Here is a 144,179-nt window from a genome sequence, read left to right as displayed (position 1 = left end):
CACATAGCTAGTAAGTGTCTGAGGCTGGATTTGAACTCAGGTCTTCCTGACTCTAGCCCCAGCACTCTATCCACTGTGTCACTTAGCTGCCTTTCTAGAGACACTGTGGGTCATTACTTTGATCTGTTCTCAAGTCTTTCAAAGTTATTTTTCTTCACAATGTTATTGTCCTTGTCTAAATTGTATTCTTGGCTCTGCTCCCTTCACTCTGCATCAGTTTATACCACCCAAGATTCTCTGAAATCATCTCTTTGGCCATTTCTTAACAGTGCAATAATATTCCACGATATTCTAATGCCACGCCTTGTTCCCCTCTTCCTCCTTGTTTTTCTATAACTCTCTGTGAGTAAATCCTGAGACAGGCAAATACTTGGGTTCTCTGAAACAGCTGATTTGATATAATATATGGAACAGCTTTGCACAGCTTAAGGTGCTATAAAAGTACTAGATGTTGTTGCAGTTATTTTTACTATTATTGAGAGAGTAGTAAAAGGAGGGATGAGTGGCCAGGAGAGTGAGGAGCTGGCACTTGCCAACATGCTTAGGACCAAGGCCAATTTGGACACGGAACACAATGTTGCTAATTTTGGAGAAACCTCTGCAAAGTTACTTCGGGTCTAACTGCAAGCTTAGAGCAGAGTTTTGCTCGAAGACACTCCAGCTACTGCTAGGTGTTTCACACTGAGATGCAACAAAGAACCAATTAAGCTAAAGGGCTGTGAAAGCTTCTCTGTCTACAGCAGCAGAGACTAATAATAAAAGCTCCAAAGTGAGAGAATGTGGAGGAACTCCCAGCTCCAGTCCAAATGCTAATAATCAAGTTCCAAAATTCTGATGTCTTCCAGCATGCCTGGAAGGAACCAGGAAGCACTAGAGCTGATTGACTGAAGGCCCAGCTAGGCACGAATCTATTTTAAGGAAATACTCAGTCAAGAGATTGTGAGAACCACCTGATCTTTTCCTAGTCATAAGAATAAGATTCTAACCATGGGAATGAAAGACCACCTCTTCATAGCCTTCCCTTAAAAAGAGGCACCCTTCCCCTCACCCCATTCTCCCTTACAAATGCCCACTCTTCCTCCTTCCTCTCCAACAATGGTCCATCTCTGCTTTTAAAGGAAAGAAAAGGATGAATTCCTCACGAGCAAAGAGGGGACTTTTAAGGGTGGGGCAAAAAAACATAGATTTTTATGGACGGTAGAATCATTAGGGATCTATCTAATAAGTTCAACCTCCTTTTTTCTTAGATGATGATATGAAAGCTCTCTGTTCCAGGACTTAATGTAAATTATGGTCACCAGTTTAATGGCAGAACCAGCCTCAGAACCCAGGTCTTCTGATTCCCAGTTCACTGTTCTTTCCATTGTGCTACAGGATATGAGGGAGGGCTCCCTGTGAAGTCAAAGGGACTCTCTGATTGCCAGGCATCTGATTATTATAGCATGTCCAATATTAGATTTTTTGTCCTAGTCCGAGAAAGCTCTACTGGGGCAACCCAATGTACTATGCTCAAAGAGGAATCAGAAAGTGGTCTTTCTAGGTACATGACAGAGTGTTCCCATTGTAATGATACAATAACATCTAGAAACAAAGAGAAGAAATGTGCACCATGAGCTCAGAATGTACTCTGCCTACCAGATGTAGCTAGAACTGAACATGAGCTTTACATATTTAGGAAAATTTGCCTAAAAAGATGTTGTGTATGTCTTGGGAAATAGAATGTTGTGTAGTTCAATTTGTCCCTCAATGTTACAAAATCTATCAGCCAAAACAGATGGTTGAGATTCTGAAAGCAGAGGCCATGTACAGGGTTATGAAAATATTATTCAAAGTATATGAAGTACAAGATCCCATGCCTTTTAAAGCTATTGGTAGGAGATATATTCTTTATCAAACAAAGGAAAGAGGCAATTACAAGAGATGAAATAGATAACTTTGATTACATAAGAGTGAAAACTTCTTTTTTAAAAATTTTTTTTTATTTTTAACAAGTGTTTTTAAAACTTTGGTTTACAAATTTTCTCCCTCACTCCCTCCCCACCCACACTCACCGAAAAGGCAAGCATCTCCATACAGGTTATAGATGTGTAGTCATGCAAAAAACTTCCATAGCAGTCCTGCTGTGAAAAACTAAGTATATTTCCCTTCATCCCATCCTATCCCCCATTTATTCTATTCTCTGTTTTGACCCTGTCCCTCCTCAGAAGTGTTTGCTTCTGATTATCCCCTCCCTCAATCTGTCTTACCCTCTATCAACCCCCTGTTCTCTTGTCCCCTCCCCCCCACCTTCCTGCAGAGTAAGATAGATTTCCATACCCCATTGTGTATGTTATTCCCTCCTTAAGCCACATCCTATGAGAATAAGATTCAAGGAGCGAAAACTTCTTAACAAGCAATGTTAATGCATCTAGGATCAGAAGGAAAGTGGTCAAATAGGAAAAACCCTTACATCAAATTTCTTAGATAAGGGTCTATATATCTAAGATACGTAGACAAATAGCAGATATACATACACATACACACATACATACACACATACACATATATGTATACATATAAGTAAACAACCAAAAGTCATTTCCCAATAGCAAGTAGTCAAAAGATATAAACAGTTCTCAAAAGAATAGCAAACTATTAACCATATGAAACAACATTAAAAGAGATGCAGATTTTTGGAGGAATCATTCTCAAAGGAACAATTGCAAACTATTAATAACTATATGAAAAAATACTATAAATCATTAATAAAAGAAATGCAAATCAAAATAACACTGAAGTTTCATCTCATACCCTGCCAGTTGGCAAAGACAACAAAAGACAAGAAGAACCAATGTTGGAGGGGCTGGAGGAAGATGGTGCACTCTTGGTAGAGCTGTGAATCAGTACCATGATTTGCAAAGTGATTTGGAATTATGCAAATAAAGTACATCCATTCCCTTTGAACCAGAGATTCCACTGTTAGGTTATGCCCCAAGAAGGTCAACGATAAAAAGAAAATCCCCATAGCCACCAAAATATTCAGAGCAGCACTTTTTGTGGTAGCAAAAAATTGGAAACAAAGTAGATTTCTATTGGTTGGGAAATGGCTAAAGAAATTATGGTATATGAATGCAATGGAATGTTACTGGACCGTAAAAACTATAAATATGATGAATGCAGAGAAACATGGAAATAAGTACATGATCTCATTCAGAGTGAAGTAAGCAGTGCCAAGAAAACATATGTAAACAATGACTGCAACAATGTAAATAGAAAGTACAACCACAAAGCGATTGAAAGTGGATGTTGCAAACTTACAAAGAGCAAACATGGCTCCAAAGAAGGGATATGGGAAGACACTCCCACCCCACCCCTCTGAATGGAAAAAAGGCACACAAGTGCCGCAAACAGCGTGCATTTGCAGCATTGATCGATTTTGCTGATTTTTGTCTCTTCTTCCTCTTTTTCTTTTCCCCACTTTTAAAAATCTTCTTTGTTTATATGGGATGATTCTTTGAGAGGGAAGGATACAGTGATAGAAAAACAAAAGATATTAATTTTTAATTAAAATATTTTAAATAGAAATATATAGAGAGTGCAATTCAAGGTATTTGAATTTAACATGTTATACACACATACACATTTATTTGCTTATGTATTTATGCACACACATATTTAACTGAAAAAAATCAACAACTAAAACCAAACTTTAAAGCAATCATACAACTGTGTGTCGTTCTTATATTGGTACGTTCACTGTCAGTTCTGTAAGATATTAAAGTGTAGGAGCTGGATTGGGTATATGTCTATACATGACCTCGCATCCAATAAACAAAGAGTAACAATAGAAGCATCACTTTTTTTCTGACAAAAGCTCTGATTTCCTCTTGTAGTCACCTTTGCGCCTCCTCAACACACTATGGAGAGATCATTGATCAGGAGATGAGGTAGACCAGGGACCCAGGGAGGTGAATTAGGGAAGCAGACACTTTGTGAAAGGAAGTGTATGCATATATAACATATATATATATATATATATACACACACACACACATATACATATATACACATACATATGTATATGTGTATGTATGTATGTATGCATATATATATATATATAGTCACAAGCATATTCTTCCATCTATGTTGCATGGCTGTTAACCATGGAACGTTACAGTCTCTGAACAACTGGAGTTGTGAATAATCAAGGGTGGGGGTGGGTGAGGCTTCAGGCTGTAAGGCATCGCTCAAAAAAAGTAATGTTAAGCAAATGGGACAATAGGCCTATTACTTGGTGAGAGTAAGAGATAATTTATGGAAAGCCCTTGAGTTCCATTAGTATCCTTGTGACGTCAAGGGAATGCAAGGACCACATTGGGTGGAAACTTCTGTAGTTTTTATGGGGAAAAAATTTATTTTAATTTCATGTTAAAAATTTGGAAAAAAATATTTATGGAAAAAAATAAATGATAATTGCACAAGATGGGCAGGTCATAGATAGGTGATGATTAACATCATTAGAGGAAATGTTTACATAGATGAAACAAATCACACATCCAATAGATTAGTGAAGTGTTGGATTATTTAAACTCTTTCAATGGAAGGCCCAAGAGCTTTGGACATTAATCACAATCTGAGAGAAAGTTGAACAGCAAGAAGAAAGATGTCAATCTATTCAAGATAAAACAATAATATTGCATGTTCCTCGTAAAGACTTGCTTAAAGAGACAGAATAAAACCCCAGTTAGTTTAAGAAGCTATAAATTCAGTCACCTCATGTTAGGTTTCTATTTTTTTAAAAGGAAATCTTTTTCCTTTCTACCTTAGTTTCCCTTCCCTACATCAAGAGACCAGAAACTGACAAATCTTAAGGACCATATACTTAGATAGTTCTGTTCTGCGCAAAATTCCACTCTTTCATAGACAATAAAGGGGAAACCATTCACTTCTGCTAGGCCGGCTCTCTCTGATTGGACACTCATCAACCCCCATTTTCTCAAAACTGTTTTTAATTGAATGAAAGAAAACTTACAAGGAAGCAAAGAAAAGATGGACAGCTCTCAACACAATGCATAGCATTTATTATATAGGCTCTCTTGAAATGGAAATTATTGCAGTATATTTTGAATCCTCTCTTACATTCTGTGGTGCACATGACAATGCTTTTTTTTCTTTTCTTATTTTGTATTAAGTTTCAACATTTAAGTTTATGAAATGTTTCTTTTTCTTTTCTTACTGTGTATTTAAGTTTTAGTTTTTAGACACTGCTTCTAATTTTGTCCTTTTTATGTGTAGCAGCTGGATCTCTTCCCACATGCAGGTCCCCTGAAACCTACTCTAGGTTCAAAGCACATTGTGGGTTGACATCCATTCAAATCTTTAGTGCATGAACCCCCACTAACGCACTTCCTTTACCAGTCAACAGAAGACATTTTAAAAAGAAAAGACATTTAATTAAATGGCATAGAAAAATAAAAGATAATAAAAATTCTTCCTATACTCTCAAAGTTACATTGTCCCATGGATTACCATACCATCAATGGGGAAGGGGACATACATTGGTCACACATGTGACTGGAAGACATGAAAACATAAGGTATACGGGGAAAAATCAAATACATAGGGGAAATATACACATATATACATATATGTATATGTACCTATATACACATACATGTATATGCATATTTATATACATACACACACACCCTAATATACCTAAGGAACCTTCATGGCCAGGAAAACATGTTGCTTTTTAGTCATTTTCATTCATGTCCAACTCTTCATGACCCCATTTGGGGTTTTCTTGGCAAAGACACTGGAGTGGTTTGCCATTTCCTCTCCAGCTCATTTTACAGATGAGGAGCTGAGGTAAACAGGGTTAAATGACTTGTCCAGGGTCATGCAGCTAGTAAGTGCCTGAGGCTGGATTTGAACTCTAGCCTTCCTAACTCCAGGCCCAGCACTCCATCTACTGTGCCACCTAGCTGCTCCCTCAGGGGAACATGAAGTCATGGCAACTCCGCTCATGTTGTCTCTTACCTCCCTATGGAGCTGCAGATGTCCTCTGGCTAGCCCTTATTGGGTTATAAGTTGCTTTCTCGTCTGCACTTTGCTCTACTCCCCAGCAATGACCAAAAATCGCTGTGCTCTCTGCACAAGGAAATGGACAGATGTGTCCTAGTCTCATGTTGTACACAGACTATACAGATGCAGCACTTAGCATGGTGCCGGCACATGTCTGTCGACTGACTGACTCTTTTTTGGTACTAGTAGCTTTGAGCACAGGATGAATCATTCGATTCACCAGTAAACAAACATTTAAAAGATTAGCATGTTCTAGGCTCTGGAGACACAAAGATAAAAATGAGATGGTCTTACCTCAAGTAACATGTTCTATAGGAGGATGGGAAAGACAAGATGTACATAATAATGTATATACCAAATGTATAAAAAATTAATATAAAGTAATTTGGGGAAAGAGTCACTAGTATTTGGAGAGAATCAGGAAAGGACTCATATGGGAGCTGGTATTTGAACTGAGCTTTGAAAAAAAAACCCAAAGATTTTAAGAAATAGAGATAGGATGAAGTGTCTATGTAAACACAGGGACAGCCTATGTGAAGGGCCAGACGTGGAGATGGAACATTGTGTGTGATGAACAACGAGGACAGACTGGCTGACCCATAGGATATATGAAGGAGAAGACTGTATATAATAAGACTAGAAGGGTGGGTTGGAACTACATTGTGAGGGACTTGAAAGGTCAAACAGAGGAGCTTGTATGCCACCCTAGAGGAATGGGACTGGGTCAGTTGTGTGGAAAGATGAAAGAGAGCAAGAGGATTGCGTGTGGAATGTGTGTGTGTGTGTGTGTGTGTGTGTGTGTGTGTGTGTGTGTGTGTGGTCGTGTGGTCAGATTATCTTCTGTGAAAATTCAGCTCCCAGGGGCAGCTAGGTGGTGCAGTGGATAGAGCACTGGCCCTGGAGTCAGGAGGACTTGAGTTCAAATCCAGCCTCAGACACATGATACTCACTAGCTGTGTGACCCTGGGCAAGTCACTTAACTCCATTGCCTAACCAAAAAGAAAAAAAAAAGGCAGCTCCCAGAAACATTGAAATCAGCATATTCTGAATGTATTGTCACATCCTGTCATACCCACATACAATGACATTGCAAAAAGTAATCACAGGACAGTAAGTCAGCTTCCTATTTCTTTGCCTCCTTCATTTATCCTTACAATTCCCTTTCCTGTTCGTATGAGAGCTTTTGGCTGTCCCCAGTTACATCTCTGTTGGTCATTAGTTATAATAAAAACCAAACACAAACGAAAACTGTTAGTACTCAGACAATTTCCAACAGGACAAAATGCTTTTCATTTGTGAATATGTTTATTCAGTTTGCACCTGATAAGAGCTACCCAGCTAGACAAAGGCTCCCGGCTCTAAGCAGACAAAGCTGTATCAAGCTCACCTCACAGGTTAATCATTTTGGAATGCAAGCACCGGCCCTGCAGTCAGGAGGACTTGAGTTCAAATCCGACCTGAGACACTTACTAGCTGTGTGACCCTGGGCAGTGTGTGTAACCCCAATTGCCTTCAAAAACAAAACATAATAATTTTGAAATCCAGAAACCAGAGCTTTGACAGTCTACCAGTTCTAAAGGAATTCTTTTCAAGGTCAGACCCTGAGGCTATGTCAGCACTAGGACCTGTCAGTTTGGACAATCTGAGGGTGCTGATCCATCAATTCGTTGGATAACCATGGCCACAGGAATATAGAAGTTCTGTGCCACCATGTGTCCTTTGTCATCAAGGAAAACTGAAAATATCTCTAGTGATTAATTGAATAGCTTTTCAGAGTAGGGAAGGAAGGAAAGGAAGAAATTTGACAGCGCTTCAGAAAATAGACAAAACTGCACTGCACCCTTTCAGATTTCATTAAAGAAGGCACATAGATATTGATTTCATCTTGTAATTTAGTTTTATGCACACAGTACATCAAGGACCTGAGATTTCTCAGGTATAAGAAGACTCATCTATAACTTATGATTTCAAAGAGTTTTCTAAGGGGAAGTTCTCAAAAGAGGACAACCAAGCTATCTATAGCCATATGGAAAAAAATACTCAAAATCCCTAATAATTAGAGAAATGGAAATTAAAGTAACTCTGAAGTTCCACTTCATACCCATTTAATCAGCTACAATGAAAAAGAAAAAGGGAAAATAATAAATGTTGGAAGGACTGTGGAAAAACAGGCATGTTAATGCAGTGCTGGTGGAGCTGTGAATTGGTCTAGCAATTCTGGAAAGAAATTGGGATTTATTTCCCCTAAGTTACATATACTTTGACCCAGTGACACCTCTACTAGGTGTATACCCTAGAAAGATCAAAGACATACAGAAAGCAAAAGGTGCCACTTGTAAAGAAATATTTGCAGTAGCTCTTTTTGGTGGTGGCAAAAGGTGGGAAATGAAGTGGGTGTCTATTTAGATTTATGGCTGAGCATATTATGGTATATGAAGGTAAGAAGCTACGTCAGGCTGTAAGAAATGATGAAAAGGATTGGTTCAGAGAATCCGGAGAAGATTTGTATAAATTGATGCAGAGTGAAATGAACAGAACCAAGAGAACAAAGTATACAATAATAATGTTGTAAAGGCAAAAAACTTTGAATGACTTAAGAACTCTAACCAATGCAATGACTAACCATAATTCTAGAATACTAATGATGAGCTATGCCACTCATTTACTGGAAAAGAGATGATATACTCAGATGCAGAATGAGACCTATTTTTAGACATGGACAGTGTGGGTATTTGTTTTGTTTGACTATGAACATTTATTACAAAGATTTTTTTCTCCCTTTTAAATTGGAGAGAGGTTGGAGGGAGAAGAAACAAATGGCTGTTAAATGAAAAGCAATTTTACAAAAGAGATAGTTGTGTCAGGTACATAGAAGTTAAGTGATTTATTTGGTCACACAAATAGAATATGTCCAAGGCAAGGACTTGAATCCAGGTCCTTCAAATCTACCACTCTATCCTCTATACCCCTCCAATTCCCATGTATACAATAATGCTTACCGTAATCATTATGGTATGGAAGTAAACCAGATCACAGGTCTTTTTTTTTGAGGCAATTTGGATTAAGTGACTTGCCCTGGGTCACACAGGTAGCTAGTAAGGATAGGTCTTGATATGGCTGCTAAAGAAATCAATCTTATTCTACTATTATTGTTCCTCATATCTGTTCAAGAGCTAGGGCTTAGCATGTTAATTGAGCTATTTATGCTAATGTTATTATTACCATCATTCCTATTACTACTAAATTAATCACTAACATGATGCTGCACAATTCATTAATCCACTTCAACAAATGTATTTTGATGTACCTAGTGTGCTCGAAGCACTGTGCCAGGCAATGGAAGAAACACAATGTTTAGATAAGCCACAAAATATGGTACCTACCTTTAGGGAGCTTACAATTTAATAACTCTATAGTCAAGTCATCAAGCATTTATCAAGTGCCTGCTATACGCATGGAAACCACATAGAGGTCATTGTTGTGTATTAAGCATTAAGTTTGGGGACAGATTTGGGATCAGGAGAGACTTGAATTTGAGTCCTACCTTTAACAGTTATTAGCTGTGTGACCATAGGCAAGTTGTAACCTGTCTGACTTTCAATTTCCTCATCTGTAAAATACCTCTAATACCTACCATGAAAACTTTTTATGAGAATCAAAGATCATGTATGTATGTATGTATGTGTGCATATATGTAAGTATGTACATATGCCACTTTGTAAATCTAAAAGCATATATAAATGTCAGTTATTATTATGATAGGTAGGATATAGATTGGGTCCTTTTAAAATTTTTTGTCACTTCCATTATATAAGATTTTAATCAGCGGTGGGGAACCTGTGGTCTTGAGGCTGCAAGGTTCCTCACCTCTGTTAACTATTAAAGCATATACTGTTCAAAAATACCCCCACTAAATCTTGCACTGAATTTAAATATAATTTGCTGTCCATTTGCTCTTTGCTTCAACCAAGTTTCAAATTCTGACCTAGTTTACAGGTAAAAATAAGAGATCAAACTGTTCAGAAAATCCTCTTTTCTGCCTCTCTTGATTTTCAGAAATACTTCCCCAGTCAGCTTGTTTCAGTGAAGTCTTCTTTAATTTTGCCTGTCCTCTTGCAATCCTTGACCTTTGCTTCCCGTGCAGTTTTCATTTCCAATGCCTGTTTGATCTCTGCCGTAACATCATCATTCATCTCTAGTGAGCGAAATTTTTAAAAATCTTTTTGACAAATTTCCCAGACTCTTGTCTGGCTTTCATCTCCTTTTTGGCTGGCTTTGATTTCTGCTAACATGGAAGCCACATTCTCTGTATGTTTTTGAGTCAGAATCAGAGATCTTGTCCAAGTTAAAATTCTGTATCAAGATATCCATCTGTCATTCTCAATCTTTCCTGGCTGTGTCTACATGACACCAAAACATCTGAATGAAAAGGAGAAAAGTTGAGGCAGCTAAGTGGTGCAGTGGATAGAGCACCAGCCCTAGATTCAGGAGGACCTGAGTTCAAATCTGGCCTCAGACACATAACACTTACTAGCTGTGTGACCCTGGGCAAGTCACTTAACCCCATTGCCTAGCCATAAAATAAAAAAGAAAGAAAAGGAGAAAAGTTGGCCAATCATTGGCTTGCGACCTTCAACAAGACATATTAAAATGCACAAAGTACATGTTAGGTGTTAAGTGGGAAAAGTGCTTTTTAAACCTCAAAATACTGCATAAATATTAGCTATTGTTGTTACTGATATTATTATTTAAAATTTGAAAAGATGTTTAAAATTTCTTGTCTTTGTGGAGCTTTAGGGAGATAATAATATGGAAATGGGACTTCTGGCTCTTAATCTGTGACCCTGTGAGCTATAAAACAAAGTAATTTCTAACAATTATTTGCCAGGTGGTGGCAGAGTTCAGTAGGTTCTCAAATACTTTTGTATCAGGATGCTTTTATTATCTCAAAAATTATTGAGCATCATAAAGAGTTTTTTGTTCATGTGGGATATATCTATTGATATTTACCATATTAGAAGTTTTTGGCAGCTAAGTAGCACAGTGGATAGACCACCCGGGCTGGAGTCAGGAAGCCCTGAGTTCAAATCCAACCTCAGACATTCACTAGTTATGTATGACCCTGGGCAAGTCACTCCACCCTGTTTGCCTCAGTTTCCTCATCTGTATAATAAGCTAGAGAAGGAAATGGCAAAATACTCCAGTATCTTTGCCAAGAAAACCCCAAGAGTCAGACACAACTGAAATGAATCAACAACAATAGAAACAACATATTAGAAATTTAAATGTCTTAACACTATTATGAAAATAGTTTTGACTTCATGGGTCTCCCATCAGGATCTCGAGGATATCCAGGGATCCCTAGACTACACTTTGAAAACTCCTAATGTAGTGGATATAGAGCTAGACTTGAAGTGAAGAAGGGCTGAATCTGAACCCTGATCCACACAGATAGTAAGTGCCTGAGGCCACATTTGAAGTCAGGTCTTCCTGACCACATGCCCAGCACTTCACCCACTGTGCCACCTAGCTGTCTTGCTAGGATATTACACCCACCATTCAGAGGCAAGCCAAGTTGAGTAAAGGAGCAATTTAGAAGCAGAAGCTTGACACATCAACTTATCCAGATGAGATGCTCTGTTCAGTGAAGTATTAGTCCAGCATAGCATGGGTCAGCTCAGTTCAGCAGTGGAAGCATTTACTTATGTATTCATTACAAAAGCTACACTCATCAAGGAATTTTTGTGGATGGTCCCTAAGATAGTGTGGTACCTACATCAGCCACTGATATTGACCAAAGTTTTGTTACTTCTTCCTGTTAACTATTTTATTGAAGAAGTGAGTGAGTCAGATGACAGAACCAACTCAGAATTGAAGATGGGCAGGTAAGGAACAGTGGAAGGTAGTAGAGGAAAAGGGGTAGAGTAACGAGCAGAGTAATTGTCATAGGTAAACAATCATTCAAGTAGCAGACCAAGGTTAGGTTTGGAGGCAAGTGTATCCTGAGTACAGAGCTAGATCAAGGGAATAGTAAGGGTCAAGGGATGGGAGGTCACAATAAAAATATTAAAAGTGTTATCAACATAAATATTGAAGACCCCTAGAGTGTTGGGAATACATGGAGTAGAAAGGAAAACTGCAAGCGATATTAAGAGTTAAATCAATGATGGACCTAAATCACAGATCTGAAACTAAAGGGGACTTCAGAGACCATCTAGCCCAGCCCCTTCATTTTAAATATGAGAAAGCTGAGGCCCATAGAGGTTAAGGGACTTATTCAGGGTCACAGACTTGAAGGAAAATATATGCCCAATGTTTGGAGAATGATAAAACAAACTAAAATGAATGTATATAAAACAAAACCATTTAAGAAGCTAGATTGGGAGAAGAATCTAGAGGTTGGTAGATGGTAATGACAAGAATGAGAAGAGGGTGGTATAATCTGACTGCCCAATGCTAGGATTTAGCACCATGCAAAGCATGAATGTAAAGTGTGGCTGACTTTGTAACTTTTCATCTGGATATTTTGATAGCATGCATACACAGATTCTGCACAGGCCAAAAGTTGCACAGGAAGAATGAGGGCAAAGGATTGACCGTGTGTAGAAAATGGTATACAAGGCTACAGAATGCCTACAAAGGTACAAAAATTCAGCCTCTCTAGTTCTTATAAACAGCAACAGCAACAGCAACAGCAACAATAAATCTTCAAATTAAAACAATATTTCCAGGGAAACTGGACAAATCATTTTCTATATCCTTCTTTTTGTCAGGATCTCACCCAAGTCATGTCTAGTAGATATGGACAAATCCTAGCTTAATGACACCCAGAAGGGAGATTTTAAATTCTTCCTCACTGACGTTTATTTACTCCATCCTCTTAAGTCTGGGCTTAACAGCCAACAAATAAACACATTTATTGTCCAAAAAATGGAGCCATCAGTATGACTTAATCTTTTGTTTTTAAGTGTATTTTCTACTTAGCAAGGCAATGTAGCATAATGTTAGAGGGCTGGCCTTGGAGACAGAAAGACCTGGGTTCCAGTCCTACAGCTGACACTTAACAGACGCGAGACAATGGGACAGTCACTTAACCTCTCAACATGGTAAGTTACCAATCCACTATAGTGAGGAGCTGATGGGGAGGGAGCTCCTCCATTCCAATGAAATTTCTGGTAGGTTCATGTAAGATTTTAAAAGAAAAGTAAATAATCACAGTGCTGAATTTAGGGATGTCATGGATTTGACTATGATTTAACTTGGCTTCATTCTCCCTCCTCCCCATCTCTCCAATTTTGCAGAAATCTTCTCACTGGCTTATCTTTGCGCCTAAATTTATGGTCTTATCTAGTTGAAAAATTAAACCAAGACTACTAATCCATTAAAGGACATATGCTAATCTTTTTTTAATCTTCCTTCCTTTCCACACTCCTGGTTTAATAATAGTAAATTTCAGAAGATTTAATAATAGTGAATAATAAACAAAAAAAAATAAAACAAAAGTGGGCTCCACTGGACTCCACCCCAACTCAACCTCAATTTCAGTAGGGCATGAATAAACCTTTGTTAATCACCTTGGACAAATCACTTCCCTTTTCTAGGGGCTCAGTTTCCTCCTCTCCTAATGAAGGAGTTAGATTAGGTGATCCCTAAATTCCCTTTGGGAGGCAGCTAGATGGTTCAGTGGATAAAGCCCTGAGCCTGAAATCAGGAAGACCTTAGTTCAAATCTAGCCTCAGACACTTACTAGCTGTGTGACTTTGGGAAAGTGGCTTAACCTCTTTTTGCCTTAATCCACTGGAGGAAGGAAATGGCAAACCATTATGGTTTCTTTGCCAAGAAAAACTGTGGACAGTGTTGGCATGGTCCATGGGGTCACAAAGAGTATGAGGTGATTGAACAACAACAACAAAGTTGCTTTAAAGCTCTAATGTTCTAATTTGAAATTTGGGCTTTGGGGTTGAGGGTGAGGGCTTTAAGGTCTTTTATTAGTGCCTTCCCCAAAGTACCAATCAGTTTGCTATGAGTTACCTTTCTATACCCTCCATACCCCAATCATGTTTTTTGGTGGCAAGTGTGAAGAAACAATGACCTTAGCACCTTCTCATCATGATTAATTTATTAAAGTACAAAGCCACCAGATGGTCTCTTTTCTGTCCTTAGGAACAGCATCATGAGGTTCTGGGGTCATCACAGGGGTTGGTCACAGAGATTGATGTCCTGGGATTTCTGTCTCACCACACACTGCTGAGTGTCCCCACCCCACTCTACTCTCCACCCCCAATTCTATTAAACTAAGAGAAAGTGTCTATTGCTTGTTCTGAACATGATTTGTGGTATTCACCCCAGGTATAAAAATTTCTCATTCTGTATACAAGGACTAGTTAAGAGAACTGAGCTTTGCCCATATCTCAGAAGAATAAATCTCAGCAATTTAGTAATTCCTAATTACAAGATAGGGAGGTATGAGTTAGATAGTCATGCAGTTAGTTCAATTCAGAATTGGTTGAATAAGCAGAACCAAGAATAATGATCAATGGATCTACTTAGAGCTAGAGAAAGGTCTAGTACTTGAATTAAACAAATCAACGAATCAAGTACAAGATGGAGAGGAGGTGGCTAGAAAGACCTACAGTTGAAAATGTACTGCAAGTTCAATCTGAGTTAACAATGTGATTGGTCAGACAAAACTATCATGGTCTTGGGTTGCATTAAGAGAAGCATAATGTCCAAAAGAAGAGAAGCGATTTTTCCTATTATATATCACTCTGGTTAGAACATATCTAGAGAATTGTGTTCAGATATGGGTGCCATATTTCAAGAACACGGACTAGATGGACCGCTGTTGAGTCATTTTCAGTCACATCCAACTCTTTGTGACCGCATTTGGGGCTTTTGTGGCAAAGATACTGGAGTGGTTTGCCATTTCCTTCTCTAGCTCATTTTAGAGATGAGGTCAAAGCTGAGGTAACTAGAGTTAAGTCACTTGCCCACACAGCTAATAAGTGTCTGAGACCAGAAATGAACTCAGGAAGACTAGTCTTTCTGAATTCAGGCCTGGTACTCTATCCACTGAGCTACCTAGCTGCCCTGGCTAGAATATGCCCAGAGAAGGACTGTCTAGACGATGAGAGGACCAGAAATTAAGGATTGGTTGAAGGAGCCAAGGATATTTATCCCAGAGAAGAGAAAACTCTGAGAATGAGGAATGAAGTGGGAGACATGGTGATAACTGCTATCAAGAGTTTGAAAGGTTATTGTACAGAAGAGGGATTAAATGTGCTTGGATTTAGAGGTCAGAATTAAGACATCTAAGATGTCTTAATTGTACCTTGAGTCAGTGAGTCAAAAGGCTCCCCTTCCCACTCAGCTGTTTGTCCTGAATTATGAAAACCATGGCTGGTTCTTTGGAAAGACCAGTGATGAGGACTGAAACTTGACTATACCAGAAGAATAAATTTCAGCCGCTTGACCAAAAGAGCCTGGCCTAGGAGTCAAGAGACCTGCATTCAATTCCCTGTTCTGACCCCAATTTTTGGCCTCTTTTTTCTCCCTTAAGGGATCTGAAAAAAGGAGGAGTAAACACTCTTCATCTTGGACATTCAACTGACTTTTGTTGGCTATTTGGCTGGGTGTGGTGGCTCACAGCCCTCAGGGGTATGCCCAAAAAGAGCTTCACCCTGGCCCTATCAGCAAGAGCCTTTCTAACCATTTCACCCCAGTAATGGTAGCAAAAATAGCTTGGTGACCATAGCTCAATAGAGATGGCTAGCAGAGATAATAATGACTGGGAACAATGGAAAATGGAAATGTGACCCCCAAGGGATAGAAGTAGAAAGCATTGTAATGATGTCATCAGAGAGCACAGGCAGTTTGACAGAATCAGAGGTTTGATAAAGATGCCATATATGGGCCTAAGCCACACATGTCCCCTACATGTGCTCTGCAAATGTGTGCACATGGGTTCTTGGTGTGTCCCCCCTTTATACATGTCCCCTGACTAAATGTGTTCCTTATATGTGTACCCTCTGCATATGTTCCATGCTCACATGTGTTCTACTGGTGACACGCTAACCTGTAGGTCTGAGTATCCTATGTGCACAAGGGGATGGGAGTGTGGAATCTTCACCTCTCATTTTATTGGCCATGTTGTCTAAAAATAGAATGGACTGCTTTGAAAGATGGTAGATCCACAATCCTGGGAGATCTTCAAGCAGAGACTGGATGACCATCTGTTGGGTATGATATCATGGGAATACCATTAACTATACATTGTAGGAGATGACCACTGACCAAAGCCTGTTTTAACTTTCAAACTCTGTGACTGAAATAGCTTTTTGTCCTGCAGCTGGTTGGTAGAAGTAAACACATCTGTGGAGGATTATGACCTGTGGTTTTGAGGGGGCTGCTGATGCACAGAATGTCTTGAATCTGGGGTAGCTTTTCTGGAGCTCTACTGTGAAGGAGGGGGTTACCTAAATGATACTGATACTTATATATAATCTGGCTTACTTTATTTTTGCCAATATTTTATTTGTCATATTTGGAGGGGATGGTTGTTTTGTTTTTTGCTTTGTTGGCATTTAGTTTCTTTCATGTTTCCTTTAAAACTGTGAAGCTTCACCATTTTTTGTTGAGAACCCGTCTGGCAATTTGGTGAAGCCTATGGACTCCTTCTGAGAATAACATTTTAAAAATAATAAAGAAAATACTAAATTTCATTTAGAGGTTAGTGAAAATAGAGGTGTAATTTTTTTCCTATTCAAGTTCATGGATCTCTTGAGATCTCTTTGCGGACAGTGAGCCCCAGCTGATAATACTGACCATGAAGCTCTGGACAGCCACTGTTGGCCATAGGGACAGGGCTTGTCACCCCCTCCTAACTCTGGTGAGCCTGACTCTGTCTAGGCTACAGGCATAGGAGGAACCATGCAATAAAGGCCCAGCTTGCCCCATGTCCCTTGGCACTTAGCATTACATTCCTCTGAGCACAGGACTTTTCTTCCCTGCGCTAATTGTGTGTTCAATGAGTGCGCTACTGCCTGGTACAGCCAGGCCACCAGGAGCACGGCCAGGATCTTTCCCCCTGCTGAGATTCCAAAAAGGCTCTTCTCATCTCTTTTTTCCTCTTTGTGACTGAGGAATGCATTGAGGATTACACAAGAAGAAGAATCGGCTCCATTAACTGAATGCTTATTGAATCAAATTGAATTATTAATCCAATTCTGCCACTGTGCAAATGGTACTTCAGAGTACTATTTAATAAATTACAGTTTCAGCATGCTATTTGCAGAGATATTAAACATCTTCATTACTGAAGTAAGAAAAGCAAGAGATCGAAGGATTAGCCCTGTCATTCAGTGGCACAATTATTCGACTTGGAAGAACTGAGCTTTCCCTTCTGGCAGACAAACGTTTTTGGAAAACTCACTTTTAAATCTACCTGTGATGAGGTTTTCCTTTCCTTCTCCCTCCTCCCAAGCTGGTGCAGAAGATCAGTAGTAAACTTGACAGCCTGTGATCCTAGGGAGGGCATTACTAAATATTAGCTAGTTTTTTTTATATCACTTTAGGGTTTACAAGGTGTTTTACTATCATTCTCATTGGATCCTCACTGCAAACCAGTAGGGTAATAACAGGTGCTATTATCTCCCATTTTGAAGGGGAGATAACCAAGAGGCTCTGTTCTCTTATCAACATTAACTGCCTTCATGGCTCAAACCAGCTGCCAAACCCTTTCTGGATCTCCCTAGTTGTTAATGCTCCCTCTCTCCACTTGTATTTACTTATCTGTTTACATACTGAAATCTCCAAAAGAATGTAAACTCTTCGTGGAAATACCTAAGTGAACTGATGCAAAGTAAGCCGATCTAGGAAACAATTTCTACAATGGGATTGATAACACAAATGGAAAGAAGAACAATCAGGAAGCAACTGAAATTGAATGTTGCTAAATTATAAAGACCAAGCTTGGCTCCAAAGAAGAGTTATATGAAGACACCTGCTCCAACTCCTGCATGGGTGGGGTAGTGTCTAGGTGCAGAGCATTGCATACAATTTTTTTTGATTGGTTTTATTTTTTTCTCCTCTTCCTTTAGTTTTATAAAAAAAATATTTGTTATAAGAAAAGGTTCTCTAGGAAGGCTAAAGGGAGACGTGTCGATTGCTTTTGCTTATGTTTTTTTCTTTAAAAATTTTATTCTTTGATTTTATAAGGGATAGCTCTCTGGGAAGGGAGAAAGAGGGATACAAAAGGAAACACAGGTGATATAATGCCAAAATAATAACTTTATTTTGTTTTCATATCATCTACATTTTGCCTTATATCTTTCCCTCTCCTTCCACAAACATCCCTTATAACAAAGTTTTTGAAAAAGAGGAAGAGAAAAAAATTCAGCAAAACTGATCAACATATCAAAAAAAAAATCTGACATTATATTCAATGTATGCAACCAAAGACCATTCACCTTTCCAACAGAATAGAGAGAAGTATATCTCTTCATATATCTCTTCTTTAAGGCCAAGCTTGATTTTTATAATTTGACAACATTCAGTTTCTATTGTTTCATAGCATTTTTCTTTCCATTTACATTATTAGTGTCATAGTGTGAATTTTTTTCTGACTCTGCTTACTTTTATTTTGTATCAGTTCTCATTAGTCTTTCCATGTTTCCCTACATTCACCAAGTCCACAATTTCTTACAGAAGCATAACATTCCTTTATATTCATGTACCACAATTTATTTAGCCATTTCCCAATTGAATGGTTATTTTGTTTCCTATTTCTTACTACCAAAAAAATGCTGCTGTAAATATTTTGATGTATATGGGGCCTTTCTTTTTGTCCATGGCCTCTTTGGGACATAGATCTAGTAATGGATTCTCTGAGTCAAAGGGTTTGAACATTTTAAGTCCCTTTATTTGCCTAATTCCAAATGGTTTTCCCACGGTGGTTGCACTAAATCACAGCTCCACCAGTAATGCATTAATGTGCCTCTAAGTATTGTGAAAAACAAATTATATCAATAAGAAATCTATTTTTAAAAAAAAATATAAGCTACTGGAGGGCAGGACCTGTTTTCCTTTCTTTATATCCCCAAAAGAAAGCCTATAGTGTATAGTGCCTATAGACTATAGATTATAGTCTCTCTGTTGGGGGTGTAAATATACTTATATAGGAGTTACTTGACAAATATTTTTTGTGGTTAAGAGGTTTATCCAATATTACTCAGGTAGTATGAGGAAGAGGATTTGAACCAGGTCTCAACATTGGATTTTTCTTTCCACTATACTCTGATGTTCCCTAAAGATGAAGGCCCTGAAATTCAAAGAACATAAGGATTGTAAGTTTTGGAGCTGGAAAGGACCTCAAAGGGTTCATCTATTCTAATTCCCTTGTTTTACAGATAAGAAAACTGAGGTCCGGAAAGGTCGAGTGCCTTGCCCAAGGTCAAAGAAATCCAGTCCTCTTTCTAACACACCTCACAATTTCTCAGTCACCTTGGATGGGACTGATACATAATGGCAGCTGGTAGATAGGTAAGCTAAATGATCCTGCTGCTGTTCAGTGATTTTCAGTCATGTCTGATTCTTTGTGACCCCATTTGGAGTTTTCTTGGCAGAGATACCAGAGTGGTTTGCCATTTCCTTCTCCAGCTCATTTTTACAGATGAGGGAACTGAGGCAAACAGATTTAAATGACTTGCCAAGGATCACACAGCTAGTAAGTGTCTGAAGCTAGATTTGAACTCAGGAAGACTCATCTTCCTGACCCCAGACCCAGCACTTTATCCACTGTGCCACCTAACTTCTATTGTGATCTCAAGTTCTCTTCATTCCGCATGCTGATTCCAAAATCCTATTAAGGTTCAACAGAAAAGACAAGTCTACATTGTGCAATCCCATGGACACATATTTTTTTCCTCCTAAGGCTGACACTGGGAAGAGGAGGGAAATATATCCTCTTATTCATTTTCTAAGCATATTTTTCAGTGATTAAGGAAACTATTTCGTCACTTAGGATGCCAGCAATGTCAAGATTACTGCAGGTCTTAGAAGACATATTTATCTCAGATTGGACTTCATGCTAGTAGAGAGTACATGCACTAATAAGTTATCTGTGAAGCTGGGAAAGCTGAATCTGTTCATTCCATAGTTATCCAAGGAATACATGAACTAGTAAGATGCACCCTGGCATGAAACTAAAGAGGTGGGGCATTGGATCAGTCATTTTGAGAAAAGAAATTATGATTGGGAAAGTCTTAAGCAAGGCCAAAAAGCAAGATGAATCATGAAAAAGTGGATCAAATGTTTGTGTATTTTGTTTACATGGTGACAAACATCTAGATATTTTGAAACATTCTAATATTTCACATCGCACGGACAAAAATATGTGGATATGTTTCTAATTTTTCTTTTTAACTTTTCAATAGTTCCTTTTTGTATGTGTAGGAAAAGACTGATGTCCTAATTGATTTTAACAGTTTCTTATCTGAGATTCCATATACACAGCCAACGGTTGTCTGGTAAACCCATGGACATGTTTCTACCTTGCTAGCTTAATATCAGAGCTCTGTCTTGGTCTTTAGGATTTATCCATTCCCTAAGATTTTCCCAAACACTATAGTTAGTCACTATCCCTAAGAACACAGAAGCAAAACAAAACAAAACAAAACAAAACAAAACAAAACAAAAAAATCATCCCTCCCCCCCCCCCCCCCCCTCCCCCCCGCCCCGGCCAATTTATTCCTCAATAGAAAACACCAGAAGCCTCATAGAATTGCTGGAAACTTAACCTTCTGCTGAAGATGGGATTTGGGGATCTCAGGATTACAAATTCAAAACAGAAGGGGGCCTCAGAAGCCACCTGGTCTAACCCATTCCTTTTATAGATAAGGGAACTCAAGCCTGGAGAGTTTAAGTGATTTCCCCAAGCCACAGCTCGGGAGAGGTTGAGAAATTGATTAATCTAGCCCATTTCCTCAAATAGAACTACACAGTCCAAGTGCTGCCATATGGGGATAAGGCAAGGAGAACCAGATGAAACCTCTGAGTGTCAGGGCAGAATAGGGCCAACAGAGCAAGGCAATGCTAGGACTCTTGTTCCTGGGTGGCTTTTCTTGAGTGTCTATATTTTACTGGGCTGTGTATGTCAACAATCACTTCCAACCTTTAACACCTCTATCCTCCCAGAGGGCAGCTAGGTGGCTCAGTGCATATAAAGTGCTAGGCCTGGAGCCAGGAAGATTCATTTTTTTTAACATCTTATGATTATTTTATTTTATTTTTCTTTTTTTATTAATTTATTTTTAGTTTTCAACATTCACTTCCATAAGTTTTTGTGTTTTAAATTTTCTCCACCTTCCTCCTCACCTCCCTCCCCAAGATAGCATGCAATCTGATATAGGCTCTACATATATATTCCTATTAAATATATTTTCACATTAGTCATGTTGTAAAGAAGAATTAGAACCAATAAGAGGAACCACAAGAAAGAAGAAACAGAACAAAACATAAGAAAAAAAAAAGCAAATAGTATGCTTAGATCTGCATTCAAACTCCGTAGTTCTTTCTCTGGATGTGGATAGCGTTTTCCATCGTGAGACCTTTGGAGATGTCTTAGACAGCAAGACTCATATTCCTGACTTCAAACGTGACCTCACATATTTATTAGCTGTGTGATTCTGGGCAAGTCACTTCACCCTGTTTACCTCAGTTTTCTCATCTGTAAAATGAGCTGGAGAAGGAAATGGCAAACCACTCCAATATCTTTTGCCAAGAAAACTCCAAATGGGGTCATGAAGAGTCAGACATAAATGAAACAAACAACCGAACAACAACCCTCCTAGAACTATAAAGCACAGTATGTTGCCACGATTGGAAATGAACAATCAGAAAGACTGAGGAGAAAATGAATTCATTTGCAAAGAGAAGACAAAAACATCTTTGTATTTTTAAGGTTGTTTATTTTTATTTTTGGTTATTCTGAACTTGAAAACACCAATAAAGATGAACATTTCTGCTTAGAAAGAGGAATAGAAAAAGAGGATTAGATATAAAACTGTTGATCTCAATTGTATACAGGTTATGGATTTTTAAATAAATATATATAACAGATTCACCGTACTATTGTCAAAGATGTACTGTTTGTTTATATCTTCCCCTGAACTGCATTCTGTTTTCTTCTGTGATTTTTTTAGAATCCTTCAATGACACTCCTTTCTTTCGTTTTATTTCCCTTAGTATCATTACACTCCTCTCTCCCTACCACAATCTTTTCTTGTAATAAAGAAACATAGTCATCTAAAACCAACCCACAAATTGGCCATGTCCAAAAATAAGTGCCTCATTTAACAGGTGCAGCCCATTACTTCTCTGTTAGGAAGCAGGGACCATGTTTCATCATCAGTCCTCTGGTGTCCTAGTTGGTCAACGTGTTTGTCATAGTTCTAAGTTTTTCAAAGTTATTTTTCTTTACAAACTTGCAGCCATTGTATAAATAAATTGTTCTCCTGGTTCTGCTCACTTCACTCTGTACTAGTTCATATATGTCTTCCAAAGTTTTTATGAATGCATCCTTTCTATCATTTCTTAAGGTACTATAGTATTCCATTGCATTCATATACCATAATTTGTTCAACAATTTCCCAATATTTAGGCATACCCCTCCCTTAGTTTTTAGTTCTTCTCTTCAACATTTTTGTACGCATGAGTTCTTTGATCTCTTTGGGGTATATGCCTAGTAGTGGTATACCTCCGTGAAAGGGTACTCATACTTTAGTGAACCGTATGACAAAAGTCCAAATTGCTTTTCAGAACACCAAATCAAATCATAGTTTCAGCAACAGTACACCAGTATATCTTACTTCCCATATTCACTTCAACAATAGTCATTTTCCATTGTCATCTTTGCCAAACTGATGGGTATGAGATAAAAACTAGAGTTGTTTTAATTCGCATTTATCACATTACTGGTGATTTAGAGCATTTTATTTTTCCTATGGTTGTTGATAGCTTAGGTTTCTTCCCTTGAGTACTACCTATTCGTATGCTCTGACCATGTATCAGTTGGAGAATGGCTCATATTCTTGCATGTCTGAATCAGCTCCCCAGAACATATTTCATATTTCACACCTTTATCATAGAAACTTGCTTTAAAGATTGTCTTTATCTTTGGTTTTTTGGAATATCAGATTCCAAGATTTTCTCTCCTTTAAAATGGTGACTTCTAGATCTTCTGTGATCTTGACTGTGGCTCCTGGATCCTTGAAATCTTTCTAGTTTCTTGAAAAAAAAATTTCTGTGACCTGGAAACTGGATTTCGGCTATGACATTCCTGGAAGTTTTCATTTTGGGGTTTTTAGTTTCATTTTGCTTTCTGGTTGTAACAAATCTGGGTAAACTCCCTTTATGATTTACTGAAATACCATATTCAAGTTGATTGTTTGGAAATGGTTTTCAGAGAGTCTTATAATATAGCAAATACTTTTATTTTATTTAATTTTTAAAAATTATTTTGTAGTAATAGTTCTCATTGTCTCTCTGAGTCACTGAGCTCTTCTTGCTTCAGTCTAATTTTCCATTATTGGGTAAGATTTTTCATCTTCAGTTCTAAGCTATTCATTCTCCTTCCAACTTTTTTTTTCAGAGCTCTTAGGGGAGACATAGTGGACTATGATTTGATTAGTATAGACCAGGAGTGGGGAACCTTCGGCCTCGAGGCCACATGTGGCCCTCTAGGTCCTCAAGTGCATCCTTTTGATTTCAAGTTTGAATTCAGTCAAAGAACCACACTTGAGGACCTAGAGGGCCACATGTGACCTCGAGGCTACAGGTTCTACACCCCTGGTATAGAACATTCCCAGATGAAGAAACTGCCTTTATCAATGGAGGTCTGCCCCTCCTCTTCAACTTATAGTATTAGAGTATTTTGTAGAACACTGACAAGGTAAGTGATTTGCCCAGAACTGGTACTTGAACCATTTCTTCCTGGCTTAAAAGAAAGCTCTCTATCCACTATGACACCAGAACTCTTAATTCATTATAATTTCATTTTTTAATATCTTGCTTCATTTGGATACCATCCCCACTGTTACTGCTTCTGCTTAGTTCTTGCAGTCCCCACTCCTTCCCTTCAGTCTTTTCTCTCACAGACTATGGATGTCTCTTTTAAAACCTCTGTGTATGACTTCACCATCTGCCTTCTGGCTCAGAGATCCCTGAAATGCAAATCAATCTCAGCGCTGAAAGGGAATGCTTGTCCTACTGAAGTACAACACTCAAGTTGCCAGTCAGTTCTCAAAGTCCTATTACATATCTATATCTTTACAGATATAGACATACAGATATTTTGTTGTTATTGTTGTTTCAGTTGCATCTAACTCTTTGTAACTCCATTTTGGGAGTTTTCTTGGCAAAGATACTGGCATTTCCCTCTCCAGCCCATTTTACAGATGAAGAAACCGAGGCAAACCGGGTTAAGTGACTTGCCCAAGGTCACACAGCTAGTAAGTGTCTGAGGCCAGATTTGAACTCAGCAAATTGAGTCTTCCTAACTCCAGGCCAGGCACTCTATCAACTGTGCCACCATCTAGTGTCCCCTATTGTCCTTTACAAGGATCAAATAGGCCACTCAGAGCCTAGCAGGGGCAAGCCTTTATATTTCATTGTCTTGGTTACTTTCCTCTTTACATTCTATAATTTCATTAGGTAGGCTGGGAAGATTTAATTGATCAGTGTCCCTTGATTACCAACCTTCTTCGCCCAAACACTTTTGATTTTTCCAAGCATTTTAATAAATGATACTCTATTTTGTCCCTGGAAGGTATGTAGTACAAGCTTGAGAGCATGATGCCCCACTTCAGAATTTAGACTCATACCTTTGCACATTCTGAGGGTGCTTAGTGTAGGTTAGGCTGGATGGTGCCTGGAGCAGGAGCTGAGATTTCATTCATTAAAGAAGAGCTATTTGTATTGTCCTGAGACTTTCTAACTCTTAACAGCTTATCTTTAGCTTCATTTATCCTTCTGCCATCTGCTCTCCTCACGCTTACATGTAGCACTAGTGGTTTCCTTTATCTAACTAAATTTGCCAATAGTTGATCATTTTTCTTGTCGTGGTCATAATATTTACGTTCCATGTGGCAGGATCTTCTAGGGTTTGGCAAAAAAAAAAATTTTCTGGGTTTTTCTCTTTTTTTCAAGGCTTTACTTGCCTAGAGAAAGATTTTTCTAAAACAAGATAATGACTCTTTCAGCTCTCTTCAGACATCTAGCATAGTGTCTGTCATACTATTGATGTCTAATAAATGTTCATTTACTGACTCTCAATACTGCTGGCTGCATAGATAGTGAATGTTCACATCACTTATAAGCTTTCATGGTTACTGCTGACCTTTTATCAGCTGAGGTAGCAAGGCTGGAAATAAGAAATGGAAGTTAGGTGGCAGAGTGGATAGAGCACTGGACATGGCATCAGGAAGACATAGTCATGAGTTCAAATTCAGCCTTAGACACTTACTAACTGTGTAATTCTAGGTAAGTCACTCAACCTTGTTTACCTCAGTTCCTCATCTATAAAATGAGCTGGAGAAGAAAATGGCAATCCACTCCAATATCTTCGCCAAGAAAACTCCAAATGGGGTCACAAAGAGTCAGACAAAACTGAAATGACTCAACCACAATCATAACAACAACCACCACCACAACAAATTTTGCCAGTTTTACTCCTTAATCCTGCATCTATCACCAGGCCAATGTATAATGTCTTGTTTTTTAGGCTTTTCTCTCCTCTTAAAATTTTTTGCTCTAAAATTAATGATCTATCCTTGAACTATTCTTTGGCATAAACCCCCAAGAAGGACAAAGACTAAAAGAAAAGTCTTGTACACACCAAAATATTCGTAGCAGCAAGAATCAGTGTAATGTATTCATATGTATGTATATATGTATGTATGTGTGTGTGTATATGAGAAAACAGCACAGTGGCCAAGTGGGATGGTGGGAAGTGATGGCCAAGGAGGGATCTTTTGGTTTGGAAAACTCCAGGGCTAATTTGGAGCATTTTGCATATTGGGTTTCTTCCCTAAGAACTACGTGTTCAAATCCTTAGACCCACAAAGTATGTTGTGTAGCTACTCAATTCCACTAATTGGACTCTCTGTTTTTTAACTGGGACCAAATAGCTTTGAAAATTACAGCTTTGTAGTATAAATTGAGGCACAGCTAAGCTCCCTTTGTTCTTACTTCTTTTCGTCATTTCAAAACAATGAAAAAATGCTCCAAATCATTCCTAATTAGAGAAATGCAAATTAAAGCAATTCTGAGGTTCTGCCTCGTAGCCATCAGATTAGCAAAAATTACCAAAAAAAATGATAAATGTTGGAGGGGTTATGGGGAAACGGGCACATAGATTCCCTTTTGGTCAACCTGTGAATGGATACAACCATTCTGGGAAGCAATTCAGAATTAAACACAAAAAGTTACTAAAGAGTCCTTGGACCTAGCTATACCACTGCTAAACCTGTACTCAAAAAGAATCAAAGAAATAGGAACAGATCTTACATGTGAAAAAAAATATTTGTAGCATTTCTTTTTTGGTTATGGCAAAAAAAAACAAAACTGGAATCTAAAGGGATGGCCATCACTAGAACAAAGACTGAAAAAGTTATGGTATACAAATGTGATGGAACAACATGGAGTTCTAAGAAATTAGGAAATAGATGATTTCAAAAAGACATGGAAAGACTTATATGAACAAATGCACAGAGAAGTGAACAGACATATATATGTGTTGGTATACAGCCAATGAGAAAATTTGTTTTGCTTCTATGCATATTTGTTACAAGGTATTTTTTCTTTTTTTTTTCTCAGTGAAGTGAAGGAGGTGAGAGAAATTAGATTGCTGTTAATCTAAAAAAAACCAATTAAAAACAAAAAAGCTAAGTGGGTGTGGCAGGTTAGCTAGTTCCTCTGAGCTTTGCATTATCTGCAAATTTGACAAATATATAACTATACTTTCATCCAAATCACTGATAAAAACGAAAAACAGTGCAGAGCCAAGTGCTCATTTCTGGGACACAGAATTGGAGACCTCCCTCCAGGGTGACATTGCATACACTACAGACCGCTTGAACTGAAAGGGAAAATAGATGAGAAATTAAGAAAACAGAACACAAGCCTGGCACACGACATAATAGTGATGAGGTGTGGGGGTGGGGGACAGCCTTCTATTATTTGGACATCTGCTGGCAAATTCTCTCCTCCTAAAGAAGAGCAGTCAATAATTTATTGACTTACCTTAGTGATAATTTTGTCCTTCAAAAAGTAGGGAAAACAAGGAGGACAAAATTCTATTCCTCTCTAACAAGAAGGGACTGCTTGCTAGGATGGCAATAATTGGAATCTTTTAGGGAAGTGACATTCACTCTTCCCACCGGTAAACTGTGAGAGGACATAGACCTGTGTGTTGAGGAGCAGAGTTATGCCATTTGATTAAATGGTTTTTGTTTTTAAGTAATGTGTCCTTTGGCTTTCTTACTGTCAAAAGGTATATACAGCGGGGGTTGGGAGATGGCTGCTTTTAAACTATAATTTGGAGTGGGTGCTGATCCACAGAGTGTCTCCAAACTGGGAAAGCTATGCTAAGGGCTAAGTGCTACATAAACAGCACCAATCTTCAGGATACAAAGTCCCTTATTGGCATTTTCTTATTCACTTTCATCAGGTCCCTCTGCTGATCTATTTTACCAGCTTAAAGTGAAGGATTTGGTTTAAGCTTTCCCCAGAGTGTTAGTAAGAAAGAAAAAAGCAGAAGCAGGCTTCTAACCTGCATATAAAGGCAGTCTTTAGAGAAATATCCAAGTCCTGCAGGATTTACGCAAGATGATATTATGGACATCATCATTGGGTAATTTAAATGAACTCCAGCTTGCCGGCTGGGGGTGAGCACCATCCTGACCTCTGGAGGGCTTTTCCAGCAGAGGAGTCTTTGCTAATTATCCTCAGAGTAGCCTCTCACTTATTAGGGTTTTTTCTCTGGAGTTCAAGGTGATTTACTGATACTGGTGATCTCATTAATACAACAAACCCTGGAGACAAATATGATCCCGGTTTGTTTGTTTCAAAGAATGCTTTTTAAAATCAAGACAAATTAAGATAGAGAGGGGAACAGTCTTGTGGGATGGATAGCAGTTAGACTGATCTTGAAATAGGTAATAATGAATTCAGTGTTGCAAACTACGAAGAAAAAAAGAAGAAAAACTCACCTACGTGTCAAACCAGGTCACTGGTGGAAAAGAGATGCGGGAGCATCTTATCTCACCTTCAAAGTTCTCTCCTCTCTTTCAAATGTATATTCTGGGGAGACTAGGGGGCTTAGTGTAAGTTCCTTGATAGACGTTGATAGAAGCACCCACCCTCCTGCTCCCTTTCATAGTATCTAAGACTTAGAACTAGAAGGGAATTTAGCAGTCACAGAGTCCAACCCTTTCATTTTGCAGATAAGGAAATCGAGGCAGGGCATCACAGATTTAGAGCTGGATGGAACTTTAGAGGCCATTGACTCCAATCCCATCCATTTTGCACCACATCATAGATTTAGAGAACATATGAGGCCAACCCTATTCATTTTGCAGAAAGGGAAATTGAAGCACAGAGTGATTTGCCCAGAGTTTACTGAAGAAATGAATGGGGTGGAATTTGAACTCAGGTCCTCCTGCCTCCAACACCCTACACACTACCGCCTGTTCGCTCTCTTACCGGAGTCCTTAAGCTGAAGGCAGCTATGGACAGGAGGGAAAATGTACACAGAGCAGGCAGCCCACAAACGTCCATCCATGCACACGCGCGCGCGCACACACAAACACACACAAACACACTCACAGAGCGCTGGGAGGGAGGAGCGTGGCCATAGAGGCAGGAGAGGAGATGGGAGAGGGTGGGAGGAGGAGGAGGGGAGAGGGAGAAGGGAGGGGGACGCTCTGACACCCAGTGTGCACAGCCTAGCTAGGAGAAAGAAGGAGGCGGAGAAAGGAGGCAAAGGCGCCGGCCGCCGTCGCAACCAGAGCACCGATGCGAGAGTTGCGGTCGGAGAGCAGTGAGCGACCGCTGTCCCCGGACAGGACCCAGGCGGGCCCCAGTGGGAGGGAAGGAAGAAAGGAAAGGATAATGCCACCGCTGCCGCTGCTGCCATCCCCGGAGCCCGAGGAGGAGTCGTGACTCGAGCCTGCCATGGACCCGAAGGCGGGCGGGGGCGAGGAGGAGGAGGATGATTGTGTGGACTCGGGAGCTGAGACCGGCGGGTGAGGAGGGATGGAAGGGATACGGCTATCGGAGCGCAATTGGGGCTCGGGGGAGAGCGAGCGCGCAGGCTCAGCCGCTGCTGGGGACGCGAAAAGGGGGGCGGCGGGGGCTCCCCCAAGCTCAGTGAAGAAGCGGGCGTCCGAAAGGAGCGGGTCGGGGGCGACAGGGTCCTCCCTCCGTCCTTGGACCTTTCTACTCCACCGTGGGAGGGGAGAGTTAGAGTGGAGTAGGGAGAGTTTACATGTGGGTGTTACCTTGCTCTCCCGGCTGGGCTGTAGATCAAGCACCCCCACGGGGAAAGATCTGTCTTTCTCGAGAAGCAGAAGTTTTAGGCGGTTTGGGAGCAGTTACTAGGGAAAGAGAGCTCCAGGCCCAAACTGGAAGGAGCTTGGGGGCTGGGACCTGCTGGCCGGGGCCTGGGGATAGGTGAGACCTCTTGTATTGGGGAGAGAGTCTAGGAGTGGGTCTCGAGGGGGAAGGAGAGCTATTTCACCGTCCTCTCCACCACCTATCTCCACCCTCCCCTGTCTCCTGCCTTCGAACCTCCTACTAAGAGGGGATCGAGATGCTGTTGCACTTGTTGCTGCCCTGGGCTGCCTTTCTTCTTGCCCAAGCTACTAAATTCTGTCTGGGATGTTTGGGCAGGGTTAGAAAAGACTGCTCGCATCTGGCACCTACAAATACACACACACATTTGGTTTTGTGTGTATATGTGTATACATGCATGTGGATGTATATTTCTGTGTATACATACAGGTTAGGTGTTTAGATACTACAAATCAGGTTATTTTTTTTGGTCTGCATCCGGCTTTAGAGTGGGGCTTTAGTGCAGACTTCCTGGCCATAGCCCCCCTCCCCCCATTCCTCCCCCCTCAGTTGAATCATTAGAGTGTCTCCCTCCCTTCCTGAGTTTCAGACTCTCAACTTGTGAGATAAAGGGGAGGTGGGTAAACCCAGTACAATACACTTCTGATTATTTAAATGACATACCATTTCCTATCAGCCAGCAAAATAAAATAATTAGCTCAAAATATCAGTAGAAGAATAATTACTCTTTTCCTAACCACCACTGTTTTCCTGTATAGGACAAAAGGCTGAAAGCTCCTGCCAGGGCTTCCTACCCAGCTCCTCTCTCGGACTGGACTTCCCAGTGCCTTCCCTGCCCAGCCCTCAGGATATAGCTACTGACCTGGGATGACCTGGAGAGGAAAGGGTGGCATGTCCTCGGGAGGAACCTTGAGGGACAGAGACCTGCTTTAGAATCTCGTTATTTCCAAACTAGAAAATGAGCCTGGGGCCATTTAGGACTCATTCTGGGGTTTGGCTGAACTGCAGGGTAGACCTGGGGGAGTTCCTAGAGAGTACAAACTGAGTGGGCTGAAGTATTTAGCACTGGAGTTGAACTAGCCTCGGGCTTCAAGCTCTCCTTGGATTTTCCCATCCTAAGTCTGAGAAATTTAACCATCATGGCATTGATTTTACTGGGGGACTTCCCTGTTTGTGTTCAACTTTGACTTCAAAAGCCAATTATAATCTAAAGAGATTATAATTTCTAATTTTCAGCTCTTTTGTTGTTTTTGTAAATTTGTGAAGTTTATTAACTTTCCATTTTAGGGTTTTTGTTTTCCACCTCCTATGACCTGGAACAAGAATCCAAGAAGCCATAATAAGCAACCTATTCTTAGTTGGTGCAAACCTCCGACATTTCAATTCACTTCCAGTTTGCAATCTCTCCCTAAAACAGATAAAAGGGACTTTAGCTGGGCTGGTAGAAGGCACTGACCCAGATGGTGACATTATCCTTTAGACTTAGACAGTCAGCGGGACATCTGCTTATGTCTGCCAGCAATGGGTTGTTAATGCTGATGGTTTTATGGAGCTCTTTAGAGCCTGTGGTACTAAAACTGTGGCTGCCACAGTGCAGGCTTAGGTGAAGAATTTTTATTCTTTCAATATCATCCTTAAACTTTGAGGAGAGAAGTGAAAAAGATGCATCTCAGTAAGATATCATTAGCTATATTTATTAGGTTGCCTGATCTTTGACACATAGACTTTATTTTCTCCTCTTTTAAATGAACATTTGTATTTAAATCTTAGTTTTGTCATCCTTAGTTTCTCTATTTTTTTTTCAGTTCCCTGTCACAAAACAAAATTCCTTTTGTCAGATCCACCACCCTTTACTCTTCTCTCCAATAATTACTGGTTACTTCAGAATTCAAGTCAGTTTTCTGGTATCTTAGTGAAGAGACAAAATTTGTTAACTTTTGGGTTGAGTGTAGGGGGATTTACATCCTGAAAGCTTTCATAGCAATTTTCTTACATAGTTTCATGGAGACTTGTGACTTCAATACTTCTGGTGTGAAAACTTCCTCCTCCAATGAATCAGTAACTCATCTATAATACAGTTTTAAAGAGTGTGATTTGCCCATGCTCACACAGTTCATGTGTCAGAAGCTAGTCTTGAATTATAATCAATACTGTCATTACCTCTGGAAAGGGACTGCCCTATCATTCCACACAATGTCTTTGTGATTTCTCAGACGGTAACTCCATGCCTTGGCCATCACTCTATGATATGTGTTGTTCCTCCCACTACATGTAAGATCCTTGATCACTCTTTCATTTGTAATCTTTTGTTTCTAAACTCCTTCCATCTTCTGCCCTTCACTGAGAGACATGTCTCCCTCCTGATGACAGGGCTTCCCTTGCCACACTTCCATGCCCCCATAATTCACTGCTTGTAAACCAGAGTTCTCTTAGTTCATCATTGTCACTTCTAAACAGTCCTTCCCCTTTCGAGGTTCATGATTTCTAAATTTATTACCAATTTCAGATACTGATGGCCTTTATTGCTTGACCCCCAGATTATTCTATTTCCTTCTTCATTGAGTTCAGTGTTTGGTTCATAGTCTTCCTCACCTTTTCACCTTCTCTCATACTAGGGGACTTCAGCTTGCACACTGATATCCCTTCAAATACCCTAACTTCCAGGTTCCTCGGTTTTCCTCAGTTTCCATATTCCTTTACTCCATCTCACATAGAGATGATCAAACCCTAGATTTTGTCATCACCCAGAAGGGTTCTGCTTTCTTCTTCACAGCCTCTGAAATTCTTTTCTCTGATCATAGTCTTTTATTGTCCATCTTTTCCTGTGCTTTTAACCCCTACACACATACTCATACATACTACTTTTCCTCCTCACTATGACTTCCATGCCCTGCACCCCTCAGTTCTTTTTCAGGTGACCATCTTTGTATTAGCTGCCAGGGGTAGAGAACCTGTGCTCTCGAGGCCATATGTGGCCCTCTAGATCCTCAAGTGCAGCCCTTTAACTGAATCCAAACTTCACAGAACAAATCCCTTTAATAAAAGGATTTGTTCTGTAAAACTTGGACTGAAGATTCCCCACCTCTGACTACACTCTCCTTCCTTCTTTCTCTCAGCCCTTTGCTTAACCAGCTCTTGGTAGTGAACTTGATAGTGAATAACTTGATAATGTTCACTTGATAGTGAACAACTCCTCACTATCCTCTATCTTTAAATACCTTGCCTACGTGTCCCATTGCTGGTCATGCCTTACTAAATCCCAACCTCAGTTAAGTCTCACTATCTGCCGCCTCAATTATTCATGTGCTGTTGAATGGAGCTGAAAGAAATCATGAAACTATGCAGATGGATTTTCAAATTTCTGTTATCTATTCTCTTTCTTTCTTTCTTTTTTCTTTTGGCAAGGCAATTGAAGTTAAGTGGCTTGCGCAGGGTCACACAACTAGTAAGTGTCAAGTGTCTGGTCTAAGATCACATTTGAACTCAGGTCCTCCTGACTCCAAAGCCAGAGCTCTATCCACTGCGCCACCTAGCTGCCCCTTTTGTTATCTGTTCTTAACTGGGCCCTCACTCCAGCAAGGCAAATGTTCTGCTCTCTACAATTGTGTTAAACCTTCTTGTCTCTCCTTAAGCCTCATAGCCTCTTTACTGATGACCTTAACTCATATTGAGAGAGAGAGAAAGAGAGAGCATTTGTCAAAATGTTCCCTTTTCTCCACATCTTCTTCCATTATCACCTCTTCTCAAGTCTCAATTGATGAAGTAGCCTTTGTCTTTACCAAGGTAAACCCTTGTGCCCTTTATCCCATCCCCTCTTGACTTCTCTAGCAAATTTCCCCTACTATCATCATTCCTTCTTCACTAATCTTCAGTCTCTTGGCTCCCTCTATCTATTGGCTCCTTCCCTTCTGCCTATCTATATGCCCATTTCTCCTCATCTTTAAAAAAAAAAACAAAACAAAAACCTCTCCCTGGTCCTACAATCCCCACTAACAATTGTCCTATATCTCTCCTCCCATTTGTAGCTAAACTCCTTGAGGATGTTGCTTTCTCTCATTGCCTCTACTTTCTCTCCTATCTCTCACTTCTAAACCCTCTACAATCTTGCTTCTGATTTCGTTACTCAACTGAAATGTCAGTCTCCAAAGTTACTGATGGTCTCTTAATTGTCAGTCTTAATGGACTCTTCTCATTTTTTGTCTTTCTTGATTAGTGGTGTAGTGGATAGAGGACTGGGCTTGGAATTAGGAAGACCTGAGTTCAAATACAACCTCAGACATTTCCCAGCTATGTGACCATGGGCAAGTCAACTTTTGTCTCAGTTTTGAGGATGCCTGCCTCTCAGGGTTGTCATGAGAATCAAATGAGATAATATTGGCACAGTGCTAATCCATACTCTCCTCTCCTATCCCTCCCATATTTTCATCTTTTTGTATTATTGTCAGAGTACCAGCATCCTTCCAGACAACATTCAAACAAATATATACAAAGCAAGCTATATACAGAATAGATAGGAAATAATGTCTGACACATAGTAGGTGCTTAAATAAATGCTTCCTGTTTCCTTCCTTCTTCTCTATAGCCCTTGACACTGTTGATCACTTCCTCTTGGGTACTCTCTCCTCACTAGGTTTTCATGATATTGCTTTATCTTAGTTCTCTTTCTATCTATCCAGGAGCCATCTCTAGTCATCCTGATCTATATCTTGCCACTGGATCCAGATGGTTCCAGAGGAGAAAGTGAGATTGGTGACTTTGCATAGCCCTCACTCACTCAAATTCAATTCACTTGCAGGTCATGGCATCACCTTCCTGATGTCATGGTCCTCTTTAAGAATGAAGGACAAACAACAACAACTATCTATCCAACTACTCCTCTGTCTCCTTTGCTGGTTCTTCATCCATGTCATCCTCACTGTCCATGCAGATCCCACAAGGCTCTTTTCTGGGTGCTCTTTTATTTTTTGAGTTACATTATTTAACTTGGTGGTCTTATCATCCTCCATAGATTCAATTATCATCTATACGCAGCTAATTCCTAGATCTGTATATCCAGTGCTAGTCTCTCATTTGAGGTCATCACCCATCTCCAACTGCCTCTTGGACATCTCAGACTAAAGGCATTTCAAACTAACCATGTCTGAAACAGAGCCCATAATCTTGTGCCCTCCCTTTCCCCATATCTTTCTGTCTTTTGCTTCACTGTCCAGAGCACCTCCATTCCCCCCATCATCCAGGCTCACAAATTTGGTGATATTGTCAACTCCTCCCTCTCACTTGCCCCACATATCCAATCTTTTTTTAAATCTTTCTTTGTGACATCTCATATCCATCTCTTTGTGTCCACTCATATAGAAACAACCTTAGTTGGGAACCTTGTTGCTTCTTACCTGGGTTACTACAGTGACTTTCTGGTTGATCTCCCTGCTTCAAGCCTCTCCCTACTCCAGTCCATCCTTTGCTAAGCTGCCAAGGTGATTTCTGTTATGAAATATAGGTCTGACCTCACCACTCCCCTGCTCAGTGTGCTCCAGTGACTCCTGTTATTTCTGGGATCAAATATAAACTTTGTTGGGGATATAAAGCCTTTGAATCCTAGCCCCTTCTTATCTATCCTGTCTTCCTAAGCTTCTCCCCTCTCCATGCACTCCACTATCAGAGACTGCTGTTCCTTACATTCCATCTTTGACTTTGCCTTGTCACTGGCAGTCTCCCCAAGCCCAGAATGCTCTGCTCTCTCACCTCCACCTCATAATTTCCTCAGCTGCCTTAAAAAACTCAGAACAAAGTCCACCTTCTGCAAGAGGCCCTTTCTGTCCCCTTTGAGATGATCCTCCATCCACTCCCTATATATTTTATATATGTACCTAGTAGTTTGTGGGGCAGCTAGGTGGCACAGTGGAAGAGCACTGGCCTAGGAATCAGGAAGACTCATCTTTATGAGTTCAAATCTGGCCTCAGACACTTACTTAGCTGTGTGCCCCTGGACAAGTCTATTTATCGTGTTTGCCTCAGTCTCCTCATCTGTAAAATGAGAAGGAAAGGGCAAACCATTCTAGTATCTTTGCCAAGAAAACCCCATATGGGGTCATGAAGAGTGGACACGACTGAACAATATCACCTAGTGATTTATATGGTGTTTCCTCCATGAGAAAGTATGCTTCCTGAGGCCAGGGACTGGTGTTTTCTTGTCTTACTTGGTATCTTTACCACTTAGCACTATCTAGTGTAGAGTAGACACTTGTTAGCTGACTCATTGAGGGCAAAGAGCATCTTGCTTTGGTATTTGTATTCTCAGTGTTTAGCACAGTGCTTGGCAAGTGGTAAGTACTTTAAGTGCTGACAAGTGGTAAGTACTTAATAAATGCTGTTAATTCATTCATTTCATTCATAAATGGCATAACTATAAGGCCAAATAGAGACACCTCATGGCTCAGTGGATAGAGAGCTGGGACTACAGCCAGGAAGACCTGGGTTCCAATCTACCCTGTGACACATATTAGCTGTGACCTTAGGCAAGTCATTAACCTCTGTTTGCCTCAGTTTTCTCAATTGTAAAATGGGGATGATAATAATAGCAACTGAAAGGTTGTTGTGAAGGTCAGATGAGATAATATTTATTTAAGTGCTTAGTACAGTGCCTGGCACATAGTAAGTGCTTAATAAATGCTCATTCTCTTCCTTTCTTCTTCCCTTCCAAATCTCTATCTATATAATAATAACAGCTCACATTTTTCCAGCGGTGTAAAGCTTATAGAGACATCCTTCAGCCTTTCGAGCCTTATTCACGTTAGTTACCTTCACACATGTTGTGTTTTAACTAAACTGGCCTTCTGGCTGGTAAACACTTATGACATTCTGTGTCCCACCTCCCACAAGTGGAAAGTACATCTTCCTCTCCTCTGCCTCTTAGAATCTCTAGTCCTTTTCAGAACTCAGCACATACCACCTTCCACACAAAGTATTTCTGCATGCCCACAGCTGCTGTCCTTCCCCTCTAATAATTAGTGTTCAATTATATCTGACTCTTCATGGTCCCATTTGGGAATTTCTTGGCAAAGATACTGGAGTGATTTGCTGTTTCTTTTTGTAGCTCATTTTACAGATGAGGAAACTAATGCAAACAGGATTAAGTGACTTGCCCAGGATCATACAACTAGTAAGTGTCTGAGGCTTGATTTGAACTCAGGCCTTCCTGACTCCAGGCCCAGCACTCTATCCATTGTACCACCTGTCTGCACATATGGTAATATATCACCATAAATATAGATTGCAATTAATCAGTTTGAATGAAAGTGACAGTTAAAAACTTGCCTTGTGTAGATGTAAAAAGAGACCTATCAAAAAGATAGACTTTGTCTTTTCATTGTTTAATACTTGAATGGCTTTTTGCCCATTTGCCCAGCAGCAAGAATAAACAAAGAAACATGTTATGGCCAGTATTATCTACCCAGCTACCTATATATTGTTAATTTGTTCAAATAATTGTACCTTTCAGTTTTTAATTAATTCTCATGTTTTTTGCCCTGACATTCTTCTCTTTGCTTGGCATGGCATCGCTGCTGCCCAACATATTCTTCAAGCCAAGATTGTAAGCAAGGCTGTATTCTTCGGCCGTAATTGATTTCGGTTGGAAGCCACAATTTCCCAAATCCACTTGAAAGCGAGCTTTGTACTTCAGCATGCTTTTTAGTGCCTATGGCTCACAAGCAGACTGCTAGACAGTAGTAAACTATTTTAAGTAACTGAATCCCCTTAACAAAGGACAGGCAAGATTGTTTTGTATTTATATAAAGAAAATAGAACAAGTGAGGCCTGGCTTTAGAATGACTATTAGTAAGATTTGTCCACTGACCCGTTCTTTCAAGTAGGACTACACACTAAGTGGATTCATTTCTTCAGACATTGTAATCAAGCATTGTAGAATCACCTCCTTCACGTCATCCCTGAACCACTGAATCAGGGTCATACAATGCCCTTTACCTATGGCTCCCCTCCAGTTGATGATATCATAGAATTGGGAGATGAGAGCCAGGTCATGAATCTAGTGTTTTTAGAATGGATAGATAAGAAAGAATAAACTGAAGAAACCAAATCTGAAATAGATACGGAGAAAGGCAGGGAGAAGTCATAGTATTTCTTCTTTCTGATCAAGAGAAGGTGATACATTTATTACTTACTGTAGATATTTGTTTTCCTTAGTTAACCAAATTTACATAGTATCTGGTCCAGTGCCCTGGACACTTGCTGAAAGTTAATACCAATGAGATTTGTGGTGCAGTGAGTGATATTATACATAAAGGCAAAGGGGCTCATCAATTACAATCTTAAACTCTATGCCAATTTCCTGGGAAAGACTTTAGGAAAATATAATTGGGAACCCAGAAATTAGCCAAAAAACTCAACTGTTCACTGTTTGTGCTCACCAAGTATGCATATCATGTAAATGTGGGGGGGGGGCAATAGGGAGTTCTCAGGTCAACTGGACGAGTTTACTGGCTGTAATCTTTTGTGTGGGACTTGCCTAGGGCACATAGCTAGTAAGTGTCAAAGATAGGATTTGAACCTGTCTTCTTGATTTCAAGACCAACACTCTAGCCGTTAAGCTAAACTGCCTCTTATCGCTGTTATGGACAGATTAATGCAATTTATTTCCATTTACTAATTACATAACTATGGAGTCAACCCTAACTTTCCAACCCCTATAGTGTTGAGTTGATGAGGCCTCTCAAATGGCTCCTGAATTAGAAGCTGGCTGGAGCAAGAGATTCCGATATGGCGTCTAGTTGATGTGCATATCTAGGTAGAGAGATGTAGCTATATATGTGTGTGTATATGTATATATTATGTATATGTGATTATATGTATACACACATATCATGTATGTATGTATATGTGTACACACACACACACACACACACACAAGATGATGGTTCTAAAATGCAACCATACCACTTTGCTATTCATAAAACATGTCCCATACAAAATTTGTGAAATATCTTAATCAATCAATAAACAAGGATTTATTAAGTTCTTACTATGTTCCATGAAGCATGCTAGAGGCTGGGGATGCAAAGTCAGAAATGAAACAGGCCTTGCTCTATCCAAATCCACTTGAGACTAACTGGAGATGAATGTGGTGTGGGAAAGGGTGAGCATTGGTTCTAGAATTATAAGACATGGGTGCAAATCCTGATTACTTATCACCAGGTGAACCTAGGTAAGTCATGTTATTTTGAGGGACGTCAGTTTTCTTAGTTCGAAAATGAGGGAGTTTGATTCCAAATGAACTTTAGTTCATTCTAAGTCTTATGATTGTGCTAAGTCCTTGCAGCTAGGTGGCGCTGTGGATAGTGTTAGACCTAGAGTCAGGTAAACTCATCTTCCTGAGTTCAAATCTGGCCTCAGACACTAGCTGGGTAACCTTGGGCAAGTCACTTAACCCTGTTTGCCTCAGTTTCCTCATCTGTAAAATGAGTTAGAGAAAGAAATGGCAAACCACTCCAGTATCTTTGCCAAGAAAACCCCAAATGGGGTCCTAAAGAATCGGACATGACTAAAAAAACGACTAAACAACAAAATGGTTATTATATGATTAGATATGTTAACCTATCACATATGTGCAATCTATTGCATCCCCTCATGTGCTTTGGGATTAGTCATTTCAAATGGGAAAACTAGAAAATTATTAAACATTTTATTACAAAATTGTTGTAGTATTTTATCTCTAGTCATTAAACATCTTACAGATTTTACTATCTTAAACTAATAATAGAACTAGCCAAGTAGATTTGTCATATTTTAGCATTTACAAAAATGGACATTCTTTGAATAAAATGTTTCATTTGTATATTTAAAGTGTTCAAATCTGAGATTGTGGTGTAGCAGAATAGTAAGACAGGAAAACTGAGCTCTTGCCTCAGCTTTTCACTAGTTGACTGTGTAACCTTGGGAAAATCACTTTTTCCTTTCAGGGTTTCAATTTCCATACATTAAACAAGGTAATTGGACTAGACACTCTCCAAGATTTCTTCTGTTTTTCAAATTCTACAATTACTAAGGAATTTTATTTGATAAGGGAAAGCCAAATGCTATTTTTCTTTCATTCTTTTCTACTGGCCTTATGTTCTCTGTTAGGTCATTTAAATAAGCAATAGGAATACTTTCAAAAATATTTTTAGTTCAATATGTTCAGTTTTTTTTTATTGGAAAGAACCATGACATTTTAGCTTCTAATGACAGCTGCGAGTTGAGAGAGTATAATGAAGTACACACCCGGAAAATCAGGAAGAAAACATCAATTCATCCTAATGCCTTTGTCATTGAGTTGCCTAAGTCTCTAGCCAATCAACAGGGCTGACTTGAGATCTATGAAGAAAGGTTGTTGTTCTAGGACTGAGTGCGTGTCATAATGGAGAGACTATAGGATTTGAGGTCAAGAGACCTAGTTTAGAACAGTGACTCAAACATCTGCCAGATGTGACATTGGGGAAGACATTTCACCTCACAAGCCCTCAGTTTCCTCATCTATAAAATGAGAATGACATTTCTACTATTTCTTACGGGCTGTTGTAGGGAAAGTGTTTGGTAAATCTTACAGTGTAATAAAGATGGCCCAACATAACGATTTATATAAATAATCTTGGAAGCTGAACCAAGGAATTAGTACTTCAGCCCCATACCTAGAGAAATCTTGGAATACATCTTGTGTCTAAGACTCTATGAATCTGATTCACAGGGTCATTGGTTTAGAGATGGAAGGGACCTGAAAAGCCGTCTAGGTCATTCCCCTCATTTTAGGGTCTCCCGTATTCCGCATAAGCCCTGAAGGTAGCAGAACTATACTAGGTTCAGGGCAGTCTTTTTTTTTTCACCTTACAGAAAAGGTAAAAGATTCAAAGGAGTCATAGGAACCCATAATCAATCAATATATTTCCCTTTCTTTTCAAGTTCATTTTTTCCATAAGGTCCTAAAGTTATCTAAACTTGTGACGTGCCATGATTTTGACTCTGCTCAGAGAGAAACTGAGTTTGAAATTGGTCGATAGGTAGTACCCTAACATTACAGTGAACCCTTTTTGAGGTCTACAGATGCCTATGCCTTATGGTACCATCCTAAGGGCTTGGGTCCCTCTGGGAGGAAAACACATTTGGGAATGCTAGACAAGCAATCTCACTATCTTTTGGACCCATACTATCCACATAACTCACTGTAATAACAAGGCAAAATCCAGGCCCCTTACTCTTCCATATTGTGTCTTTAGTCCCTCTTCACCACTCCCATAACCAAAGTCAAATGCATTCTTTTCTTCTCTTCTCTCTTCTCTTCTCTTCTTCTCATCTCCTCTCTTTTCTTCTTCCTTCCCCTCCCCTTCCCTCCCTTTCTGTCCCTTCTCCTCTCTTCCCTCTTTCTGACTCATACTTCTCAGATAATTTCCATTGTTTCCAAAGATGACCAGATTCCTAAGCTCTTCAACCTGAAGTAATCTTTAGGGTATCTTCCAAGACACGTTAGCTATGAAGTGTTTCCTCCTTTAACTAGGAAGCTAGGATTCAGGAATGACATTGTCTAGGAACTTCACTCTTGGGCCATGTATAGGGGTGAGTACGTCCTTTTTCCATGTGCTTCTACCACAAGGAAGCTCTTGGGTGAGGAGGAGTCCCTCCTTCCTGCTGCACTCTCAAGACTTCTCCAGCAGTAAGACAAGAGGGAAAAGGGTTGAGAGTTTGGTTGGTTTCTTTTTATAGAATAACATGCAAGCAGGGTTCCTTCCAACGAGGGTTCATCCTGCCAAGAGTCCAAGTCAACCAATTTATCCTGCAGCCTCTGTCATTATAACTTAGCCTTTTGCTGTGTGACCTTAGGCAAGTCACTTAACCCCAAATGCCTCACCAAAAAAACAAAAACAAATACAAAAAACAAAACAACAACAACAAAAAAAAAACCCTTAGCCTCCAAGGGAGGGGTTCTTAATCTTTTTTGTATCATGGATCCCTTTGGCAGTCTGTAAAACTTAAGAATCCCTTCTGAGAAAAAACTACTTTTATATACATAGAATAGATAGTATCACAAAATAAATTTTATTGAAATATAGTTATCAAAATATTTTCAAAAACAAGTTCCTGGACACCAGGTTAAGAACTTCTGCTCTAGAGACATGCTGGTATACTTTACAGGGAGATGCAATCAAAAGTCCTAATGAAAAGCACAGAAGTTCATTATATTGATTCATTCATCAAGTATTTATTAAGAATCTACTATGTGTCACGCCTTGTGCTAGTGGCTGGGATATAAAGACCAAAACAAAACACTTCTTACCCTCACACAGCTTGCATTCTATTGGGAAGAAGCAACATATATACCTAAAAATAAATCTAAAATATATACAAAGTGGGTTAAAGGGTAGCTAGGGGGTGTAATGGATAGAGCACATTGCTTGGACTCATCTTTTTGAGTTCAAATTTGGCCTGAGACACTGACTAGCTGTGTGACCCTGGACAAGTCACTTCACCCTGTTTGCCTCAATTTCCCCATCTGTAAAATGAGCTGAAGAAGGAAAGGGCAAACCACTCCAGTATCTTTGCCAAGAAACTCCAAATGGGGTCATGAAGAGTCAGACACGACTGAAACAAATGAACACCAACAACAGGTTAAAGATAATTTCCAAAGAGAAGCCTCTAGCAACCAAGGGAATCCAGATAGGCCTCCTGTAGGAAAGGACACTTGAGCTGAGTTTTGAGGCAAACCTGAGAAGTAGTGCATATCCAGGCATGGGGGCCAGCCTATGCAAAGACCAAAGATGGTTTGTCATATATAGAGAATAGCAAATGAATTCTTTGTTGCTCAGTCATTTTTTGGTCATGTTTGAGTCTTGGTAACTCCATTTGGGGTTTTCTTGGCAAAGATACTGGAGTGGTTCGACATTTCCTTCTCCAACTAATTTTACATATGAGGAAACTGAGGCAAATAGGATTCCGTGACTTGCCCAGGGTCACACAGCTAGCAAGTGTCTGAGGCTGGATTTGAACTCAGGAAGATGTCTTCCTGACTCCAGGCCAGGCACTCTATCCATTGCACCACCTGTCTGCCCCAGAAAACAAATAAGCAAGTTTAATAAAATGTAGAGTATGTGAGGGAGAGAAATGTATATTAAGCTTTCAAATGTAGGCTGGAATCTGATTGTAAAGGGTTTTTAAGCCAAACAAGGAACAGCCTTGATTAACTGCACTCTTGCCCCAGTTAATTATTAGTAGTCCTTGACAATGAAATAGCAATGCCTTTGGGTGCTCTGGTCCACAGCCTCAATTCTGAGGAGCTCTCTGGAGCTGTGGGAAGGCAGCTCGCTTGATGCAGGAACTGCCATTTGGGGAATTGCTTTCCCCACAGCCGTCTATGCACGAAGTCCACTGCAGTGTACATGAGACACTCCCCAAATTAACAATCCATTGTGAGAATCTGTACCTCTCATAGCTGATGGCCCTTGGGCTTACACTCATTTCCACCCCCCCCCAAAAAAAAACCACACCATCATACAAAGTTTCTCTAGGCCTATGTCTGCTATTGCTTGTCAGGATCTCTCTCTGTCTCTCTACACACGCACACACATACACACACACAGAGATATATATACACACACATATATATACATAAGTGTATGTGTGTATGTATGTAGCACACATTTACGTAGTGCTTTAAGGCTTACAAAGAACTTTACAAATAACTCATCTGATCCTTACAACAACCCTGGGAGATAGGTGCTATTATTATCCCCATTTTATAGATGAAGAAACGGAGGCAGGCAGAGGGTAAGTGACTCACCCAGGGTCTCCCAGCTGTAAGTGTTTGAGGGTGGATTTGAGCTCAGGTCTTCCTGACTCCAGACCCAGTGTTCTATGTACTCTTCCACCTTTCCTTTTTTTGAGGAAAGCAAAACTAAAAAGGGAAAGTGAAACTAGAATCTTTTATTAGGAAAAAGGGATAAATGAAATGGGCCAGAGTGTTGTAGTGGCCTGATTAAGAGCAAGAGAATTCAAAGGTTACCTTTCAGAGCTGAGCACCCTGGGGACAAAGTAAGAGTTCCTGTGGGAAGGGGATGAAGAAGATGGACAGAACATGGGCAGAATGGCTTGGAAATGACTTGGAGGCTATGGGTCACTGCATTTAATCTGAGTTCAGTTGATTTTTAGTGTTGTTTTCATTTACATTATGTACTCATTGTGTATATTGTTTCACTGTTCTTTCTTTATTCTACACCAATAATCCTGTGTTTCTCTGAATTTCTTATATTTGTTTTGTCTTACGGAGTAATATAATCCCATTACATTCAAATCCCACAGTTTATTAGGCCATTCCCCAGGTGTTGGATACACACTTGGTTTCTAGATATTTTTTCTGGGCAGCTAGATGGTACAATAGATAGCACACCATTCAAATCCAGCTTCAAACACTTATTAGCTGTATTTCTGGGCAAGTCACTTAACCTCTGTTTGCCTCAGTTTCCCCATTTGTAAAAAAAAAAATAATACCTCCATCCTCCCAGAGTTGTCATGAGGATCAAATGAGATAATATTCGTAAAGCACCTAGAACATATTAAGTGCTTTATACATTTTAGCTATTATTATTGCTATGGCAAAAAGTGATAGGATAAATATTTTAGCATATCAGTCATTTACTAAGCACATACTCTGTGCCAGGCACTGTGCACACAAAAAGAAGCAAAAGATAACCCCTGCCTTCAAGGAGTTTACAATCTATGGGAATTGTCTATCCTCCATCTTTTCAGAGTATTGATCTATCAGTGGGATATTTCTAGGTCTAAGAATTTCTGTTTAGTGATGTCTATTGCATAATTGTGATGAATGTTAGCACATCAATTAACAATCATCTTTCTGGCACTTACTACGTGCCAATCACTATTTGAAACACCAGGGAATACAAAGATGAAAGTTAAACAAATGGGGCCTGTACTCAAGGAGGTTACATTCTCAAAGGAGAGGCAACATGTAGACATGCAAGAATATACAGATTCCACAGAAAATGAATATTAGGTAGTTTGGGGAGGGGGGCATACCAACAACTAGAGAAGCAGGACAGTCTTCATGAGGAAGGTAGAGCTTGGACTGTCTTGTAGGAAAGCAGGGCTTCAAGGGGCAGCTAGGCGGCACTGTGGATGGAGCACTGGCCCTGGAATCAGAAGGACCTGAGTTCAAATCTGGCCCGGCCTCAGGCACATAATGCTTACTAGCTGTGTGACCTTGGGCAAGTCACTTAACCCCATTGCCAACCCCCCCAAAAAAAAAGGAAAGCAGGGCTTCAGAGAAGCAGAAGGGAGAGGGGGAGTGAATTCCAGGCATGTGAGATAGACAGTGCAAAGGCAGCCAGATGTGAAGTCTGGTGTTGTGTATGTGGAACAATGAATAGGTCAATATGGCTGGATCCTGTGAAGTGGTAGGACAGAACCAGTCTGTGAAAAGATTTGAATGTTAAGCAAAAGAGTTTATATCTGGCCCTCTAGGTGATAGGGAACCATTGGAATTTGTTGAGCAGAAGGGTGACACCAGAACAGTGTTTTACAAAAATCACTTCTATTCCATCTGTCAAGATGGATTAGAGAGAGGACTGAGGTAAGGAGACAACTACAATAAATAGTCCTGGCAAAAAGGTGATGAGGGCCTGAATTAGGGTGATGGCTGCATGAATGGCAAGAACAGAAATATTAGAGATCTTATGGAGATCAAAATGATGAGATTTGGCAACTGATTATATGGAATGAATGAGAGTGAGGAATTGACACCAAGATTTTGAACTTGAATGATTGAAAATATGGTAGTTCCCTTGATAGTGAAAAAGGGAGTTTGGGAGAGAAGTGAGCGGGGGTGGGGTGGATAATGAGATGTCTTTTGTACATACTGAATTTGAGATGCTTATAGGACATCTAGTTGGAAATGTCCACTAAGCAGATGGTTATGTAAGACAGGAGCTCAGGAGAGAGACAAGGAGAGAATGTATAGCTCAATCTAGGAGGGATCGGCATAGAGATGGTAATCAAACTCATGAGAGCTGATGGGAGTCACAGAAAGAGTGTAGGGAAAGAAGAGAAGGCTTGAGACAAAGCTTTGGCAAATACCCATGGTTAGTGGACGTGCTGTTGAAATGTCAACTCTTACTATCTTGTGGAATTTAGTCTGATGCAACTTTAAATGGCAGATGACCAGTCACAATATAAGCAATTGCAATTTTAAAAATAAATGCATAGATTTTAGTCCGGTGAATGTTGCGTAAGACTGCATGTGTAACACGTACGTAGATGAACCATTAGATGTAGTAGAAACAGCATTGGTTTTAGAGTTGGGAGTCTTAGTTTAAATTCTGGTTTTGTGATTAGCTTACTAGGTATATGATAATGGGCAGGTCACCTACCTTTTTAGACCCTGTTTCCCTATACACAAAATGAGAGGAATCATGTTACCACACAAGGCTATTGTTGGGAAAGTGTTTTGGAAAGCCTAATGTGCCATATGAATGTGAATTGTTACCATTGTTTGGATAAAGAAAAATTAGATGATACAATTATACTTATACTAAGATTTTTATATTTCAGGTCAGACTACAGCCATATGTCCTCTACCAGCAGTAAGTATCACTTGAAAAACCATTCTTCATTTTTTGTTTTGTTTTGTTTTTTTGTTTTGCTTTTTGCTAGGCAATTGGGGTTAAGTGACTTGCCAAGGGTCACACAGCTAGTACGTGTTGTGTGTTGTGTGTCTGAGCCCACATTTGAACTCAAGTCCTCCTGACTTCAAGGCTGGAGCTCCATCCTCAGCGCCACCTAGCTGCCCCATTCTTCATTTTCTTAAAAATTATTCCTCTCCTTGTTTCTATCTCTCTACTGTACATGTGGGACAGTGGAAGGACCACTGGATCTCAAGTCAGACCTGGACACAAATCTGCCACCTGTTATTTGTGGGGCCATGGGCAAACCTGTTAACCTCTCTGAGCCTCAGTTCTCTCATCTATAAAATGGGAGTGACAATACCTGCACTACCTTCTTCATACATTTGCTGTGAATAAAACACTTTGGATATTCTAGAGTACTACGTAAATGTGAGGTTACTATTTTATTAAAATAGTGTATAAACCATAAAATGTTCTTTAAATGTGAGATTATTAATAATGGTGAAAATAACAACAATAATGCATCACCAGATTTATCCCAAAATCAAATGCTAAAGACCATACCTATACCTTAAAAGTTCTTTGATGGAGGAAGGGATCTTTTTTTTTGTTTTTTGTTTTTTGGCTAGGCAATGGGGTTAAGTGACTTGCTCAGGGTCACACAGCTAGTAAGTGTTATGTGTCTGAGGTCAAGTTTGAACTCAGGTCCTCCTGAATCCAGGGCCGGTGCTCTATCTACTGTGCTACGTAGCTGCCCCTGAGGGGATCTTTAATAGGCAATATGGAGTAAGTGGGAAAAAAAATCACTGTAATTTGAGTCAGAAAAACATTTTGCAAGTGAAAGGAGCGTGCATTTGGAATCAGAGATGTGGATTTGAATCTTGACTCTGCCCTTTACTGTCTATGTGACTATGGACTCAGCCTTTCTAGGTCTTAGTTTGCTCATCCATGAAATGGGGATATTGGGGTAGATGGTTTCTAAGGTTGCTTCTAGCTCTAGGTGTGTGATCCCATGACTTGATTTCAAGCCATGGACCCATTATTTACTACCTTTGGGTTGTCAGAACTGTGTGAATTCCTTTATCTGATCACAATCATTCCACCTTTCCCCTCTGCCTTGCAACCCCAAACAAAGCCTATTCTTTGTCTTCACCACAATCTCCCATTCTTCCACCCCTCCATTTTGTTTTGTTTTTGGCTAGGCAATGGGGTTAAGTGACTTGCCCAGGGTCACACAGCTAGTAAGTGTCAAGTGTCTGAGGCCGGATTTGAACTCAGGTCCTCCTGTCTCCAGGGCTGGTGCTCTATCCACTGTGCCACCTAGCTGCCCCAAACACCCTTCAGTTTCTTGCCAGGCCATCACCACTACACTGGTTTTGGTCTCCTCCCTTACCCATCTTGACCCTTGATGAAACAGTTCAACTCTATACTGGCCTCTTCTCTTGGGTCCCTAGCCTTCTTGTCCTATTACCTATCTTGCCCTGTCAGCCCTTGCTCTGGATTATTCTCAGCTTTACTGCCTTAACTCCTATTTACATGATCCTGAAAGAAGCTGGAGGCAACCATGAAACTACCGACTGGGTCCACTACAAACTTATGTCACATAATCTCAACCGTGCCCTCACTGCAGCAAGGCAATCCTTTTATACCTTTCTAATTAACTCACTTTAGGGCAGCTAGATGGTGCAGTGGATAGAGCTCTGGGCTTGGAATCAGGCACACTCGTCTTCATGAGTTCAAATCCAGCCTCAGACACTTGCTAGATGGGTGACCCTGGGCAAATCACTTCGCTCTGTTTGTCTTAGTTCCTCATCTATACAAATGAGCTGGAAAATGAAATGGCAAACCTCTCCAGTATCTCTGCCAAGAAGACCCCAAATAGGGTCACAAAGAGTCGGGCACGACTGAAAATGACTAAGCAACAATAACAAATTGACTCACTATCCTGCTCACCGCAATGGATTTTGTAAACCATTACATCCCTCCTCAAGCCTCCCATGGTGCCTCTACCTCCCCTCCCCCGCCCCATACTCTCAGCTGAGAATCTTACTTAATATCTCACTGAAAAAAATTGAGGCCATTTGCCAAGAGCTCCCTCTTTCCTCCTCCTCCCTCATCTCACTTTACTCCGATCCCTTCTGCCACTATCTTCTCCTTCACCCCTGTCTCACATGAAGAAATTACCCTTCACCTCACCAAGGTAAACCCCTCTGCATGAACAAGTGAACCCATCCCATCCTATCTTCTCCAAGAGATTGCCCTCCATCATCCTCGCTCTATCATTTCTCTTTAATCCTTCCTGTCTACTGGTTATTTCGCTCCTGCCTACAAATGTGCCCTTGTCTCCTCTATCCTCAAAAAACCCTCGCTTAATCCATCCACCCCTACAAGCTATTGTTCCACATATCTCTGCCCTCTTGTGGCTAAACTCCTTAAGAAAGCTATCTGTAATCAATGCCTTTACTTTCTTTGCTTTTCATTCTGGTCTTTTACTCTCTAGTCTGGCTTCTGACTTCATTATTCAACTGAAACTGTTCTCTCTAAATTTACCAGTGATTTCTTAGCTGCCAAATCTAATGGCCTTTCCTCCATCCTCATCTTTCTTGACTTCTCTGCAGCATTTGACGTTCTCAGTCACCCTCACCTTCCTGATACTCTCTTCCCTGTAGGTGTCTGTGACACTACTCTAGCCTGGTGGTTCCTTCCCTCTCTGAGTGGTTACTCAGTTTCCTATGCTGGGGCTTCAGTCAAGTTACACCCCATAACTATGAGTATCTCCCAGGGCGCTCTGTCTTGGGCTTTCTTATCCTTTCCTTCTCAACTATTTTGTTTGGTAATCTTACCAAACTCCTATCTACCATAGAGTCAATGAGCATCTCTATAATAATGATTCTCAGATCTAATTATCCATCCCTAACCTATCTCCTAACTTTCAGACTTGAATCTCCAACTGCGTATTTGACATCTTTAACAGGATATCCTATAGACATCTTAAACTTAACTTATTTAAAACAGAATTCTTTATCTTTCCCCCAAAGCATTCCCCTTTCCTATCTTTCCTATTACTGTATGGGGCACCACCATTTTTCTAGTCACCTAGGCTTACAACTCCAGGTGTCATCCATGACTCTTCACTTTCTTTCATCTCACATGTCCATTCTGTCATCTTGTCCTGTTGGTTTTACCTTCAAAACATCTCTCATATATGCCCCTTTCTTTCTTTGACATTGCCACCACTATGGTGCAGACCATCATCTTTTCACTCCTGGACTATTTTGAAAACCTGCTGGTTGGTCTTCCTGCCTTGCGTCTCTTTCCTTCTAGTCCTTCCTCCACTCAAGTGTCTAATTCATCTTCCTAAAGCACATATCTGAGCATGCCACCCCTCTATTCGAGCAACTCCTTCCTATCACTTGCAGAATGAAATACAAAATCCTCTGTTTGACTTTCAAGACTCCTCATCTCCTGGCGCCCTCTTATCTTTCCAGTCTTCTTACATTTGGCTCCCACCTCCCCCATACTCAGCAATCCAGTGACACTGGCATCTCTGCTCTTCCTTGCACAAGACTTGTCCATCTCCTGACTCTGGCCATTTTCACTATAGTCTCTCATGCTCAGAATGATCTCTCTCCTTATCTCCACACCCTGGCTCCCTTGGTTTCCTTCTTGTCCCAGCTAAAATCTCACATTCTATAAGATGCTCTTCCTGATACCCCTCAAAGCTAGCGCTTTCCCTTGGAGATTATCTCCAATTTATCCTATATGTATTTTGTTTCTATATAGTTGTTTGCATTAAACATTAAACTGCGAGCTCCTTCAGAGCAAGTCTTTTGCCTTTCTTTATATCCCTAGGGCTTGATACAGTGCCTGGCACATAGTGGGTGCTTAGTAAATGCTTCTTGATTTGACTTGATTTCTTGATTTCTCTTGGGAATCAGTTTCCTCATTTATAACATGAGACTGTGAAATGACCTCTAAGTCCCCTCTGATCCTTGAGGTAAGGCTCTGTGATCCTTGAGTTTAATTACCTTGAAGGGATGGGGAATATGGAAGAAAATTTGTTAGGGTTTTCATCAAGGTCACCTTTGTAATAAAGCATCTGAAGACGGAAGTCCATTAAGGGCAGACAGAAAACAAATTCCCTGGATCCATTTGGTTGTACTCTCACCTAATTTACCAAGAAGCCTCATGAGATTTCCCCCTCTAATGTGTCTGTATCTGTAGAGAGTTGTGGTTGTGTTTAAAAGACATTCAGTATTTAGAGAAACCTTTTCCTGTGAATGAATCCTTTAGACATAAACATCAGTATAGATGAGGAGAATGTAGGCAACTTTTTTTTAACTTTAAACATGATCTGAAATAGAATAAGAATAATGAGACAGTAGAAAGAATTTTGAAAGAGAAGCCTCAAATAACATGCTTTCACCTATGTCTAAAGGCTTTTCTAAGTTTTTTCTTAGCCTGAAGTTGGTCTTCAAATGAAAGCAATAGAAAAATGATTGCTTTTGTCAGCCTTGTGTCAGAGATTTGCTCCTGAAATGAAGAACTAGTTACGCTTCGAGGACCATTTATTTGCCTGATTTATTGTCCCTACCTATGGGGACTAGCTTGTCTTCTATGCAGCGAGGCTCACCAGGGTCCAAACATAGGCCAGTCTGACAATATTGCCCTGGGTAAGGGTGAGAGATGGCAAGGAAGGAAGATTCTTCTCAGTGGTACTTCCCTCTGCCGTCCCTTTATGGGGACTATTTGGGGCTAGACTGCTCTGCTGCAGGTCCCCTTAGTGCCTCTCCTCCCCTGGCTGCCCTCACTGTATTCTGTAGCCCCTTCTTGTCTTCTTTCTGATGGTGCTGCCCAGCTGGGATCAGCTGCTCCCCGCAGCAGATGGCACTTGTTCTGAACTCTTCTGGGACTCATGAGACAAATAGATGGCTAGCCCTGCCCCAAGTTTAAAGATGTGTTCTCAAGTACATTTTATTTAAGCAGGCTTGAGAACAAAAAAAATGTGATTACTCTGTATCAAATATAGACATGTCCCTTGGATACCTTGACTGAGGAATGCCTGGCAAATATTTCTTTTTCTTCCAATTTTCCTTTTTAACTTTGAATTTGACCAACCTCAACAAACATGAACATTTCAATACGCAGAGAACAGAAGAGCCTTGCATATTAAACTTGAACTCCTATTACATATTTTGGCTTAAAAAGGTACAAATCAAACTTAACAATAGCAAACTTTTTTCTGTGCTGCCAATTTTATTTTATTTTTATTTTTAATTTGTGGAATAAAACAAGCATTTCCATAGCATAGTATAATTAAAAAGATGCTTGTACCTGAAACTGCAAATCTAACAATAGCAAACTTAATAGCAACAACATTTCCCTGCTGTCTGTGTCCTTCTTGAACTTCCTTCTGCTTTCCTGTGTGCATACTTTTAATAGCTCCTTAACACTCCTTTCCTTTCCTTCTTTGTTCCATCACTTCCACTACCAATCGAATCCTCAAGATCCCCTCTCCCAACAATAGAAGCCCTCTCTTGTAACAAGTGAGCATAGTTGAGTGTAAAATTCAATAAAAGTGACTCCCTATGATTTAAAAGAGTTAGGCTTATCCCAGTCTCCTACATATAAGTTTTGAGAAGATTGATCTCTTTGGGAAAGACTAATAATAATGCCACGGATGCTAGCCTCCATCTATAATATAAAGTACTGGTAATAGGTTTAGGCATGGAGAGAGGGGACTGAGCAGGGTCCCTTACTCTACAAGTATCTTCACTCATCTGTAAATTGTTGCTTAAAGGGTAGGGAATCCAATGTGCACCAACAAATGATTCCAGAAGGGTACTCCTCTCTCCTTCTTTGTTCTGTGCAGGCTCACAAAATATCTCTAGTCTAAGGGATTTTGATTCATGTTAGAAATATCTTTCTGCTTACCATCTAGATAGGCTGGCTAAGTAATACTGTAGCAATGTAACTGGAAATGTCTGTGATCTTCCAGGGAAGAAAGCATTGTTTGACTGCCTCCCATCCCATGCCCCATGCTAAGAGCTGAATGGGCCATGGACTTTTCTTAGGCTGCCTCCCCACTTCCCATTTGCCACTGCTATGGATAACATTAGCCACCCAATGGGAGTTAGTAGCCCCTAATTTTGTCTTATAAAAATGGAAATAAACAGCTTTGAGGGAAAGAATAGAGAAGTAATGGGGGAGGGGAAATAATCTCCGGGTGGGTGCAGGCAGTATAGCGTAGGATGCTGCCAACTGCAGCGGGAGAACTAGTTGGTTGCTTTATTTAACTCCTTCCTCTCCCAGAGAGAGGACAAGGCACTTGCTTCCTTCTCCACCTTGGAGTTCTGGGAGAAGCATATTGTCTCTAAGGGGTAAATGGGACCATGTCTCCAAACCAGGTCTAGTCAGCACCACACTTACTTGTCACAGACTCTTTTGGGTCTCTTTCAGCTTAATGTTAACTGTATCATTAGTAGTAGCAGTTGCCAGAGCTATTTCTCAGCAGCTTTTAGGGAAGCATAGAGGAGCACAAATCAGTGGCCAGCCAAGTGTTAGTCTCTGATGCCAAGATGGAGGAAGAAACTCCACACTCTCCAGTTGTAGACCTGGAGAGACCCCGTACTTCTCCCAAGATTCACTGCAAACAGTCCTAAATACCCCAGTCCCGTGATATCACTAGCTAATGGATTTTGCATCTCCACTAGCATGGTAATTCTGACGCAAGGTTACACCAGTAAAACAAATCCACATGTTCTCTGTGTCTGAAAATGTATGTCTCCTTCTATGTCTCTAGTCCATCTCCTCCCTGTTGAGGGGGAGAGGGAGAGAGGAAAGTAACGATTGGTTATTGCAGTATCAGAGTTGTCTTTAAAAATGGTTTACATGATTATAGTTATCTTATAAATTGTTCTCTTAGCTCTGTTCACTTTGTTCTGTATCAGCTCATACAAGTCTGTCCAAGTTTCCTTGAATACACTTGGCATATATTTCTTTCTTCTATACCAACATCTGCCCTAGTAGAGTGTCCCAGTGATACTCCACTCTCCTTTCCATTGACACTACTTATCTCCTGTTCTGTCTCCATTTCCTTTCTCTCTTGCTGCAAAAGCCTTTTTGCCTGGAACCAAGCCCTCCCTAACTCCATCCCTTAATTTCTAGTTCACATAAGGACCAGCCCAGGACAAATTCTTTATTCTTTTTTTTTTGTGAGGGCAATTGGGGGTTACGTAATTTGCCCAGAATCACACAGCTATTAAGTGTTATGTATCTGAGGTCAGATTGAACTCAGGTCCTCCTGACTCCAGGGCCAGTTCTCTATCTACTGCACCACCTAGCTGCTCCTAAAGTCTTTATTCTTTAGTGGCGATATTGGTGAGGTTGAATGGGAGAGAGAGCAGAAGGTAACACCATACAGCTATCCTTTCCTACCCCAGTGATCCTAACTTCCCAGTCTACAACTCTTGCCATCCCATAGTTTCTTAAACCAAGACACTTGTAACCCTTATCCCTCCCACTTGTTCTCCAGATAGAGCACAAGATTTGAAGTCAGAGGACCTAAGTTTGAATCCCAGTCCTGCCACCTTACTACCTTTGTGATTTTAAAAGATCACTCCCTCTCTCTCTGGACAAAATGCAAGGGTTGTACTAAATGACCTTTAATATCTCTTTCAGCTTAAAATCTATGATCCTATAACCTTCTAGCCATCACTCTGAGAAACCCCATGCCAAGAAAGTCATTATTAATGTCTTTGAGTTAGGGAAGTCCCTAATCCCACATTTGGTTAGGAGAGAGAGTGGGAGAAGTCACTGGTGCCATTGCAGGGGAGGGCAGGATGATGTGCTTCTGGCATGACACATTGGTATTTAAAATACATTTTACCATAGAAACATTGCTACCCAAAGAAGTTTATTTTGTACTCAAGTGCCATAGTATATATGTCAGGTGAATTCTGGGTTAGTTAGGTTCTTGTGGACTGGTCTGGGACCAGAAACATAACTTTGTAACATTTTGTCTGTGAGAAAATATTTTTCAAGTTCCAACTAGATGCCATTGGTAAATTCTCTTCTTTTCATGAGGTATTCAGAATGATTACTGTCACTGCTCGAGCAATCAAAGTCATTCAGATTGGTCATTTTTCTTTAAGTATCACTAAATAATTAAGAAGTGATGAAAGATTTGAATTATTTTAGTCCTGGTCTGATTTGGCTTATTTCACTAGCATACTAGGCTATTTTTGGAGGGTAAACAATTAAATTGTTTTGTTCACAGATAATCTGATTTGCTCTTTTTGAAAAAATGTTTATTGATTTTTTTATCACCTACATTTTTTCTATGTATCTCACCACCCTCCCTTTCCCATAGAGTCATTCTTAATGACAAAAGATAAAAAAAGAAAAAACCTAGTTCAGCAAAACTAGCTAACACAATGGAAGAGGCTGACATTACTTGCAGTGTTCAATACCCCAGGCTCCCAACTCTGACATTACGTGTAGTGTCTACACCCCAGTTTCTCACCTCTGCAAAGAAGGGAGGGAAGTGTCTTCTCATATTTTTCCTTTGGAGTCAGTCTTGGTTGTTTATAATTTTACAGCATTCCATTGCAATTATTTTGTAGTTCTTTAATTTACATTGTAGTCATTACAAATATATGTATATATATATATATATATATATTTCTGCTCCTGTTTACTTCACTTCACATCATTTCATGACTCTTCTATGTTTCTCTGCTTCATTACATTCATCATTTCTTAAAGCAAAGTAATATTCCATTACATTCTTGCACCACAATTTTATTAGCCATTCCCCAATTAACAGTCCTTTATTATTATAAAAATGCTTCTGTAACTATTTTGGAGTATATGGTCCTTTTTTTTTTGGTAATTGGCCTTTTTGGGGTGAAATCTCTGGATCAAAGAATATCCTGTTTCTGACACTTAGGACTTATGTGATTTTGAGCCGATAACTTAACCTCTCTGGGCCTTGGATTCTTCATCTTAAAACAAGAGGGTTATACTATATGCCTTTGAGGTCTCTGTCAGCTCTAATAAATCTATTATCTCACGACATTTTTGTTCCATTCTCAACATCATTCCAAATTGCTTTCCAGAATGGTCAGACCAATTTATAATTTCACCAGTAGTGCATTAATGTACCTATCTTTCCATAACCTTTCCATCATTTACTTTTCCCTTCTTTTGTCATCTTTGCCAACTTGCTGGTTGTAAAGTTATTTTCCACTGGAAAAAGAAAAAAACCATGCTTGGTATTTGTGTGTTCTGAGGAAATAAATTGGTGCCATAGAAACTCTGGTTGTTGGTGGAAGGGTGTTGAATAATTGCTGGTTGCCCCATGAGTAGCTGCAAGGTTGACAAAGCAGGGTGTCATTTGTTCACCCTCAGTCACTGAGGACTGTCAGTAAGGATCAGAAGGAATGCCAAACAGATTTGCAGGTGTACCTTTTCAGCCCCTGAAGGCCTTTTCACTTTTAACGTTAGGGAAATCCCTCGATTTCTGCCACTCCCAAAGAGGCTATACTTCCCTAGACAAGAGGTTTGAAAAGTAGTTTTCTAATCTATCTGCTGAATTGTAAATCCAGCACGACCATCTAGGTGAGAACTTAAGTACATTCTCTAGCCAGGGAAGTGGGTAGTTTGTTTTGTGAAGGCTTTTTTATCACCATTTTTAAAAGTTTTATTGATGACTTTTGTTTTACATCATAAGTCATTGAAGGATATACTGCTTGCATCTCCCCTTCCTAATAAATGTTCTCTTTAACAAAGAAAAAAAAGTTAGGCAAAACTGACACATTAGCCATGTCTGAAAGTGGAGGCAGCATTTTCTACCCATAGTCCATCATGTCTCCACCAGAAGAAGGGAGACTTATTGTCTCATCTTTTCTGTTTTTGAAAGTAAAAGTAAGAAAAGGTATCTTAACTTTGGTGGTTGCAATGGGAATGGAGGAAAAGACACCAATGTAAGACTGAAGAAATACAATCAAAAGGACTTGGCAGCTGATTAGGGATGGAAAGTATGGGAGAGGGAATTGTCAAAAGCAATTCTTGGATTTTAATCCTATGGGTCTGGGAGGATGGTTATATTATCAGTAGAAATAGGGAAGGTCAGGGGAGAGGTAGCTTTTGGAAGGAAGAGACCAGTTAAACTTTGATGATACTTACATACATATATGTACACACATATGTGGGACTATATGGGCATAGTTTTATGTATTATGTATACATATATCTGTGTATGTCTGTGTGTGTGTATATAAATATTATATATATATACAAACATGCACATATATACATGTATTATAGATTCATGTTGTGTGTATAAGTATATGTATGCTTGTTTATATATACATATACACATATATGCTATGTTGTTGTTTAGTTGTGTCCAACTCTTTGTGACCTCATGGATTTATCCATGGGGTTTTCTTGGCAAAGATACGAGAGTGGTTTGTCATTTCCTTCTCCAGTAGGTCCCCATTTTACATTTGAGGAACTGAGGCAATTAGGGGTTATGTGACTTGCCTAGGGGGCCACATGGTCTGAGGCCATATTTGAATTCAGATCTTCCTGACTCCAAGCCTGGTGCTCTATCCACTGAACCATCTACTTGTCCCATGTATATATAGATGTGTGTGTATACATGTTGTTTGCCCTAAGAGATTGTATCTGGTAAATAGTAGGAGTTTAATAAATGCTTATCGATTCATTCTCCAATATCACCATTATTTTTTATTGCATTTCCTGGTTGGGATGTGTGTGTGTGTGTGTGTGTGTGTGTGTGTGTGTGTGTGTGTGAGATCACAAAGCCACAACAGGTATCAGTGTCCCATTACCAATTTTCTACTTAAAAGTCACTGGAATTCTCACTTTCAGATGTTGTGTTATTGGTGAGTGAGTATGTATATTGCTCCTCAATTCTGCCTTTACTCCTAGCCTCTGGTTATTTGCTTCAATGAACAAAAGATTACAAAGGTGACCTTTCCAAAAATTTTTGCTCAGGGGCTCAGGACTTCAGCTTAACCTCAACAACATGCCATCTAGGCATAAGGAAAAGTGTTTTCAAAATTAGATCCTCAAAATTTCACCTCTGTAGAAATGAGATCTTTGTTGGGCAAATAATTGAGTGTTTTCAGGTTTCTGTTCAGTGAATTGAAAAGTAGGAGTGTCTGACATGAGTGGCCTTGATTAACCTTCTTATAAGGGTAATAACTTTATTACTTATCCCAGCAGAAGACTGTGCTTCGTGCTCCCCGCAGCTGGCAAAAGCAGCTCAGAGATGCTACCCTTCCTCACCCCCTTCCCTCGCCCCCCTCCCCCCACTTCACCAGTGTTATCCAGAAGGCAGGGATTACCACTGCGCTTTCACAAGCACCATTTGTCAGTCCTGAAAGGGATTAGTGTTTGGTACCGCAGCCTGTTCAGCCAATTGTGCTGTAGGCTTCTGCCATTGGAATTGTTTACACGGGAGACAGACCATGTGACATATTCCGTGCTTGTATGATGACTTCTGCATTGGTACAAACTGCATAATGAATACATGCAGCCTTGGCCTATCTTTTGCTGAAGAAGGTGATGAAAAAATGGAATTTTCTCCCCTTGTCTCATAGCTGTTCTTTAATATGCATATTGTACTCCCTTCTATGCACCTCGTATATTTACTGTTTATGCACACACACACACACACACACACACACACACACACACACATACACACACCCTAATATGGAATTTTGTGCCCAGGACTAAGTCTAGCGCTCAGACTGACCATGCCCTGGCTAGCTCAGCTAGCTTGGCCTCTTTGCTGTTGTTGCTGTTACATTAGTAGATCCATGATTTCATTGGCATAGGCGTTCTTTCCATTTAAACCAATCGGCACCTATAACAATGCCATTTTTGGCCACAATCAAGCCTGTGTTCATGGAGTAAGATGCCTCCCTTATAATGAATGCTTCTTGACTTTTGTCTGAATGTGTAGTTTACATGCTTAACCAAATGATATATAAATAATGGTGTTTTATCTCTGTCTTACATTTGTTTTTACAAGAAATTGTTACAAATTCCTCCTCCAATATCAGGCATTAACGCTCAGTGGCCATCTTTTCTGGCCCAGGTGGACCCTGCTCTCTCTTGCTCATTCTTCTCTTAATTGAATCAGGTTTAAATTAATTTGCATGTCATCAAGATGATCTTCTGAAAGATAGAAACACTTTTTCACATGGCTTCCTGTAAGTCATATTAAAAGCCTAGGAGAAGGAAGTTGGTTAGCAGAAAGTGGAAGATACCTATTTTGGCCTTCAGCATTAATGAGAAAGCACAAGCCAGTTCCCAGTGAATCCATATGCTTTTCTCATCTATATGTCTGTTACTATAGCAACAGCATGTGTGTTGGCAGCAGCGGCCTTTACCTTATTCCCTTTGGTACAAAGATAATAAGTGAGGTGAGAATATACGAATAGTGAAGGGTGGGCTGTGGCTTGGTCAGCCATTTGTAGGCTGGCATTGTAGGTACCCAGTCACAGTCTTCTGCTTTCTACTAGAATGGTCTTATCTAGAGAAGCATGATCTGTCTATCGTCCATCTTGGGTGCTTTACTTTCATGGCTAACATCATTTTTCTTTGGGGGCGTTTTCTCCCCATCTAAATGTGTCTCTGTCTTTTTTTAGTTTGACAGACCAGACAGGATTTTTCTTAACATTTTCTGAAAAAGTGAGATGCATCATTGGCACTTGGTGAATCTTTAGTAATCACAATCTGTGCCAGAGAAGATGGATTGAATTTATCTTCTCAGAATATTAAACTGTTTACAGAAGTTCTGATTAGGAGATTAGCAAGCCACAGTGTATAGTTTGGGTTCTTATGGATTTAAACAAGAGGGGTAGGATTTATAAACAGCAAGAAAGAAAAACAACAGCTATGCCAAGGAAACTCAATACTTCCATGTCATGCTCGTGAAATTCTCATCATGATAGGACTAAATATTTCCTCATAAATAAAACTGTGGTCATTAAACTATTCAGAGCTTAATCTGAAGGCTGTTTTTCTTTTTCTTTTTTGTTAAGGGTAATGTAACCTTGAATATTCTGCTTTGTATTTTCATAGTAGGCACACTGGAATCAGCACAGGTATTTTTGTAGGTAGCTGGGTGGTATAATGGATAGAGCTTTGGACCTGGCTCAGACACTTACTAGTTGGTGATCCTGGGCAACTCATTGTACCTGTCTGCCTCAGTTTCCCTATCAGTAAAATTCTACTTCCTAGAAGTCTTTGTTGTAGTCGTTTCCTTGTGATTCCATTTTGGGGGGTTTTCATGGCAAAAAATACTGGAATGGTTCACTATTTCTTTCTCCAGCTCATTTTACAGATGAGGAAACTGAGGCAAACAGGGTTAAGTGACTTGCCCAGGGTCAGGCAGCTAGTAAGTGTCTGAGGCCAGATTTGAATTCAGGAAGGAAGATGAGTTTTCCTGTCTCCAAGCCGAGCACTCTATCCACTGTGTCACCTAGCTGCCCCTATCTTAGAAGTGTTATGAGGATCAAATAAGATACTTTACATAAAGTATCTTATTTAAGATACTTTATTAAGATAAAGTGCTTTACATACCTGAAAGTGCTATGTAAATACTAACTATTGTTATTATGGTACCCTCGATCTTTAGCTCTTACAACCCAGAATAAGAAGAAGGCAAATGAGATTATTCACTTTAGTCCTCCCTTACATCTGAACATATTCTTTAGTGGAGAAAAAGAGTTGCCACCATTTTCCCTTTCAGATCTCTGGTCTGGTAGCCTATACGTTGCTTTCTATAGTATCTGTATAAATATGAATGAATACTTTTCAATACACTTTCAGACACAGAAGGTGGGGATGGTGAGTTGGGTTCAGTGTTCTGCCTGCAGGAAAATTTCCCAGGGGTGTCCACGGCTCCCATATGTCTGTGGCACATGGAAACAGATGGTTAGGAGTAGTTACTCCCACACTGTCCAGAAACAAAGTCTATCCCCTTCCTCAGCCCTATATAAACTTTGAGGTTTACCGGAGTCCAGTGTCAGACCCATAGCTGAGAGAGCCACCATTTCACAAAGCGGGAACCTGAGGCGCATAAAGGTTAATTGTCATGTGTTGGACAACGCAGGAAGTCTAGAATTGGTGCTTAAGGACTTCTGTCTGGCAGACTGCTTTTTCATTATGAAGGGTTTAAATTCTCTTACTGAGTAACATAGAAGAAATCCAGATCACACATTGCTGCTTTTTCTCTCACTAACCTCTTTCCCCAATAATTATGGCAATGGTTCTTTCCCTCACTCATGTTTGCTAACCTTCCTTTAATCACATCATTACCTTGTAATTTGAAGAAATGGAAACATAGCATGCTTTGATAGCTGAAGCTATAATAGGAATTTTGAAAGCGTCAAGTGCCCACATCTGCTTTTGTGCACATCTGCTCGGTTTTTTTTGCATTAAAAAGAAATTGGCTAATGTGAATGAGCTGATTTTTTAAAAGCGGTGGTTGGTTTTTTTTAATAAGCTAGGAAATTGAAGAGCTGATTACACGTTGCAAAATTAATAGATGATTTAGAATATTGCACATGAGCTGTGTACAACATCCAAGAGTCAAATTCAGACTAAAATTAATGTCAATCGTTTGTTTTTCATCTGTTCTATAATAGGAAGCAGTGACTTACAGATTTTACTCACATATAGAGACAGCATTTGTCACAGATTCCCTCAAAGAGATAGCAGGGCTTATGGTAGTGAGATCAGCTTTATATTCCCTTTGTGAATTTAACACAGTGGAAAACATCTTATCTTCTACATAGTATATCTATGCCTTACCTGGATGCAATTTTAAACGGAAGCTATAACTTAGCATTTCTAATTCACACTCTGTTCAGCACACAGTTTTGCTGAATAATCTCTATTGTTCTAATCACATAAAATTTAGATAAAATGGGAGCCTATTTGCTGGTTTTTATGAGGAGTAATTTTAGTCATTGAATTTGCTTAGCTTCAGTAGCAGCAGGAACTTTGGTACTGCTTATGTCTAAGTTTGGAGTTATCTGAAAGGATCCCAGGAGTATTGGATAATCAGCCCATCCATCAAGAAGCATTTACTAACCACCCACTAGTGCCACACAACGTGCTATGCCCCTAGGATATAGACATTCTAATGGGAGAGACAATGTGGGCACATGAATACTTACAGAATATATACAAAATGAATACAAGGTAGTTTGAGGAAGAGATACACTAGCAGCTGCGGACAGCAGGAACAGCTTCGTGAAGAAGATGGTACTTAGTCTGACTCTTGAATGAAACCAGGGGATTCAAGAAGCAGAGTCAAAGAGAGAGTATATTCCAGACTTAGGGGACAGACAGTTCAAAGACATGGACAGGGGAGATGGAGCTTCAAGCAAGAAGTGTGGTATATACAGGACACTGCTGAGTAGACCAGAGTGGCAGGAATGCAAACCGAAAGAAGTGGGGAGTTAAGTATAAATAGACTGGAAAGGTAGGAAGAGGCCAGTTTGTGAATGCCATTTGTAAATGGCAAACAAAGGTGTTTACATTTGATCCTGGGCATTCAACAGGGAGACAACCTACCAAAACTTTTGAGCTATCACCAAAGCAATCCAGGAGGAGGGTAGGGAGCGATTGTATATTTCTAAGCACTTTTGATCAATAAATAAACATTTAATAAGCACCTACTATGTGCCAGAAACTGCTCATCTGTGGAACAAAAAAAGAGAAAGAAGGAACAGCTCGATAGATTGGCCAGGTAACCAAAAACAAACTAGGAAATCAATAAATAAAAAGCCCTAACTAAACATAAAAACAAATTCTAAGAATCAAAGAAGAGATAAAATAGAATAAATAAAAATGAGTTTATTAATAAAACTAGCAACTAAGCTTGAAAAATTACTCTGAGGTACTATTACAACAAAAACGTACCATAAAAACAACCTTTACTTTGTTAAAAAAGGAAAGTCCGCAATATCCTTTAGTTTGACAACAAAGCTCTGTCCCAGTAGCCATATATTCACTGTTTAGAGTAGAAATGAGAAGAAAATTTGCCTAGTCATCCACTCATTGGTACTCTTAAATATCCTGTTTCTTAAATTTCCGCAGGGATTAGACATTTTAATAGTATTTATCATGTTCCATTATTGACATCCTAGTAAAGCAATTCAGTTAGATAAACATTATTAAGTACTATGTACTAGGCATAAGGCTAACCACTGCACTGAGGATAGACAAAGTAGCATACAACAGAGACGCATCATATAGGGTATTGAAATTTCAGGAATTCTAGTATATTGAAAGAAAGAGACAGGGAAGGAGAAAGAAAAGGAGGAAAAATGGGAAGAGAGAGTTGTTGTTTAGTCATTTTCAGTTATATATGACTCTTCATGACTCCATTTGGGGTTATATTGGCAAAGATACTGGAATGGTTTGCCATTTCCTTCTCCAGCTCATTTTATAGATGAGGAACTGAAGAAAACAGGGTTAAGTGACTTGCTTAGGATCATGCAGCTAATAAAGTGGCTGAAGTTGTATTTTAACTAAGGTCTTCCCGACTCTAGGCCTGGCACTCTATCCACTGTGCCACCTAGAAAGAGAGAGAGAGACAGAGAGAGACAGAGAGAGAAAGAGAGAGGGAGGGAGGGAGGAAGGGGAGGAAGAGAGGAAGGAAGGAAGGAAAAAGAAGATTCATGGTCAGCTGAAAGTTCTCTTTCTCAACCTATTTCTTTTGACTTCTTTGAATTCTCTTTTATCTCATGGGTTTTAGGAAGAAGAAATAGTTACGTAATATGAACTCCTTCTAATATAACTACATTTATGTGTAAAGTCCCTCTAATCCTCAGTTTTCCTGCCCAATTCTTTAGCTTTTAGGGTTTTCTTCTTTTTGAGTAGAAGCCCTTGTTTGGTCCTGCCTCATGATGAATAGTTTAGCTTAGCTGGGTGATGAGAAAATAAAATTTGTTTACTTGTTTCCATTGCATCTCCATAGATTGTAACTATAAATTCTTGGAGTTTTAACTTGGACCAGTGTGGTTAATGGAAAGAAGATTAGATTGAAAGTCAGAAGACCTATGCCTGAACACTAGCTTTGTCATTTACTACTTATGTGGTCCTTTTGGCAAATCATCTGACCTCTCTAGCCCTTAGTTTCTTCATCTGTAAAATTAGAAGATTAAATTATATAATCTATAAAGACATTCCAGTTCTAAAATTCTTTATTTGTTTACATGATTGCACATGTATAATCTATATCAAATTACTTACCATCTGAGGGAAGGGGGAGAAGAGGGAAAGAGGGAGAAAATTTGGAACTCAAAAATTTTTTAATGGATGTTAAAAATTGTCATTACATGTAATTGGAAGAAATAAAATATTTTAAAATACTTTGAATAAATCATTAAAAATAAAATAAAATTCTCTATTTACATAAAAAATTTCACAAGCTAAGGTCATAGTATCTCCCAGTCTACTCAACAATTTCAAAATAAGAAGGTATTTAATTAAGGGGGTACTAAAATTATCTTACTATACAATATAGAAAGAAAACAGAGTATATTCTCTTTTTTGTCCCATGCCCCTTCAGGGACTTGTTTTAAAACAAGTAACCCATCATTTGTGAATTAAACTAGAGGTACCCAGTGCCTTCTAGGTGAGCAGGTAGCAGCCTCATAGGCAGGGCTATGGAAAATGAGAATGAAGGCCTATGAAAAGAATTAGATTTGGCCCTTGGAATCGATCAGTGTTCAGAGAAAATCAGTGTGTTGGCTGTGATTCACTAGGGTGGTGTCTAATGTATCAGGGATAGTACCAAGAGCACTAGACTTTAAATCAGAAGACTTGGATTAGAATCTCAGACATGCTGTTTATTCTACCTGTGTGATTATAGGCAGGTCATTTCAAAGCCTTAGCCCTTAGTTTTCTCATCCATAAAATGGGGGTTTTGATAGGTGATCTCTAAGGTCCTCTCTCGCTTAAAATCCTATGATCCTCCCCCTTTAAGGCTACCATAGTCTTTCTCATCCTTCCAGTTCCACACCCTACCCCCTACCCCATCCTCTCAGTCAATAATGACATAGTGCAAGGAGTATTGAATTTGGAGTCAGAGAACCTGGGTTCAAATCTCAGCTCTGCTGTATGCTTTTTGTATGATTTTGGGCAAGTTACTTCCTTTATTTTGGTCAGTTTCCTCAACTACAAAATGATAGGCTTGGAACAGATTATAAATTTTTTGATCTAAATTTGTTCAGTGCCCCCAGCATTACATAACATAGTAATCTGCACATAGTAGGTATTTTATATGTTGAATTAGTAATCCTTTATTTCCAGAGTGCTTTAAGGTTTACAAAATGTTTTCTTAACAATGGCCCCCTAAAATACATAGTTCAATTATTATTAGTACTGTTTTACAGATAAGGCTCAGAGAGATTAAATGACTTGCCCAAGGCTCCATAGCTACTAAGTGTGGAGCTGTGACTTGATCCAGTCTTCTGAGTTCAAGTTCCATGCTCTTTCTCACTATATCATGCTGCTTCCCCTCTTTTTTGTTTTCTAACTAAAAAGATATGATATAATACTCCACCCCCCAAAAAAATAGAAAAAGCAATTTTATCAAGGCAGCCTATAAAGTTGGATAAGTTTCTGCAGGAAGCTTCCTTACTGTCTAGTTGTAAGAGATTCTGTCTTTGTGAACCAATGACTCTATGGACTCCACTGGAAGAGGGGAAGGGGGCAATCTATTGTGGGAATACTATAGCACTATCAGCCCCAGACAATGGGATTAGCTAAAGTCTTAAATTCTTGGCACCAATGATGATACACTTTTTTAAGTTCCTATGACATAGGTCCAGAAAGATCGAGATCATGGAGGAAAACAAAGAGTAGCTCTTAAACAATCTAGTGTTTGCAACTCCTAGGGAATTGTTTGCTTTGCAAATTTGCCTGTGTCATTCTTCTTCTGAATAGATTCGGGTGGCTCCATATTGTCTCTAGGATCAGATGAGAACTGCTGTGTTTGGCATTTGAAACCATTGACAACTTAGCCCCCAACCTACTTTTCCAGGATTATTCATAGTATTCCCCTTCCCATAATTTATGTTGTAGCAAAGCAAGTTATTTCTCATAAACAATGCTCCATTTCCCATCTCTGTGCACTTGCATCGGCTGTCCCTTATGCCTGGAACACATTTGCTCTTCACCTCTAAATCTTCAAATCTCTAGTCTTCTTTGTATATCAGCTCAAGCATTGCCTTCTATTTGTTATGGGAGAAATTTCTTCTCTCTGAAATCACGTGGTAGGTAACCGCCACCAGATATGTATTTACCATGATGCAGAAATTATGGGGGCAAAAATCTAGGTTTTAGTATTATGCTCAAGCATAGGTTCAAGCCTCAGAGATAACCTGAACCATCACGAGGATTCTGACAAAGATTCTCATGGGCAAAATTACAACAGAGTGACAGAGAAATAATTCTTTGACACATTGCAATCTTGTACATTCCTCTTAGGCCATAAAAGTTAAAAAGAAGACAGACTCATAATCCCATACTTTCTTCTATGTCATAAAAGTTGAATTTTGTTAAACAGAGTCACAATCTCATACATTCCCTAAGGAAACAAAATTCTGTCAAACAGTGTGAGAAGTCTGGGACTGTAGAGATTCTTCCTCTGACTTCTTATCTAAGGAATACTTAAGACTTTTTGTTTCTGTGTGAGGCAATTGGACTTCTGAGGAAATTGGACTTGCCCAGAGTCACACAGCTAGCTCAAGTGTCTGAGGCCAGATTTGAACTCGGGTCCTCCTGACTCCAGGGTCCATGCTCTATCCACTGAACCACCTAGCTGCCCCAATAATTCGTAGACTTTTTTTTTCTTTTGGATCCAATCGGGGTTAAGTGATTTGCCCAGAGTCACACAGCTAGTAAATGTGTGAATCCAGATTTGAACGCAGGTCCTCCTGACTTCCGGGCCAGTGCTCTATCCATTGTGCCACCTCACTGACCTAGTTAAGACTTAAGTAAATTTTTCCATCCCATGGGACAGCTTTTGTTCAGGTGAGGTGAATATTAAGACTTTTAGTTAACCAAAAATTGTGGGAGGAATGGTTCAGAGCCCCAGATAATAAAGGGAAATTAAAAAATTCCTGTAATATCCTTAAGGGCTTTTCTGACCACTACAACTCTAAGGGTTTAACTCTTTCATTGCCTTGTATCTATTTTGCATATTAATGTATTTTAATTTTATATCCCTACAGTATAGATAGATAGATAGATAGATAGAGACAATATAGTGGAGAGACTAGAGAGCTGGCCTTGGAGACAGATAGGGCTGGGGTCTAGTTCTGCCTCTGACATATACTTGTTGTATGACCTTGGGCAAGTCCCTTACCCTCTCAGGTATCTGGGCCAGAGATGTCCAACATCTGCATTGCTGTCTACAACGCTCCAGAGTTTCCTCCCTTTCCCCCCCTCCATGAAATGAAAATATAATTGGGAAATATTTCACAAAATAAATAAAAATACAACAGAACATAGAAAATGTTGATATGTGGTTTTCTAAGTCTGTATGGGGCCTGCAGGGATCTTTCAGTACAGTGTAGAGGACCCTTTTCTTTTTTGAGTTGGATGCCCCTGCTCTAGGCAGAAGACAAGCTACAGAGGCACAAACCTTCATTGAAGGGAGTTTCCTCATCCCAGCGTTCCCCATAGCAATGGAATGACAGACAGCTCCAGTTCCACATCCCTATCACTATCCCATCCCTAGAGGGGCAGCTAGGGGGCGCCATAGTGTGTAGAGTGCTGGGCCTGTAGTCAGGAAGACTCATCGTGAGTTCAAATCTGGCCCCAGACACTTACTAGCTGTGGGCAAGTCATTTAACCCTGTTTGCCTCAGTTTCCTCATCTGTAAAATAAGCTGGAGAAGGAAATGGCAAACCACTACAGTGTCTTTGCCAAAGAAAACCCCAAATGACAGAGAGTCAGACAAGACTAAAACAACTGAACAACAATCCCATCCTATATATGTCTCCCCAATATAATGTTAGCTTCTCTAAAGCAGTAACTATTCAACTTTTGGCTTTGTATCTCTAGTATCTGGCACATAGTAGGGGACTAATAAATGCTTCTTGATGGACTAATTGTTAAAAAAAAAACTTTAGGAGTTTTCTGTTTAAATTTGAGAGCACTACGGGTTGAAAGCTACTTCCCTGGATTTAGGGCTAGAGGGGAACCATACCATTTGTCTGGCATGGTGGAAAGAGCATTGACTGTAATCAAAGAGCGCAATTTCAAACTTCATCCATGACAGTATTTGTATGACCTTGAACAAGTTTCTTAGTCTCTGTGGGCCTCAGTTTTCTTATCTATACAATGAGAGAGACTTAGACTAGGTCATAGGATCTTAAATGTAGAGCCAGACCTCAGAGTCAATGAAATTCCCTCCTCTTTCTCCCATTTACCATTCTACAGATGCTAAAACTGAAGTCTGGGAGGGTAGATGACTTTCTTCAGGTCACAGTTAGGATGTGACTCCAGGTCCTTTGACTCTAGAGTTCTTTCACCCTGACAGTTTAGTGGGACATTGGCTACTGCAGTGTTGGAATGGGAATCAGGAAAACCTGAGATCAGATCTTTCCCCAGACCTTTTTATCTGTGTGACCCTGGGCAAGTCATTTAAAAAAAAACAAAACAAAACAAAAAAAAAAAAAACTCTGTCTGCCTCAGTTTCCCCAAATGTAAAATGGGAATAATAATAGTACCTGTCTAACAAGACTGTATGAGAATCAACCAAGATAACATGCAAAGCTTTTGCAAACTTTAAAGCACTATATGAAGCACTTTTATTACTGTTATTATTATTATTGTTATATTTCCACACTGCTTTTTGTTAAGGTCCGTTCTAGTTTGAAATCTGTGAGTCTAGTAAATATGTAATAAATGCATGCTGATCCATAGATTTCACTGGTCCTTCCAATGTCATTCTGAAAAAGGTTTCAGGGAACCCCATACTCTTGAAAAATATGCCAAGGCTGGTCTACACTAGCAATATGAAGCGAAGCATTATCAAAATATTTGACATAATTTGAGAAAAAAAGTGTTTTCTTCTTGGAGTGGTATAGAGCAGTGGTGTCATTCAAATAGAAACAGGGCCACTAAACCATTCATAAAGATCCCTGCTGGCCTTACGTTGATGTAGAAAACCACATATTCTTATTAACTATGTTCTATTCTGTTTTTATTTATCTTATTAAATATTTCCCAATTACATTTTAATCTAGTGAGAAGCAGGGTGCCACTCTGGAGTATTGTGGCTACGCTGGCAGCATGATTGACACATCTGGTATAGATAATTGCCTCGGTTCCTTAATTAGTGTAAACATTGAAAGATCAGTAACAGATGTAAAAGTTTACCCAGCATATTTCTGGGCTCCTATTAAACATGTAAGGCATAATTTCAGATCTTTTTTGGTACAGAGGTTCCAAAAGACTATTTGATTTTCAACTTGCTGCTTGCATAAATTTATTTTTTTATATTAAAATTAATTAAAATTTGCCAGATGTCATGGAGCGTGCCTGTAATCCCAGAGGCTGATGGATCGCTTGAGCTCTGGAGTTCTCAGGAATAATAGGGCCAAAGCCAGTCAAGTGTCCCTGCTAAGTCTAGCAGCAATATGAGGAGTCCCTGGGATTGGGGGGCTTCTGTGCTGATAAATAGTGGGAAGTGGGATTGGCCTGTGAGTGACCACTGCATTTCCAGCTTGAGCAAGTGAAGGAGACCTGCCTCATAAGTAAATAAGCAGGTAGACAGAGATAGACAGATGAATAGATTGATGGATGGATAAATGAATGAGTGAGGATAAGTGAATGAATGATAAAATTTGAGAATGTACTGTCTTGACTTCCGCTTCCGGGAGCCAAGATGGTGGAGTATAAAGGTAGTCGCTCTCACCCTCCCCTATCAACCTCTGAAAACCCAGAAAATATCACCCCAGAAAAAACTCTGGAACAGCTGAACCTGAAGAAAGATGGGGTGCAGCAGTGCAATAGCCCAGGTAGCTAGAGGGATTAATGGGAAAGGCCCCTCTTACCCTAGGGGAAGGGGAGCAGTACAGAACTGGAGTCACCCAGCCAGCTAGTGGAAAGACCCACTTTAGCACACCAGGAGGAGATACTGGTGCCTCGGCATTTTACGGCAAAGGAGTCTCCCAGTGCCTCAGCAGAACTAAGGGAGGCAGCACTGCAAGGGGCCCCAGGCAGATAAACACCCTGCACCACCCACCTCAAAGGAGCTGAAGAAAGCTAAAGGAAAGGAAAAGCAGGCAACCTAGATTTGCCTGAAAGTCCCAGCCTTGCTGATTCCAGCCCAACACCAGATAACCTGCCAGAACCCTACAGCCTGCAATTGCTAACACAACAGGCCCCAGCACACAGAGCCAGTGACCAAGACCTAGGCTCCCAACACAAGAAGCTTGGGTCAGTGCCCTCTGCTCCCCAGCAGGAGAGCTTAATCTCTTTAAAGGCCAGGGAATAAAGAAACACCATGAGTAAAAAGAAACGTACAATAGATTCATATTATGAGAAGAGTGAAGAGCAAGACAGAAATGCTGAAGAGGACAACATTGAGAATGTGCTGTCTTGAGATCAATGATAGATCTAAAACTGGGAGATTTGGAGTTTCATGTATAAAAATGCAAACCATATAAAATTTGATAGCGTTTTAGCTAACATCTTTTGTTATTGTTTAGTTATTTTTCAGTTGTGTTCAACACTTCATGATCCCATTTGGGGTTTTCTTGGCAAAAATACTGGAGAGGTTTTCTATATCCTTCTCCAGCCCATTTTACAGATGAGGAAACTGAGACAAACAAGGATAAGTATCTTGCCCAGAATCACACAGCTAGTAAGGGTCTGAGGCCAGATTTGAACTCAGGAAAATGAGTCTTCCTGACTCCAGGCCCTGCACTCTATCCACTGTACCACCTAGTTGCTCTAATATCTTTTATATTCTTTAATTCTTAAAAGGATCTCTGTTCTTAGCATTATTGGTAAAAACAAACAAACAAACAAAAAAAAACCATGGCAGAGTGGAAAGAGCACTTGCCGTGAAATCAGAAAAGGTGTGGGGTTCGAATTCTGTCTCTGATACTGACTAGCTACGTGGTCATGGAAAAGTCATATGGCCTTCTTGAGTCTCCTATTGTTGTGAAGATTGTGGTAAGAGAATTTTAGTATTGCTGAAATTTTTTTAAGACAGCTAGTCACATCACAAGCTAGAGCTTGCAGAATTTAGCAGAGACATCAAACTTTAGCTTAGGTAATTAACTGGTCAGTGACAGAAGAATTTCTGGCTCGGCTTTATTACCCCTATTTACTTAAGCTGAGACATCAACTGAAACCTTGTAGCTATCTGGCTAGTTTTTGTTTTGTCTTTCTGAAAATTCCAGTTAAATCTCCTAGCATTTGCTGATTAACGTTTTGCCTTTTATAGATCTTCTCCTTCTGCTATTGGTTCTTTGATGTGTAAAATTTTCCCTTTTTGTTTGCCTTCTGTGGAATTCCAACTGTATCCATCTTGCTGATGTAACTGGAGACTATATAGGGTTGTTGAAAATGTATTGGGACCCATTGATTTTTGTATACTGTAGAACTAATAAAAAAATGTCTCTGTTTCGATAAGTATGATTGGCATCAGTACTATCAATGAATCCTTGAATATTTTTGTATCAGGACCAAGTGAGACAGTGTTTGGAGGTATTTTGCAAACCTTTTGGGGACCAGATAGTGAAAGTCATTATGCTTTTTGAGTCACAGTTTCTAATCCATACCACCTAAGGAAATTCACCTGCAGTTCCCTACCTCACCAATGAGATATTATTTGTAATATATTGAAAAATAGTTACCAAAATGTCAAGTAAAACAAGTTCATGGATTAAAGATTAAGAACCTATGTTCTAGATGATCTCTTTTTGTCACCTCTTGGTACTGAACAAATGTGAGAATTTTTTTTAATAAAAGCTTTGTCTTGACCTAGAATCCTGAGAGTATTGATTTTATTGTTTAGTTTGTCTTTGGTTTTTTAACTATATTTATTTATCTTTCTTGTAGTTCTCTTATTTTATATATTTCCACATCAAGTAGTCAGCTTAATTCTGATTTCTTTTTGAAGAATAACCACAATGTTTCCCTTTTGCTGAGAGTGATTTTTCGTTTCATTAATGCTCAGCTTCACAGGTTATGTCATTTTGGAATGCAGTCTAACCTTTGCTTTTTGGAATATCACATTCCAATTTCTTCTTCAATTCCTTTTCGGTAAGAAGTAGTCTTGGGTTATTTTAAATGAATTTTCCTCAATAGCTAGACATCTTTTTCTTGACTTCCTCCAGTGTTGTTTGACATTTATATCATGAAGTTTAATCATATTCTAATCACCATTCCTTCATGATCTTGGTATTTGAATCTTGGGGTTTCTCTCTGTTCGTAATTGTAAATTTTATCAATTAGTACTTTACTGTCTATTTTTAATATTTATAAACTATTTGCTTATGTTCTTTATTGCAGCGCATTTTTCAGGTTATTCAGTTTGCCATGTTTTTCTGCAAGACCCAGGATCCTTAAATTATCTTTATGTATCCTGTCCCCAAGGTTGATTGCTTTGGATTATACAGAAGTTGCATGTTCTTCCAATGATACTATGCTTTGTTCTATCAAAATTTCCCCCACATCTGTATTTTTGAGTTTCATAACTGCTATACTCTTTCTCAGAGCCTCTACAATTTTGGACAGATTGTCCAATGTGCTCTAAATTGCTCACTCTCTCCTCTGTCATATTATTTTCTTGAGAGTCAGCTCTGATTTCTACCTTAATTTTGATCCTGATTTCCATCCTTATTTCCTCTTTTACTTTTCTTATTTCTCTTTAGAATCATTCTGGATTTTCTTACTGTTTATTCCATTATTCCTGGTAGTCTTCTTGCTGCCTTTTTTTTTCCCATTGGGAATTTTTGTGCCGCTTTCTCTCACTGAATATTTATGCATTGTTTTGCATACTTTTCTAGTTTTCATTTTCCTGTCTTTATGAGCCTCACCCCTTTTTTGCAGCTTGGGGCCAGAGCTCACCAGAGCCTTTCTCTGTTGACTTTGGTCAATTGCCCTTTCCTTTCTGATCATTAGCACTATGTTGACCTTCTGCAAGTTTATGCCCTTCCCCAGCCATTTCTGTAACACTTTCTTCTGTCCAGACCACCAGGGTGGGGTAGCTTCAAAATCTTCCTTCAAAATATTTAAAGTAGTGGTGGGTGGAGCCAGCTGGTACTGAATCTGCCTGATTGTTAAATTTTTAGGGTGAGTATTTACACCCTCAGAAAAAGGCAAAACTACACATCTGGGCTTGTTTTATTGTGTTGTTGGTCAGCTAGATTGAAGAAAGTGATGGAGAAAATGTTCATAATGCAGATTAAACTTCAAAATGAGTTTTCATCTTTTTCCCCCTAGAGAGTTAATTGTTTATCAGCACACCCAAGTGACAGTATATAACTGATACCCTATTTCATGAAAGCTCCTCTAGGAAATACAATTGCTGTCATTGTTCAGTCATTTTTCAGTTGTGTCTTACTCTTCATAACCCCACTTGGGGTTTTCTTGGCAAAGATACTAGAGTGGTTTGTTATTTCCTTCTCCAGTTCATTTTATAGATGAGGAAACTGAGGCAAACAGGGTTAAGTGACTTTCCCAGAGTCACACAGCTAGTAAATGTCTGAGGCCAGATTTGAACTCAGGAAAAGGAGTCTTCCTGATTCCCGACCTGGCACTCTAACCACTATACTACCTAGGAAGATACCATAACTGGGTTTATACTCCTCTCTCCTTTAGCAGTAAAGACCAGCTTTGCATTGCTGGGTCTCATACATACAAAGTTGTCTACCTTCTCCTTGTGTAGTGGACCAGCATTTTCCTCCCCTCTCTTCCCCCTTCTCCACACTCATACTGTTTTTGTGACCATAGGCAAGTTATTAAATTCCCTAGTTGGGCATGGGGGAAGTGGCAGCACATGGGATTAGACCAGATGGGTTCTGATGTCTTTTCCAGCTCTGAGTCCTATAATCTTCTCTGTCACAGAGCTAGACAAATGCAGCACTCTTCCCACACTGGAGTTATCAAATGCCTCCAAGCCACTACCAAAGATCAAAATGGTGGCCTGTCTGATAAGTTGCATAGGGCAGGCTGGAGGGATGGTAGAGAACTCGTCTTTATTCAGCTCTCTTTTATTTCAGAAGACTTTACATTGTGTGAGATTGTTTATGATCTTTACTTCTTATAACATTTTTAATTACTAATATCTGTGTATTTATTGTTGGTTTGAGTTATTAAGGCTTGGGAGTTATGTTGAGAGCCATTTACATCATCAGCATCCTGTAATTCACAAGTCCCTGCTCACGAGTTGCTAAATTGAGCAATAAGGAATTAGAAACCTCTGACAACATTTTTGCTGACAGTATAGAGTAGGAAGACCATTCAGTGATATTATTTCGCATTTTTAAAAAATCTAGACTTGTGATTTCATCAACTTAGGGAATTTAGAGAGAAGGAATCCCCCACCCGGGAGATTACTGACACCTAATCTGCACCATTGAGTTTGGGGGAATTCTCTGGGACATTGAGAAGTGATATGATTTGTCCATGATCACAGCACTAGAATGTGTCAGGGGCAGACCTTGAACCCAGGTCTTCATGACTTTGAGGCTAATTCACTGTTACTCCCATGCTGCCTCTCTTACTTTGCCATTTCTACTTCGTTTAATTATTTTTCTTTTAAATGCTGATCTTTTTTTTACTTAGTGTTCTCTTCTCCCTTTTCACAGTCTCCAGGAGTGACCTATGCATCTTTATGTTACATGCTTGGTGTGCTGGTACATGGGCTTTTGCCACTTGACCCCTTTCTGGAAGACAAGTCCCACTGGCAGAGTAACTGAGCTAATAAGCGACGTGATACAATCAAGATATTTATTCAACCTCTGGCATTTGAGGTTGAGAAGATCTCCAGCCGAGGTCTGGGGCCAGTTTTCCAGAAATAAAGTCCCAGACACCAATGTGTCAGCAGCTTGGGTTAGCCACCCTCTGTCCCTCTGCCCATTTCCAGTTTCCATCAGCCTCCCAGCGTGGTGGTGCCCAACACCTGCTGTCTTGGAGCTGCCATACTGATAGCAATGACAGATCCCTTGATTAATGTCTGGAATTTCTAATCTCCATATTGGGCAAAGCTCTTCATCTGTAGTGTAAGCAATAATCTAGAAAGTGTGGGGTATTGCTTCTTTTCATAATAATAATGATGACCTGCATACAGGGTGTCCTGAAATCTTACTGCATTTTTAGATTCTTAAAGCTTATAACTGCACTAAGCCTTTGGGACACCCTGTAATTTTAAAAGCTCAAGACTGCACTGAGACTTTTGGGACACCCTGTATAAGCATTTAAGCTATTAAAACTTAAAAGTACCCTCAGACTTTTGGGACACTCCCCTCACCCCCTGTAGTATTTAACACTCTGTATAAGTATTTAATGTTATTAAAGCTTAAAAGTGCACTCAGATCTTCTGGACACCCCCCCCATATAGTGTTTAACACTGTATAAGTATTTAATGCTATTAAAGCTTGAACATACCCTCAGATTTTTGAGACACCCTGTTAGTGTTTAACACCCTGTGCAAGCATTTAATGTTATTAAAACTTAAAAGTGCACACAGACTTTTGGGGCACCCATATAGCATTTAAGGTTTGCAAAGCACTTTCCTTACAACAACCATGCAAGGCAGATAGTGAAAGTATTGTTATCCACATTGTTGCTGTTAGTATCTGTTGGGCTGTGTCTCTGGTTGAGTTGCTCAGTATATATTTGTGTCCGATGTTGGACACTCTGACTTGTAAAGCTCTAATGGAGAATCCACTGCGCCCTCTTTAGTCCTCTCCCCTAAGTCGGTTCTCCTGAGCCCTCTTCGTGGTCTTGCTGCCTTCTTGTCTGTTTAGGGACAGACCCCTGGTTTTATGTGCCCTGAAGGGACAAACCATTTGACATCTCTCCACCCTCTGGAAAGACTTCTGATCTTCTGTGTTCAAAGGGACAAAATTTTACTCCTCCTGTCTACTTACACAGAGCCTTTGATCAATCTCCTTACCTTTAGATCTTGTAGGTGTCCTTTTTTAAATTCCTTTAATTCACCTGCTCCCCAGCCAGTGACTATTCACCCTTTATAGGCAGCAGGTAGAGCAAAACAAAGAGACAGAGTAGTGTAGGGGGTACAGTGTCAGCCTTGGAATCAGAAATCCCCAGGTTTGAGACCTGCTTCTTAAACATATTGGCTGTGTGACCATAAGCAAGTCATTCATTATCCATAAGAAATTCTCTAAGACCATGTGTTAGAAACAAGGGGCTGTTCTTTGTTGGTGGAAGGAACTCGCACACCAGGAGTGTCAGTTCCACTATGTGACCATAGTCTGTGTCCTTTTAGCTATTCCTGTGCTTCACCTCCCACACCCCTCACTGAAGCCTACTGCACTCCTTATTTGGTTTAGCTATTAACTAATATAACATGGTTTGCTATTTCCCCAGCCACTTTTATACCTTTATGCTTCTGAGGGGGATGGGAAGAAGGCTGTATGGATATTACTATATGTCTCTCCCCAGAAAAAATGTCCCACTGAGCACCTGTCCACTGTATCACTCTATTTCCAAAGGTACTGTCCTCCTTCCTTCTGACAAAAAGTCAACCAGGCAACAAGCATTTGGTAGATACTTATTATGTGCCAGGCACCACGCTAGGCACTGGGGATTCAAAAAAAGGCAAAAAATACGAACTCTGCACTCAAGAAACTCACATTCGAATTGGGGGAACAATATGCAAAAAAAAATTTAGATTCAAAGTATACAAGTGTAAATGCAAGGGAAAACCAGAGGGAAGGCAAGCATGGAGGGCATCATTGGGGTGGGGAGGTGGGGATGAGGAGAGACCAGAAAGGGCTTCTTGCAGAAGGTGGGATTTAAGCTATCTTGAAGAAGGATGTGGAGGTGAGGATATAGAGCAACCTAGGCATAGGGGACACCCAGTAAAAAGACCTGGGCTTTGAAATTATGTAAAATAAATCTGTAGCAGATTCATTTTGGTTTCAAAAAAGAGTTGGGCTATGGTGTGTCAAGTATGAGGAAAAGCAAGATGGCTGATGTGTATAGATTGTATGTAAAGACTGTAAAGGCAAGAAGGGGCCAGGTTAGAAGGCTTTAAAAGTCAAACCAAACATTTTATATTTGATCCTGGAAGCACTAGGGGACCACTGGAGTTGATTTAAAAGGAGAGTGACACTTCAGGAAGATACTTTTGGCATTCAAGTGGAGGATGGAGTGGGGTCAGGACAGACTTGAGGGAGACCAATCAGAAGGCTATTGAAATAGCTGAGGCATAAAGAGATGAGGGCTTGCACCAGGTTGACGACTGGGTGAGTAGAGAGAAGGGGACATATACAAAAAAATATTGTGGAGGTAGAAACAGCAAGATTTGATGACAGATTGGATGGGGAAATGAGTGAAAATGAGGAGCAAAGGATGACATTGTTGTTCAGTTCTGTCTGACTTTGTCAGCCCGTTTGGGATTTTCTTGGCAAAAGTACTGGAGTGCTCCACATCATTTTACAGGTGGGGAAACTCAGACAAACAGGGTTAAATGACTTTCCCAGGGTCACACACCTAGTAAGTGTCTGAGGCCAGATTTGAACTCAGGAAGATGAGTCTTCCTGACCCCAGGCCCAGCACTGTACCACCTGAAGTTCTGAGCATGGGTGATTGGAAGGATGGTACTGCCCTCAACAATACATGGATGAGATTAAGAGGAAAGGTAATAAGTTCTATTTTTGGGTATGTAAAATTTGAGATGTCTATGGGGCATTCAGTTTGAGATGCTCAATAGGCAGTTGGTAATGTAAGACTGGAGCTCAGAAGAGAGGTACGGGTTGGATACATAGAGCTTGGAATCATCTGCATCAAAATAATAATTGAACCTATGGGAGCTAATGATATCACCAAGTGAAATACAATAGAAGGACAAGAGGGCCTAGAACAGATCATTAGGGAGCACTTGAAGATAATGGGTATGACTTGAATAAGGATTCAGCAAAAGAGACTGAGAAGGAGCAGTCAGACAGTTAGGAGGAGAAACAAGAGAGAGCAGGGTCATGAAAACCTAGAGAGCAGAGAGTATCCAGAGAAAAGAATGATTGACAGAATAAGGCTACAGAGAAGGAAAGAAGGAGAATTGAGAAAAGACTGTTAGATTTGATAATTAAGAAATTACTGGTAACTTTGGAGAGAATATTTTCCATTGAATGATGAAGTGAGTCTCTTGTTAACTTTGGAGTTCCAATTGAATGATGAAATTAGAAGCCATGTTGTAGAGGATTTGCAAAGAGTGAGTAGAGAAAGTAGGGGTGCCCTTATCTACAGCTTTATAAAGGAATTTAGCCTGGAAGGGGAGGAAGGATATAGGAAGATAACTAGTGGGGATGGTCATATCAAGTAAGGATTTTTTAAATTAATTTATTTTGATTATCAACAATCACTTCCATAAGCTTTTGAGTTTTAAATTTTTCTCCCCCTTCCTCCCCACCTCCTTCCCCAAGATGGCATGCAATCTGATATGGACTATACATATACATTCCTATTAAACATATTTTCACATTAGTGATGTTGTAAGTAAGAATTAGAACCAATAGGAGGAACCACCAGAAAGAGGAAACAAAATATAACGGAAGAAAAAAATAGCAAATAGTATGCTTTGATCTGCATTCAAACTCCATAGTTCTTTCTTTGGATATGGATAGCATTTTCCATCATGAGGCCTTTGGAGATGTCTTAGATCCTTGTATTGCTGAGAAGGGTTAAGTCTGTCAATATTAGTACCTAACTGATTATGTTATTCCCTTCTTGATTTTCCCTTTCAGATCCACCCTATTAATCAAGTAAGAATCACACAACAGAAAGCAAAATACACAAAAGAAAAATGATACAAAAATAGGAAAAGAACAACAACACATTAATGATGCACATATATGCTTATTTTCTGTCTGGTTGCTCATTACTTGTGAAGGCAGGATCAAATATAAAATCCTCTGTTTGGCATTCAAAGCCCTTTACAACCTTCCCTGACTCCCTTTCTAGTCTTCTTAAACATCACAGCCCTCCCTTCCCTATCACCCCTCCACCCATGTCACTCTTCCGTCTAGTGATATTGGCCTCTTTGCTGCTCCTTGAACAAGATACCCAATCTTCTAACAGAGAATTTTCTCTGGCTGTTCCCCATGCCTAGAATGTACTTACTCCTCATCACCACCTCCTGGTTTAAAGTCCCAGCCAAAATCCTACCTTGTACAGGAAGTCTTTCCTAATCCTTCTTAATTCTAGTGCCTTCTCTCTATTGATTATCCCCCATTTTATCCTGTAGTATAGCTTGTTTGACCTAACTGGCCTAAACCCTGTATGATGCTTTATTTTGCTGGGTTTTATTGGTTGCCAGGAATCTCAGAATCACAAAAGCACAGAATTTGAAAGGGACCATCTCTACCATCACATCCAATCTAATCTTTTGAAACAAAGCCCCACTATATAACATGCCTGATAAGCAGTTGTCCAGCTTGACCTCCGAGGATAGGGAAACTACCATCTCTACAGATTCAGGCAGTTGATCAGTCAACATTTATTATGCACCTACTTTCAAGTACCATGCTAAATGCTTGAGAATACCAAGAAAGGCCCTGTCCTCAAGGAGCTTACAATCTAACGAGATGGATAACATGCAATTAACTAAGTACAAACAAACTATATTCAGAATAAATTGTATGGCTCTAATTATTGGAAGTTTTTCCTGACATTAAGCCCTAATTATCTTGTTTTCAATTTCTACTCATTAGATTAGATTAGATCTTTATTCTCCCCAAAAGAGCCAAATAATTCAGTTTTGTGTAGTGAGATATATTTGTATCTATAACAGAACTGTTATTTTTCTCAGTTAACACACCTCCATTCTCTAATACCCAGACAATGGTTAGGTCTCCTCCTTCTCCACTTCAATTCCCTTTGTTCCTTTTTGAAACCTCGATTCTCTTTCCTTTAGGAAAACTCATTCTTATTAAAAAACCTAGAGGAGAGAGAGATGTTTCTGTTCCTTAAACCTTGCCTTCCAGGAGGGAGATCACTCAGCTATACTATAGCACAAATACACACGCTTCACACTGTGCAACTACTACTCTCCATAAAAGTTGAGATTGTTTAGTCTTGACTTTTAAAAAAAACAATTTGCTAGTATTTACACTTACTTCAACCTAGTAAACCTTTTATAGACAGTTGTCCCCTTTAATCACTTGATAATGGTACTCAACTTCCTTTCCTTAGTCTCAACAACAATTCTAGTCCCATCTACCTCCCCTTCAGCCTTGTGTCAGCCTTGTGTTTCACTAATTTACCCTGCTCCCTAGTTTTCTCTATCAATTTGCTTTACCTTCTAATTCCTTCACTTACCTTTTCTTACCTTGCCTTGTCTTGCCAACTACCTTCTCCTTTTTCTTGAATATACTTCTTCCAGATCTTCCCCCTAATCCTCTGTGATTCTTTTTAATCTTCTTTAATCCTTTTCTGTCTTCCTTAATTATTTTTGATCCTCCTCTTCAATACCAGAAGTAGAATCTCACAGGGGACAAAAGCAAGGGAAGAGAAAAGGAGAGAGTATAATTACATTGAATGAAGTTATATATTTTTTTCTTTCTTCCTCCATTAGATTGTGAGCCCCTTGAGGGCAGTAACTGTCTGGTATCTCTTGTTGTATCTTCAGCGCTTAAGCACAGTACCTGGCATATAGTAGGTGCTTAATAAGTGTTGATGATGATGAAGAGGAGGAGGAAGAAGAGGATGATGATGATGATGATGATGATGATGATGATGATGATGATGATGATGATTTTTTGGGACAGACTCATTTGAAAGCCAAACTCACTGTGAAAATATATTCTCTAATCCACTATAGAAAAGTTCAGCAAACTTCAAATTCTTTCTTTTGTGTGATAGTAGTGGCAGTGGGTTGTTTTTTGTTTTGTTTTGTTTTTTTCCCTCTCTGAGCAGCTGGCATTAGAGATCCTTAAGGAAGATTATAATGGAATACGTGAAGAAAAAATAGCTGTGTCTCTGCTTCTAGAAAGCAAAACTATTATTAATTATTAATAGGCATTAACTATTGATGAGTGACATAAATTTCTTTCCCCTCTTTTTCTATTACACTTAGTTTCTGCTGCTTCTACGGAGCTTGTTTTCTCTGGTGGGTAGATAATCTTAACACCTAATATGATTAATGATTTGCCCTGGGAGGTCTTTTCGCCCTCTGGTGCTGAGGACTCCTTCGGTTCTGCAATACCAGTGCCACGGCTGGTCCTCACAGAGTGCCTCTTTATTATAGATTGTCTAGGTATTCACATCCACTAGTTCTTGCTGAGCAAAGGGAAGGCAGAGAGGTCATTTTCAATCCTATTTTCTTTGCTTGCTTGATTTTTGGCTACAGATATAACAGCTCATAGGAAAGGTGTCTTGGCTAAGATTTCTGTCTCGTCTCTTTGCTTCAGTGTTTTTTTTCTTGGCCCCTTTCAAGGCAGGAAGGTTTCATTCATCCGTATAGACATTAAGAAGCACCCTTGTTACTGTCTTCTCAGAAACCTTTGTCTCACTTCTAAGAGATGTTGGGAAACTGTGGGCACATTGATGGCTTTGTTTAGAAGAGAGCAAAATTATTTTAATTTTCAAGTCTTCATAGCACTCAGTTGATTCTCTTTGCTTAACCGTTCTCCTTTTTTTTTAATCCCCAACTTCCAGAACGCTACTTTCTGTTTCAGTACCTTGATATGACCCCTTTTTCAAGAGGTGACATCAATAAGGAAGCATCAGGTGAGAGGGGAAGTCTTTCCCTAAATGATTTCCTTGCTCCCCAACTATTCAGAGGTCTTTGTCCTCCCTGTTTCATTATGACTGAGCATCAATTAATATGTAGACAAATCACAATTATTCATAGTCACAGGAGGCAAAGGTAGCTTAGATAATTGAAATTCACATAAAATCTCTAAGCCTCACTTTACTGCATGTTGTCAACATCCTCCCCCCAGCTAAATCTCTTGCCAGAGTGGCTGACAAGTGGAAAAATTAATTGGTTTTAGTTTGAGCATTTTTTGTTTCCCATACTCTTCTGATGGTAGCGTAAATATCAGTGAAATGGCCAAAGGGCATGCAGCCAAAGGGAGAAAGCAAAGTAATAGGACTGAATAAACAGCAATTTGGAGTTATTTTTTTCTAGTAAAGATAAGAAATTTACATAGATCCCTATGCATTCTCCCACCAAGTATCCCTTATGGCTAAGTGCCCACATTTGCCAGGCAGCTGACTGGAGTCAAGGACACAACTTGTGGGTTAGGAAACAGATGGAAACCAAATGCCCCCAACATGGATGTAACCCATGACTCTATTAGCACTGTGTTCTGATAACTTGCCTATTTCTGTCAAGATTACTGTCCTCCTTCCTGTCACCCAGAGTCTCAGTCTCATTTTTATCCTTGTCTCTTCATTCTCCTTTACCCCAAGTAGAGAATCAGTTGCCAAACCCTGTTGTTTCAATGGTCATGGTATCCTTCTTTTCTCTACTCATATGACCACCATCTTAGTTCAGGCCAGAATTACCTATCATCTGGACTGTTGCAATAACTTTCTAATTGTTCTCCCTGCCTCAAATCTCTTCTCATCTTCAATTGATTTTCTACAAACCTACTAAAGTGATTTTCCTGAATCAAAGTTCTGATCATGTCACCTCCCTACTCAATATTCTCATTGGTTCCCTAATGACTTTCAAATCAAATATAAACTATAAAGACATTCACAATATGGCTCCAAACCTGTATTTCCAGTCTTTTTATATGTTATTATATATAAATTGTATGTTTGTATGTTGTTATATTATTTTTCTATTATGTTGTACATATATATTTTATATATAATATATTAAAATGTATATATATTTTATATATTTTGTGTTTATATATTATATAGATATATATTTCTTATATATTATGGGATATATTATATATGTATTTCATATATATGTGTGTGTGTGTGTGTATATATATATATATATATCCCACATGCTATAGTCTAGCTAGATTGGCCTTGCTGTTCCTCACACATAACATTTTCTCTCCCATCTCTGTGCTTTTTTTTTCTTTTGGAGGTAATCAAGGGTAAGTGACTTGCCCAAGGTCACACAGCTAGTAAGTATCTGAACATGAGAAGTCAAAGATTCACCATGAATCTGGATTTTAATCTTTGACTCTTGACACAGCACATCAAAAAATCAGGTGTTTGACTCAGCTTCCTTTCCTTTCCCCACCATGGGATCCTAGGTTGGACCCATGGTTTTGCCCTAGGATACAATGAGTTTATTTTTTTGTTGAAAGTCAAGTCTTCCTAATATAGTTATGCATGTGACCAGAATCTGCAAAGACACAAGAGCTTAGTGAATTGGATAGTGACCACAAGTGAGCATTTTTCAGCTAATCCTTCTGGGAAACATGGCTAGATGGCTTTATGTTCAGTAGACCTACAGTTGTTGCTGTTCAGTCATTTCAGTTGTGTCCAACTCTTCATGACTCATTTGGGGTTTTGGCAAAGATACTGGAGTGGTTTGCCATTTTTTTCTCCAACTCATTTTACAGAGGAGGGACCTGAGGCAAACGGGGTTAAGTGACTTGCCCAGGGTCACATAGCTGGTAACTGTCTGAGGCCAGATTTGAATTCAGGAAGGTGAGTCTTCCTGACTCTAAGCTGGCACTGTATCCATTTTGCCAGCTAGACCTACAGAAAGAACACTAATAACAAAACTAATTATACTAATTAGCACAAATGAGTTTCAGATAGTTGGTATTTGTTCATGGAATAACTTCAGTCTTTTAAGTGCATATTTTTATTTTAATATATTCTTTTTATCATAATGTTATTTTTATTTTGAAGTTAACCACTCAAAAGAGCATTTCCAAATACATGGCAGAACACAAAGAGAGGATTGTTCAAGAAACCATGAATCTATTTCGTATCAAGTGCTTTAAAATGTGTGTAGATATACATATATAAATATATATGTAAAATAAATTTCATATGTTTCTCTCAAAACTGTCCTGCTTCTCTGTGCTTCCTTTCTAAATTTTCTTATGTTCTCATTTATATGTATTTTAAAAAATATTTCAATGGTCCTGTTTTATGACATTGCTATTGCTAACCACCCCCACCCCAACCCCACCATATCCTTCCACTTAAAAACATAGAGAAAGAAAAAAAATCCAGTAACAACCAAGACAAATAAAATGAATCTGCACAGTGATTATGTTCAAAAATATATCTCTTTCTGTACTTGAGCCCATCATCTCTGTGCCAGGAGGTGGGTAACAACACTCTATCATAGGTCTTCTAGAGACATAGTTGCATTGATCTTTGTTCTTAAGCCTTTTGTAACTATTTTCCTTTATAATATTGCTGTTCTTATATAAATTATTATCCTGATTCTACTAGCTTCATACTGCATCAGTTCATACTACCCAAGATTATCTGAACTCATCTCTTCCGTCATTTTCTTATGGCAAAGTAATATTCCATTATGTTCATATACTAAAATTTGTTTAGCCATTCCTGAGTTGTCTAAGAGGCCATCAAAGGCATTCCCTTAGATCCTAGCTCTTTTAAATTTTTTCCCTTTCTTTTACCCTAATTCGGGATCAATAAGTTTATTTTTTTGTGGCTATTCTTCTCTGATATTATCCTACCACTGAGCATCATTTCCTCTCACTTCCACCTCCCTTGGTTTCATTCTTGAGTTTGATGTACTTCTCCACCAAACTCTGTGTGTGTGTGTGTGTGTGTTCAACCCTCTTTTGTTTGTTTCAGATAAGAGTGAGGCTCCTCTGACACCCATTCCCCCTACTCCTTCCTCCATGTGTACTTTTCACTCACCCCAATTAAGAGAAATAGCAAGTTCTACCTTCTTTTCCCTCCTTTCTATACTCCTTTTTAAATTTCTGTTCCTCCATTTGCCCTCCCTTCTCTTGACTCTTTTAGAACCATCATAATAAAACCAACCTTCCCCTCCCATCTGATGTTTTTCTTATTTAACTCCATCAGTACACTTGGAAGATATGGTTCCGAACAGACGCTTGTTTCTTCTCCCCCATCAGGATATTAACACTACAACATCATATGGTCTCTTTCAATTGCTCAAATAAATTTACCTTCCTAGATTTCTCTTGGCTCTTGTATTTGTGTTTTAATTCTGCTGGGTTTTTCCCCCATCTGGAATACTTGAAAGTTCTCTATTTTATTAAGGATCCATTACCCTCTCTGTACAATTATAGTCAGCATTGCTGAATAAGTTATTCTTGATTGTAAGCCTATTTCTTTTGACTTTTGGAATATTGTTTTCCAAGATTTCCTCTCACTTGTAGTAGAAGCTGCCAGGACTTCTGTGATCTTAACTGTGGTTTCTTGGTACTTGAATGGCTTCTTTCTGGAAGCTTACAGTGTTTTTTCCTTTGATGTGGGAGCTCTGGATTTTAGCCATGACATTGCTGGGATTTTTTTCTTTAAGGATGTTGTTGGTGGATCATTTCTATCTTCACTCTACCTTCTAGTTCTGATAGATTCTAATAGACAATGTTCTTTTATAATTTTTGAAATATAATATGCAGGCTTTTGGGGGGAAATCATAGTTTATAGGGAGTTCAGTGATTCCTAATTTATTTGACCTGTTTTCCATGTTAGTTTTTGTGGATATCAGCTATCTTACATTTTCATCTACTTTTTTTCAGTCTTTTTATTTTGTTTTAATATTTCTTGTTGTCTCATGGAGTCATTGATTTGTTTATCTTTTTAGGAAGTCTCTTAGATAAGGTCCACCACTTTCTCTTCTAATTATCCTTCTAATTTTTTCCTCCAGAGTTTATATTTCTTGGAGTTTTTTTTGTTGTTGTTTTGTTTTGTTTTACCTTACTCAGTTCTTTGAACTATTCATATAATCCTTGTAGAAAAATAATTTTTTCTTTTGAGTCTCTGCTTACAGTTCTATAATAACAATTCTCTCCCTCCTCTGGGGAGGGGAGGATATCTAGATCTGCAGTAATTTTGTATACTAGTTGATGTTTTCTTTGGTTTAATAATCTCTCCAGCTTTAGTTCCTAAACTGGACCTTTTTTCCGGGGCCAGGCTCTGTCCCCTACTACACTTTTACAGTGATGGGTCCTCTGGTTCTTGTTCTGACCTCTACCTTCCAGGGTTTAGACCTCCCTGGATCTTTGAGATTCAGAGCACTGCATCTTCAGGGCCCTCTCCAGCATGTCAGAAAAGTGCTAGGGACCCCAGAGACTATGGACACCTAGAATCTCCATCTCTGAGCACTGCTACACAGCACTGGTCATTGCCACTCCCTGGAGCCGACATCACCACCCTACAACTTTCTCACCGCCATTGGACTTTCAGAGCTCCCTGGGGCTATTGAAGGATTCAGGGCTCCTCTCTTGCTACTTCTGCTCAGAAAGCCTTTAAAGGCTACCTTTATCTGTGTTTTGTCTCTGGTCATGCTGGGAAGCTATTGGCTTATTAGCCTGTGATGGTGTTGACAATCTCCTTTCCTATTGCCTGTTAGGTGGAAGAAGTCACTATAGTTTCTCATTGAATTTCTTGATCATTATTTAAGGCAGGTGTGAATTGCAAGTTATTACTGGAGAAAGTATGTGGTAGCTAGCTACCTCCTTTCAGGCATCTATCTTGGCCAGAAAATGTACATTTTAAAATTTTTCCCTGTTTATTATTATAACTTTTTCCATTTAGGTCCTTTGAAAGGCAGAAGAGGTCCTAACTACTTTATTGGTGGGAGAAAAAGAAGTAACATGTGACTGTCTCCCTTGTTTCCATGACATGGGCTTCTCAGCACCAAGGACTTTGCTCTCTTCAACGTATCTTAGAATATGATTAGGCTTAGAAAAAGAAGAGTGGTGATTTAGAGAACTACGAGTTTCTCTCTAGGCCATATGTTTTAGAAATAGTTCCAGATATTCAGATCCTAAATTTATCCATACTTGTTATTTTTTTTCTTTTTTTCATCAAAGTTTTTATTTGTTTGGGTACTTCTGCTTTCAACATCTTGATCTTGTTGCTTTATGTTACGGATTTGAGTTAAATATGTTTGTATCGGGTAGCTTTTCTTACCTTTCAAACCATATGTTCAATACTTGTCTATTTTTTTTTTAAATTAGTTGTGAGAAGCAGACTTGTGTAGTGGATAGTGTTGGGCCCAGAATTTAGCATTCATAACCTCTGACTCTTCCTAGCTTTTTGACCTCAACCTCTCCTGCCCTCAGGCAACTCCCTAGGATTTATCTGAGTCAATGACCTGTTCCAAGATCTGCTTTTGGTAAAGAAAATTTTAACATGGAACAAACTGCAAATTTTTCACATGGCATGTTGAAAGTATTTACATAGTTGTAGGTAACATAGACATGATATTGTCTGAAAAGAACCCAGAGGAGGAAACTGGCTCTGCCCCTGACTCCTTATGTGACCCTGATCAAGTAAATTCCTTCTATTTCTTCACTCTGCCTCAAATTCCTCCATGGGAAGATGAGGAAGATATATGACCCATACTCATCCTACAGGATGTCTTGGTGTGAGTTAATGCAACTCTATGTAAATACTGATTTGAGCTCCTTGGAAATATTGTTAGTAGGTAGTATGGCAGCTAGGTGGTAGTGGAGAGAGTGCCGGCCCAGGAAGACTCACCATCCTGAGTTCAAATCTGGCCTCAGACAATTACTAGCTGTGTGACCTTGGACAAGTCATTTGACCCTGTTTGTCTCAAGTTTCTTCATCCATAAAATGAGCTAGAGAAGCAAATGGCAAACCACTCCAGTATCTCTGCCAAGAAAACCCCAAATGGGGTCATGAGGAATCAGGTGCAACTGAAAACAACTGAGCAATGGTAAATACCTATTATTTTTATAGTTTGAATCTGACAAGTATTTCATTTCTAAATCTTTTTTGTCTTTGGCCCCTGCAATAAATCCCCACACTAGCCAGTTCTTGTCATAATTCTTGAGGAATTCTTAGAGTTGATCACAACTTTATTTTGGTATTCAGCTGTCATATAAATGTAGAGAGACAGTAGAGAGCAGGGGATAGAAGCACTGTCTTGGAATCAGGAAGACCTGGATTCAGGTCCTGCCCTTGTCTTAAGCTGGCTATAAAATTCTGGGCAAATTGTTTTGTTTAATTTCTCAGTGCCCTTCAAATCTCTAAAATAGGAATTTTTAACCTGGGGCCCATGGATATATTTCATGAGCTTAGTAGGGGGAAAAATACATCTTTATTTCAATACAAATGATTTCTTTCATAATCCCAGTTGTTTTATCTTATTATTTGAAGACATTATTCTGAGAAAGGATCTCTTTAGGCTACACCAGATTGCCAAAGGGGTCCATGACCTCAAAAACATTAAAAGCACAAGTTGCAAAGAAGTTGCTAATTTGGATTGGTAAAGAGGATTTTCTTTTTTCTTTTTAAATTTTCAAATATTTTTTCCAATTACACATAAAAACAATTTTAATATTTATTTTTTTAAATTTTGAGTTCCAAATTCTCTCCCTTCCCTCCCCCCACCCCATGAGAAGGCAAGCAATTTGATAGAGGCTATATATGTGCAGTCATGCAAAACATATTTCCATATTAGTCATGTTCAGAGAACAAAAAAAGAAAAAAGAAAAAAAAAGAAAGAAGAAAAAGTATGCTTAAATCTGCATTCAGATTCCATCAGTTCTTTCTCTGGAGGTGGAAAACACTTTTTTTATCATAAGGCCTTTGGAATTGTCTTGTGTCATTGTACTGCTGAGAATAGCTAAGTCATTCACAGCTGATCATCACACAATATTGCTGTTACTGTGTTCAGTGTTCTCTTAGCTCTGCTCATTTCACTTTGTATCAGTTCATGTAAGTCTTTCTAGATTTTTCTGAAAACATTCTGCTTGTCACTTCTTATAGCACAATAATATTCCATCACAATCACATATCACAACTTGTTCGGCCATCCCCTAATTGATGGGCATTCCCTCAATTTCCAATTCTTTTCCACCATAAAATAACTGCTATAAATATTTTTGTACATGTAGCTCCTTTTCCTTTTTCTCTGATGTCTTTGGGGTACAGACCTAGAAGTGGTATTGCTGGATCAAATAGCCCTTTGGGCATAGTTCCAAATTGCTCTCCAGAAAGGTTGAATCAGTTCACAACTCTACCAACAGAGCATTAGTTTCCTAATTTTCTCACATCTAGAGGGGATTTTTTTCAATATGAATTCCCTATGACAATGAAGTCACAAGTCCAGGCCCAAAAAAAACCATAACTAAAAAAAGAAAAAATATTCATGGAGGGCAATATTTGGAGAAGACCAACTCAGGGAGGGAAAGTAGAAGCAGAGAGAACAGGACAGGAACAAATGAATGAAGAATGCATTGTATACTAATGGAATGAAAAGGGTGCTGCATTTAGAGTCAGGAAGACCTGGGTTCAAATCCTGTCATAGTCATTTACTGGCTGTGTGACCCTGGCCCCGTTACAAGCTCCCTTGGCCTCAGTTTCCTCACCTGTAAAATGGGGTTAATAACAACACTTATCTCCTACAGTTGCCCTAAGGATCAAATGAAAAAATGTGTGTGAAGCAAACCTCCAAGCACTATACACATGTCAGTTATCATTCTGTAAAAGTGTCTTACCCCTCATTGCTCCTACGAACATGACCAAGCTTGTAGATGCTTCCTTTTCTGTTGCCACAGTTCAGTATTCCGAGATTGATCAAACACCAGATGAGAGTTCTTCCCAAACAAATGTTTAGCTGCAGGGTTATTTTCCCCCAGGGAAGTCTTAATTTAGTCACATCTCCAATGGTGCAGAACTCATGGAGGGCAGCCTGGCTAGTGTGTTTGCTTTTTCTTTTTCTGCCCAGCCTTTATGGTAAAAGATTCCTGACCACACAGATGAGAAAATTTTTCCCATTAACACTGGGTTTCTGTTGGTTCTTTCAGGTGAACTTTCCGTGGAAGACACTCAGGATCCCTTCCTTGTCAGCGTCCATGTTATCACAGACCCAGGTGAGTCCAAAGCCCTCCAGGAGGCCATAGACAAGGTTTTGGCTTGGGTCCACCCAGATCTCCAGCTCTTCCGTGTGTCAGAAAGGAGAGTGGCTCGGAAACGGAAGAGGCAGAACAAGATCTCCCAGCCGGCCCTCGCTGTGGTTCTCTTTCTACAGGAGGAATATGGAGAAGAGCAGATTTTGGAACTCCATGAAACTTTCCAGAGGCCGCCATGGCACTACCACCATACAGAGCAAGTCCATGGCAGGTTCCTCCCCTACCTACCCTGTAGTCAGGATTTCTTCACCCTGGCCCCAGGAACCCCACTCTGGGCCCTCCGCCCGGTGCATTATGGGAAAGAAATTATCCGTTTCACCATCTACTGCCGGCATGAGAACTTTGCTGACATCCTGAAGCTCTATGAGCTGATCCTGAAAAGGAACCCGAGTCAGAGGAAGTCAGACTTCTGCATTTTCCCCATTTACTCAAATCTGGATGTGGACATCCAGTTCTCTCTGAAAAGACTCCCCAGTGGCCAAACACCAGTGCCCACCGACTCCTCTGTGCTAGAGTTCCGAGTGAAGGACATCGGGCAGCTTGTCCCTCTTTTGCCCAATCCCTGCAGCCCAATAAGTGAAGGAAGATGGCAGACAGAAGACCATGATGGGAACAAGATCCTTTTGCAGGTACTTGTGTTAGATGTCTGTCTGTGGAGAAGGGGAAATTTAGTCAACTAGCTCATGCTGCCATCTTTAGAGCCTGTAGGAAATAAAAAGGAAAAAAAGGAGCACTCATTCTTCGTCCACCCACTTTTCTTTACCAAAAAGTACAAGGCAGGTTGTTCATATTCTTATCTTAAACCAAGTAAGAAGCCTGGAGTTATCTCTCCACTGGACCATTTCATTTTCCCATTGTGCCTCAGTTTGGTGCAATCAGCTTTCTTGGAGTGGCTTTTCCTTTACCCACATGTTTCAGCATCCACCACTACACTTACAGAAAGAAATGCCAGTGGGTTCTAGTTGCAGTGGCTGTCAGGTTCCGATAGAACAGAGGCTGCATGATTTGCAACGTGGCCAATTTATGGTTTAAGCATCATGGAGCAACCTCTTGAATTCAGTGAGTTGTCAGAAATTTCAATTCTGGGCCCCCAAGCAGAAGCTACAGAAAACACCCACCTACTGCTTGTTGATTGCAAAATACATCATTTTCCATTAGAGAGATTCATTCATTGTTCCTTGCCTTCTTGTCCCCAGTTGTTCAGAGGGAGACAGGGGCATTATTTGTGGTTGTTAGACTGAGCAATTTATTAGGGAAAAAAATATTTCTTTTATAAGCTTATTTAAAGAGTAAATTATTTCTGAGAAGTTTATGGACCTGATTTCATTGGTTAACCTTGGAAAGGGGAGAGAAATGAAGTTTAATGAAATCTACTCAGTTGACTATATGCCTCTCTATAATAGCAAAGCTTGTGTACAAACCCAGAGTCCCCCTCCCCTGACCCCCATGCCACCAGTGGGTTTCCTAGATCCTTTTAGCCCTTTAGTGACAATTAATTGTGCTTGAAAATTCAAAATTCACAACCTAAATCCATCCCACATGTGTCTGGAATCTGTGTAAATATGCGGGCTTTCCAAATTCAAGACATTTTTGAACCAAAAGCAAATTAATTCCAAAAGGTAGGAACCTCTCTGGAAAGTGTCTTATAAGTCGTAGTGTTAGAAGGGCATTTAAGGACCAACTAGTATAACTCTTTTGTTTTATGGATAGGGAAACTGAGGCCCAAAGGGATCAAAGTACCTTGCTGTGGTTCCATAGTTTGCCTCTGTGGTCAGCTTTGGAGTTCCCATGTGACAGCTATGGAGAAAGAGGAAGCTCTTTGCAATTGGGGAAAATGCTATTAGGCGTCCTTATTGCTGAAGTCACAAAAGGTTGGCATGATCCTATTTAGGTAAAACTACATCATTTCTGTTGCACTTGGCTTTAAACATGGACTATGTTCCCACAGAATGAAAGGAAATTACATTTTGGCAATGATGTGGTTAATTGCTTAGAACAGGCAGTCAGGCTACATAATTCAAGCCAAAAATAGGGCCACCTAGAGATCGGAATTATTCAGCCTGATTACCAATGCTTGCTGAATCATGTTCAGGAATTGTGCTGGATACATGGTGCCATAGTAACATGACAGTCACAAAGTAAGTGCTTAATATGTGCTTTTTCAGCCAATCATTTATTCTTTCATATTCAACAACAACAAAACATTACAAATCTAATTTTTGATCTCTAATCATTTTTGGATAGGGATAGAGATTAGACCTGAGATTTGGTTGGTATAAGGAAAGTCTAAATGAAGAATGTCCTGCTACCAATGCACCTGCTCTGCAATTTGTAATTTTAGAGCTTTGCCTGGGGCAGTGAGAGGGTAAGTGACCTGCCCACAGTCATTATGTATCATTGGCAAAACTTGAACCCAAATCTTCCTGATTTTGAGGCCAGATCTCTGTCAACTCTGCCATGCTGCTTCTATAATCATTTTTATAATATGAAGAATTTTTTCTTATGTATTTGCAAATAATCCAGACTTCTCTGTAAAAAATAGGGTCTGCGCCCATGGGGTACATGGGTTAGCACACCTGGTCTCAGGCTACCCATACTCTTTGTGTGCCTTTATCTGCACCATTTGGCATGACAGAGGCATTGAATCAAAACTCATGAATGCTAGCATTTTGTAATGTAGAAACACCAGAAAGAATCACATGCTTGCTAGAATGACTGTTGCAAATGACACAATCCAGAAATTGAGAATCTTTTTTTCCCTTCTTTGATCTCCACAATAACCAGTGAAGAGGCACAGTATGAAAGCTTGGCCTGTGTTTGGTTCAGAATGACCTATGAAAGATGTGTTTCAAAGAGGAGCCACACAAAAACCTAGTCCCTCAAATTTGTCGGAGTGGAGACTTTTGAGGCTTTGGCATCAAAGTGTGAAGAACATGAGAGAGAAATGAAGCTGTCCTCTGGGCTCAGTAATCCATGACATCAAAGGGAACTTTGCTTGGAGGAGAGAAAATCAATGTGGACAAAAAGGAGTAACTGACCCTTTTAAAATAACTATGTAGGAATCATAACTCATGCTTAATACTTAGTTTGACAAGGTAACATTGGTGGATTGTGGGAGAAAAAGAATCCTTTGCTTTATCACAGAATATAAGCCTCTCGGCTCCTTAAAGGAATCTTCAAAAGTGGATAGCACATTGTATGGTTGGCATTAAGGTATTCATGGGTAGGGATGAATGTAGTGAAGGGAGAATCTATTTATTCTTTTATGTATTCATTTTATTCGAATTTATTTGCTCATTTCCTTTTTTTTTTTTTTTTTTTTTGGTGAGGCAATCAGGGTTAAGGCGCTTGCCCAGGGTCACACAGCTGGTAAGTGTCAAGTGTCTGAGGCTGCTCATTTGCTTTTAAAGACTGTGTCTCCCACCCTGGAAATGCAAGGTACACAGGAGTCAACCCTACTGCTGATGGGCATGGAAGCCTTATCCAGCTCAGTTTTTTGTTTGTTTGTTTTTATTTTTAGGCAATTGGAGTTAAGGGACTGCCTAGAGTCACACAGCTAGTAAGTGTCATGTGTTTGGTCTGAGGTCACATTTGAACTCAAGTCCTCCTGACTTCAGCACCGGTGCTCTATCCACTGCACCACCTAGCTGCCCCTGCCCAGCTCAGTTTTTTAAGCTGGGCCAGTTTGGCCCTCTTTTGGCCACTTGGTGCCCCACTTCCCTTCCTGGGGGCTCGCCATACTCATGACAAACTTAGTGCATGCACCCTATCAGCTTGAGCCCTTTAGCCATTTATAACTCCTGAGCCCCAGCCATCCAGCAGCCTTAGCCTCCCTGGTAACAGGGATTACAGGCATGGGCCACAACAGCTGGTGGGAGAACAGTAATAGAAAACCTGTTTTTATCCATATTTTCCAGAAGTTTACAACTAAAAGCATTCCCTCTCCTAAGCTGCTTTTTCTACTAAAGTTTCTTTCTGCCAAAGGCTTTTGTTCGGTTTGTGGGAATTCAGGGTGGAAGATCAGCTCAACTGAATATCGTTTAATTGCTTACTTAAAATACAGATTGTATTTCATTCTCAGCCTAATCAACTTAACCCCACTCCCCCTCTCCCATGTTTCAGAAAGACTGCTTTCCCTTAGGTAGATATTTGTATTTGAAGTAAGATTACATTTCCTCTTCAAAGGAAAGAAAAATCTGACATTAAAGTATATTTATAAATACTCTAAAGTTCACCATAGCTTAGGACAGGATAACAGAAATGTTTTTGTTAGATCTATTCAGTACCAACCAAAAACTTAGATATAAATGTCTGGGTTCTGATGAGGTGGGAGGCCCCCAGGTTCCAGTTCTTTGTCTACCTCTTCTATTTTCTATATATGTCTTTAGAGACAACTAGGCAACACAGTAGAGTACTCTGCCTGGAGTTGGGGAGACCTGAGTTCAAATCCAGCCTCAGACATTTACTAGCTGCATGACCTTGGGCAAGTCACTCAACCTCTGCCTCAGTTCCCTCATCTGTAAAATAAGGATGATAACAATAGCACTTATCTCACAACTAAGAGTTGTTGTGAGGATCAAGTGAGATATTTGTAAAGCATTTGGCACAGAACCTTCTCCATAGTAAGCACTATATAAATGCTCATTCCTTTCTCTTTCTCTTTCTTCTTTATGGTATCCATAATTGAGAGATTCAAAAGCTGTGGCAGCAGCAGAAGCAGAGTAGACATGAAGAAACATACTAGGTCCCATAGAATAACATCTTGGTCATTAATCTAGAAGATTTTGTGGTTATTATTTAATAGCTACCTAGCATTTATATAATGCTTTAAGATTTACAAGGGTATGGGCAGCTAGGTGGTGCAGTGGATAGAGCACCGGCCTTAAAGTCAGGAGGACCTGAGTTCAAATCTGGCCTCAGACCAAACACTTGTCACTTACTAGCTGTGTGACCCTGGGCAAGTCACTTAACCCCAATTGCCTAAAAAGGAAAAAAAAAAGATTTACAAAGGTATAATGTTACCTTGTTTGTACTCACAATAACCCTGGGAGTTTGGCACTATTATCACACACACACCCCTTTTACAGTTCAAAAAACTGAGGCAGACAGAGATTAAGTGATTTGCCCAGGGTCACACAGCTAGTAAGTATCTGAGGTAGGATTTAAATTCAAGTCTCTTTGACTCCCAAGTCTGACACCATCCAACTGTACCCACCTAGCTGCCCTTTATAGATTATAAGTTCACAGAGGGCAGGGACCATATACATTTTTGCATTCTTCACAGCATCTAGATCAATGTCTTGCCTATAATAGAGATAGAAAGTGGACCTGTGATTTCATTGGCATGAGGACCTTCTGGGGAGGAAACTCAATGCAGGTTGGCAATGTCTTTGCAATGTCTAGGCACTGGGAGCATGAGTGATTTCCCAACAGTCACACAGCCAGTATTCGACTAAGGCAAGACTTGAGCTCATGTCTTCCTAGCTCTGAGCTCAGCACTCTAACTACTGTGCCACACTGCCTCTCTTGCATGTAATAAGTGCTCAATAAATTGGTTGCATGAATGCATGGATAATGAAACAAAAGATAGTATGTGTCAGAGCACGGAGTGGGGATTTGTAGCCAGTTAAGAATTAATTTTGTCTTTGAATGTAGAACAGTGATTTCATAATGATGTTCATACATATGTAAGCCCCTTTCACAGAAAATAGGGACCAGTTGTTTATCACCATCGGGGCTAGATGAGGGAATGGGCTTAAAATAGTGCCATAGATTAGATTCAAATAGAGGAAATTAACTGATACAAAATGAAAGTTTTAAATATTCTCTGTAAAAAATAATAAATAAATGAAATCCTTAATAGATAATTGAGATGAGTTTCTCCAGAGGGTTCTGAAATCTTCACTGAGAAACTTTAAAGTTGTCATTTCTGGTGTTACTATATTGTAGTTCAGACCTTACTATGGAGAACTGAACTAAACAACTTCTTGTGAAATATTCTGGCCTGGAAATAGGATGAAAAGGAACACTAGTGTGAAAGTCATGTGGAATGGGCTAGCCTGGGAACAGGAGTCACATGACTAGCACCTACTGGCACCTTTAACTCAGAACCCTCAACGAAGCAGAAACCTTCCACTGACTTGACTACATAAATGCATTGGTTAGTTACGGACCCAGGGTCCCAGGTGGGTCAACTAACAGCAAAACAGACTCAAAAGATTTCACTAGAGAAAACAGATGGGCATGCAGTCATTCCCAAGGTTGAGGTAATGGGATGGAGAATGAAGTAGGCAGCTAGGTGGCAAAGCTGGGCTTGGAATCAGGAAGACTTGAGTTCAGATCCAACCTTAGATACTTACTAGCTCTATGACCTTGAGCAAGTCACTTAACTTCTGTTTGCCTCAGTTTCCTCAGTTGTAAAATGGGATAATAATAGCACTTATGTCCCAGGGTTGTGGTAAAGATCCAATGAGAAAATATTTGTAAAACACTAAGCATGGTGCCTGTCACATAGGTGGTGCTATATAAATACTAGCTATTATTATTAGTATTTAGCAATGGTACAATGGACAGAGTGCCAGGCCTGAGGTCAGGAATAACTCATCTTACTGAGTTCAAATCTGACCTCAGACAGTGACTAGCTGTGTGATCCTGGGCAAGTCACTTAACCCTGTTTGCCTCAGTTTCCTCACCTGTAAAATGAGCTGGAGAAAGAAATGGCAAACCACTCTAGTATCTCTGCCAAGGAAACCCCAGAATGGGGTCATGAAGATTTGGAAATGACTAAACAGTGTTACAAAAAGAGAAACATTCCCAAGAAATTCCAAAACCTGATGAAGACCCCAGATGTCTTGCTGTGTCTGAGCACTGCCTAGGTCTTTATCTGGATTCCTAGTAATCAGACATGCAGCAGCAGAACAACTGAACTATGGGGCCGAGGTAGGGGAAAGGAGGAAGTCTCTCGATCAGAGAATGATTACCAGCACTTGGAATTGTCCTCTGAAGCTCATGGATCGATAACAACAGCCTTTCACCACTTTTCTTAAGAGGCCCTGAGACTTTGTCAGTATACATTTCCCTGTTCTTCCCACTCTTACTATTGTACTAAAACAGAGGTACTTTGCACACTTGGATGAAAAATACTGTTGTCTTTATTTTAGTACTTCACAACAACAACAACAACAACTTTGTATTTGCTAAGTCCACGAGAGTTCTTGAGCAGCAATATGGTGTATTGGAATGAGCTGGGCATCAAGACATGGGTTCCATCCAGTCTGGGCTCTACCATTAGCTGGCTCTGTGACCTTGGGCTCCTCATTATCAGTTCTCTCAGTCTCAATTTCCTCATCTGTACAATGAGAAATTTGAACTAGATGATCTCTAGGCTCTATTAGCTCTGATTATATACACTGATTAATTTATGAAGAGTGTTTTGAAAAATATAGCATACCATATATAAATATTAGCTATATATTGTTATTATTAACTATTGTTAATTTTGCCCAACCTGGGTTTTATTTCAGCATGCATGATGCCCAGAGTATTTAGAAAAGCAATCCCAGAAAAGCCTTTCCCAGAGCTTGGTTTGATGTTCCTGCCAAAGAGTTGGTAACCTTGTATCTGTTTCAGGCTGGGAAGGTAGGTAGAGTGATTCTCTTGAAAGATACCATGAACCTTGACCAATGGTCTTGGGTACGACTTGGTGTCAGACTTCTAAGAAGCATTCATAGGTTCATAGAACTGGAAGGCACATCCAGTCCAACCTTCTTCTTTTGCATATTAGGAAACTGAGGCCCAGAAAGCTAATTGGTTTGACGAGGTCACAAAGGTAATAAATGGCAGGGGTGGCATTTGAACCCAGGTCCCCTGACTCCAAAGTCAGTGAGTGCCCTTTCCACTGTACCTTGCTACCTCCCAGAGGCGGGGAGGAAAGCAGGCAAGTTTAAAATTTCTGCTTGAACTCTTTCAAAAAACATCTCTTTGTTTCACATGGTCCATTAGATTTGTTCTCTCCGGGGCTTCACTCTAAAGCATATCATATTCTTCATGTTCCAAAGAAACAGCTGCTGTCAGTTGCATGTGGGTGCTCTTAGAATAGCAGGTGATGCTGCGGCAGTCAGGCGTCCAAGTCCCCACCCAAGCATGGTGCCTCTCTCTGCCAAGGAGCACAATATTCCCTTGTCAGTGGGTTTCCAAGAGGGATTAGCATTCCCATCCTTTTAAGGGTGAGTTTCAAATGATTTGGTGTCTGAAGCTGTTCAGCAGCACTTTGTTAATAGAGAGCAGATCCAGTTGCTCAATTCTTTTTTTAAAATTTTTTTATTTCCTTAAATATTTCCCAATTACATGCAAAAAAATGTTAACATTCATTTTTTTAAATTTTGAGTTCCAAATTCTCCCTCCTTCCTGCCCCTCCGCCCTCCCTTGAGAAGGCAAGCAATATTATATCGATTATATATGTGAAGTTACGCAAAACATAATTCCATATTAGCTGTGCTACAAAAGAAAACACACACACAAATAAGGCAAAAAAAAAGTATGCTTCAATCCACACTCAGAGTTCATCAATTCTCTCTCTGGAAGTGGATAGCACTTTGATCATGAGTTCTTTGGAATTGTCTTGGATCATTGCCTCGATCAGAGTTTTCTCAATCTTTTTAAAGATCTTTTTGTTTCTGAAAAATGTATGTGTGCACTTAATGGTCTACCAACACATAATGTGGCCATGATGAAGGAGTCCAGATCATAGCAGACACATGAAATAATTTGGGCAAAATTTTTTAAATCCCTCTTTAAAACATTAATTTTTGAGCAAGTAGTTTCACTTTCAATAATGCATTTTTTCTTATTTCTTTTCCTTTTAACAAGAATATGTTGCTATACAGTTACCGCCACGTTGTGTGATGACTAACTTTGATACACTTGGCTCTTCTCAGCAACGCAAGGATCTAAGACATCTCCAAAAGTCTCATGATGGAAAATGCTATCCACATCTAAAGAAAGAACTATGGAGTTTGAATGCAGATTGAAGCATACTATTTGCTCTTTTTTTTCTTCTGTTTTGTTTTGTTTCCTCTTTCTTGTGGTTCCTCCTATTGGTTCTAATTCTTCCTTACAACATGACTAATGTGAAAATATGTTTAATAGGAATGTATATGTAGAGCCTAAATTAGATTGCATGCCATCTTGGGGAGGGAGGGTGAGGAAAAATTTAAAACTCAAAAATTTATGGAAGTGATTGTTGAAAAGTAAAAATAAATTAATAAAAGAACTAAAAAATATGTGTTGCTATAGCCAGGCAAAATGTAGTTCCATCTTCTGAAAAACATATTTTCACTTTGTTGTTATTTGATAACATGGTTCTCTGAAAAAGAGCACTGAATTTGGAGTCAGAGAGCCTAGGTTCAGTTCTCAGATTTCCCACTTATGACCTCAGTGACATTAAGCAAGTTATTTAAATTCATTGGAACTCTTGTTTCCTTATTTGAAAAAACTGAAGAGTTGGACTTTGATAGTCTCTGAGTTCCCTTCTCGCTATATATCTTATGATTCTGTAACACAGAAAAATCTCAGAATATTTTTAATAAAATTAAAAGTTATAATATATGTTTTGACATTAAAGTATCAACCCAGTTCTTGTTCCCACATTGGGAAGGACAGATGGTCGTTAATCTCCAACTAGATGTCTTTCAGAGATTTAAACAAATAGGAGAGAATATTTCCTCCTCTGGGGTCAAGAATAGGATCACTTTTCAAGAGCATTATATATAAAACCAAACTCTCCCCAAAGTTTAGGGCCGTCATTTCACAGCCAGATATTTTCCAAATATGGTCACAGTACAGACTCAGAACTGACTGAATTGAAGGTAATCTTTTGTTAGTGGAGTGCCAACTTCCAACCATGGTTCTTTGGTTGTGAAAAGGTAAGGGGCAGGGTGGTCTGCAGTGCAGCTCTTGCAGTGAGGGTAGGAAGGGGAAGTGGTAACCAAGGAGGAGAGTCTATGAATTGACTGAGTCTTTTTGGACTGTTTTTGTTTTATATCACCTTAATTTCCAAATATATTTCTCCTTCCTCTCCCATCCAAAGAGCCAACATTTGTAACTAAAAAAAAAAAAAGAAAAGAAAAGTTTTTCGGCAAAACTAATCCACACGTTGTCTGAGTCGGACCATCCATGCAGTATTGCATCATAATCTGCCACCTCTACAAAGAAAAGGAGTTGCATCATCTCATCTCCTCTTCGGAGACAAATTTGGTTCACTGATTTTTGCCAGTTTTTGATGTACATGTCATAAGTTTCCGTCCCCTAATCTAGGGAAATGATTCTCCTCTGGAAAAAAGGCTTCTGGATTTCCTCTACAAGGAGAGGACTTTCTTACCTCTGTTTTTGAGAAGGTAGTACCCTTTCTCTCTTGTATGTTTGAAGGGGACGGTTAGGATTGAGACTGTGTGCTAATAGTATGTGATAAGCCCCCACCAAAGTAACTGCACTCTATTAGCATGGGCCTCTTATTTTTCTGCCTTCTCTCTTCTGTGGTGTATTTCACTGAATGTCTCAGAGCATTCTGGTCCTCACTGTGCTATTGTTCCTCAGCTAGGAGAGCACTGCATCTGTTCCACAGCTGACAAGTCCCAGATGAGTTGCCAACAATGACATCCCATCACTACATGAGTTACAATGAGAATGTTAATCACACATATAAGCATGATGCTAAATTGGTTCAGTGGATTTATGGGCGAGGGAACCAGGAGTGAAGAAATATGAATGATTCCCTTCGGTTGCAGAATTGTACATTTCCCACATTGTTTAGGAAGGAAGTAAGAATACGGTCCATGAATATACTTTCAGCACATTAGGTGGTTTTTGCTACACGATAGCATGGGCCTGGGAGAGGAAGTGGGGCATTCTTGTAGTCGGGAAGACCCAGATTCAAGTTCCACCACTGACATGAACTGGGCCTCTCTGTGCCCCCCAGAAACAACTCTAAGATTATAAATCGCAGATTGGTGGAAGGAGTAGCCTTATTGGAAGTTTCTTATGCCAATGATACCACAGGTCAGGGTTGTCCATTTGTATTTTGGTTTTTCTTTTTCTTTAAATAATAAATGAATTTTCTGTGTTATAGAATCACAGGACGTGGAACTAAAAGGGAACTCAGAGACTATCAAAGTCCAACTCTTTCATTTTTTCAAATGAGGAAACAGAGTTCCAATGAATTTAAATAACTTGCTCAAGGTCACTGAGGTCATAAATGGGAAATCTGGGAACTGAACCTAGGCTCTCTGACTCCAAATTAAAATCCTTTAGATAAATAGCATTAGTTGCTGTAAAGGTAGACATTCTGTAGCAGTGAATGGAGTACCCTGTAAATGTGAACATCATTGTAACTGCTGTAATTACTATTAAAAATCAGATAAACTCCTCTTGGAGCTTTAGAGGATATGATATATCCACAAATGATATAAAACAGGATCATAGAATCTTCTGTTTAGAAACAGAAAGGGACCTTGAGAAGCCATCTAGACAAAGCCCTTCGTTTAATAAATGAAGAAACTGAATTTCAGAGACGTTAAGTGATTCGACCAAAGTCTTACAGATAAGGTCAAAGGCAGGATTCAAGCCCAGCTCCTCTACCTCCAAAGTTAGTGCTCTACCAGAAAAAAGCTCTGGAACTGGGATTGGGAAATACCTGGGTTCAAATTCGACCTCTTGGCACTTAGCATGTGACCATGAGTAAGTCATTTAACTTCTCTGGGACTCAGTTTCCTCAACTGTAAAATGGGGGAAATACCTCCTAAAGTACCAACTCAAAGAGGGTATTGTAAAGTTCAAATGAAATAATGTCTGTAAGGTGATTGTGAATTTTAAAGTGTTTTATAACTGTTAGTATTTCGTTGCTTTTTTTTTAAACAGTACACCTGAATTGTTTTTGACAAGGGCTTGGGAAAGAGTGGGAAGGACAGTGAGATGGTTCTGTTCTAGCGGAGAAAAAAGCCCTCGGGCACCAGGGTAGGAATAATCCTCTTGGCCATCTGTGCCATCCCAACCATGACAGCTGTCAGCACCTCTATGGTGGTTACATCCACAAACCTTGACTTTCCATCCAGAGTGCCTCATTAGGGCTGTGGTGTTCCTGGGGAGCAGTTCTGCATTTGACCATGAAGAAGGGTCCGTTCTCTCTTTGTATGAATCTCTACAGGAGGTCCCTGGGCAGGTCTCTGATCATCTTCCTTCCCTACTGTGGGGACTGACTCTGTAGTCAAAGAATATATTTCAACTTCTGGCTTCTAAAAAAAATGTTCTGAGATTGTCTGTGTCAATTGGAGAAAAGTGAAATGATCATTTTTAGAAGATGGTGAAACATTCTTCTAAACTGGAAACACCTTTAAAACTGTAATTGCTTTTAAAATATTAACATGTAACCTTAGGCTGGAAAAGTCCTTTGAAGGAATCTTTTGAGGTGATTAATCTTTATAGTAGTCATTTAAATCAGCACAGGACCATAATACCTGCTTGCACTTTAAACTTATCTCAAAAAATTGTTCATGACTAAAATAAATTGCAAGATCTCAAAGTTGGAAGGGACCCCAAAAGTCATCTAAGCCAACTCATACTCGAAAGTCTCACCCACTACCTTACTATCCTATTAAGTTCCTTGAGGGTACGGACTACTTTACTTCTAAATTTTTATTCTTAGTGCCAGGAACCTAGTAGGTGTTTAATAAATGCTTATTAATTGATTGATATCCCCCAGCTCTACTACAGAAAGTATTCACTTAAATACTCCCAATGATAGGGAACTCACTACCTCATGAGACAATTCTATTTTTCCATTTTTGTTATTATTAGGAAGTTCTTTCTTTATAGTAAACTCAAATCCTAATCTGCCTCTCTGAAACTTTCACCCATTTTTTCTAGTTCTTTACTCTGGGGCCAAAAAGAACAAGTCTAATCTCTCTGCCATATGGCATTGCTCAGAATACTTAAAGATAACTACTGCATCTCGCATCCCTGCCCCGCATCATCCAAGGAATTATTTTTTTTTCCATGCAATAGTGAGTAAAGCTTTGGTCCTGCAGTCACAGGCCCGGAGTTCATACTTCCTTCAGACATGTTCTCCCTGTGTGACCCTGGACCAGTAAGCCACTTAACTTCCCTGGCTTAGGGCCCTCATCTATAAAATCAGAAAGCTCCATTTGATGACCCCAGATGTCTCTTCTAGAGTTGAGTCTGTGACTCTCTAAGAAAAAATTTAACCCCAATGTATTTTACCTGCTTTGCTAAGCTCTTAATCCCTGAGCTAATTAATTCTTCTGGAAAACCTCTATTTCATCTTTTTTCTTTGAAATATATTACTTCATGGCCAGTTTAAACATTTGCAGCTACTGTGAAATACTTGGAAAATAGAAGCCTGAAGACTTCCAGAGAAAAAAAATATGACATTCTTGAAAAGGGAGAGAAACCTTTTGCTGAAATAGAAGAGGAGATAAAATACCTAGAGTTATTGGGCTGAAGTCACACCTGAATCATCCCAGACAACTGGCTGTCTTGTCTCTTTCTGGGCATTTCTAGGAAGGAAGGTTTCACAATCTTCTTAGTCCCATAATTTTTACTTCCATTTATACAGGATTCAGGCAAGATTATCTCCTTTCCAGATTTGAAATTACATTGAAGCAAGTTGTATATGAGTGGGCAGCTATTGTGGGTGGCTAGATGGCACAGTGGATAGAGTGCTTAGCCCTGGAGTCAGAAAGACCTGAGTTGAAATTCATCTTCAGACGCTTACTAGCTGTCTGACCCTGGGCAAATCACTCCACCCTGTTTGCCTCTGTTTCCTCATCTGGAAGATGAGCTAGAGAAGGACATAGCAAGCCACTCCAGGGTCTTTGCCAAGAAAACTCACTATAAGGGTTATAAACATAAAAAGGGATCAGTGCCTGTTTTCAAGAAGCTTACATTCTATTGGGGTAACACGTATGCATTTAACTATAGAAAAAGTATATGTAAAATAAGTACAAGGTCATTTCAGGGGATGAATGTTGTTGTTCAGTCACATCTGACTCTTTGTGATCCCATTGGAGGTGTTCTTGGCAAAGATGCTGGAGTGGTTTGCCATTTCCTTCTCCAGCTCATTTTACAGAAGAGGAAACTGAGGCAAATGGGGTTAAGTGACTTGCCCAGGGTCACACAGCTAGTAAGTGTCTGATGAGTCTTCCTGACTGCAGGCTGGGCATTCTATTCACTACACCACCTACCTGGCCCCAGTTTTAGGGGATAGGGTCTAACAACTTGAGGGTGATGAGTAATGGCCTCATGTGGAAGGTGAGGCAAATATATATATACTATATATACACATACATATTTATACACACATATATATACTCATACAAATATAAACATATATGTGTATACATACATAGATACAAATATAAATATACATTTTAAATGGCAAGAAAATAAGATCAAGGGGGAAAGTATGAAGGATCTGTTATTATAGACTGAAGAATTGAAAAGGAAAGAATAATTGGTGAGAAAGTCGTATCTACTGGGAATTGTATTTATAGAGGACTTTAAGGTTTACAAAGCACTTTACAAATATTACCTCACAACCCTGGGAGGTACACGTTATTATAATCTCCATTTTACAGTTGAGACAACTGAGGCAGAGAGGTCAAGTGATTTGCTCAGGGTCACATAGCTAATAAGTGTCTAAGGCAAGACTTGAACTCAGAGGTCTTCCTAATTCCAAGACCAACCCTCTATCCAATGCACCACTAAGCTGCCTATTATTACCATATGCTTAAAATATTTTCTCTTGTAAATTTATATTGATGGAAGTCTAGTGGGAAAAAAAATTCCTTAGCAGTTTTTTGAGAAATGAGTCATCAGAGTAAATCTGGGAAAGTTGTTACATCTGTATAACTGAGATGGGAAGGGCTAGATCAGACACTGAACTTGGGATCAATGTTCTGAGACTTAGGAATGATGCTCAGATGGTCAGCAAGTTCTTAAATGGGGACAAACCCTATGAAAGTCAGAAGCTTTCTATTCAGGGATCCTAAAAAGGTGTGTGACTGACGTTAGAGAAATCAAAAAAAAAAAAAGGAAGAGACTCAGGTGATCAGTGGCAGTGGACCAAGAGAGACGAAGTCCCTCCAGGGCACTGGAGAAAGGAGACTAGAAAGTAAGCTATGGGCAGCTGGCCTGGCACTGAGGAATGTCTCCCAAGGGTTTAACATCATCATGGTATCCTGAAGGTCCACATACAACTCAATACATTGTTTTCTTCACATGTTATAAGGAAGCCTTTGGACTGGGTTGTTGTTTTTTCCTTCATAACTAGAAGATCCAAGTTTACATTGAAGTTAAAAGGTACTCATGCTAACCGCAAGAAGAACTTCCTGTTTTCAAATCAGTCAGCAAATAATTGGCCATTTACTATGGTAAAACACTTGGAAGGGATTAGAAGAACCTTCAAATGGGGGTACTGCCTGAAAATGGTCTAAATGGTCCTGAGATTCTACTATGGATTTTGATTATTCCAGAAAAAAACTGGTACAAACTTAAGATGAGGGCACCGCCTGAAATGAACTTAATACCTCAAAGTAGTCCTGAGACTCGACAATAGCTTTCTCTAAAAAGAACTGGTACACACTGTGGAATTTTAGGAATACAGGACGCGTAGACATATAAAAAGTTAACGACGGAAGATGATATATAATAGGTGCCCTATGATTGATGTGGTGATGCTAGGAAGTCAGGAGAAAGAAAGATCACTGTGGGCTGGAGAGCACAGCGAAGCTTTCATGGAGAGGCTGGGACATGAGCTGGATGTTGGAGAACTGGGAAGATTTAATGAAGAGGCAGAGCTCATTCCAGGCAAAGTTAACAGTGTAGAAAAGGCAGGAAAGGTATTGGGTATAGTCAGAGGCAGTGAGCTGACTGCCAAGGATGCCATACTGGGGAGTACTAAGATATGTGTTTGGAAAAGGAAGTTGGGGCTGCATTGTGGAGAGATTTGGATCCTGGGGGGGAAAGTACACTTAAAATTGAAATATACTTGAGCAATTCCCATCCCTAGGGATGTTTTATTATAAACAGCCATTTGTCTCAGAGAGTTTAGGTGGAGTTGAGACGGATAGTGGGACTAGCTGACCTCTAGAAATTTGTTTCAGGTCTGTGGTTTTGAAGGCCTATGGCAATTATGGTAACATACATGGATGTAGCATTTTTCTTAACAGTCCTGTGAGGTAGGTAATATAAGTATTATTTATCCCCATTTTACAGATTGAGAAAATTGAGGCTTATGGAGGTTAGCTGACTTGCTTGGGGTCAGAACAAGTGTCAGAAACAATATTCAAAACCAAATCTCTTGACTCTAAATACAGTACTATTTTCACTATACCATGTGACGATCAAATTGTACCTTTTTAAAAAGTAGTGCTACATTTAAGGGACTTAAAAAAGAAAATCAGCACAAACCTATACTGTTATAATGTATAATTCAAGGAAAGGTGAACTGAATTCAAGAGTTTTGCTATTCATTTGTGACTGTTCAAATACAATGGAAAATAAACTTAGCTATAAGATACTGAGTATTCATGTTATATGGACATGAGGAAGTTCCAACAGTTTTAGCCCCTTGAAAGAAAATATATTTAGAGCCAAAAGAAAAAAAAAGACTCACTTTTAAGTTTAATTACATTAACATTTTCTCCATCACTTTCTTTAGTTAGTTGACAGATATCTTTATCTTTAGATATCTTTAGACAGATATCTTAATCTATATCTTTATCTTTAGATAGGTGACAGAATAATATATCGAACCCTGATTGGTAGTGTTTTCTGATTTCCAAGGTGTAAATGCTCATGCTGAAAAGATAACAATTGACCTTTCTAAGCTAGGTCAAGCTGGCTCCAATCCACTCACCTCTGGTATCTACAAGTGAACTTAGAGATCCTCTTAGTTCAACGAGGTCATTTTATAGATAAGGAAATTGAGTCCCAAAGCAGTTCATTGACTTGCCTTGGGGTACACAGGTAGTAAGTGGAAGAGCTGGGATTCGAACCAGCCTCCCATTTGAAATAAATCATGCTTTCTACTGTTTCTCACTGGAGTTCAATCTAATAGACAGAACCCTAATACATACAGACATGAGATATGGAAATAAATAGAATTATAATTGTAGAGATTTATTGTAAAGGCTAAATTATTGTGAATTATGAATTGTGAATTAGGTTGCCTAGATAGAACTCATCTGTTTATTGATTCACAGAAGAATCTTAAAGGAAAGCAGTGACTTAGGTTTTGAAAAAATTAACAGAGAGCATATGAGATGGGGCAGCTAAATTGCTCAACATGGCTAGAGAGCTGGGCCTGGCGTCAGGAAAACTCATCTTCCTGAGTTCAAATCTGGCCTCAGATACTAGCTGTGTGGCCCTGGGCAAGTCACTTAACCCCACTTGCCTTAGTTCCCAATCCTAAAATGAGCTGGAGAAGGAAATGACAAACTCTTCTAATATCTTTGCTGAGAAAACCCCAAATGAGGTCACAGAGAGTTGGACGTGACTGAAACAAGTCAACAACAAATTTGTTGAGTGTCTATTCAAATATCTTTCTTTAGATGCTTATGTTTACATGAGCAGCTTAACTTGCCCTCTCCTTAAGGGCAAAGTTTTTTCCTTTGCAGAGCATCATGCTTCTGTGTGCTACAAGTAAATGTTACTGTTGATTGCCTGATCCTTTAAGTATCTGTGGCAAGTATCGTGCCCTGTCGCACCATATAGAATTTGGAAGGACTAAGGCAGCTAAATAAATCCCTGTCCACAGTTGAGCAGGTCTGGGATATCCACACTTCCAGAACCCACAGGTGTGAGTATTACTCAAGCATCCCATTATTTGTGGGAAAGGCGAAGGGTGTAAAGGAAAGCACTTCTTCTGCACTGCAGAGCTGGTCATTTTGCATTTAACAAAGGGCAAAGGACCTTTTACAAAATATTTGTTTGGATCCCAGAATCTGAATATGCCAATGATTAGACCCAAGCTAATCAGCACACCCAACAATGACACCTATTCCTATAGAGCTTTGACACTTATGGAGTACCTTCTTTACCCTGTAAAGGAAGAAGGACAAGATTTATTATCACCAGTTTATACATAAACAAACTAAGGCTCAGACAGAGTACCTTCCTTCCCCAAAGTCACACAGAGAGTAAGTGTCAGAATTCAAACCCCAAATTTCTGACTCCAGGTACAGTGCTTTTTCTACTATAGTACACAATGCTGCCCCTTCTGTCATTGGTTTTTTTTTTCTATGTTTCTATCAGAAATAAGCAAATGGGGTCAGATTTATTTGCATTGTTTTACCCATAAAATTATTTCTAAAAGCTTAAGAAATTCCTTTTCATATACACATGAGGCACAAATGGAATAAACTTTGGGATAAGAAACAGAAAGTCCTTCCAGGATACTTCCAACTGCAAGCAGGAAAACCCAAAACTGCAGTCAGTCAACTAGCATTGATTGAGAGCCCACTATCTACACGCCAGGCATTGTGCAAAATACTGAGGATACAAAGATAGGCAAAAACCATTCCCTGTTCCCAAGGAGTTCATATTTGAATGGGAGAGACAATGTGCAGATGATTAGGTATGAACAAGACATATAAGGATAAACTGGAAGTTTATTATTATTATATATTATATTATATATTTATTATTATAAGATTAAGGAAAAGGTTTCTTGCAGAATGTAGCATTTCAGCTGAGATTTCTTTGAGGAAGTCAGGGAAGGTAGGAGGCAGGGATAAGGAGGGAGTGCATTCCTGAGACAGACAATGAAAACTCCTGGAATCAGGAGATAGAGAATGTGCAGAAGAGTTTCCTCATTTGCAAATAAACTGGGCCTGATATCTTTGGACTGTGGAATTCATCCAATCCAACCCCCTAATTTTACAGATAATGAAACTAGGGCAAGTGATTTATCAAAAGTCCCCAGGTAGAACTGGCAGAATTGTGTCCTATTAACAACATATCTTATGCCATTTTCACTAAACCATATTACCTCCCTTTGTATTGGTCACCTTCATGCACTCTTGACTTTTAGCCAAAATGACCTAATTTCTGTTTCCTGTACACGTCATTCTATCTCCTACCTTTGCACAAACTGTCCTCTATGCCTAGAACATTCTCCCTCTTCTTCTCCACCTCTTGGAACCCTTCAAGGTTGATCTACAAGATGCCTTTAGATCAACGGTGGAGAACCTGCAGCCTTGAGGCCATCTGTGGTCCTCTAGGTCCTCAAGTGCTACCCTTTGACTGAATCCAAACCTCACAGAACATGAAGTTTGCATTCAGTCAAAGGGCCTCACTTGAGAACCTTGAGGGCCCCACGTGGCCTCGAGGCCACAGGTTTCCTACCCCTGCTCTAGATGCCTTTCCTGATTCCACAGCCCCCAGGTTGTCAGTACCCCCTCCGCCAAATTACTTCATACTTATTTTGTTTATATGTTGTATTTTTTTATCAGTATAGAAAGGAAGCTCCTTAGAGCATCTGAGTACAGGGACTATTTCATTTCATCTTTGTAATTAGTCAGTTATCTATTATCATTATTTAGTCAGTCAACATTTTATTAAGTGCCTATTATGTGCCAGGCACTGTGCTAAGCTCTGGAGATAGAAAGAAAGGTGGAAAAATTCTCTCCTTTCAAGGAGCTCACAGTCTTAACAAATGCTAAATTGTACCCCAAGAGCTTAGCATGGTGCCTTGTAAACAGCCTGAACTTATTAAATGTTTGTTGAATCAAATGGGATGGAATTGAATTCCCCTATCTGTTTAGGTAATAGTTTCAATTTAGTAAGAAATCCAGCATCATATTTCTAAAGTTCATTTGCTAGAGAAGAGAATCATCATTATGAATTTAATCTACCTAATCAAGATTTTTTTTTGTTTTCCAATCAAGCAAATTCAAGGAAAGAATTAACTCTGCCTTTGCTATGAAAAGTTTAGGCTGAAGTCTGTGTGTTCATGTGTTTTCTGTGATAGGTCTTTGTTCTCTTGGGGAACTAAGCCTCCTCTGACCTTGGTGGCATTTTATTTCTGGCACAGACACTACAAGTGTACTAGACAGCTCTGGGTCAGGCTCAAGGGAGGTAACAGATACTGCTGAAAACATCCAAACAGTCAAAGAAGAGTGGGATCCATTTGGGCTTTGTTACTAAAATGTAGATTTGCAGAGTAGCTAGACCAGACACAGAGGATGGGGCGATGGGGAAGCATCCACAGCAAAGGGCTTTCTCTCTGATTTTCAAGTTGCATTTTCCCTTTCCAGCTGTAATGGAACCATGTACTACAGGAATCCCAAACACTCAGGAGTCAGACTATTTCAGAGGAAATAGCAGAAGTGAGTGCCCATTGATTGTAAGGATTAATGGAAAAACACATGCACATATGAGGGGCTCACAGGTTCTAATCCTGGTCTGCCACTAAGTTACACATTTTTTTTTTCAATTTTGGAGGCAATGGGGGTAAAGTGACTTGCCCGGGGTCACATAGCTAACTAGTAAATGTCTGAGGCCGAATTTGAACTCAGGTCCTCCTGATTCCAGGGCTGGTACTCTATCCACTGCACCACCTAGCTGCCCCTACACATTTATTTTTGTTGGTTGTTTATTACATTGGGTGGGGAGGGGGGGAAGTTTTCATAAACTTAGAAAGGACAAGTGGTCATTAAAGTAAATGTATGTCCTAACCATGTGGGAAATAGGTCTAACAGGGGTAGGGAAATCCAACAGAGGGCTGAAGAAATGAAATAAATTCTCTCCTCCCTTTGTATTATCTCCATGTGAATCTGTTTCTGAGGAACCAACCCTACATATCCTTTTCTGTCAGCCTAATGATAGGTGTCACAGGAGAAGAAGTTAGCACTGGCTGGGAGGGTAAGAAGAAAGCCCTGGTCAGTGTTTCCAGAGCCAGAGCCAGCTCTGCAAGCCAAATGGCTGTTTTGCTCAATATGTTTGCAAAACCAGCTTACTGGAACGGGGAGAGATACAATGATAAGGGCATGGCTCCTGCCTAGAGTCTTGTGATAACAGCTTCCATTAACATGCTGCCTTATGATCTGCAGAGCTCTTTTCTCTTCACAATCCTATGAATGGGGTAGAGCAAATTTTACACTCCCCATTTCAGAGGGGAGGAAGTGAAAGAAGTTAAAAGACTTGGCTTGCCCAAGGTCAGATCACTAGTAACTGGAGAGAGAAAAGGTATCTACTTAAATAGATAAGATACAAATTAGAATGTGATAAATGTAGCAGCAAAGTATGAAAGGTCTGCCATGAGGGAGAGATTGCTACATGCTGGGGGGCATCAAGGAAGATTTCATGGAGTCAGTGACATTTCAGCCAGACTTTAAAGGTTGGATAGAAGGTCAGCAGATGGATATTCCAGGCATAGGCAATGACATTAGCCAAAGCACACAGAATATGTCTGACCACAGTGAGGATTCCTTTTTAATTGAAGGGTAGGGGACATGAGGGAGAATAGGAATATATGACTGATAGATAAAGGCAAAAGGTAGGTCAAAGCAAGATTGGAAAAGGCATTAATACCAAGCTAAGATGTCTGGTACTTATCAAAGAGGCAATTGGGAGTCATTGAAGACTATAGAGCAGTGGAATGATGATCAAACTATCATGATGCAATGTGGCAATTAAGCCTGGTGTTTTTATCATATGTGAACATTCAAAGATTGCAGAACTACTAGGCTTTGTCAGGTAATATTCTTTCATACTCCTTTTGGGATCACAGAATTTTAGAGGTAAAAAGAATGTTAGAGATGAACTCATTTCCTGGCCGAGGCCCTGGAAGATCAAAATTCAATTCAATTAACTAAGTACTTATTTAGTGTTTGCTAGGTGCCTAGCACTGAGCTGAATGATTCCAAGCGGGAAGGAAGGAACAAAGCAGCCTGGATGTGCTGAGAGGAGTTAGGTCTCCCTCCAATTTCCATCAACCACTTTTCAATTCTCCAATTATTTATTCTGTGCCTAATGAGTGCCAGGCTGTGCTAAGCACTTTACAAATGCCTCATTTAACAATAATAATAATAATAATAACAATAATCAAAGCTATCATTTATATGGTGCTTACTATGTGCCAGGCAGTGTTCTAAGCACTTTACAGATGTCTCATTTAACAACAACAATAATAACAATAATAGCTAACATTTATATAATGCTTACTCTGTGCCAGGCACTATGCTAAATGCTGTACAATTATCATTTCATTTGATCCTCACAAGAACCCTGTGAGGTAGGTGTTATTATGATCTCCATTTTACAGTTGAGGAAATGAAGACAAACAGATATGCAGTGAATTCCTAAGTGTCTGAAGTTGGATATAAACTTGGGTCTTCCTAACCCTAGAACCAGCGCTCTATCCGCTGAGCCATTCACGAGTATATGTTATCCAAACTGCGATGCTGGTTTTGTTCTTTGGACTGTGTACCACACAGCCCCCAAGGCAGTCCAGCTTTTAAAACAGAAAGATGGTGGCTATAACTCCTTAAAGTTTCTGCTATGGTAATTAGTTTCCCTCTTGGACAATCAATAAGTCAACAGTCAAAATAAATTTTCTCAAGACTAATTCCACCTTGGGAGTTTTTTGCTCATATTTGCTTAATCTGTTGCTCTTTGGTCTCGTCTGGTACCTCTTGGTTTGATCATTTCATTTGAAGTCTTTAGGGATAGAGGGCTGGACATGTGATTTTATTGGTATAGGGAACTCCTGGATAAGGAAACTTTCTCCCTTTGCAGATTGGCATCTTCTCTACGATTTACAGTCTTCAGTCTTGGGAATTCTAACCAACATAGTAACCAACCATGATTCCAGAGGACACATGATGAAACAGGTCACCTCCCTCTTGATAAAAGAGTGATAGACTCAGAGTACAGATCGAGACAGCCATCCATCCAGATAGACAGACAGACAGATGGATAGAGAGTATATATCCATATAATATATACATGTATTTTTAGACATGGTCAATGTGGAAATTTGTTTAGCTTAACTATACATGTCTGTAGCAAGAAATTTAGGGTTTTATACTTTCTTCATAGGGAAGGTAAAAGGGAGAGAAGGCAAATGTTTGTTTAAAAAATTTTTTTAAGGTTTTTGATAGTTGTTTAGATCATTGAGAGGTTAGATGGTTTTCCCAGGGTCAAAATGCCAGTATTTGTCAGAGGCAACACTTGAACCCAGGTCTTTGTGGCTCTATCCATTAAAGGAGGGGGTCAGTAAACTACAGGTCAAAGGCCAAATTCTCCCACCTGATTCTGTATGACCCTGGAGCTAAAAATGGTTTCTATTACAAAAATGTAAAAAAACAAAACAAAAACAACAAAAAAAAAAAAACATTCTTAACTTACAGGTACAAAACCAGTCAGTAGGCTGGATTGAACCCTCAGGCTATAGTTTGTTTTTGTTGTTGCTGACTCTTTTCATTCATGTCCTACTATTCAGGACCCCATTACCCTGCACTCAAGCATGACTACCTTTGAAAAATACCAAACAATATAATCTTAAAGAGAAAAGTGACAATAAAGATCATCTTTGACTAATATCAAATCAATAAGATAATTATCAATTAGCTGTACATTAGCAAAGAAAAATGGAGAACTGGAGCAATTATTGGAGTAATTCATCCCACTCCCTCCTCTCTCCCACCAAATATCCTCCCTGCAATTTCCCAAGGTATAAAACAAAGTGGATTTTTTGTTTGCTTTGTCTGGTTAATTGCTTTTTTTTTATTTGCTAGTGTAGACCTGTCCATAGAATAATATGAAGAGATTCTCCTTTTCCCAAACTCAAAATATCTGATGGAAAAATTCTGCTCACTCTTCCTGAAAATAGGAATCAGTTGATAATGTTCAGCTCTGCTCCTTGTGAGGGAGAGGGACAACCAATAGGAAGAATGACTTATGTGTGTCATATTAAAAATATTCAAATAAACAAAAACATCAGTAATAACTTTATCAGATTTATATAGATGGAGAAATAACCTCCTCTTTTGTCAAAGAAACTTCTTCCTTTGCACTTTCTCATTCTGCATGTCTCTCACTAGCATCAAATATTTATGTTTCAGCCCATTTCCCCCTAGATATATGAGTTGGCTTATTTGAGTTAGGTGTCCTTCTGTTGTTTCCTATTTAGATTTATAAGCTTTCTAAATATATAACACAGATTAATAACCTGGTTGTTTCTCAGCACTTCAATGCTCGTACTCTTTTCAATTTAATATACTCTGTGAGCTTGACTTAATGCACTGCTTCCTACCTTTTCCCAAGTGTGACTGCGGGTGATAAATAAAGCCAGTCCTTGTGGCATCCCCATTGGCAATTCTTCTCAACTTGAGAAATGCCATTTATCATTAGCTCTGGTTTTCACTCTTGCAAGGAAGAGTTTAGTCGTTTGACTATTCATAGCAAAACAAAATTACAATGGGCTGTCGGTTGTATAGGAGGCATAGAATAAATTGGAAAGTAGAAAGGCAGGGATTAAAAGGATCCTTAGTGAAATGTCCAGTAATAATTGCTCACATTTCTATAGTGCCTTACACCTTACAACATGAAGTAGCATGGTATGATAGGCCTTTAAAAAGGGAGATATGAGTTCAAATCCTGCCTCTGACATATACTGGTTGGGTGACCCACAGAGTTTAAGTCACCTAAATTATCAGGGTTTGGAGCAACTCTCTAAGACTACAAAATGCAATGCACCTGCATGGATGGAGGGAATTTCCTCACCCTATATCAATGAAATCATAGATCTAATCCCTCTCCCTAACTCTGTGGGGTATTATTCCCATTTTACAGATGAGGAAACTTAGGCTCAGAGGACCTGATTTGCCCAAGGTTTCAGACTATGGAGATTTGAACTCAAGTTTTCTTCCTCCAAATAGAGCATTCTTTTCCCTACATCATGTAATATTATCATGCTTTTCTTTCATATGAAATCTTACTTATCAAGCAAAAATATTTTATGCCTGGAAGGATATTTATCTGAATAATTTACAGAACTATTGAGCTGATCAGTAAGTTCTAAGTCCTAGTTGTCCAGGGAGCTCTAACCAACTAAGACAAGTAACCTTTAGGCCTCTTTTTCAATCTTTCCCAGGCTGAAATTCCCACAACTATCTTCTGTGGTCTGAAGTTCTGAGCTCCCCTTTGATTTGACCATCCATATCCATTTATGAATACCTTTGAGGTTTGTTGTAGAAATTCTGAAAATCTGGGGCAGCTAGGTGGTGCAGTGGATAGAGCAGTGGCCCTGGAGACAAGAGGACCTGAGTTCAAATCTGGCATCAGACACTTGACACTTACTATCTGTGTGACTCTGGGCAAGTCACTTAACCCCAATTGCCTCAACAACAAAATGTTGAAAATCCTTGTGAGTAATGTAATAGGCGGCTGGGTTATATTTCCTTTCATACTTTCCCCCAATCTAAGAACTTAATGGAGTTTTTTTTAAAGTGCCTGGATATTTAAGGGTAAGAATTCCATAACCAAATGTGTTTTTTTTGGCAGGTACGTAACACCACCACCACTACCACCACCACCCTCCTCTACTCTCAAATCCTGCCAAGTTCAGTTCTAGAATTGCATAAATCTGAGATTATAGACATCATCCAGAAAAAAGTGATGCAGAATCACTAAGATACTGATGATACTTAATGTTTTTCTTATTCTGATACGGAGTAGGTAGAGGAGGCTCACTGTGTACTCACTTTCCTGCTGGTCAGTGTGTGTGTGTGTGTATGTGTGTGTATCTGTGTGTGTGTGTGTGTTTCATTCCAGATTCCCTGTTGGAGTGTATTCATACAGAGCCTAGTTGCAGCAGATCTCTAACACAAAATTCAGAATTTCAGAGTTGGAAGGGACCTCAGAAAGTCTCCAGCCCCGTTCATACCCTAAATAAATTCCCACGACAAAACATCTGAAAAGTGCTTGTACAGTCTTTGCTTGAAGAACTCAGGTGAGGGGGATCCCACTACTTGTCAAAGCCTCCTATTCCAACTTTGGGTAACTCTTATTTTAGGAAGTTTACTTAATATTGAACCCAAATTTACTTCTTTGCCACTTCCTCTCATTGCTGCTGATTCTGCCTGAACAAACTTAATTCCTCCTGAGTGTGGGAACCTCAGTACTCAAAAGGAGCTACCATGTTGCCCCAACAGGGTTTTTTCTCCTCCAGACCAAACATCCCCAGTTCCATCAGCCAGCATCCACATGACATGGATTTGCACCATTCTTGTTACCTTCCTCTCTGTGGTTTCTAGTTTATCAATGTCCTTTCTAACTGTGGCTCCCCAGAACTTAACACAATATCTCAGCTGAAATATGCCCAGGGCCGAGCAGAGAAATACTATCTCTGAGACACCATGCCTATCTTAATTTGGTGTATGATTACATGAATTTTTCTGCCTGTCCTATCATACTTTTGGCTCACATTGAGTTTGTAATCCACTATCCCACCCCAACATCTGCTCCAGATGATGAACTAAGAATCTTACATATGGGTTCAAAAAATCAACTTCACATTTCATCTTCTTATATTTAGCCCAATGATCTGTCCTATCAAGATCTTTTTCAATTGTGATTATCACCCAACGTATTAGCTATCCATCTCATACTTGGTCTTTTGGATACTTAATGCCTTAATAAATATCTTAGCTCCAGTGAGGGATTTGATACAGGGTGTCCCAAAAGTCTTAGTGTGGTTTCTAACTTTAGTAGCTTAAAACCACCTGAAGACTTTTGGATTTATTTTTATTTATATTTGTATCTGTATTTATATTTGTATTTATTCCTTTTAGACTTCATGTTATCCAACTCATCCCAATATTTCATTCTATTGAAATTTTTTTTAACTCTAGATTCTTTTATCCAACATGTTAGCTATTCCTCCCTATTTTGTGTCAGCGGACAACTTGATACTCATGCCATCTCCAGCTTATCCAAGACACTGATGGGAATATTAAATGGAAAGGCCAAAATGTAGTTTCCTTTGAGTATGCTATTAGAGATCTCCCCCCAAGTTGACATTATTCCACCAGTAACTATTTTTTGGGTCTGACCATTTAGCCAGGCCTGTTTTGTATTGTATATCACTCTTTGAAGGAAGATAACAGGATTTTTATTTAATTTTAAACTTAAATATAAAATGAGAAAGGGGGGGGGGAAGAGGACATTTCCATGTATGCAGCATAACATAAGAGAGGCTGAAGATAACTCTTTTTTTTTTCTTCTTCTTCTTCTTTTTTTTTTTTTTTTAGGCAATTGGGGTTAAGTGACTTGCCCAGGGTCACACAGCTAGTAAGTGTCAAGTGTTTGGTCTGAGGCCGGATTTGAACTCAGGTCCTCCTGACTTCAGGGCCAGTGCTCTATCCACTGCGACACCTAGCTGCCCAAAATAACTCTATGCTTATGGCTCCTGAGCCTAGCATTGTATTAAGGACCTAGCTTAGCCTGATTGATACTTACTGAAGGAAATGAAGTATAGAGGGCAGGGGAGGGAAGGAAAAGAAGGAAGGAAGGAAGGATGGAAGGCATGACTTGAGACTTCAGTCATCCTGAAAATCACCTTCTTCAGAGGACTGTTATGGATGAGGAAGGATTCTGAGATGTGCAGTGTCAACTTTAAACATCCCCATTCAAGAAAGAAGAATGCCAATAATGTAAAGAGCATATGAGTGGAATACCCTTCAGATGAACTGAACACACCTCTGTGACTATTTTAGCAATTCATGTGGATAATCTCATATCTTACATTCCATAAGAAACAAAGCAGTCTGGGCTGGGACTTTGCTATAACTGGATGACTATTAGAACCTAGGGCAGCAAGGTGGTGCAATGGATACAGTGCTAGGCTTGAAGTCAGAAGGACCTGAGTTTAAATCTAACCTCAGACACTTACTAGCTGTGTGACCCTGGACAAGTCACTTAACCCTCACTTAACTCAGTTTCCTCATTTGTAAAATGGCAAACCACATCAGTTTCTTTGCCAAGAAAACCTCAACTAATTGACTTAAAAACTAATTGACTTAACTAATTGGTGGTTAGCCACAACTAACTGATTTAAAAAAATTAGAACCTGTTCTTGAGAAGCAATGTGATATTGAGTATGAAACTTAGAGTCAGAAGTTCCGAGTTCAAATCCTGACAGATACTAGCTTTGTTATCCTAGCAAGTTATTTTCTAAAGATACTAGCTCTATGATTCTGGCAAGTTATTTAACATGCTAGAGCCTCAGTTTCCTTAACTATAATTTGGAAGTTATAATACTTGAACTACCTACCTTTCAGGGCTGCTGTGAAAAAAGCTTTGCACATCTTAAAGGGATATATAAATGTTAGTTATTATTATGGGTGAGAAGGGAAGAGAGAGGAAATTGTAATTTAAAAGAGTTTATTTTTTTGAAGTTTACTTTTTTAAAAAGAGTTTATTAATCATTGTTTTAAAGCCTACTTGCACCCCAAATCTTTGGGGGACCAATATTTGCAAGATCTTCTAGGTAAAGTCCATGAGAGTACCTGGAAGCTGAATCCCATGAAATAAAGATAAATTTTGCTCAAGAGAGAGAAAAAAGGAGAGAGATTTAATGGAAACTATCAAGCACATAGACTACCAGGGGAAATTATTAGCTCAATAATGAAGATATAAATCCAGTAAAAGTTGAGACCTATCAAACACATGGGCTACCATGGGAAATTCCTAGCTCAATACAAACATACAGATCTATCAAAAATGACTTGTATATGAGAAAAAATAGAATTTTTAGCAATGATCCTAAAAACATAAGGCATGAAATTTTTCCTGAAAAGAGGACAATATTAATAATAGATACCCGGTGAGGAGCAAGTGTGTGTGGGGGGGTCTACCTTGAAATAATTTCACATTGATTTCCCAACTCCATGTAGAGAGAGACAAAGAAAGAATAGGAAAGACAAAGACTGCTAGCTATTCTGTCTGCCAGAGGAGTAACCTTCTATTCACATCCACATGCAGAGCAGTTGAAGAGCTCACTATATTCCTCACTGTTCTGTCTTTCAGAAGAGCAGAGGAGAGAGACAGAGAGAGAGAGAGAGTGAGAGAGAGAGAGGGAGGGAGGAAGGGAAGAAGGGAGAGAGATGGAGAGAGAGAGAGAGAGAGAGAGAGAGAGAGAGAGAGAGTTTTCAAATGACAAGGAAGAGATGAAAAAAGGAGAGGGCTCAAGAGCATGACCATGTCTCTTCTCCTCATCTCTCTCCAAGGGAAAAAAGGAAAACTAGAGAGAATGTAAGTAAATGGCCAACCATCTGCTCTTCTGCTCAACCTGAAAGAAAAGGGGGAAAGCCCAGTCTCTTCTCCTCTGTTTAACCCAAGAGAAAAGAGAGAAAGATCGGAACAGAGCCAAGAAGCTACTGCTTCCATGGTTGGCTAGAAGACAAGATAAGTCAAGAGAAAAATTTCAGATGACCTCGGTCTTGAAGCCCTGACTCCTACTGCTGGTCATGTCAGGTCACATGCTCCTAACCTTGTAGGCTCTTGCTAGCATCCATGACTGTTCCCCAGTTCTACTCCCCAGGGTAGGGACAATATCTCTTTTCTTCTACATTCTGATTTTTTCCAGGAAAGGAGCCAGCTTTGAATTAAGGGAAACCTCCTCCATCAGTGAACCAAAAACCACCTCCTCAATCTATTCCACATGACTCATTTAGAGACCACAGCTATGAATCAAGAGGGTCCTGTCCTGTTAATGAACAGAAGGATGCTCCTTCAATTCATGACCTTGGCTGGAGACAGATGAAGGAAGGGAGGTTATTCTGCACTCCTCCAACACCATCCCAAATAGCTGGAAGCTATCAGTTGTTTGTTACAATATTGCCAAGCTGAGGAAGCTTCATAACATTATAGCCTCTAACAATATCCTAGTCTAATATTCTTTTGTGACTATGCTAGTGGAACCTAAGCTGTGGCAGTTCTAACCCAGCAAAAAAGGCTTTGAGTACAGGCCCAGTAATGAACCATTTGTCATCCATGGGCCAACCTCACTAAGTTCATTCTCACCAGACGGTTGGCCACCAGGCAGTAGTGACTGTTATTATTAAGTAGTATTATTATGGCTCTTGTGAATACTCCCTCTACCAAAACATTTAACAATACCTCCAGGCCTTAGAGGTCAACTGGGTAGCACAATAGATAGTCCTGGGCCTGAAGTCAGGAAGAATCACCTTCCTGAGTTGAAATCTGGCCTCAGACACTTAATAGCTGTGTGACCCTGGGCAAGTCACTTAACCCTGTTTGCCTCAGTTTCTCCATCTGTAAAATGAGCTGGAGAGGTAAATGGCAAGCCACTCCAGTATCTTTGCCAAGAAAACCCCAAATGAGGTCACAAAGAGTCAGAAATGACTGAACAACAAATAAATCTACCTATACACACATGTACATGCATGTATATGTGTGTCTATATTCTCTACATTCACCATACAATGACCACTTTGTTATAATTAGTTTCTTGTTTTCTTACTTTAAAAAACTAGTTTTCAAAAATGATTCCTCAAAAAAAATTGATTTTTATAAAATGGAAAGCAGCACTCTTTTTAGCAGAAACAGCATGATGTCAAAAGGACATTGGACAGAACAGCTGGATTCTAGTCCCAGCTTCACCATGTTACTAAGCCATGGATGTCACTCTCTCTGTCTCTGTGGAGTCTCTTGTAAAATGAAATTATCACTGGCCCTTCCAACACCAAATGAAATAATAGGTCATAGATTTAGAACTAGAAAGGGGCTTTGGAGGTCCCATCTGTGGGACCTCTATCCAAATTTCTATACAAATTTGAGGCATTATTATTACTAGTATGTCATTTTCTACCTCACCCAACTGTCTTCATTTCTTTCTTCTGGGAGGCATAGTACTCAGTTGGACAAAGTCCAAGCTTTGCCTGGGCCCACTACAGTCAAGATAAATGGCATAACCAACCTCCTGAAGGCTAGTGAAAGGTCAGATAAGGTAAATAAATGAACCTGCTTCTCCGATTGATTTTATTAATCCCTGTAGATGATTGCGACTTGACATTCTGGGATTTCTTTTAGGTCATGGGTATGTGATTTTCTTGGCCAAATCATTACCTAGAAAATGATGCTCCACAATTGCGTTGTACCGTATTTCCACAGAAGAGAACAAAAGAAAGTGTTCTTGTAGTAGTGGAAGAGGAAATAAGGTTCCAGAGGAGTAGGAGGGGAAAGAAGAGGATGAGAAGACAAATTTAATAGAATTCTGTTGTGGCAATCATCAAATACTACAGTAAATATAGTTGAAGTTGTGGAATCTCCTTCTTGAGACATTTTATACATTATGCACATATCATATATATTATAGCTGTCCATCTGCAACGACATGGAATAGAACAGAATTTCTTAAGCAATTTGGTGTCATAACCCCTCTAGCAGATTAGTGAAACCTTTTCTCAGAAAAGGAGCAGCTAGGTGGTGCACTGGATAGAGCACTGAGCTGGGAATCAGGAAAGCACGTCTTCCTGGGTTCAAAACTGACTTCAGGCACTTACTAGCTGTATGACCTTGGGCAAGTCACTTAATCCCTGTTTGCCTCAGTTTCCTCATCTGTAAAATGAGCTGGAGAAGGAAATGGCAAACCACTCCAGTATCTTTGCCAAAAAAAAAAAACCAAATGGGGTCATGAAGAGTCTGACGCAACTGAACAACAACAAATTCTCAGAATAAGGATTTTAAATGTATAAAATAAAAGGAAAACAACTATATTGAAATAGTTATCAAAAAAAATCAAACAACAATTCAAGAACCCCTTTGACTAGATGATGGCAACCTCTCTCCCCTTTCACTGACTATAATCTTGTCATTAAAAACCATGAAAATGCATAGATTCATCTCTGACCTCTGCAGCCATGCTAATAACCTTCTATATACTAAAAACATTCACTGAATGTATTTCCACTTGTGTGCCAACTGTCTGCAGAAATTAGATCAAAAACCCTTAGGACTTGTCCTGGAGTCTGGTTTATGCTGATTTCTGGGAGGGAACCAGATCTCTCGGCCAGGAAAATCCGTCTCCATCCCCCTTGGCGTTCTTGGGCAGGTTAATTTATGGAAAGCTATTTGGTTACTTACTGAAAGGTGTTTACTCCGCACATCAAAGGAATTCCCTGTACCTACAAACCACTTGAGTCGGGGTGTCTGGAAATGCGAACCCTTGTCTCTCCCCTCTCCCTCACTTCAAAAGGAAAAGGAAGCAGATACAAGAGTAAATTTGTTAATGTCACTGGGAGTAGCCTGCGAGGAAAATTCTAAGGTGACCCCAGGGAGTCCAGGAGAGACATCCAATATAATGAAGCTCACCAGTTATTATTCATTCTGGAAGGGCCCCTTCTGCAGCCCCAGGTAATTAGTCATTTCTGGTCTCTGTTGTTTCTATACACTTTCTTATAGGGTAATTGAATCCCCTGGGCTTATCAGCGGCTACGCAGCTATAATCTAGCCACAATCAGCCTGCCGCTCCAAGGCTGAGGGTCAGTCCCGATCTTGGAACCCTGCCAACACAACTTCCTGCCCCCAAGACTGCTCCGAGACTATCCTCTGCCCCCCTCCCCGAGGACGATGGACACCCCTGCTGCAGGAGCTGAAGGCCATTTGAATGCCTCGGAACCCTCCTTCCTTCGTTCCAGAATCTCTACCTACTGCTGTCCACTCCTGGCATTCAGAGTGCATGTGTATTTTCCCTGGTTTAACGCTGGGTAATCATGAAATCATATGACTATTAGAGCCAGGAAGGAGCCCCGAGGCCATCTAGGCACCAACACAGAATGTGAGAAATAGAAAAAAATCAACCAGTCTAATCCCACTAATCTTCTAGAGGATAGTGAAGCTGAGTAGAAGTGACTTGTCCCTGGTCACACAGTAATTAGGTCGAGCTGGTACTACAGCCTAATTCTTTGGAATCCTTCTTCTACAAGTCCCCCACCCCCTGCTCTTTCTACATCTTCCCCTCATTTTGTAGAAGAAAAACAAAACAAAAACAAAAAACAAACCTGAGGCTGAAAGAGATTTAATGACTTGTTCAAGACTTCCTGGCTAGCTAGTCAATCAATAAACATTTATTAAGCCCCTACTGTGTGCCACACACTGGGCTAAGTGCTGCGGATACAAATATGGTAAAGAAAGTTGAAAAGCAACAAGAAAGAGTTTTGGTCTTGAAATTTGAAGACCTGAATTTGAATCCTGGGTCTGGTGATGGTGGTTGTTATCCTTCATTTTCAAAGAGGACCAAAACGATAATCACTATGCTAGACTCAAGTTTTGATGTGTCTGACTATCAGACTTGGAGTGTTCTACCATAGGTCAGGCACAAATAGTCCATGTGAACCTTCAGGGTGGGTTCTGTAAGTTTACATATTTTGTGTTTCTCTTGAGCTATTTCAATTCTACTTTGCTCATAGAGCACAGCACCTTCTCTGATGATGGCACGCCATGCTGAGCAGTCCTGTGCCAGCGTCTCCCATATTACACAATCAATTCCAAAGTTCTAAAGAGAGACTTTGACAGTGTCTTTGTGTGACCTTGGGCGAGTCACCTCAATTCCCTGAGCCCCAGTTTCCTTCTCTGTTTTTCACTAACAGGCTCATTGTATGACTTAAGGGCCTGGGAAAGTGGGCCACTGAAGGGAAGACAGACTCAGGTGTTGCTGTATGCTTGGGAAGGCATCCGTTCTCCTTACTACTCACTGTTCTATGGGCACTTACAAAGGAGAACTAAGTACAGTTCCACAAGAGGCATTCAGTGACATCAGGAAATAGGCAGAGGACTGGCATATGAGACATTGTGGTTAGAGGCTGACCTGGTACCATGACATTCAGTCAATAAGCATATATTGAGTGCCTGCTGTGTGCTAGGGATACAAAAAGAGACAAAGACAATCCTTGACCTTCAGGAGCTCACACTCTTAACAGCTAGTAAACAACTATGTACAAACAAGCTATATACATGATAAATAAGAAATAACAGAAAGAGGGGAAGATGCTAGAAGTAAGACGGGTTGGGGATGGCTTCCTGTAGAAGGTGGGACTTCAGATGAAACCTAGAGAAAGCCAGGAGGCAGAGAGAAGGAGGGAAAGCACTCTAGGCATGGGGGGCAGCCAGAGAAAATGCAAGAGCTGGGATGAAGTGTCTTGTGAGAGGAGAAGCACAGAGGCTAGTGTCATTGGGATTGAAGGGTGGCAGGAAAGACTGGAAAGTTAATGAAGGGTCAGGTTATAAAGGGCTTTAATATCTTAACATCATAAACTTTAAAGTGCCATGTAAGTGTAAGTTATTATTGTTATTACTAGTAATAGAATCATCAACAGTGATGGAATTTATTGGGAAGAGGACTGATATGGTCAGATCCATGACTGTGGCAAGAAAGTGTGTTTCACCCTAAAAGCCAACAGTCATTATTAGCTTATAGCAGTTACTGCAATAATTATTAGTTCAAGGGGCAGCTAGGTGGCACAGTGGATAGAGTTCCAGCCTTGGAGTCAGGAGGACCTGAGTTCAAATCTGACCTCAGACACTTGACACTTACTAGCTATGTGACCCTGAGCAAGTCACTTAACCCCGACTGCCTCGCCAAAAAAATAAAATGAAATAATTATTAGTTCATAGCTCTAGAATAAGAAGAGACCCAGAGATCAGCTAATCCAATTTCATCATTTTAGAGATGATCTAAAGATGATTTAGCTGTGATCATACAAAGCAGCAAGAGGCAGAGCTAAAACATGAACTCTGGTCCTCTGGCCTCAAATTCTGTGCTTTTGCTGTAACGCCACAGATTACCAATGTGCATTTTGAGGGCTTCATGAGGAGAAGAGAGGGGGTGGCTGGGAACCCTCATGGTCATCGTGATTTTCTATGTGGGGGTGGGGTGCATGGTGAATAAGGATAAGTTTAAGGTTTGGTTGCTAGCATCTCCCCCCACCCCAGCACAGCTCATAACAGTATGGAGCAAGCAATGATGGTAAGCGATGTGGTACAATATATCTGAATCATAGGCAGAGTCAAGTTCACTTGTAGGTTCTTACTCCCAAGGAAGAGCATCTGCATAGGGACTGGCATCTTAACATCATAAACTTTAAAGTGCCACGTAAGTGTGAGTTATTATTGTTATTACTAGTAATAGAATCATCAACAGTGGAACTGGGACTTGAAGGCAGATCTCCTGGCTCTCGTGCAAGGGCTCCCTCTGCTATTCCTTGCCATTTAGCTGGAGTCCACATTCTGTGTGCAAATGATCCTCCTCCCACTGCACAGGTACATTTCCCTTCCTGGTGTACCTGTCTTCTTTTCAAATGAGTAACATAGGGGTCATTCCAATTCTGACATGAATTCCGTGATTACAAAATTAAACAGCACACCATTCCAAATACTAAAGCAACAAATGTCTATAAAACAAATATTCTCAATTCTCAGACAGTGGACCGTTACTTTGAGCCATATTCGATACAATCAAATTCCAAAACAGTGGAAAATTTTGGATAGCCTCTTGAAGGGTCATGCAATGAACACTGCCCTTTAGCTCATCATGAACTAATAGCAGTAGGGACTTTTTAAAAACATAGACTCATGGAGCAGGAATCCTTATAATGATCACAGACTTTGAAAAGCCTGGGAATAAAACCTGCAAAAGTTGCAAATAAAGACAGATTTTTTCCAAATAGGAAGAAAAGGACATAGGGAACCAGAGAGAACAGACACTCCTGGGAAAGTGCAGCAGAGCTTTACTTTTTTTTTTTTTTTTTTGCTATAGCCATTACAAAGTTTTCTGGAAGCCAAGTTCATGTACAAAGTCTTCCTTTTCTGGAAACCCTGTGACTTACTTATTTAGCCAAGCTGAAATCATGAATAATTTTTTTCCCTTCTATAAATATATAACATTCAGGCACCCCTTCCTCATCAAACTCATTCCAACCCATACTAGGAGTCCTTCAAGCCAACTTTGGCAGATATACATATTATTTCAGCAGTTGCTCATTTGGTGACAGCCCCCGTGCCCCCAGATCCCTTTGGATCTGTCCAAAGTCAGGTTAGCATGTCAAGTCTCAGGCTGGTTTTAATGATCTGGAGCATACCAAGGAAGTGGGACACATACAGGACTCCTTGAGTTCTGATTTGTCCAACTAGGTTCAAAATCTCCCTTACATACATGCCATCTCCCCACCTCACTCCCAACACACACACACATACATACACACATGTTTTTACTTTAAATGGTACTTGGAACTGCTAGGATCATGGGTCTAATGGCCAAAACCCTATCACTGGATATTGCCTTTAGAAGTATCCCACATAGCCAGATAGCTTGTACTTGAAGAAGGTGGGCTAATTTTCATAGACTCAAAAGGGACCTGGGATAAATACTAGAGATAAACAATGAAAGCCTAGACTTTAACTGGAGGAAGAAACTGCACTAGTAGTGCTTGGGAGATTGCTGAGGGCTTTTGGTCAGGCCAAGGTGTTTGCTGTAGCAAAAGCATATTTTTTAATGATGGTATGCCAAGGGATAACTACAAGACATGGATTCAGAGGATTTACAATTGCAGTGACCCAAAGGGCAGTGAAAAGATATACGGCAGATAGTAAACAGGCAGCAGCACATTACCAATGATAACTTGTACGCCAATGTGACATAAAAGATATTACTTGGACATGGATAACTAGAAAAGGAGGTGACTCAAACACATAGTGAAAATGAGAGCCCTGAGGATTGCACAAAATGTCAAAAGAGAATTGGTCCCTCATTCCAGAAGGCAATTTGGAATTAGGTAAAGAGAGTGGCTAGATTGCGCATGGACCTTTGACCTAGAGTTTACACTGCTAGGTATACATCCCAAAGAGGCCAATGTAAAAAAGAAAGCCTCCATAGACACCAAAACATTTATGGTGGCATTTTTATAGTAGTAAAGAACTGAAAATGAAGTAGATGCCCATCTGTTTGGAGAATACCAAAATGACTTGTGGGACATGAATGTAATGGAATACTCCTGTGTTATAAGAAATTATGACTATAATTAATTCAGAGAAGCACAGTAGATTTATGTGAATTAGTGCAAAGTGAAGTAAGCAGAACCAGGAGAAAAATTTACACAATGACTACAGCAATGTAAATGGAAAGAAAAATAAAACAACAGAAACTAAACACTGTGTAATAATAGCTAGCATTTATATAGAGCTTTAAGGTTTGCAGAGTGTTTTACAAATACTTCTTCATTTCTTTCTTCACAACAACCCTGGCAGGTAGGTGCTATTATTGTTGGATTGTAAAAATCAGGGTCAGAAATTATCTCAAGTTAATGTAAAGTTTAGTGATTGTCATACGCAGTAGCCAGAATGCAGACCTATATAGGCTGAATACATGCATGTAAGTATCCCGTGAGAGAGACTACAAAATTCCTCTAAATCACCCCAATTTTTATACTTGATCAAACAGCTCTGACTTCTTCTCTTTATCAAACATTTTTTCCCATTTGACATAATATTGATGCAAGTCTTTTTTCTCATCCTGAAAACATTCTGATTTTAAGAACGTTCAGAGGTCTCTTGTACAGTCCTACGATTTCTATTGCCTCTTTTTTCTGTTCTGCAACCTTGTGGGTCAACATGAATTATCTTCCTTTATTTTAGCATTCTATCATAGTCATACACAAAAGTTTAGCTCTTGATTATCATCCTCATTTTACAGATGAGGCAGCCAACACAGACAGAGGTTAAGTGACTTGCCCAAGGTTCACACAGCTAGTAAATCTGAGATCAGATTTGAACTTCAATCTTCCTAACTCCAAGTCCAACACTCTATCCACTTTACTATCTACATGTTTATGAACAAACTGGTCCCAGAGAAGATTTGAGAAAATATCTCTTTCCCTCCACCCTTCTTGCAGAGGTGAAGGGACAGTGGCATGGAATATTGCAGATAACATCAAACTTCTTTTATATGTTGGTCAATTTTACTGAATTTTTTTTTCCTTTCTCCTTTTTTATACTTTATTATAAAGAAGAGATTTGGGGGAGGAGAAGAGGAACAGGGGGAAAATGTAGGTGATATAAAAACAAAAGATATCATTAAACTTTTTTTATATTAAAGGAATACGTGGAAAACCCAGAGGATTGGGAGAATCCTTTGGGGAGGCTTTATGAATACAATGATAACAATCACACAAGATGCAGAGGTGTAAATGAGTTCTGATTTCTGTTGGTTCAGGGGAGAGGGGTCTTCATATTGATGAGATCATGGATTTATTGAAATACTGAAATACAGAGAGGACCTTAGACGTCATCCTGTCCAACTCTGACCTAAATCACAGATCCTGTCCAATATCATCAGAATTTCATCAAGAATGATTATTTCATCAAGAGTTTGAAACTCCTCTTGATCCAATTTCCCTTTTGGAGCTTCAGACCATGAGATCCTGTGTACCCTGTCTTTGATCTGTCTGAGGTCTGCTTTCCTCACCTTTTGGGTCAATGTCAGACTGTTCTTAGAAATCCTCTCCTTATCTATCCTGACCTTGAAGATAAGCTCAGCCTCAGAAAGTTTCCCTTACCTCATTTTTTAATTTTTTTAGCCAGCCAGCTCCTCCTTGTGGGTTCCTTTTTTTCATTTCCTCTACATTCCAAATGATGAAATGATCAACCTGGCAAGTCAAGAATTTATCAGCTTTTATATGTTGCCAAAGTGCTCTGTGGAAAGATTTTGATGATGCTGTCATTACTATCTTCAAGAACAAAGGCAAAAAAGTCAACTGAAACAACCGTTATATTTTCTCATTTCTTTCCATTGCTGTCAAGACCTAGCAGAATCCTTCTGAATCATTTAAACAAAACCTCCAGCTATGAGCTACTGAAATTTAAGTGTTGTTTTTAATTATATTACAGTACTGCAGAACTTTTCTTTGCTATGGTGTGTCAGACACAGGAAAAGTATAGGAAAGAGATATCACCAAATACAATGACCTTACAAAGGCATCTGATACTATAATAGACCCAAGAGCACAACAATTTAATTCAACAAGTATTCATTCTTTTTTAGTAATTTATTTTTATTTTTCCCCAGTTACATGCAAAAATAATTTTTACCATTCATTTTTAAAACTTTGAGTTCCAAATTCTCTCCCTTCCTCCCTCCCCAATCCCCTCATTGAGAAGGCAGGCAGTTCTACATAGGTTACACATGTGTAGTCAAAGCATTCATTCTTCACCAAGCACCTACTATGTGCCAAGCATTGTGCTAATCCTGAGCATACAGAGACAAAAACAAAACCATTTCTACTTTGAAGGGCCTTGCATTTTATTGGGGGAAAACAATATATACTTAGAAAATTAAATACAGTTAGTCCACACACAGTTATTAGGCACTTACAGTGGACCAGACATATGTGCCAGGGTTATAAGGGGGTGTTTAGGAGAACTAGTACATGTGGTATAAGGGCTTGCCCAGACCTTTTCAGGGCTGCTCATCCACCTTTGATGTCCACCAGTCACCCAACTCTCACCTGAAGCTAGAGTATGCACAGCAGCCACACTTCAATAAACTGTGTCAGCAGATAAACCAGGCTGAGGGTAAACAACAGGCCTCAAACCTGTCCATGAGTTAGGAGGTGTCTACACCAAGTATGTGAAGATTTGCATTGGCAGAATGAGTGGAAGATCACAATTTGTTCCAACAGCCATGAAGGTGACTGAAGCAGGTGCTGTGGAGTTCTTAGAGCTTGGCCAGACATCGAAGATGCCAAGGTCATTCACTGCATCCTGGACCAGTGCCAGTTGTCTTGACTTTTGTCTTGCCACTGGACTTTAATGACTGGAAGAGAAAGTGAGGCTGATGGCTTTGTGCAACTCTACCTCGTTTTAATTCAATTCACACACAAGTCAAGACATCACCCACGATGTCATTGGTCCTCTTCAAAAATGAAAGACAAACAATAACAACAATGTGCCAGGCAATATATTAAGCCCTGGGGATATGAAGAAAGGCAAAAACATAGTCCTTTCCCTCAAGGGGTTTATATTCAAATGGAGAAGAAAATATGCAAGTACATAAAAGATTTATACAGTGTGTAAAGAATTTATATTCTAATGGAGGAGAAAATGTAGAAACCATCCTATATATAAGCTATATAGAGTAAATGAAGTGCAATTTTAGAGGGAAGATCACCTATGAAAAGATGGGATTTGAACTGAACCTTGAAGAAAGTCAGGGAAGCTACAAGATGGAGATGAACAAACTACAGAGTAAATAAAAATAATTTCAGAGGCAATGAAGAGCAGTAGCAATTAGGGAAATTTACCTATATGGAAAAATTGTATGGTCACCAGAAGTGAGAAGTTGAGGTTTTCTCTGCATAGACTTATCCCTCAGCTGAGTGACTATCTGCTCCAGATTTCTGATGCTGCATCTAGCCAGGGTTTGGAGTCATCTGTGACCATAAAACAGATGAAAGCAAACTGTCACGTGAAACCCAAAGGTACCACCTTGACATCATTATCGGCATGCTTATCAGGACCCACCTTCAGCTCCTTCTCCTTTCATCCTTTTCTTAACTAGCTGTAGCCAACACATCTTACATACTTGTAGACCTGGATTCATCTACACTCTAAAACCTCTTCTTACCTAGACAAGAAGTATATTCCCAGTACTTAGTGTAGTACCTGGCATATAGTAAGCTTTTTTAATAAATGCTGGATGATTGACCAGTAAATCCTGTTTAACTTCACCTGGGGAGGGGGGCATAGCATATAAAATATCTTTAAAAATTCCATAATTTTATCTCTTTACTTCTTTGTTGTTCAATTGTTTTTCAGTCATATCTGACTCTGTGATTCTATTTGGGATTTTCTTTGCAAGGATACCGGAGTGGTTTGCCATTTCCTTTTTCAGCTCATTTTTACAGATGAGGAACTTAGGGAAACAGAGTTAAGTGACTTGCCCAGGGTCATTGTAAATGTCTGAGGTTGGATTTGAACTCAGAAGATGTGTCTTCCTGATTTTCAGTACAGTGCTCTATCCACTGCACCACCTAGCCACCCTTACTTCTTTAGGTGACTATCAGTAAAATTTCAGTGAGAATTGTGTGGCATGACATGGGAGAAGGGGAACAATTGGGAATAAAATCACAGAGTCTCGAGGTTGGAAGGGATATCAAATTCCATCTAGGTCAAGTCATATTGGACCAAGAATCCTCTATACCATCCCCAACAACCATAGACATGTATGGACTGTTGGGACAAGTGGACAAGGCACACCTAGTTAATACCTTATGCACCTTCTATGTCAAAAAGTGATCATTCATGCTTTGTTTGAAGGCTTTAAGTGAAGGAGAGCTCACTCCCTTCCAAAATTCAATTTTTGGACTGCTTTCATTGTTAGGATTTTGGGAGGGAGGGGTTGTTTGGTTTTTGCTTGTATTTATTTATATATTGCTTTGGTTTGGTTTTTCATCAAGCCTAAATCTTTCCTCAACTCAGTAATTTCCCCTCCTTGCTGCTAGTTCTACAGAACCAGGGGCCAAATTGGAATGAGTTTAATCTGTCTTCCACATGACAGTTCTTCAAGTACTTGAAGACCTAGTCTACTCCAGGCTAAACATAGCCCAGCTAAAAGAAAAGGTAACTGAGTAGACATGAATGCCTGTTCAGTCAGGGAGAGTATTAGACGGGATCAAAATGGCATCATGGAGGGAATACACAGAGAGCCCAGTGATTGATGGGAAGCCTCTATAAAGAACTGAAAAAGTGGCCAGATGTCCCTAGTGTGAGGGGAGAGAGGTGTTTGACTGCAGCATTAGGAAATCCCTGGAGCTGAGCAAACAGGAATTGAAGAAGCAGGGGAATGTTGTTACGGAACTGAAACTTGATTAAACATGAATAAAGATTTCAGCTGACGTGAAGTGGGGGTGAGGTTTACTTCTGTGGGTGGTCTGGACCAAGGCAGTAGCAATGAACACCGGTGAAACTTAGAAGGAAAAGAGCTTTTAAATCACAGAGAACTCAGGTGTTGTTCACTTCAGAATTGATTGTCAGGCCTCAAATCTTGCCAGTAAAGACACAAGGTGGTCTAGCAGTAAATTGATGGGAGGTGCAAGAAAGTCATATCTTGCATTCCTACACATGGCATGGCTCACTTTATAAGACAGGTGTGCTCCTAAAACCTCCTCTGTAAAATGAATTTTTATAAACAAAATAATTTCCCCATTGATTTCCACCATAATTTAGTTAATGGGTTCAGCCAGAACATCCCATCTGTCTCACATCCACGCCTAAATATGCAGACAGTTACCACTGGTTTCACTCAGGTCCTGAGGTCTGGTCTTCTTGTGTCCCTTAGGCATTATCTATACTCTTATTGAAACTATGAGAAGCAACAGTAATTTGCCATTTAAATAAACATAATCTGAAGGAGACATACATAGCGTGGCGCCCCAGTATTTCTGTTGCTGTGTGTGAAAAGCACTAGATCTCAGCCTCCCATGTTAGCTACCTTCTCAGCTCCAGCCTTAGTGCAGAAAGAGCATACCTCCCCACTTGTCCTAGTGGTCATGCTAACTCCTCTTCACAGAATTACCACCAGAGCTCCTGAAAACAGTCTCACTTTCTGTCTCCAATACACTGGAATTTTTCCTGACTGTTTCCCAACACACAAACTACCTGGGCTCACACTCTCAATATGCCGTCACTCATGCCTCCTCTGGTCTCGGGTGCAAGCTGTAGTTTTGTCTCCCTGTCAGTCACAGTACCATTCCCCGTACCTGCTCAGTCCCCCTGACTTGCCTCATTTTCTAGTGAACACATTTCGACTCCTGCCTGCAGAGGTGGCCATCTTCCACCATGGATTTTCTGACACCATTGTCAGGGATATGTCTCCTCAGTGCCTGCAAAGAAAGTCTTTTCCTGAGATTACACAAGGGCTGTGTTTGGGACAAAAACAGTCTCTTGCCTAATTGTGTAGCTGGGTGTTCTCTGATGTCTAGAGGACTAGTAGAGGTTTTCAATCCATCAGATGCCAAGAGACATTGCATAGAGATTAATAATGTGTTGTAGTAGAAATAGCTCTGGAAATGGCATTTAGGGGATTGAATTCAGTTCCTTGCTCCAACATTTATCTGTGCAATCATGAAATTTCACTTTACCTCTCAGTTTTCCCCTCTATGAAATGGGAGCAATAATACTAATATAGCAAAGGTTGTATTTGTGCCTTAACCAATGAGTCATGTCAGGGGTGGGTTTCATATCTAAAGCTCACTCCATCAATAAATCCAAGTCAGTATGAAAAGAGTCTGATAGTAAAAACACTAAAAAGATGAAAAATTACACAGGGCTCAATAAAAAATTTTTAAATGAACAAATTGTAATCACAACAAAATCAGAGGAAATAAAAAGAGCTATCAGAACCTTCTATGCAGAGTTACATGCCAACAAAACCAAGAACACAAAAGACATAGAGGAATACCTTCAAAACATAAAATATCTAAATTAACAGCCTCCAAGTAGCAATATTTAATCCAGTTTCATAAAGGAAATAGAATTAGCTGTAAAGGGACTAACAAAGGGCGTGGGGTGGGGGCCCTTGGGGGGAATGTCCTGGTCTAATGAATTTTGAGAATTGTATCAAATTTTTAAAGAAAAATTAATACCTATATCATATAAATTATTCTCAAAAATTGAGAAAGAAAGCACATCAACAAGCCCCTTTTATATGACAAATATAGTATTAATGGCAGAGAAGGAGAAAACACAGTACCAATATTATTTCTAAATATCAATTTTAAGTCACTTGATCTATGTTGGGCAGTGGTAACAAACTCAGATCTAAAGGGGGCCACTAAACCATACATGAGGTTCCTGAAGTCTGCATATTGACTTAGAAAACCACGGATCAATATTATGTGCTTTATTATATCTTCATTTATTTTGTTGAATATTTCCCAATTACGTTTTTAATCTGATTCTGGTGCTAGGGAGTATGGTAGGCCGCATATGGGTGTTTGACACCCCTGATGTCAAAATGGAACTCCTTATAATCTTAGAGAATTTCCCTAGGGCACTGAGAGGTTAATTGACTTGTTGATTAACATGGTCAAACAGCTAGTATATGTCAAAGTCAGGATTTGAACCGAGGTCTTTGTGACTCTGGTGCTGTTCTCTATCCCCTATGCCATACTAACTCTCTTTGTCAACTTCGAGACTTCCTGTCAATGTGAGCTATTACTATTAGAGGCAGTGAGATTTATTGGCACTGGACTTGGAGCCAGGAGAAGTGGGTTCTAATATCAGTTCTATTGCACATGCTAGTTGAGTGAGCCATTTCTCCTGAGTTTCACTTTCTTCTGCTGTAAAAGGGGACTGCTTGTACGTCACAGGGATGTTTTGAGGAAAGTGCTTTGTAAAGCGTTGGGTCAATGGTTAAAGAGCTATAAGGGACCGTGTAAGTTACCCAGACTGTTATTACTGCCAGTACTTCATAAATCAGGAACCAAAGCACAAAGAGAACCAGTCTCTCCAGTCCCTCTGTGAGGGTCCTTGGAGTGGCAGAGATATACAATCAGTCGATAAATAAGCATTTATGACGTACTTACTATGTGTCAGGTGTGCGAGACTCTGGGTATACAACAGGGAGAAAGCTAGGACAGGAGGGTACAAGTGGCTGCTGCATTTAAGGCAAGGCTTGTAGGTTCTAAGCAACAATGAACAGCAGGTTTCTTTTCTGAATTTCTGAAAGCAGTGAACCGAAAACAGAAGTACAGGAAATAGAACTAAAGGAGAGGCAAATGCCCAATCCCTGCAGAGAATCTGTGGCAGTTGGGATTAAGCCTGGTAGTTAATGACTCCCATAGTTTACTGGACAGTCGTGTTACCATAAAAAGTGGATGGGGTATTAAGAGAGAGAACAATCAATACCTCCTAATTGTTTGTAGGCTTCTGGGGAGAGATTCATGGAATTTTAGGTAATTTTTCTTCTTAATTGTGCTTCACTCATTCCAGGGCTTGTTTAGCTTCCTCAGTTGTAGCAAACCCTAGGATTTTATTTTAACCCTGACATGGGCTTTAAAATTGAGCAGGCTGGTTTAAGTCTGGGCCTTTCAAATTTGATCCAGCCAAAAACTACATGCATGCATTTCTGTAACCCAGGGGAATATAAGATGTTACTAGCTTTCTCCATATGTGCTGTAACACTGAGGGACAGGGAGAATGGAGTGAGGAACCGCCATTGCTTCCCTACGTCCCCTGCCTTATAGAGCTGAAAAGGACCTCAAAGGCCATCTTATCCAACCTCCTTATTTTACTCAGAAGAAGACTGAGGCCCAGCAAGTTTAAGTGACTTCTCCAAGGTCATGTAGGCAGTTTTCACCGGTCTCTATAATCTAACTCTGTTTTGCCCTCCTTCATTTCTCACTATTATTACTACTACTACTATTACTATTATTATTACTACTACTACTACTACTACTACTACTACTACTACTACTGCTACTACTACTACTACTACTACTCCTACTCCTACTCCATCATTTTCCTGGGTTCCTAGGGTCATAGATTTATAGGTGGAAAGAGCTCAATAGATCATGTTGCACACCCCTCTCGCCTTTTTTTTTTAAATGGGGCAAAGGGGTTAAGTGACTTGCCCAGGGTCACACAGCTAGTGAGTGTTATATGTCTGAGGTCAAATTTGAACTCAGGTCCTCCTGACTCCAAGTCCAGAGCTCTATCCACTGCACCACCTAGCTGCCCCTCTCCCCATTTTATATAACAAAATTGAGACCCAGAGAGGTTAAGTAATATTTACCTTAGGTCATACAGGTAGTAAGTAAGCAGAGCTAGATTTGAATATCCCCTCCTCTGACACCAAATCCATTGCTCCTTTCACTAATATTAAGATGTCTCTGGAAAGAAAGAAAATAGCTTCTTCCTTCTCTGGGAGCAGCATTCCACTCTTCTCTGGTATTTAAAGGAATTTATTGTTCAGGAAGGGCAAAATCTCTTTTTTGAAACATTTCATTTCACCATGAGTTTGGATTACCCCACATAGTTTATAAAGTAGTCTTAGTGAGGATTTGTGATGCTTGGGCTAGATTGATCTTTCCTATATAATTTGGTAGGGGTTTTTTTTTTGCTGACATAAGTACAATGTACTTAAATTATTAATATTATTGTTCATTGATATTATTAATTATTTTATTATGTTATTAATTATTAATGTTGTACATCCAAGTACAATATCCTCTTCCCATTGAGTTGTCATGGTGTTCCTTTAGGCTTTTCCAATGATTCAAGAGAATGATTTACAGCAAGTATAACTTTGCAAATGTGCCACCAGGAGACAAACAATCCCATATTAATGGAGTATTCCCTGTTTTCCCGACAGGCACACAGTTTATATAGAAAATCTTCTAAAGCCAGCAAGCTTCACTTCTACCCGGAGAAGACTCCTTCCTTCCCCCCTTCATCCAGCTTCATTCCACGGAGTCGCACACTCAGCAGCGGCCAGCAGCAGCAATTAGGCGGTCCAGCCAGTGGCCTCTACCAGCCCGACCTACCTCCCGGGAATCAGGGAGGACGGACTCAAAGAAACAGCAGTGCTCATCACCCTCCCTGGTCATTCCAGAGGAGCAAATCACTGTTTTGTCTGCCCACTGGAGGAGCTCCCCTTGCCTCTGACTCTTTGCCCTTGGTTGAACCACTGTGGGTTTTAAGCAGAGGCTCCCCAGCAGAAGAGGCATCAGAACAGAAACAGAACCCCAAGCTGTCTGTCGATGACTTAGAAGGTGCCCAGGAAACTGATGTGGACACAGGCCTAAAGCTTTCCTTCTCGGACTTGTCTGTGGTCTCGGCTTATTCAGCTCCTAGTGGGTTTTGCAATAATTTGGAAACTTTCCTCCCCCCAAGAAAATGTCACCCCCATCAGCCAAAACTGGGAGCTTCCAAAGGAAGGCCGCTATCTGCTTCAAGCAGCATGACAGCTGAGGCCCCCTGCACTTCCCTTTCCTCATTTACCGAGGGGTCGTCCGGCTCTCCCCCTTCGTCTACAGCTTCTCCCTTCGCATCCTCCTCTACACTCAAGGAGACCTCTGGCCCCCCTGCTTCCCACTCTTCAGAAATCAGGGAAACTAGTGACAACCTCCAACAACTTGCTGCAGAGTCCTCCCCGACTCATGAAATAGAAGAGTTCTACATCTGAAGTTTTCCTCACTATCACCCCATACTTGGAGTCTCAAAAATTCTCACCTACCCTTGTCCCCATTGCGCTGCTGAGTTACAAACACTGAGAGTGTTTATGTAGCAACATCTGTACTCCTCTGGAAATGAATTACTTGCCCTGTTTCTAAGAAATCTGTAGCATATGTGATATAATCATTACTTAGCAGAGAGCTGCTCTCTTTCCAGAGACAATGGAGAAACATTGACATTGTTATGCCAACAACGCATATCTTTAAGTTGCAAAATGTTGTTTTAAAAAGAGAATCAACTTACAGACATAATTTATTGTTTGCATAACTCAAACACATCTTTTTACCACCTGAAGTGGAAAAAAAATAAGCCAACCTGTGTTATTATGGTTTGGTAATTCTTACAACTATGAAGGCAAAATAATTAAAGCCAGGATACTGAAATTTGGAAAAGTGGGAGATGCTTTATTACTTTTGTAAGAAATATGCAAAATATTTCCCATACATTATAATGAATATAATTATTAATAAGAATATATAATATGATGAAATATCATATTCCAGCTGTCCTGAAAATGACCTCATTAGAGACCTACAAAAGCTCTTGTTGGTAACTAGAAGTTTTATAGGCCTCTAACAAGGTAAATATTTGCAAATCCTATTACCAGAAAACACCTAGGTAACACAAATGTAGGTGCCTACTCATTATATTGTACCTCACTGTAAGAAAACCCAACATATGGAAAAAATGAGATTTACAGATGTCAGATTGTCTACTTTTAAAAAAGAATTTCCTTTGTTAACAAAAAGGCTCACCACAGGATTCCTTGAAATCGTAAGCTGCCTTAGCACATTTAAAATGTGACTTGCTTTACAAAATTTGGATTTGCTTGTGTCTTTTCAGGACCATACCTACTATATAAAAGGGGCATGGTAGAGGTTAATCTACTGTCCTAAATTTATGGTGCTCTTTTAGATATTGATAATAGGTCACACTAAGCACTATAAGCTAGGTATATAAGATAAGCACTATTATCCCATTTTGCAGATGAAGGAACAAGGGCTCAGAGGGGTTAAGTGACAACTAGTATCTGAGGCAAGATTCAAACCCAGGTCTTCCTAACTCCAAGTCTAGTGGATCTAGTCATTATACTATGAGGTAAGTCATACCCTTTGGCAAAGAGAAAGTCTTGTGTGCATTCACATGTGTGCATATATGCATGTATGCATGTATGTGTGTATACACATATATACATATAAAACCTATCTGGACCCATACTAACCCAAAATAGTTTTCCCTCAGTTAGCCGTGAAGTTTCATCCTTCTTAAAATTTTCTTTTTTATATTTTTATTGCAATATTTTGTTTTTACATCACCTTCATTTCCAAATACATCTGCTACTCCACCCACTGAGCCATCCTTTATAAGAAAGAATTAAAAAGAGAAAAAAAAATAAGTTCACCAAAACTAATCAGACCATCGACAAAGCCTGACAGTATATTCAACATCTTCTACCCATAACTAGGTGGCACAGTGCATAGAGTGCAGAATGTGGGGTCAGAACAATCTGAGTTCAAATATTGCCTCAGACACTTACTAGCTGTGTGACACTGGAAGAGTCACTTAACCTCTACCTCAGTTTTCTCCTCTGTAAAAATGGTGATAATAATAGCATCAATCTTGCAGGGTTGTCTTGAGGATCAAATGAGAAAACACATGTAAAGCACTTTGTAAAATCTTAAAGTGCCATGGTAAATATTAGATATTATTGTTATTATGTTACCCCCCAAACACACTTCTGCATAAGAGTGAGAGTCATATTTTCTCATCTTCTTTGGGTCAAACTTCCCAATATTTTCTTTTTTAAATGTGAAAGCTAATTACAGTTCAATTACAGTAACAGAAATGAAAATTAAAAACAAGAAACTTAACACTAGCATCCACTCCACCCTCCCAACCCCCCACCCCATCCTCAACAGAAACTGTGGAGGTTTTTCACTTATAGGGTACTGTCATTCCATGCGTTCATGGAGGCTTGAATTAAGAACAGGAATCAGCCTGAACATCTCCTGCCTTTTGTCCACGCTTATTACAGCATGAAGAGTGTTTAAATCTCATCCTTTGTCCCCGTAGGGTTGTGTTTATGGCCCCGCTGAGCTCTGGCACTAGGGATGTGGCTGGGTTTGCCCCAGACACTTGTCACCTTGTCTAGGCAGGGGGGATGAATTTGGTCTTTTCAGTTCCACAAAGTCACACGAAGGTGACATTTTCTTCTCAGCCTACACTGGTATTTTGGGTGCAAACTCACTCAATACCCCCACCAGGGAAGAACAAATAATTAGATTAAAACAGCCTCCAATGTTGATATGTAATGGCTATTTTGGGTTTATGATTCCAACAAAACCATCTAAATCAGGACAAACATGATATGAAGCCAAAAGTTACTGATGACAACAGCTAACGTCATTTTATGGCTCCAGTTCCTAGAGATGCATCAGCAGCCTCCCCTCCCCCTACTTTCCTTCCACCCTATAAACTTGGCACTCAGTCAATTGCTGGTAATCACAAGTAACACATCAATGAGCAGAGAAGAACCAAACAGGCCAAAATTTAAAAAAAAAAAAAGGTAAGAATTGAAAAGCAACAAATGAATGAATGAAAAAGCATTTATCATGCGCTTACTACATGCAAAGCATGGGGATACACATATGGAGGTAAGATAGCCCCCATTCTCAAGGAGCTCATGTGAGGGAGATATAGAAGGTTTCAGCAGCAAATCGGATGAAAAAACCCATGGTCCTTAGGGTTCTGCAGCACAGCAGGTGATAATGCATCTTTAATGTCATTTCCACCGTTAAAATCACATCAGTTCCTGATGTTGAAACATTTAAGATTTTGGCTGCAAGAACTGTCCTTTCTGGTTACTGTGGTTACAGTAGCTATAAGAGGAAATTTTCAGGCCACATCTCCATGATGCCTGTGGGACCTGGGCTGGAAGAAAGACACACTACAAATTCTAGTTATTTATTTCAGTGGGTGGGGGAGGGTGCTGCTGTTCCCAAGGCTTGTGAGTTCAAATTCCTGAGCTATCTCCAACCGAGTTTAAAAAAAGATGGTAGTCGAAGGGGTGGTGGCGTTTCATCTTGTCTGGCACAGGCCACGTTGTGTCTCCCTCAGGGTGCCATGTTGCTCCAACTAGGCCAGATTGCCTGACCTGTAGGTGATGACTGGTCAGCAATTGGTGGGGATGGCTGGCCACAGGAGTTGTTTCTCCAGAGGATGGCTGGCAAGGGTGGGGGTAGGGGCGAAGGCACAATAGGTAGGTAAACACAACTCAGTAGCAAAAACCAATGGGGCACAAATGAACCGATGGCCAAGCTATCTTCCCTTCCATTTACCTGCTCAGTTTGTACCAACACGTAACATTTTTAGCATATGAGTGTGCTTTCCCACCATCTGCCACACACTGGTCCTACCCTTTACAGAACACCACCCTCTTCACATTATACCAACCTTGTGAGACCCGCAGAGTTACTTAAAGCTGAAGATCCCTGTGTATGGGGTCATAGGACTGTAAATATTGGGCTCAAAGGGACCTCAGAGGTCATCTGGTCTAATGCCCTCATTTTACAGGTAAGAAAACTGAAGACCAGGGGAGTTAATTGGCTTGTCCAATACCCCATGGGCAGCTAGTGGATAGAATGTTGGGCCTGGAGTCAGGAAGATTCATCTTCCTGAGTTCAAATCTGGCCTCAGACACTTACCTAGCTCTGTGACCCTGGGTAAGTCACTTAACCTTTTTTTGCCTCAGTTTCCTCATCTGTAAAATGAGCTGGAGAAGGAAATAGCAAACCACTCCAGTATCTTTGCCAAGAAAACCCCAACTGGGGTCACAACGAGTCAGACACAACTAAAACTACTAAACAACAACAAACAACAAAAATATCCCACAGGTAATATGTATCAGAAGTGGGATTTTAACCCAAATCCTCTGACTTCAGTCTTTTGCTGAAAAAAAAAATTCTATGGTATGTAGGTGAGGTGACTCAGAGAAAACCATTTCTTACCATAGAACCATGGAATTCCAAGAGATGAGCTAGAGCTCAAAGGTCACGTGGTCCTGTCCAAATCCAACAGAGGCCTTTAATTCTTTCTCTGTGTTTAAATGGAACTTGACTAGCCCAAGGTCACCTAGCTAGTATGAAACAGAACTTGACACTGAGTAGGATTCTTCTGACTCCCAGCCCAGAGGTCATCTAGATCTGCTTACAGACTTACCTAGGAACTTGGAACCTCCCCAGTAGCCCATTCCACTTTGAGACATCTGTAATTGTTAGGAAAATGTTCAGGGTCACACACTCTGCCAGGTGGTCCCAGCTGTGCTCTCTGGGACTGTCTTTCTCTTGAACAACCTGACCAGTTAGAATCATTAGGAAAGCCCAATGTCATATGTAGGGTCTTCACAAGAATTAATATTCTGGATGTAAATGTGGTCAGAGGTGGCAGATGTTTCATTAAAAGCACCAAAGAAATAAATACGAACAAAACACATGGATATTTTCAAGTGGAAATTGTTTTATAAGTACAAAGAATACTTGACAATTTATTATGTGTTTATTGCTTACGAAAACCATATTTTCTGATTAAGTACTGTGTAAATTCTTCTGTCTTCTTTTGAAGTTTATTATCTGAGATTTAGAGTTATGATGACAGAATACATTTTAAGAGCTATAATTTTTGACTATAACAATTGAAGCATTAAAAATTTATAGGGATAAAAATTTGGTTGTAGTAAAGGAGTACTTGGAATGGGAGTCATGCTGTGGATTAAATCCTAGGTTTAGCACCAGCTGTGTGACCTTGAGCAAGTCATTTGCCTCTTAATTTTCTTTTTTTTTCTTTTTTTAGGCAATTGGGGTTAAGTGACTTGCCCAGGGTCACACAGCTAGTAAGTGTCAATGTTTGGTCTGAGGCTGGATTTGAACTCAGGTCCTCCTGACTTTAGGGCCAGTGCTCTATCCACTGTGCCACCTAGCTGCCCCCTCTTAATTTTCCCAACTGTAAAATGAAGGGGTTGAATTAAATAATTTCTAAGGTCCCTTTCAGCTCCAGTGTCCTATGATTCTATAAACATAGGTAACATCTTTACATTTCTATTTTAGCAATAGTAAAAGCTACTATCTAGTAACTTTAATTCACTATTTAAGAGGACAAGGAAAAGAAATAACTGGAAAAAATGATTCCTAAAGTCTTTCCAGACTCTAAGAACCTATATTTCTATGCTAGTGTATTTGGCAGACTGGGAAACCTGATCTCCCTTGTGTTGCTACATTTTACTGTCTGGTCTTTTTGTTTTTCTGATAATGATAATTTGTATAGTAGTTTAGGATTTATAAAGGACTTCATATACATTATGTATTATTTGATATATTGAAAATTATTTTATGTATAAATAATATGTTTTATTATTTATATGCTTATAAATAATATATATTCTGTTATTTATATGTAAAATGTTATATTACTTATATGCATATAAATAATATCATATTATTTATATGTATATACTTTGGTATATATCAAATATATTGTATTACATATGTGTGTGTATACACACATAATGGATTTGTGTGTGTGTGTGTGTGTATTTTTAAATCTTCACAACAATCCTGAAAGATAAGTGCTATATTATTCCCATTTTAAAGATGAGAAAACTGAGGTTTAGGCGAAGTTATTTGCCCAAGGTCATACAGCTATTAAGTATCTGAAGATTTAAACTCACTTCTTCCTAACTCCAGTCCAACTCTCTATTCATTGCACCACCTAGCTGCTTTTTCCAGGGAAATTCCAGCTCAAGCTCCTGCATTGCCCTAGAAAACACAGGAAATACAGCTACCTACATATCGATTGTTCTCCAGCCCACTTACTATTGCTCCTTCCTGGTGTTAATTGTATTATTCTCATTTAAATCACCGATGATATGAATCTGAGTGACTGAAAGTGGAAAACTGCCACCCTTGTTCGCTTCTGAAAGCTTGCCCAACGCCTAGAACTAAACTGAGGTCAGTTTTGATGGTGACTATGTGAAGCATCGGGGCAGGGATGTATGTGATGTGGTGTGGTATGAAACTGTTGCCTACGACGAAGCATCTTTCAAGATAATTTCATCATCACCAATGAAACTGAGGGAGGTCACAAGGAGGCTGAGTCTAGGAGTGGAGAATTATAGCCAGTTGCTCCGAAGCCCTGGAGGAGCATGCAGACTTGGGCAGCCGGTCCAAGAGCCAGCTCTAGAGCCTCGGCTGTGATGTCTCTGCTTATATGAGCAGGTGGTCTATGGCCCAGTGCTCTCAGCCACCCCCCTGGTCCTTCTTTCCATCTAGTTCCTGCACCTTGCCTCAAGAGCAAACTTTGCAGCTGACTCCACGAAAGCTCTTAGTGCCATCTGGTGGCTACTGTTCTCATAGAGAAGGTTTTATTTTTGTTAATTAATGTCGAGAGCATGCAATCTGGGAGAGCACTTCACCTGGGAGACAGAGCAAATCAGGTTACATCTTTTCGCTGTCTAGGACTCCTCCAACTGCAGAGCTTGGAAGGCAAGAGAAAGAATATCATGTTCACAAGTTCATAGGTATAGAGCTGGAAGATCCATTAGAGGTCAATGAGTCCATCCCCCTTGTTTTCATATGAGGAGGCTATTGGGTTGGGGTCACTGGGGGTGAGACCACTGTTGAGGTGGCCCAGGCACAAATAAACTAGTGTCTTCTGAGGGGAGGTGATTTACCCAAAGTCACAGTCAGGAGCAAAGCTAAGATGTGAACTCATGTCAAATCCCACATCTTTCTCTCTCTGCTACAATGTCTCCTGCCCAGCCTTAGCGATGAAAGATAGATGTCCTCAACCCACCTTCCCACTGCACCTAGAGGACACCAAGTTATATAAGTCCTGTTCTAGATGCTCATGGGAAGCAGCAGGTAGATCTGCTCAGATTCTTGACTATGTGTGTGCATACATACATATATATATATATATACACATATATACACACATTTATATACTATATATATATATATATTAATGAAACTATTGAAGTGATTCATGGAAGTCTCTCACTTACCTCTCTATCCCACGTAAGACTCAGGTGGTAGGTGGTGAGGAAACATGGCCACTGTTCTATTTTGTGAGCTCCTGAAGAACAGAGACTGTTTTGTTTTGGTCTTTCTTT

General features: G+C 39.7%; 1 protein-coding gene across 2 annotated transcripts; it reads left to right on the top strand.

Annotated features, from left to right (window-relative positions):
- Positions 1 to 29,121: 29,121 nt before the first annotated feature.
- FAM124A (family with sequence similarity 124 member A) lies at positions 29,122 to 137,405 on the top strand. Of its 2 annotated transcripts, XM_027856920.1 has the most exons (4): positions 29,122 to 29,366; positions 46,297 to 46,328; positions 89,585 to 90,318; positions 136,152 to 137,405. In XM_027856920.1, the coding sequence occupies exons 1-4, from the start codon at positions 29,296 to 29,298 to the stop codon at positions 136,962 to 136,964; spliced, it is 1,650 nt and encodes a 549-aa protein (XP_027712721.1). In that variant the 5' UTR covers positions 29,122 to 29,295; the 3' UTR covers positions 136,965 to 137,405. The 2 variants fall into 2 exon arrangements, with proteins under 2 accessions (XP_027712721.1, XP_027712722.1); XM_027856921.1 differs by lacking the exon at positions 46,297 to 46,328.
- Positions 137,406 to 144,179: the final 6,774 nt, after the last annotated feature.

This window comes from Vombatus ursinus, unplaced genomic scaffold (genome assembly GCF_900497805.2).
Source record: "Vombatus ursinus unplaced genomic scaffold, bare-nosed wombat genome assembly UNPS02011700.1, whole genome shotgun sequence".
NCBI lineage: Eukaryota > Metazoa > Chordata > Mammalia > Diprotodontia > Vombatidae > Vombatus > Vombatus ursinus.
The sequence above is the reverse complement of the archived record's forward strand: the minus strand, read 5'-3'. Positions and strand labels throughout refer to the sequence as shown.

Coding starts and splice junctions, on each gene's coding strand:
- FAM124A (XM_027856920.1), top strand. CDS start 29,296: ATGGACCCGAAGGCGGGCGGGGGCGAGGAGGAGGAGGATGATTGTGTG. Junction 29,367..46,296: donor TCGGGAGCTGAGACCGGCGG/GTGAGGAGGGAT, acceptor TTTATATTTCAG/GTCAGACTACAGCCATATGT. Junction 46,329..89,584: donor CCATATGTCCTCTACCAGCA/GTAAGTATCACT, acceptor TGGTTCTTTCAG/GTGAACTTTCCGTGGAAGAC.